General features: G+C 35.5%; 4 protein-coding genes across 7 annotated transcripts; 2 read left to right on the top strand and 2 right to left on the bottom strand.

The window, feature by feature from the left end:
* Window positions 1-5359: 5359 nt before the first annotated feature.
* LOC123535595 (uncharacterized) lies at window positions 5360-9936 on the bottom strand. 2 transcript variants are annotated; one of them, XM_045318306.2, is made up of 7 exons: window positions 9792-9936; window positions 8745-8917; window positions 8436-8505; window positions 7604-7876; window positions 7102-7403; window positions 6701-6850; window positions 5360-6434 (listed from the first exon to the last, which is right to left on the bottom strand). In XM_045318306.2, the coding sequence occupies exons 2-7, from the start codon at window positions 8907-8909 to the stop codon at window positions 6285-6287; spliced, it is 1110 nt and encodes a 369-aa protein (XP_045174241.1). In that variant the 5' UTR covers window positions 8910-8917; window positions 9792-9936; the 3' UTR covers window positions 5360-6284. The 2 variants fall into 2 exon arrangements, with proteins under 2 accessions (XP_045174241.1, XP_045174242.1); XM_045318307.2 differs by lacking the exon at window positions 9792-9936 and adding an exon at window positions 9084-9106.
* A 26588-nt stretch (window positions 9937-36524) lies between these two features.
* LOC128550369 (uncharacterized) lies at window positions 36525-74934 on the top strand. Of its 3 annotated transcripts, XM_053529302.1 has the most exons (7): window positions 36525-36698; window positions 54698-55006; window positions 56638-56781; window positions 57241-57366; window positions 65088-65333; window positions 68640-68792; window positions 71087-74934. In XM_053529302.1, exons 1-7 carry the CDS (start codon window positions 36620-36622, stop codon window positions 71218-71220), a joined length of 1191 nt encoding a protein of 396 aa, XP_053385277.1. In that variant the 5' UTR covers window positions 36525-36619; the 3' UTR covers window positions 71221-74934. The 3 variants fall into 3 exon arrangements, with proteins under 3 accessions (XP_053385277.1, XP_053385278.1, XP_053385279.1); XM_053529303.1 differs by lacking the exon at window positions 68640-68792; XM_053529304.1 differs by lacking the exons at window positions 68640-68792; window positions 71087-74934 and adding an exon at window positions 67395-67658.
* Window positions 74935-106015: 31081 nt separating this feature from the next.
* Window positions 106016-107729, bottom strand: LOC123535898 (E3 ubiquitin/ISG15 ligase TRIM25-like). The gene is made up of 2 exons (XM_053527721.1): window positions 106505-107729; window positions 106016-106407 (listed from the first exon to the last, which is right to left on the bottom strand). Exons 1-2 carry the CDS (start codon window positions 107727-107729, stop codon window positions 106016-106018), a joined length of 1617 nt encoding a protein of 538 aa, XP_053383696.1.
* Window positions 107730-112841: 5112 nt separating this feature from the next.
* Window positions 112842-133085, top strand: LOC123535899 (isocitrate dehydrogenase [NADP] cytoplasmic-like). The gene is made up of 11 exons (XM_053529301.1): window positions 112842-112947; window positions 113036-113075; window positions 117954-118060; window positions 118631-118717; window positions 119448-119608; window positions 120202-120348; window positions 120908-120975; window positions 124344-124564; window positions 125571-125711; window positions 126452-126614; window positions 127451-133085. Exons 1-11 carry the CDS (start codon window positions 112932-112934, stop codon window positions 127533-127535), a joined length of 1236 nt encoding a protein of 411 aa, XP_053385276.1. The 5' UTR covers window positions 112842-112931; the 3' UTR covers window positions 127536-133085.
* The last annotated feature ends 11094 nt before the right edge of the window (window positions 133086-144179 follow it).

The raw sequence follows: 144179 nt of genomic DNA, 5'->3' as shown, positions 1-144179 counted from the left end.
ATTGAAAAATACAGCCTTATCGCATACACAAGCTAAATGTTGACGGACGACAGACGACAGACGACGGACGCCGGACATAGAGCAATCAGAAAAACTCACCTGAGCATTAAAATTGCATTAAAGAAGCGGCGATTATGCAAAAGACCTAAAAAAAGCAAAACTATTTAGACCATCAATGCAAATAAAACTCGAGAACGCGGGTTTTTAGTATATAGCTTGTCAATAATTCGGCTTCAGTACAGTGATGTTACATTTTTTTTACAAATTGAGTAACAAGATGTTGACTTCTTTAAAAGATAAACATAAATCGAAAAAGTGTAAATAAATACAGCAATATTGAAAACAACACAGCTAAAAAAATACACATGTACAGTACAAGTTAGTGTAAACAAGACGCCACAATATAACTATCGGCATAAATTAACCGAATTACGCCTGTGACACCGCCACTCGGTCATTGTGCTATGTAGTACATTGTATATTATCAGATATCAACTAACCTAGATTTTTGCGTAAAACTCCTTTGTGACCGTAGGTTTAAGATAAACAACGGGGTCTTTAATATAAAATTTAGTTGTGTTTAAAAGAGTGATATTTGTCGTATCTATTTAGTATTAGTATTTACTAAATCAAAGCGTTGCATAGTCAACTGCGGATGCTCACTTTGTCAATTTGCAGGCGCGTGCATAGAGCCATAGACATGTCTATTGACTGATTTTCCAAATACAGGACAATATTCGAATATTTTCATTAGTTGTAAAAATAATGCCTCATGTATGTACAATGTCAGTTATAACTATGAAGGAAATGTTTTCTGTATTTTTTTGTTTATATCTTTTTTCTACTAGATACTTTATTTTAACCACCGGTTCGTGGGAATCTTTGGGATTTACGAGTACTGTATCAAGCAATAAAACTATCATACGGTACTAAAAGATATTCAATACCAATCTTTCGCTATTTTATTTCAATGTGTAGAAAAGCCCCATCAAATGTATTTAGTTTTTAATATTTTTGTCAATAGAGCTGCATTCATATTTAAATGTTATGCAGTAATAATCATTTGAGCCGCGCCATGAGAAAACCAACATAGTGCGTTTGCGACCTTCATGGATTCAGACCAGACTGCGCATCCATCCTGTTCGCTAACAGTTTCTCTAATTGCAATAGGCTTTGAAAGCGAACAGCATGGATCCTGACCAGACTGCGCGGATGCGCAGGCTGGTCTAGATCCATGCTGATCGCAAACGCACTGTGTTGGTTTTCTCATGGCGCGGCTCATTTGTTGTTAAACTGTATTTAGCTTTACATATGTATTGTGTACTTTTAAAAATACAACAACAAAAAAACTAATGCCTGGTACTGTCAATATAAATAAACTGATCAATTTTATATTTACATAAACTATATTGCCAAATACATTAAATTTTATGGAATTTGGGTCTAGTCTACCATTAATTGAAACTAAGAAAGAAACGAGAGCACAAGATAACTATTATTTCTTTAATTACGTGTACTCGTTTTCTGCAATACGGTAGCACACGTGTGTGCTATTTTTTTTTTTCGATAAATCTGAAGGTCTGATCGAATATAAACATGTTTGTTATTCTTACAAGTCAGACGTCATCGAGTGACTTTGTTTATGTATATACCGACTTTTGTGTTGTTTTTTCCCCGTGTTGTATTTTCGAGTACTAATTTTTTAATTATGAATTTTGAGTAAATAAGGAAAGGTATGCGGGCTTAAATCGGTAAATGACGTAACAATAGTTTATATTTATTTAAACCACGCCCAATCTCAGTTATTTTAAGTAGGCGAAAAATTACACCGTGTTATTAATAATTTAATTCAGGCATGTTTGTTTATGAAACAATTGGGCAGTTGTATGAGCTCTACTGCCATTGCCCCCACCCCCACCCCTTCACACACACACTCACACACAAATCATTTTACGCTTCTGACACAGATATATGACACGGGTTTACTATTTAAAAGCTCTTATCTTATCTGTACGAGTTCAAAAAGTTGGTAGAATGTTACATGCTTAGTGTAAATGTTATTTGAGTCCATAACAAATAATTGTTACTTGATACAAGATATTTGTAATTGCAAACACAGTAAAAACATATTTGGCTTTGAGGTCATCGTATTTTCATTCAATTTGTGTAGCGAAGGCTAGAAAACTAACGAAAAAGACGGATAAGAATTGGGGAATTATTACATCACCATCGGAGAAGGAAATAACACAGACTACAATGTTGTCTGTGATAACAAGAGGCCCAATTATACCAAAGTCGCTCACCTGAAGAGGACATTAACCGTCTGACCCTTAAAGGGGTCCAACACCCAAGTTGAACAAATTTATGTGAGTATCTTTTAGTGATGCCACAGACCAGGTTTGAATAAGAACCACTGAGTGGTTCACGATAAGTAGTCATTAAAACGTAGTTTTACTTTTATCCCTAACAACCCCTAAAAGGGACCAACTGCACCCATTTAAACAAATTGACAGAGGACCTTATAATGATGCTCCTACCAATCACCAACCAAGTCTGATGAAAATCCAATTAGCCATTCATTAGAAGGAGTTATTTAAACGTATTTCAAATTTTAACTCTAGCAGCCCCTTAAAGGGGTAAAAGGCTTTATAATAATGCTACAAATCAAGTGTGATGGAGATCCATCAAGCAGTTTATGAGAAGAAGTCTTTCGAAGGCATTTACACTTTTGTTCTAGTGGCCCCTAAAACCCCCTCCCCCACCTATTTGTACAAATTTGGGAGAGGACCTTATAACGATGCTACAGACCAAGACTGATGAAGATCCATCAAGCGGTTCACGAGAAGTCTTTTAAAGACATTTCCTTTTTGAGTTCTATAGTTGTCCCTAAAAGGGGCCAAGTGCCCAAGTGCCCCCATTCGAATAAAATTGGAAGAGGACCTTATAATAATGCCACAAACCACCTTTAATGAAGATCCTTTAAGCGGTTCACGAGAAGAAGTCATTTAAAGCTATTTCTAAGTGCCCCCATTTGAATAAAATTGGGAGAGGACTTTAAAATGATGCTACAGATAAAATTTTATGATGACCCATAAGTGGTTCATGAGAAGAAGTCTTTTAAAGGCATTTATATCTTTAATTCTAGTAGCCCCAAAGAAGGGCCAATTGCTCCCATTTGAACAAATTTTAAAGATGATTTATAATGATGCTATAGATCAAATTTGATGAAGATCCTGTAAGGGGTTCATGGGGAGAAGCATTTTAAAGGCATTTCTATTTTTGGCCAAGTTCCCCCACTTGCACAAAATTGGGAGAGAACTTTATAATGATGCTACAGACCAAGTTTTATGATCATCCTTCAATCAGTTCATGAGATTTGGTCGTTTAAAGGTATTTATAATTTTGGCTCTAACGGCACCTACAAAGGGCCAAGTGCCCCCATTTGAACAAAACTTGTGAAAGTACCTTGTACTGATGCCACAGAAGTTCCATCAAATGATTTATGAGAAGTTTTTTTCTCTCTTTTTTTTAGCTCCGGTGGTCCCTAAAAGAAATCAAGGTGAACAGACAGAGGGCACTGTCAGGATTCTACTGGTTTGGTGTAATTCTGACCAATAGTTTCAGAACAGAAGATATTTAAGTGAAAATGTGGACGATGGGCGAAGAACGCCGGGCCATCCACCTATACTTACAGCTCACCTAAACCTGTGAGCTAAAAACCTGTAAGCTCGACCAAAAAAAAAAAAAAAAAGAGTGTTCATGATGGATAATGAAATGTGTAATATCCGCTAGTACCATATTTTATTGAGTCAACGATTTATAAGGGACTAGAACGTGTCTAAGAAAAGACCAACTAAATCATGGTAACCACGTTATTTTTGGCTAGTAAATTATTAATATAGGCCCTACTTTATTTCTGTGACTGACTTGAAATTTGTCCCAAATATCAGAAACATGTATCAATTGAAAATAGTATCAAGGTCATGCGACCGAAATTCTGTTATCTTAAATTGTCTAGGTTAAAACATTGATACCATTTGATGTACCAACGTAACATAGAATATAAGTTTATAATTCAGTCCAGACCATTGAGTGTCCATAATGTGTTAGCCTGAACATATAAATTGTAGACAAAATATGTTTTTTTGACAAAACACAATTGTTATATAGATTTTTTAGATAAATTATTGTCGGTCTCAGTGGTATAGCTACTAGCTAGGATTCCGTTATTTATAGAATACGGTCATAAAATACGGTCATTGACTTGTCGTGTAAACCGACCTTAAAATAGATTACAACTTACGTCAAATAATACGTAAATTAGTCTGCCCAAGTGTTAGTTAACTTATTAGCCGATGTCTCTCTAATGATTAAACACGAAATTATGATATTGTTTTCTATTTTTCTTTGTTTATTTGCATTCATTTTTTTTATGTTTGCCATATCTTTTTTGACGCATCAGATTTCCTATATTTTAAAGCTATAACATCCTTTGCCAGATTGTTCGATATGTTTGTGTAATATTACATTGTTTACAGCCATGAAATCAGGTTCTTTTTTATTTTCATTTTCTTATGCCACTGGTGAGTTAGACTAGCTCCTAGACTATGATATATCTTTTTACGATTGAATGTAGTGAACTGAGCCAGTCTATATCCTATGTCCAATATCATATCAACATCAGTCCTGTGTGAAAACCTCTAAAATATACTGGCTTTTGTCTCTATGAAATTGAATTTGTCTAAAAAGGAAAAATATAGAAATATAGTTATTATCAGTCTAGTGGTTAGTCTACTGGCGATTATACATGTAGATTTGTATATATCATAAAGCCCTCGTCTTAATTTACATTCATGAAAATTAACTTGCCGGCCACAAAATTCATAGCATATTTCAAACTGGCGAACTGACAAAATTATTTATAAGGCTGCAACGTTTTTGTTGCCGTAAACTAGATCAGATACTTGCATGACTCACAGTGAATGCCGATAGCGTGCTGGTGTTTTTCCAGTTTTATGAAACTCGTGATACAAGTTTATGTATACTCTCACTAAATTTTGCCGTGTAATATTTACAGAGGCAAAGCTGTATTGATTAGCACGTGTTGTGCATAAAAACAAAGGCAGATAAACAACAAAACACAACTGCTTTGCGTTCCAGTCAAGTTATTTTTACGACCTCTTTTTTGTTCTGGTTTTTACAGACCAATACACCACTTCTCAACTGATCTGCATTTTTAGTTATATCGACAAAGGTAGTGAAACGGACAGACAAACGGAACTATCGTTATCCGGACTTACACCATACTTGTACCCACAAACCATGTAAACTATAACACATAAAGAAAACTAAAAGACTGTTGATCTTTTCAGAACATTTTAATAATTTTTCTTGAACATATTTTTTAACTTTTATCATATAAATTACAAAGAATCTGAACACTTTTCAATAGTTAACATTAAACTAGTCAATAAAAACATACTTTCAAACTTAGCACTTTGCCGCACAAACATTCAACAACATTTTATGTTAAAATCATGCAATAAAACAAACATCATAATATGAATCACAGTAAAAATGGAATTTATACAAAATAAATTTGTAAATGAACAGACACGACTTCTACACTTACATGTAACTATTTAAGAATGAGATTTTATTCATTTTTTGCACCAAATAGTTTTTAAGCACATTCTATACACAAATTCCACAATGGCCAAGCCATAACTGCAATCACATTTTATCTTTTTTTTTTCAAGAGTCTCGACATAACACCTTCAGAAGCCTAAACCATATAAAATTTGTTTTTGTTCTTACGATACTAAATTTATAAATGTTAGGTAGATGAGAATCAGATGTTGATTTGTCTGTTCTAATGTTTCTATATGATGGAATAAACTGTATATATCTGGTGAACGAAACTGGTCTCGTCATATCTAAAAGTCGTTGGTTAAATATATCAAAGACATATCTTTTAATCTCTTGTATTCTCTACAGAGTCCAAATCTCTGTCCAGTATTAGCACCATGTGCCTGACTATGGAAACCAAAGCCTTGCGTCTGTATCAACCGTAGCTTAGCAACAAATTCTGCAGTAATTGTCGCTTAGCACAGCAGCTCGTCAGATCTAAATCTTTGGAATACTGACCGCAATAAACCCCGTACACCGCCCATACAATCCTGAGATCAGTGCGAGTAAATGCCAGTGGGATTTATGTTTGCGTTGACAAAAAAGTCGTCGCGAAAACTAATTTCACTAACTGTTAATGTATTTATGCGCTTGGACTAGTTGTCCGTGATGTCAGCTGTTCCAGATGTTGTATTGTCGTAGTTGAATCTCAGAACAGCTCTGCCTGTCAGCCTGCACTCGTACAATTCCTCTAGCACCTGACCAGTTTCCTCAACATTATGGACCGAGAAACTTGGTGGTTCAATCTGAATATACAAACAAGATGATATGAATATATCATTCGAAATTCAATAGTTTGAATACCTTCATATCTTACAACAACATGTCTGATATACATCTTAAAAACTTGGCAAAGCTTAAAGTTAACAGTTATTTAACCCTACACCCTGTATATTTATTTCAAAATTTGGAACATGTGCCATGCAATTGCTAATCTGGATTCAATTCAAGTAGTAAAGTAATGGTTAACTTTGAAAACATAAAGCCTAAAATAATTTCTAAGTGTATTCACCTTTTTGTCTGCAACTGTCTCGACAAGAAATCGAAGCTGTTCTACTGTGCCTCTTGGGATTCCAACAATACTCTGTTGTTTGGCGGCCAATGTGTTCAAGTTAATTGACACCTCTGCCATAGCGTTGCCTCCAACCAAGATCAACCCCTCCTGCAACACAGAAAACCAAACATTACAAATAACTGCACATATGCCAAGCCGAGTTTCAAAAGTTTAATCAAAACATTGGCAAATTTAGATTTGAACAATGGCAATTCTAAAAAAATATATATAAAAAATTCCCATCTGACCGTATATTTATAGTCAAACCTATTTTCAATAATATTCTACTATGCTAATACCCGACTGCTTTATTAACTGATTGCTTTTTTCCTTAAAAAAAATAAAAAATAAATACGTACTCTGTTTAGACATTTCAGTGACCTCATCATTGTTCTTGGAGAGCTGACAAAATCCACGACAACATCCACGCCTCCTCTGCATGCGTCCAGGGTTCGTTCAATGATGTATTGCTCGTGGTCTTCCTCGCACCAGTGAATGATGTCGTGACAATCATGCTCCTGTGCAGTGATCAATTTATCAATACTATTGTCTGCCACAAACAGTCTGATGTTGCTGTTTTCTTGTCCGATGAGGTAATTGGCTAATCTCAATGTCCACAGACCTAAACTTCCAGCTCCGACCACAAGGACGTTTACACAGGCTGTAAGTAAATAAAACAGTGGTTGTAAATGAAAAATTGATCATTACTGCATAAAAGTCACTGTGACTCCATTGTATTACGAAATATCCACAGCAGTGTAAATCGATATTTATAGAAGAAACAATTTGTTTACTAGTAGTTTAAGTTTGACCTTTACAAGGACACGATCATTTCTTAATATACAAAAATTGTTTACTTACATTTGACTTTTTGTAGTTTTTCAACATGTGGCTGTGCCTTTAAAACAGCATTGTAGGCAGAGAGTGCACTGCCGGGAAGCATGGAAGCGACCTCTAGCGGAATACTGCTTGGAATCTGCACAATGTTCTCTGTATCCTCAACTGCAATGAATTCCCGGAATCCGTCATTTCTCATGTCTTCGTCTGGGAATATGATAACTTTGTCACCAGGAATTATGTTGGAATTGGGTAATGTATTGCAAACGTCATTTACAACACCAGCTATTTCAATACCTGAAATATGCAATAAAATGCCATATAAGCCATGTTCAATGAACAACAAAATGCCATAATTAAAAAAAACCTGATTTTAAGTTACAACAAACATAAATAATTTCTTTCAAGCAAAGTAACTAACATTATCATCCGAATTAATTTATTCAAATTCAATAATGATTTTTATTAATGTCATATCAAGTATAAATAGTTTGTAAAATAAAGCAACTTGGACAAACAGACAGCAGGCGGAAACAGAAAGACAACGTACAGCGAAGGAGCACATCTTATCATTCAGCTTCCAGGCGGCAGGAGAGATCTATATAAGCTAGCTAGGAGAAAAGCTGAGACTACTAGCACCATGTCACATAACTGAATTTTGTTTCAATGTTAATATCAACGATTAATTATTACAAGATTTGGTGGGATGAGACACTACTATCATACTGTGAAAAAGAAACTCGCGTCAGGGGACTAGGTGCAAGTTTTGGCGGGAAAATATAGGTAAAGCCATCTTTAGCTATTGATGACAAGATGTGCGCACCTTCATGAACTGGTAAAGGTACATGTTGTTTACCTGGAAGAGCCGGTCTGAATTGACTTTTTCTGACGTAACCCTCAGAATAACAAATACCAGCATAGCACACCTAAAACGAAAAATTAATGGAAATATAAATATCAGTCTGAAAAAAAGATCAATTTAGAATAAAAATATCCACAAAATATTGAACAAAAATTACCTTGGTCTTAAACAAACTATTTTTAGCCTGATCGATAATGTCTTCAACATTAAAGGTCAATCCATCCTTTCGAATTTAAATAAATAAGAAAATAGAGTTACTTAAAAAAATATTTTTGCACTTGTCAAAGAATAAAATAGAATTACCTTGACAATTACCCCTCCTTTAGGACACCTTGGCATTTCGGACATGACTGAACTGCTCTCCAAGGGCATAGCGGACAGCGAGGATATTCCCTCGGAAACGTTGCCCAACATCACTCTTCTCGCAACCTGTACCTGCTCATTCTTGTTTACTTCGTTGTCCAACATTTTCGCTTCTGAAAACAATTATTAAAGCATTAAAATATTGACTTAAACAAATTGATTCCAACCACTATCTTCTGCTTTGCCCATATTACAATAAAAAAATAATCCAAGGATTCTAATAAAATATATTTAATAAACTTATTTATCCCGCGGAATAGTCTATGCGTCCTAACAAACCTCTGTAAGAATGTTGTTTAGTCCACAGTTTTTGTCTGAATTAACAAACAACTTGTTTACGACCCGACATCTAAGGTCAGCATGCGTTAATCATGCTTACGCATGCGCAGTGTAAACATTATTTGATCAGCTGTTCAAGTAGTGAGTTTGCAAGGTCACTCACTCGATCGATTGACTGACTGACTTTTAAAGTTTTAATACACACCACACGAACCAAAAAATGGCTCTTTAACCTGTGTTTTTTTAACAAAGTTATACAGTACTGTCTTATCATTGAAAATGAACCAGAAGCAGGACATGCATAAACTACATTTGAATGACTAGATCTTAACCAAATTTAGCCGTGAATCTTCACCACATCAGTTCTTTGGTTTTTAGCACCATTGATACTGATCACAGCAATGGGAAATACCATACTATTCTAACTGTTTTTAACACTCGAAAAAGAAACTTAATCATTACTATATCCCAATTTCGATTTCAACTGATTTTTTGTTTTTAATTTTAATCTTTACCGATATCTTTATTTTGTCTACAGATATAATCCTTTCTCAGAACATAATTCCAGAATAATTCATTAATACCACCATAAAATTATTAATCAAGAAAAATACTGTTGTAAAAAGAAAAAATATGTTAGAGGTAACTTAAACAGTTAAGATCCAGTAATTTAGCAAACTTTATATTAATATATAATAATCTAATTACCTTTGTATTTTAATCCTAGTAACACACAATAGAAAATATCACAATATTTTGCTTTATCCGTACGCACGTCTGATATGAACGACACTTTTTGAGTTTTGAACAAATTCGGCCAGCGGGTGCTGATCTTATATGTAAGATCATCATCTAACCTCGTGCTGGTAGAATGGTAAACATGCAGAAATCGGTCAGGTCATGTATCACATGTTAAACGAGAGGATTAGCGGATTCAGTCAAACCAAATAGTATCATAAAACGTATCGATATAGTCGTGGTGAAGTAATTGAATCTTGTAAAAATCTTGATGAAATACTGATAAAATTTTATGTATTTTAAAATATATCTTTATTCCTAACAGTAGCTGCATTTACTACTTGTGAACGTTTGTCGGAAACGACACATATAATATCACTTTCGGATTCGACCAAGTTGTCCGCATTAGTTTATTTTTGGATTCTTCACGGTGTGTTGGAAACTCCACGCTTATATCAGCTGTCTAAATATAATGTATTAAAATTAGTTGTGCATAAAATATGCGTAAGCGTTATATGTGTAATACATGGTAACAAACATCAAAGAAAAAAACAACCAGTACGTGCGTGTTGTAGCGTGCGGGTTTCATCACCATGAATGTGAACCACCCGTCAGGAGAATGATCAGTGATCGATCTTACATCATCAGTGGGTGAGTAGAGCCCGTGGTTGTATTAATCAAACAAAAAAAAAAAAAAAAAAAAGACGCAGTTAAAATAATTCAAATTATTGAAATATTTCGGTAGTGATTTCATTTATTATGACATTGTATTTCTATTTTGTCAGTGTGACAGTGATATATTTTACTAGGAGGGAAGGCATCTATTTGGCCTGTTCGGTATTCAACTTGAGAAAAAATGGTTATATGGTGGCATTCATGCTGCCCTTTTCACCACCCCACTACCACAAGAGACAGGGCAGACATTGACCCCGGTAAGACTTGAACAGTCAGCACCAGGTCTTTTAAGTTCATTGAAGTTTCTGAATACTCGGTACAATATGTAAGTACTGGTATAAATTTACTGTCTCCTTCACGAACGTAGGAAATTGGAAAATTGAGAATCCCACGTACTAGACATGCAGAGGAAACGTGAAAATATCGATATAGATAGATTACGACAAGTGCATCTTGCTAATAAATTTCCCGGTAAACTGCACGTGGTTTAGAGTGTTCTATCCTTTATATACCACTATATACAAGAAATGTTATTAAAATTTAGTTCATTTTTAACACAAGAAATGTGGTCTGTGTGGATCGTTTTACGCATGTATGTAAACATGACTGTCGGAGTTGTTCCCCTTCGTTATGTTTATTTGTATCTGCATCAACAGCTGTTTTCGCATTCTGCATTGTATGATATTTTTTACTGTGTAAATAACGTTCAACGTTCCTGCATTTTCTTTTACCACCAATATTTACGGGTACACTGTTACTATCAATTCTCCATAATCATCAACTAAGTATTATCTGATGTTTTTCTTGCTATTTCAGAAAAAAGTCGTAAATCTTGTGCCATTTATCAATTACATATGTTTTATGTAGTGACAGCATTACATATCTTTTTTTTCGTAGTAATATCATATATGTGTAAATATATACGCGTTATTTATATTCGTACAATGTATTTCTGCCTAAACTGATAGTAGGCCTACAATTTTGAGATTGTTTGCCTTTATAAATTATATTTAGCTCTATCCTCTCTTGTCTTAACATTAATTTTCAGTGATTTGTAGCGGTTAATATAAATTGTGACCATTATTTACGTTATCTGGATTCAATGTAAATAACCTCAGTAAAGAGTTTGTATTCCTCCTTGGTAATTTGTTTTACGGGGATTGGTATGTATGTGGGCAGGAAGAAAGGAAGAAATACTGACGTCATTTAAAAAGGTGGTCAAAAAAGTCAACTGTCAATGGTTAACTGTACATTTCTTTCATGTTTAATGGTACCTCCCGATGATTGTATTTCAAACGGTTGGCAGAAATGTAGCTCTTATAAATTGAAATTTTGGTAAGTCACTTTTTGACAAGATGTATAGTGAAAAAAAATTAAAATGATTCTCAATTTAATTTATTTAAAGTAATAAAATCTATAAAAAGATCCTGTGGAAGCACAGAATGCAACCAAGCAAAGTAATAATAGCAGACTTAGTTTGATTGAGGTAATGAAATGTGCAACACCTCTTATGCACGCACCCTAGCACCGGCTTAAGCGGAACTCTATTACACATGTATTGAATGGACCCGATGATGCCAAAGGACCAGAAAATATAACAACTGTTACACTGAATCCAAGCATAAAATTACTGATGTTTTCAGCGACAACCGATGACTAGAAAAACGTATTTTAGCCAAAAGGCATTTACATAGAAGGGCGTTACCCATTAAAAAGGAAATTTGCAACATTCTACCACCTCGTGAATATGTTAGGTCGCATGCACAGCGCATGAACATCTTACGAGTAATATTGGATATTCACGTATGAGGTTCATCAAAAGTTCGTCTTTCTTTATGCTAATTACATTTACACTCACGCGCTGATTACTGATCAATAGTCAATAAGTACATACATACATTCATAGTTCGTCCAGTCTATACATAGTTTTGTAAGTCTTTACAATTAACGTAGATATTGAGATGGTATAAACCAGGTATTTGAATAAATTTCACAAAAATTCACACAAAGCTAAAAGTTCGTGTCGTATGTGTCTCAGGAATAGTGAAACTATAAGAATGTTACTTCTTGTTTTAGTTGGGATTTACAACCACCTCTCACTCCTCCCCCACATCGACAATATGTAGATAGGGACACCATTGTTCTATGAACACACAAGTCATACTTTGTGCTTATATTTATATCTGTTTAGAAAAGCTTGTCATGTGATTATGACACGAAAATACTGAAATAAGCTACTAACCCAGACAGTTTGACTTTTTTTTTTACTGTTTTAGTTTTTTCAGGTGGCAAAATTTGGCAAAACCAATGCCTTTGAAGAAAGATAAATTAGATAGTTCTTCTGCCAAAGATCAGCTTCTTTATATGAGCCGCGCCATGAGAAAACCAACATAGTGCGTTTGTGACCAGCATGGATCCAGACCAGCCTGCGCATCAGGATCCATTCTATTCGCTTTCAAAGCCTATTGCAATTAGAGAAACTGTTTGCGAACAGCGGGCGCGCAGGCTGGTCTGGATCCATGCTGGTCGCAAACGCACTATGTTGGTTTTCTCATGGCGCGGCTCATATATAGTCGAAGTGGCTTTTGGCATATCTTTAATAAAATATTTCAAAGATTTTCACGTTGGCTGAACTAAGTTTCCGCCAAGATGCCAAAAAAGTGTTTGGCTGTTATTAAGATTAAATATTGGTGTACTTAATTGACTTTACATCAATATTAATTAATTTCCATGTGATCCCTTTTAATAGATACTGAGACAAACGCCAAATACAGGAATACGGATCACTTACAGACAACAAAGAGAAAGAAATACTTGAATGATGTAGTAACACTCTGACACCCAGTGATCAATCAGTTTACGCGCCTCAAGCCCAGACACCACGCGGGTAATAAATGTTGCTACAGCCATAGAGCACGGCTTCTACACTTGGGTTTGAAGGTCGTATTTATAGACTATTAACGTCTTATTAATTCATGCATGTAACATTCACTTTCTATTTCTATATTTGTGTTTGATATATACAGTGAAAATCATGCAGTCTTTGTGTGTTTTACTGATCGTTTTACAATATTATGGTTTCGAGAAAAGAAAACAGGGAGACTGTGATCAGTGGTGATGTACGATATAACATTTTAGCTTTTAAAATTAAAAATGCTCGGTTTTCTCATCCTGAATATACACACGCTTTAACATTAACTAATTGTCGGAGTTGAAATGTGCGGTTTGCGGGAAAAATCATGCAAACAGACGAGACGAACACCACTACGTAAAAAATCCATAATCTTAAGTGAGGGGTCGCGAGGGTGAAAGGGGGGGAGGGGAGGGGAATGATGATGGTGAAAATTCTAATTGAGGTGGTGGTGCTGGCGCCGGTTGGGCCAGGGTATATACCCTGGAAAGTTTTTTAGGTGTGTGATGGCGTGTTTGGATATGGGGAAGAGTATTTTCTGTTTCGCTTGAGATGTAGGAGCAAGGCACCATGTAATATTCCACGTTTTTTCAAAAAATGCCTTGCGTGTCGAGCATATGTATAAATAAATGTTTTATCATAGTAAACATTTCAGAATGAAGGAAGGGAGGGAATTTCAATGGAAGATCAATGCAAGGTATGAGAAGTTGGCCCGCTTGTTAACTATCTTATCAGCCTAGTCATTACTACTAGTTGACAAAAGAGGCATAACAGGATTTATAACATAACTCCTTGTATAAATCACCAGTCCATAGTTTGTGATATTGACCGGTCTATAGTCGAACACTAGACTGTGCTGGTTTTAAGTCAAATCTTAATTTATTTCTGATGTCACGTAATAAAATACTTCCCGTTCAATAGTCAAAACTATTGTTCTCTGTCGGAATGGCTTAAGATTAAATAGTCAAAACTATTGACCGATAATACATTTGATAAGTATACACGCTTATTAAGATACAAAATAAACCATTGTTGTGTATGAGAAACTATTTTAATAAAAAGCGTAGATTTCGACATCTAATTAAAATACATATATTATTACATCGCTGATTAAAAGGAAAATATATAATTGTAATAGAAAGTATACATCAACGTTTACATTGTAAAAAAAAACAACAACAAAAAACAAGCACAGATTTCATTAAAATGTAGTAACAATGACGTGGCATTTTAAATACAAAAATGTATTGAATATATGATACACAGGTACACATAGGCTTACAAAGTCTGTTGAGATAAAATAATCTGTAGTAATGTTAATTTCTTTCTTCATACTGACACTGATATTTTCTCAGAAAAAAACAACATTTTCTCTCTAGGCTCGTCTCAACCTTAGAGTCAGAGATAAGAGATATTGTAAATTTTTCAAGAAAGCGCTATTAAAGAGGATTTTATAGTAGAGATATTTGTTTTGAAGGACTCTAACGACTGGTGCCAGTCTAAGGTACACATAAAACTTTTTTTGGCGAAATGCATCAGTAGCTCTAAAAATAATCAGTTTTATCAACTTTCTGTATGATGAAATGAATAAATAAATATTTAATTGATATATAGACAATTAATTGAAATATATGTATATTAATCCACTGCACAAGGTATACAATACGCTTCTATCTTTCATGCATACTACTTCAGACATGTGAGAGCTATTTTTGATGATACAGATATATATCAATAATAAATCATACAATTAATGTTGATGTAGATTTTAACTTTGGTAAGAAAAGTAGCATTTAACTGATTGTTCGTATTTACTAACGCCCCTCGGTATTTTGGCAATATATCTTTCAGATTACAAATGGTGCGTATATGAAATTTCTAAAAATGGGTCGTTGCATTGTTCGATTTTGTTGAACATTTGTTATTAAAACGTATGTTTGGAAACATGCAAGAAATTTCATAAATTGACCATCTGTAAATAGTATGAGTGTTATTGCCAAAATATTGTGGGGGTGAGGGAGGGGGAGAGGTGGTGGATGGCACGGAGGAGTACAGGGTAAAAAAATTGACATTATTAAAGATATTTTAAAAATTCAAAAAGATCCTACTACCACCCTCGGCTACATTTAGATAGATGTATAGTTTATATCTGGATCTTGCAAAATAAAGCCGCTATTCACGAAACGTACCCTGTTAACGGATTAGGTGGACCAAACAGTAATTATATGATCCTGAACCATTATATACGGAAAGAACGAAATAATGGAAGAAAAGAAAACGAAGCAGTTCTTGGGCATAGGAAGAATGTTTACTTATTGAATTATACACAAAGACAAAATACAAAGCTAACAAGAACTGTTTGTATAACACACATATGCCCCAATGATGGCATGTCTGAGGCAAGTGGGTATGTAATTTCGAATGTTATGACCTTGACCTTTTACCAAATTTCTTTAAAAAACAATGGGGGTCATATACTGACTACTGGCAACCATCGCATGAAGACTGACAGCCGAAGCGTTCTTTCGCTATTCAGTCTAGATATCAATGTAACTGAGACCTTTGACCTTCTAACACATCAAAAAATAAAACAACAACTGCGGTATCTACTAACCACAGGCAGTAATCCAATGAAGTTTAACGACTGTGTGCCAAAGCGTTCTTAAGTTATTGAGCAGAAACTGTTTTCAGTCTCAGTATCACTGTGACCTTGCTCTTTCATCTACTGACATCCAAAACGAAGTGGGTCATCTGCTCACCACAGACAATCATCCTATGAAGTTTGAACAATTTGAGATTAAGCATTCTCCAGTTATTGATCGGAAACCGAATGGTCCTCCTCCGACGGACGGACCGACCTTCAGCAAAACAATATACCCGCTCTCCTTCGAGGGGATAAATGTGAAGCGCGAAAGAATTTAATAAACAAGAAAAAGGCAAAAAACAAGCAGGACAAAAAAGCAGGTGCGTGATGTTGTAATTTTTTAACGATTTAAATGTTGTCTTATTTTCTTTCCCTTAGAGGAATCTCTGCTACATTCTGCAGGGCAGCCTGGAAAACCTGGGATGGGCTCGTGGGATGGGATGGGATGGGCTGAAGGTCATGGGATCGTGGGCCCAAGGTCAGAGAAATATATAGTGAGAAACATGAATTAAAAGTTCAACTGGGCAATTAAGAGGTCAGCTAAGGATAACAGGGACACAGCCTGTAATTACAATTCCCAGATGTGAGACTCACACTGTATTGGCTGCCAAGAAGGGAAACAAAGAAAAAAAATACCAACACTTAGTCTTCTAACTTGTTAGAATGTACTTCTACGGGTCCAATATAAGTGATGAAAAACTTATGGACTGTATTTTTTATCATAAGTAAAGCGAAAAAGCAATTATTTTGAACAAAATATAATCATTTATTGTCCACTTGGTGTTAATGTAAACATCTTTTTTTTATAAGTAAAGCAAAAAAAATAAAAAAATAAAGCAATTATTTTGAACAAAATATAATCATTTATTGTCCACTTGGTGTTAATGTAAACATCTTTTTTTTTGTGATAAGTAGAACTAAAAAGTAATTATTTGGAACAAAATATGGTCATTTATTGTCCACTTTGTGTTAATGTAAACATCAAAATCTATTACCAATAAATTGAAAATTGCCATATGTTTGAGAATCCCCCTTTTCATATGTTATAATATGTCTAATATATTAAATTCATTTCTGTCATCTTTTTATTCTGAAATTTGTCAATTATTGTTTTCTTTTTATTTTCAGTAACTTTTTTTTCAGAATTGATTTATTATAAGTTCAATTTCATATTTTCTCTCAGAATTAAATTTCATCAAACAAATTAATGTTGTAGGTTCATTCTCTGACTTGGGTTAGAGGTCAACTGCTGAATTCATCATTTTTCTCCCTGTGACATATATACATGTAATTCTACCCTTTATCTTCATAATACCAAATTGTTTTGTTTCGATATTCAAATACATTTCTTCCGCTATATAAGTCTACTTTTATTTCATAAAGGTATCACTTATAAATACACATGCAAGAAGTATATATTTTTTAATTTTCATAATATTACTTTAAAATTATTACTGTTCTACGTGTTTTTTATTTTTCATAATATTACGTTAAAATTAATACTGTTTTATTAAGTGTACTACTGACTGGATCAAGAGAATTAACAATAATAATGATAACAATAATAAGAAAATGTAGTTACTGTTATTAACCTAGAGAATAAGGGCATGTTCTAATCTCTGGCCTGGCCTGGCCCGGCCTGGCCTGGCCTGGCCTGGCCCGATGAGCTCTATTTTGTACTGGGCCGGGCCAGGCCAGGCCAGATTTTATTATACATAGACAAATGAATGGCATAAAATCTAAATATACAATTACAATAGCAGGCAGTATTAACCTGCATTGTTTACTTGCTGCATGTCAACCAGTCCTCTGGAGAATCATTAATTAGTTGTCATTCATCTTATTTGAAATACAGATTTGCACTGAAGAAAATGGTGTAACTAAATGATAACTACCCATTTTTTTCTGTAATTAAATTATTGAAAGTCAACTTTAACACTTGGTTTTAAAACTAATGGCTAATTTCATTGATAAGTTTACCTGCTGCAATATAACTGAATATTTACATGCACTGAGAACACATCTCTATGGGAATTGTAATTACAGGTTGTGTCCCTTCTATCCTTAGCTGACCTTTTAACTGTTCAGTTGAACTTTTAATGTGTTTGGTTTAGTTAAGCTGATGTTCAATCTATGGAAAAGTAATGAAAATAATATTCATTAATTGTGGGACCTCTAACTCATTGTCAGGGTGTTGGCATTTTAGATTATTGATATTTTTCTTGCACAAAAAAATAATGGTGCATTGCGTTTATGTTATTTCTAAGTGATATATTTCATGCTAAAAGATGCTCTTGAGCCTGTTTCACAAGACTTTGTATGATTTTTTTCCACATACTTAGATCAATATAAAAATAATCTTACAAAAATATTCAGTATGTGTATAACCTAAACTACAAAATTTATATATCGCTTCCCCGCACCATACTATCCCAGGTTCTAGAACGGAGGTAGCATTACTACTTTTTTAGAAATTGAAAGTTGTTGTCCGTTAGTATTGACAGGTGCCACTCTTTATTTTACATCATTTTTGTAACCGAAATTGACCAAAATAACATGCAAAGTTTACCAATGGCACAGTGGCGTAGTGATAAGTTCTCCGACTTTCACACATGTTACCGTGGGTTCGATTTCAATTCAGATTGTTTTCATTAAATCAGTATAATGTCATTTTATTGATACTGGTTTTATTCTTACAACATTTTATTGTAATAACTTGTATGTAGAATAATGTCAAATACTTGTGTATTTCTTTCAATAAATGAACAATAAATCACGATAAGTGGTAATTTTCCTGCATTCTAAGTTTACAGAGGAAATTTAAAAAAAATGATAATGAAAATGATCAAACATGTGTTTCGAACTTACAGTCCCGAGATTGGTAGCTGAACGTTTATCAGCACAACTTTATCTGCATGTACGACCTGGCAGTAAAGAAATGTTTATATTTTATTTGATTTTCAATATTTATATTTTTATTTATGTTTGGGCACAGTTTTTTTTACAGAAGCATACAAAATATATTCTTGAGTGCTAGTTCAATAATTTCAGACAGTACTAAATAATCCTCAATAGACAAAATAATAAAATTAGTTAGGTTATTCAATTTGGGGAAAACCAAACCACCAGTCAAGGGTCAATTGAGGTGGAGATCCCCTGATAATAGTCATAACAATTAATCAGGCATCACCCTTAGATTAGACATAATAGTTTTGTTAGCTACAGGCTTATTCCCAGGTGTATAATTTTACAGAGTGGGAGTTTAAAATGTATTTATACAATGTCTGAAATATCCAAACTTATTCCAATAGTCAGATTTTAAAGTTGCTATAGAAATCACTTTCACGAAATTGAAATCTATGGCCTGGCCTGGCCTGGCCTGGCCCGGCTCAGTCGGAAATTGGGCTCATCGGGCCAGGCCAGGCCAGGCCAGAGATTAGAACATGCCGAGAATAAGACGTTACCCCATTTTGTTACTCTCGACCAGATCTTATTGACAGTACGGCATGAATTCCCAGGAGTATCATTTATTTTATAGAGAACTGTTCACCTTAAGAAACCTTCGAGAATCTGAGAAAATTTTAGGGGCAAATAAGTTCAGCCCATGTCCTTGAGCCCATCCCATCCCATCCCACGAGCCCATCCCATGAGCCCATCCTAGGTTTTCCAGGATCCCATTCTGCAGAACGCTGTGATCAGCTAGGGTCAGTTTGTATGTCAACATGTAGCTCGATAAATCTCTATGGTCTTTGCTACCTAGCTAATGCTATAATGATTTATGAGACAGCATACCATATTTACCATATTTCCAGTATTTTGTAATGGTATAAAAGGGGTTGTTTTCATGTTTTCGGGGGGCTTTTTCTAGATTCTTTTTGTGGCTTATACTGAGGTATATGTGAGAGAAAAGAAACTTATCGTTTTGAAACAACTGTTGTATATATTCCTTATAGCATGACTTTAGTGTAGATTAAAATGTAGCTGGTTATGACATTTTTTGATCTGACATTTCTGACTTTCAGGAATTTATAAATGAATAAATTAATAATAAACAGACAAATAAATAAGTAAATTAATGATAAATAAAAAGGCATTTGATATAAGCAAATGAGCAGTAATACGATAAAAAAAAACTATTTTCAATATTATAAAGATTTAAAATTTTTCGTATTTCTCGTTTCAAACGCGTTATCTATTGACACACTTTTCATAGACGTTACACGAGACAGCCTGAAATTGGGTACATGTGAGGAAGCTGGAGCTGTCTCTGGAGTTATTAGTGACTCCAATGTGAATGAAGATATTAGACAAAGATTATGCCTGTGTCAAATGTATAAATTAAGTAATACAGAAATAGAGGAAATGTGTATAAAATATTACATAAGTATAAAAGGGATATAATTCATGGAAGTTTTCTGCAAGAGTAATGCCCCATGTGTCATAATAAGTAAGTTTTAATCAAATCAATCCGGTATTACTGATATAGAGAAAAGTGCACCACAAGATGAACCTGATATATTCTAAGTTAAAACGGGGTATTACTGGGATGATAATGTGGAACAACAATTTTAAGTTTGAATCAAATCCATTTTGTAACAACAGAGATATAGCGAAAAACATCAAAAAGAAACAGAAATTCTAAGTAAAAAGGGTCATAATTCATTATTTTGAACATTTTCATGTACCCAAATGTTTGTTAATGTGAGACTGAAACGAAACATCAAAATGTTCTAAATAATGTCAAACACAATGAAAGATGAAAACTTTATTTTAGTGAGAGTTCCTCCTGGCCTCCAAGAAATTTAATTCATTATGGCATATCAACATGTTACACAATTGTTTCAGTGACTAAATGGAAATGGTGATATTTATTTATAGGAACAAGAGTGCCAGAATGTCACAATATACGCCCGTCACAGCAAATTTATTTACACTAGCACCTGTATTTGCAAATGGAATTTTTATTTTGTGGTTGTTTAGTAATTATTGTAATTCTCTTTTTTTTCTAAATCCACATAAAACTCCTTACCAGGTAGAGATACCTTAAAATACACCTAAGATTTGGAAGTAACTTCTATATTGTACCACAGAAAAGAAGTCTTGGTTTTTCCCTACGGTCAATTATAAAAATGTTACAATATAAGTTATTTATAGTAACAACTAAGGGAAGTTAATCTTAAAAAAAAAAAAAAAAAAAAATGTAAGTCCACACAAAAATCCTTACCAGGTAGAGATAGGTCAAAATACACCTCAGAATTGGATGTAACATGCATGTTGTACTACAGAAAAGTGTCTCGATTTTTCCCTACGACTAGTAATGAAAAAGTTACAATAAAAGCTATTTATAGTAACAACAAAGGGAAGTAAATCTAAAGAAGGGACCTGCGCATGACACTTCGTCTCATGATCGTGTACAATTGTGCCAAGTTACATCAAAATCCTTCCAAGCATGAAGAAGAAATGCTTTGGACAAAGTCATTCTTGTATCTGACCTTTGGCCTCTAAGTGTGACCTTGACCTTAGACCTAGGGACCTGGTTCTTGCGCATGACACTCCGTCTCATGGTGGTGAACATTTGTGCCAAGTTATATCAAAATTCCTCCACGCATGAAGAAGAAATGCTCCGGACAAAGTTTTCATTCTTGTACCCTTTGACCTCTAAGTGTGACCTTGACCTTAGACCTAGGGACCTGGTCCTTGCGCATGACACTCCGTCTCATGATGGTGAACAACTGTGCCAAGTTACAGCAAAATCCCTCCATGCGTGCAGAAGATATGCTCCGGACAAAGTCATTCTTGAATTTGACCTTAAATCTCAAGTGTGACCTTGACCTTAGACTTAGGGACCCGGTTCTTGCGCAAGACACTCCGTCTCATGATGGTGAACAATTATGCCAAGTTATATCAAAATTCCCCCATGCATGAAGAAGATATGCTCCGGACAAAGTCATTCTTGAATTTGACCTTTGACCTCTAAGTGTTCTTGATCTTAGACCTAGGGACCTGGTTCTTGCGCATGACACTCCGTCTCATGATGGTGAACAACTGTGCCAGGTTTCATCAAAATCCCTCCATGCACGAAGAAGATATGCTCCGGACAAAGTCTGTGGATGCCGTCCGCCCATCCGCCCGCCCGCCAGGGGCGTTCCCATAACACGTCCCATTTTTCAAACGGGCGTATAAAAAGTAGATCTATTGCAAATATTTTTTTTGAGATACGACATTGTTCAGTACCTGCTATTTTCGCGTAATTGATATAAAGGAAACACCCCCTATAAACGACTGTACTTGCGACCGATGAAACAATAAGCTGACCGCTAAAAGTCAGAAAAAAACTATTTTAAAGTGATTAATGTGCTTTGTTGGTGTGTATATTTAGATTTGATTGGAAGCTGAACAAGACTTGTTTTTTTTATATAATGTGTTAGTCTGATTACAGGTAAGATTATAGCAAAAAACTCGATTGATCACTGATTTTGTCCAGAAATTGCACATTCTCTGCGTAAAAAGTATATATTTTCTTGCCTGAAGAATGATCTAGATATTAATCCCACTGTTTCGTGGATAAAGAAACAATACTAGTTAGGTAAAATTAAATCTAATCATTGCTAAAACCTCAAATTTGTTTATAACCGTCATTGAAAGAGGATTCGGTGTGATGTCCTGACTATATGCAACTGTACAAATGTTTGCGACTTTCGTAAAAAAAGATTGTATGGGTGTTAGCAACTGACTTATTTATTAAAATCGGCTTTTCCCTTGCTCCTGTAGTATTTCTTCATAATTATAACCCGCAAACGAAGTTTGAAGGAGGGGATATATAGGAGTCACCATGCTGTCTGTCTTTCCGGTTTGTTTGTTTGTATGTGTGTTCTCATAAGTTTGGTCCTGTAATTACTTGAATGCTATTACACCTGCCGCTCTCAAACTTCACACACATAAGCAATATGCAGTAAATGCCCGTTCTCTTCTTTTTCTTTTCTCTTTAAAATCAATGTTATACTTAAGAGGTCAAAGGTAAAAAAGGTTTATGCATTAAGGGAGGCACAAATGTTCACCATCATGAGACGATGTGTCGCGCACAAGACACAGTTCCCTAGCTGCAAAGTCACAGGTCATTGAATGTCAAAAATAGGGTCGGTTAATTGTTCGTGTCCGGGCCATAACGTCTTTATGCATGATGGGATTCTGAAATAACTTGTTACAAATATTCACCATCATGAGTCGAGGTGTAGCGCATAAGACACAGGGACCCGTCGTATCAAACATAGTACGACTAAACTCCATAGATTGTAGGTCAAAACTGTGATATCTGTTTTCTTGGAATATGGACACATTATACAGCAACCATACACGGACATTAACAACATACTACCCTCTATGTGTGTGTGAAGTTTAAGAGAGGTAGGTGCAATAGTTTTCAAGAAATAACGGGAACACATTTTAATCCAAAATGGCTGCCAGTTGGCCATCTTGGCTCGATCCATCATCCAAAAAAAATATTATACGGGCATTAACTACGTACTGCCCTCTTGTGTGTGTGTGTGTGTGTGTGTGTGTGTGTGTGTGTGTGTGTGGTTTCAAGGTACGTGCAATAGTTTTTAACAAATCGGAGGAACAATGTTTGGCGGACGGACAGACAGACAGACACATAGACGGGGATAAACCTATAGTTCCCTCCTGTCTCACCTCATCGACTTTTTAAAGTAGACAGAAAACATTTCTTCGCGTGACTTCCATAGGGAATCGACAGAAGGTAATTTCTTGCGTGACATACAAGGGTTCCTGGGTATACTTTCTTTTTTTAATTCTGTATTTTATGAGAGTATATGTCTGTAAAACCAACACGGAATACTTGCAGGTAAACGATTCTGAAGCATTCAATTGCACTATATAATAAGGTAGGATAGCGAGTCAACCCCATGGGTTACATGATTAGCACAAGGGGTTCGACATTAAATGGCATTATATACATGAGGACTGATCGATAGAGACACTTCGGTCTGTATTTTTATTTCATTTATGACCTTAATGGACATAACTCGACTTAAGTCGCAAAATGGAAAACAGTGTTAGTCGCAAATAAGAGTTCAGATCAAATATCAAAATTGGCAAGTCGGCATACAAAGTAATTTCTTTCAAAAAAATCAAAAACGCAACAGCTATGCAATATCTTATTAACATAGATTTATGGACTGTGCATGCTTATTTCAAAAAACTGAAAATCAATTTCGCCTACACATAATCTTCCGATTGTTATGAGGGAGTGTAGCATTAAGAAGAAGAATTTAACATGTTATTCACCAGTTTCGTGACTTGAAGTTGGAGTGAATTTCCATGAGAGACATGAACATTGTAAATAGAATAAAAAGTGGAAATATGTACCTGGGATCGAGACGACAACGATGAGTTATTGCAGCCGGAAGGCTTCGAAATCAAGATCAAGATCGAGTGTGATCCATGCGCGGATCCAGCCAATTTTCTCAGAGGGGGTCCGACCCCCCCCCCCCCCCCCCCCCACACACACACCCCCCCCACCCCCCGGAAAATTTTGAAATTTAGCCCTTCGTTTTCTGCATTCTAGAGCATTTCAGAACACCTTTTCACTGCAATTTTATATACAATATACCTCTTATTTTCACATTTATGGGGTAGGCCTAACCTGTTAAATGTGGGGAAAATGATAAAATCAAGTTTTCTTGAAGGTAAATTATGTCGGGGTCGTATGTAGCAGCAGCCGCGTATACTTTAAATGCGGTCTTAATGTTGCCTTTTTCGAAAAACATTTTCTTTCCTTCTTGTCTTCTTTCCTTTTTAAGGATTTTCCAGAGTGGGTCCGGACCCACGGTCCCCACTCTGGATCCGCGCATGTGATCAATTCACATTAAAGTTGTAAACATTACTTGTCTGTTTCATCTGTTATATCACCACATACACATATTTATTTTCAACTTATAATAAAACTTAAATACACATACCGTGGAAAGCAAAATGGTTAATTTGAAGACGATTTCTTACCTTCGGCCTGCCAGTTGTGTGTTTTGATCGGTCGCAACAGGAAGAGGGGGAGTACAGTCGTTTATAGGGGGTGGGAAAGTGCATTGGGTTGCGTGAAAATAAAATTCATATGTATATATATGTGTAGACTCTATTCAGCATTTCCGGGAGGATATCTTTCGTTGTACGTCTAAATTTATTAATAGCTCAAAAAGTAATTTTCTTACCAAAGTTCAAACTTGTCAAAAATCAACAAAACTGGCCGATTCAATCCTACATCAAACGTTACTGATCCAGTTTCATTTAGTAACGGCTAGACACTATATATTCATACGCTTCTGCTAATCTTCTGATAAAGGTTCGTGGTTCGTCTGTGATAAATAGACGTCCAAGAATACAAATGGAGAAGCTCAAGCTAAGGAGGACAACTCTTCACTCACTCTCTCACTAAGAAAATCATACTACGCCATTAGACACCAAAAATTGAGTAGGTGATCGAAATGTTAAGTGATGAAATGTTATGATCAACGGTTCTGAAAAAAAATATAGAAGAGCATAAGTGGTAAGTGTGTATCATTTGAAGCAATATTCATTTAATCCTGTCTCGACGGGATGGTATTACGTTAGGACTTTTGTTTATAAACAACAAAAAAGGACCGAAGCCATCGAATCCCAATGAGGCAGATTTTATACCATGCTTTCTGTGCGAGCAGATATAATTTAATTATGACTGCTTTGGCAAGCTGAGAACCAGTGCCGTTTTGAGCTGCCGAACGGAATTTCCTCTTTACGACTTTCGAATCCTTTGTCGTTGACTTGTTTATAATTATGTTTTACAGTCTGTCGACTCGACTATTTTATTTCTGAAGAAAATCCTCTCCAATTTCTAAATTATACAGAACGCAATTTAGATATCTTCTGTATTAAGGTAACATTATGCTAATTTAGTTCCTTCTTCATTTCATAGCAACAATTAAATAGGCTATGTAGAGCTAATTTTTCAGTACTTTAGAGTAGGGCTGGGACGATTTCAAAATTTTGAAACCGGTTAATCATTTGTATGAAATCGAATCGAACCGGTTAATCGGTCGCCATATTTGAAATGCTGTTTTCTTTCCTGACGATCGTATAAAGGTACTTCCAGCAGCTGACTTCATTAGGAACTTAAGGACTTTATCCTTTAGGAAGCAGTGTGATAATTAATAAGCCATATTTTGGTGTATTTCATTTTAGATATATCACGACAGGCAAAACCGAGGCTTTTGATTATGTTCGATGTATTTTAACAGAAATATACTACAGGTCTATATGTGCTTGCCAAAGAAATGTATAAAGATGAAATACGATTCATGATGTTTATTGTTTGAGAGCGATTAGCGGTTTTGCAACATTAAAACCGGTTTCACCTAGTATTCGAATCGGATCCGATTAACCGAGTAATCGTCCCAGTCCTACTTTAGAGCATTTCAGTGATATGAAAATCCTACATAATCCAGTTAGTACAACATGTATTCATATAAAAATAAATAAATGAAATAAAAAATCAGATTTTATTCGCATGAAAATGCTCCCATGAAACCTGCTGTTTAGCAATTATGCGTATGCAGACATTTTCTCAGTGAATGGTGCAAATTCACAGCTATAAGCCAAAAATAAAACTGTCATATCCTTATATGCCCCATAATCCCATATTTCATCATCTACACGAACTACAGTTTGGACTACTTCACTTATGTAACACTGAGACGTCACTTCCTATTTGGTGTTACAAGTCCTTAAAAATTCTGTCTAGATTAAAACTGGAATTACAGATCAAAATCCAGTACATAAAAACCAACAAATTCAAACTAAATAAAAACCTTTGGCCAGAGGAAGCGAAACAAAACGAGATCTACTTCATTTTAAAGGGCAAAAAGTTTATTTCTCAACAATTTGCAAGATTTTAATAAAACAATAAAATCGCCTAATTTGCAACTGCATTGGCAAGCTAAGAACCAGCTATTGTAATATATAAGCTCAAACAAACCCTTTCTAACAATGACTATGGTTTTCAGACGTTTTTAATGAAGATTACTTTGTGGACCCCAAAAAGTTTACTAACATTTTTAAATGTAGAGTTGTAGATGCTTTCAAGCAAGAATGGGCTGGTTCATTAGGTCGAAGTACATTACTTAGTAACTATAATCACCTTAAATCTGTTCTTTGCTATTAGAATTATCTTGATATATTACCACGAAAATATAGAGTTTATTTTTGTCGGTTGAGAGTCTCCCTTAGAATACAAAAGTAATAACATACTGCATGAACAGAGATATTGTCAATGTTGGAACCTTTTAGATTTAGAGGATGAATATCATTTTGTATGTGTATGTCCAAGTTTTCAAGATATACGTAAAATACTTTTGTTAAACCATCTATGTATAAGTTTATCGAATCCAATAGAGTATACATTAATAATTGTTCATCCTCAGTACCAGTTCAATGTGTGTGTTATTTTGTGTTTTGTTATATATATTCATTTGCCCTGTACATATTCACGTGATTATGATTACTATTTATACTGTATGTACACAAGACGATGTATTTATACATATGTATAAATCTGGAATAAAACATTCTCGATATACCCTTCATCATTTTATGAAAAATAAAATGGTTCCAGCGATAGCGAACACGGTTATAGCAAATTATCGGATAAGGAACACATTTCCGTGTCGCCGGACAGAAGGTGGGGAAACTTCAAAATGATTAATAAACAAACAGATCTGCCATCATTTTTCACCGTAGAGGCAAAATCTTACTTACTCTATCCACAAATGAAACTATGATTTTAATTCTAAAATAATTGAATTATGAATTTGGTCTTTAGAAGACGTTCAGTTGAATGCTAATGAGATACAGAACATTTCAAGTGACATTTCATAGTTGCATATAGAATTTTTTTGAAAAATATGAAATACCATTTACGAGTCAAGTAATATATGTGGACATATTTTGCTTTTGGCAATATCTTTGTGACTTGTTTTGCACTATTTTGAGGACAGTGACGAAAACAGCAATAACAGTAATAGAAAATTCAAAAGATTTCTACAGTCTTATTTGAAATATGAATAATACCCAATACACTTACTAATAGTTCCATTACACTTTCATATATAACGCTACTGACGCAAGTAAACTCTGGGCATCTCCAGTATTGGTTTTGATGTGCTAAAAATGCCTCTCATGAACAGACCCAGTCGAACCAATTCTGCTGTTATTTATGAATCTTCTCATAGATTTTCTAACTTTCACAACAGTAGTCTTAAAGTGCTGGGTGGTGGTCGTAAAAAGTCTTATAAAGGTTTTACAAACCATCACAACATGCAGCAATCTTTAAGTGTTTTATAGCGGCCGTTAAATGTCTCCCCGTACGCGGATTCAGTGCTGCTATATTCTCCGGTTCTTTCGAATCATGGAGCACATTCAATATCCCTGTAATATTAGTCCACTGAGGCCGGTGCTAGATCGTGAATGTGAAGGGTGTTGCACTTTCCATTACCTCTCATGAACACAGTCAAACCGAGTCTGCTATTATGTTTGCTTGTTTGCATTCTATTGTTCCATTAGGCTTCCGTGTACATCGTCGTAAAAACACAGCTGCGAGTGTCTCTAATTTTTTTTTATTTCGGTACATGCAACATGGGTGAATGTTGAGTTCTGCTCAAAGCGGAGCTAGAGGGCGTGGACGGTAGCTTGCATTTCCACTACCGTTCATGAACAGGCTCAATCAAACCGAGCCTGCAACATTTTCATTTATATCGTAATGGGCGATATGTGGTTTTCCACTTTTTCTATTTCATGAAAATCCCACAGGGGTTACGCAGTCGATATGCAAAAGATTAAGGTCAGATTCGAATATTTTCCTCTCATCCCTAGGGTTAGGGGGTCGCGGATATGTCCCTGACATCAAATTCTCGAAATTAAAGTGTCAAAACCTGTATTTTTCTCGTAGGGTTTGACATTTTTAGCTAGGTATTGTTAAATACTACACAATTAAAAAAACATTCAGAACCCCCTGGTCTCGTCAGACCGATCTCTAAAGGGGTTCGAGCCCCGGGCCTGAAATTATTATTATTATTTTTTTAAAAAAGGTCATTTTCTATCAAATATTACGACAAAAGTACTTAAGATATAATAAAAGTTGCATGTATTTGTTGAACTTTCCAAGAACTATTTCACAAATGTATAGCACAAGGTTCAAACCTGATCCTAAGGGTCGGCCGGGCTCGAAAATGGGTGCCAGGTCCAAACGTAAAAACGAATTTGCACCTTATTTTTCTAAAAAAAAATGTTTTACAACAACTAAGGCTCTAAAGTAACATGCTGTGGTATATATTAAAATAACTAGTTTTAGGTAAGATTGCCCGTCTGTACGATCTGTAGACTTGCTATTGGGACCGTATAACGGTAATTTTTGTCGTATTTTTTCATCAATTTTATTTTATTATAAAAAGCGTTAGGAGCAAGATATCAAACTGAAATTTCTTTTAATAAGTAGTTGGAACTATCATTCAAACGGATATGAAAATCAATTTTTCCCCGACAGACAGGCCGTCGGGAATATTTTCTGACCTTTGGCATTTTTGGCTTTAAATATTAGCCGTAAGATAAGGAAAAAGTGCTTATAGAATATTTATTTTGCGTTAATAACTGCAAATAATAACTTGGATTGATTGTAGATTGTTCAGTACACAAGATATTTTAATAAATTAACTTTTATAAATTAAATCTAAACATTGTCTAGGCAGATATGTAATTTGTATATACCATCGACGGTTTCGTCGGGGGACGGGGACCGTCTCAAAATGTTCTATTTTTCGTGAAAATATGCATATAGTAGCTACAGGAAGCAGGCCAAATCGGGTTCGGACACGGTCGGCTAGGGATCAAGGTCATGGGTCAAAATCCGGTAATATTCTCTGGTCGGGCCAGCTTAGTTTTTGCCAGCACCTCAACGCATAAAACAAGTTTGGTCACATTCTGAGACCTGTCCTGAGCTCTGATGGTATCAAATGGACTTGAAATAGTTTCAATGTAAAGCCTAGACATCCACCAACATATCCATATATGGTATAGGTAGGTACCCGGGATGTACAGACCCGAACAAAGGTCAAAATCTAACATAGTGTCAATATTAACTGAAATTCACTTTAAATTACAACACCGTTCTGGGCGTGGACGGTAGCTTGCATTTCCACTACCGTCCACGAACAGGCTCTAACAAACCGAGCCTGCAACATTTTCATTTATATCGTACTGGGCGATCTGTGGTTTTCCACTTTTTCTATTTCATGAAAATTTGACAATATTTAAATGATTTTTCAAACTATACACAACCAAAGAGCTATAAAAATTGTATTTTATCCTTCTTTGACAAAACACAGTACTTTAAGACTCTTTGCGTATGATGGCATGATTTATAGAGAAATTAAAACTTAAATGGCTCTTAACTTCTTCAGTCTGCTTTGGAAGCTACAGGAGTGGTTGATGCATGATAAATGTAACATCCTTAGTATTACACAGAAAAAGTATCCCATCCACTTTAATTGTAAACTCATCAAAGTATTTAGGTGTAACAATTCAAAACAACCCGAAGTGTGATAAGAACAGAAACTCAATAACTAACAAAGCAAACCAGTATTTAGGTTTTCTGTGTGGAAATTTAAAAAGTTACAGATCGTGCATATAAAGTTATAGTAAGACCAAAGTTAGAATATTCACGTACTATTTGGGACCCGCATAGACTTACGAAGTCCGTTGAGATCAAATAATCTGTAATAATATTAATTTCTTCATACTGACACTGATATTTTCTCAGAAAAACATTTTCTCTCTAGGCTCATCTCAACACGTTACAGACAGAGGCAAGATATGTTGCAAATTTTTTCAAAACCCGCATAGACTTACGAAGTCCGTTGAGATCAAATAATCTGTAATAATATTAATTTCTTCATACTGACACTGATATTTTCTCAGAAAAACATTTTCTCTCTAGGCTCATCTCAACACGTTACAGACAGAGGCAAGATATGTTGCAAATTTTTTCAAAAAGTGCTATCAGAGAGGGTTGATTTTATGGCCAAGTGCTTTACATTTAATGACTCTAAAGACTGATGCCAGTCTAGGACCCGCATACTGAAAGCCATATAGATCAAATTGAAAAAGTTCAGAGAATGGTCTAATCGCTATCATGATACAAGCTCAGTTTCTGATATGTTAACAAATTTAAATTGGCCATCATTAGAAATAAGAAGAACAAGAGCTCGTTTAATGATGTTCTTTAAGATAGTCCATCATGTAGTATAGGTATGTTATATCCAGAAAAGAATCTGTTAGCCCATATACCACATTAAATCAAAGTTTTCAGAAACCTGATGGAGCGGAGCAATTGTTTTGCTGTGGTTATGCAGGTGAAACGATATTTTTAAATGTTATATTCGTTAATTTTGTGTAAACTGACTTGAACACTGGCTAATTTGCATGTCTTCTATCATTTACAAATATTCCTAATAGTTTTTTTCTAAAGACAAAATTATTGTTGATTTAGGGTTTATTGTCGTTCCTGAAATACAGCTTTCTGAAAGACTGAAATTGTCCTGTGGATACGGAGTATAATGAGTCATATGAGGATGTGGCAGTTATATTTTTGGTTTAGTTTTATTGCTTATTGTATTGAGAAAAGATCTAGACCATTTTCATTGTGAATTTCCAGGTATTAGTTTTTTTTTTGAGAACATGTCTACATACGCGTAATTGGTAAACAGCTATTTTCATGGGAGCATTTTCAGAGGGTGATGTTTTTCAGAACGGATTAATTTTCTAATATGTAAGACAACATGTCAATATTTTTCTATTTTTGATAAGAAGACATGTCATACTAAATGACCATATATGGTATTCATATCAATGAAATGCTCTAAAGTACTGAAAATGATGTCTCAAGATTTCAATGTTTATATGAAATAAAGAAGAAACTAATTGGTAGAGTGTAACCAATATTACGAGATCGTAGATCTATTAATAGTAAGGAAATGTGTCGTCACCGATAAGGTCTGCTATCTAAAAATAGCACATTCATCTGGGTCTTCCTCCACCATCAAATCCAGGAAGTCGCCATATGACCAAAAATTGTGTCGGTGCGACGTTAAACCCAACAAAATAGATAAATAAATAAACATAATTAAATAATAGATTTTGCATTCATTTCGTTTTTTTTTAAGTTTCTAGCCTTCACATCGCAAACAGAATGTTCTTTAATTTCTATTAACTGGGCCGAGAAACGCTTTATCTATAATGAGCTACGCACTTTGCCAAATTCTAGACAGTACAGTTTTGAAATTGTATATCCATGTTAGCAGTAACATACCGATTTTTCTTGAATATATGAATAGATGCGGGTAATGTTTTTTCCATCATTCTGTTCATTTTGTGACACATCCCACTTTCTAAAACGTTTTAGAAAAAAATATACTCACTGAGAAAAATTTATTTATACTGATCGAAAGCGTTAATTAAAACACAAACTTATTCACAGAACAGAAAAAAAAGTAATATTTATATATCATCATTATTTTTGTAATGTGTGTCTTTCGTACGTGTTTATAAATTTAACGCTTATAAATTTTGTAAAATGCAAATGAATTCTTATGATCGCATAATTTGAATTAATTGAAATATTTCTAAATGTCTTGAACAACACGTATACTTTCAAAATACACTGTCATACATAATTATTTGCGGCCACATATTCAGTTCTTCGTTGAAATAATTAGCACCTTTGAGATATAAATGTACGTAGTTCTGTTTATAAAAAATGACCCCTTAGTGTGACATGTAGATATTTGACTTTCGGTAATAATTTTTGGATGTTTTTGCTAATCTTATGCAACACCATATACTTTTCTGATCAAATCATGCACAATTATGTATTTTCAATAAGGAAATGTTTTACGACCACAGCTGACATCCCAACCACCTCATTAGCAATCATCTGTTGTTGTGAGAATCAGTTGTTTAAAATGAAATAGAAGTTATGATGATATATGTGTCCTGCTGTAAACTTTTAAGTTGCTAGGTTCTGTAATATTTGTAGATAATTAAGCTGATTATTTGTTATGCAATGCAAGAGTGCGAAGTGTAGATAATTTCTAACAAGGTCTTTGTTCCATTGTTTGCCACTTCCTTCTATCACTATCATAAATGTGATAAGATCTAAAGAAGACTGTATAAGAATAATTTGCATAATAGCACTCTCTCGTATGTAAGGATCTGTGACGTCACCGATAAGGTCTGCTATCTAAAAATAGCACAGGACTCAATTTGCGGACAAACAATCGATGCATTCACTGTACAATAGCATAAGTAAACCGTAGATTTGGCATTTATTTCGGTATTTTTGTTCAAGTTTCAAGCCTGCACATCGTAAACAAATGTTTTTTCTTCACTTTTAATTTCGATAAACTAGACCGAGAAGCAGAGTCTTTATTTTTTAACATACCGATTTTTCATCAATATATGAATGGATAATGCTATTATATTATTCTGTTCATTATGTGTCACATCCAGTTTTCAGAAATATTTAGGGGAAAAAAGATGCCCACTAGCAAAAATGTATTAACAAAAATGTTAAGACAGAACAGAAAAAAAATCCCAACTGTTCTTCTTAGTTTCCGTCATATATCAACATTATATTTTTGTAATTTGTTTCATCCGTTAGTGTTAATAATTTTATACTTGAGAATGTAAAAAAAAATATTATTATCGCATAATTCAGTTTACTAAAATTTCGAAATGTGATGAACAACACGTATAATTTAAAGTAAACTGTCATACACATTTCATATTTGGCCACATATTCAGTTCTTCATTGAAACAATTAACACCTCTGTGATATACATATCTTGTGTTCTATTACAAATGACCCCTTAGTGTGACATAAAGATATTTGACTTTCGGAGGTAATATTTAGATGCTATCTGATAAAACATGTTGCTAAACTAATGCAGCACCATTTTTTTCTACCAAATCATGCATAAATATGTATTTTCAATAAAGAAATGCTTGACGGACCCCGACCACAGCTGACATCTCAACCGCCTCATTGTCGATCATCAACAAGTTTGCGTCTTGTGTTTTGTGAATCAGTTCTTTAAAATGAAATATGTGTAGGTTCTTTAAAAGTCATGAATTAAAATCATTTTGCATGAAATGTTTTAACCATAAATGCTTTTTTCGGCGTTTCGAAACTCGAAAATATTGTAATTTGTTATTAAGAGTTTAAACTCTTTTTCTGGTGCAAAATTTTAATCATGAGTATTTATTGCAGAATATGTGCAATGCAACATACTTTTTAACAGTGCTCTTTATTTGCTTACCATATTTTGAATTGTCTCGTTAAAAAGAGTACGTCGTTTTGTATATTTCCTACATTCGTTCCAATATGTTTCTTTATATTAGTTATTGTTTCTTTTATTCATTCTGTTAACAGGTGAGACAATTCAGGTGGCATGTTACATTTTAATACCCTTCGAAGTTAACTGAAATTGTCCTTGTCCGCAATTCGCGCATTGCATTATGGTATAACTGCTGTGTGTTCTATTTATAGAACACGAGAGAGTGCTATTCGAATATACTGATTGTCAAGATATTAATCTGTGATTTCATTGGTTGAAGATCTTAAATTGAAAAGATAAGAAATAATGCAGCATCCAGGAGAAAAGACAGTTAGTTAGTGGACATCCACAGAACAAGCGTGTTATACTTTAATGTTTAATTTCTTGTTAGTTCGGTTAACCGACGTTAAAAGTGACACTAAATTTCTTATCTAATTATATTAACTGGATAACCAGTGTTCAAAAGCTGACTACTAATTTTGTTATAAATTTATACCTTTTGTTAATTTGAACTATTGTGGATAAAATAAAAATAGTAAAATTGCACAGAAACGTTCGTTCTACATACACCCGACATCCCAGAATTGACTGCAACACACATGGCGTAGAAGCCGGGTACAAGGAACTTCTATGTTTACTTGACTTTCCCAGTACCTTCACAAAAAGCGAGTGGATTATTCTACAAGATGAGTTATATTCCCCAGCGAAGTGAAACACGTCGAACGTATAACCGACGGAGAAATACTTATAACGTTTATTATGGACTAAACAAGAAGTGTTCGAAATGTGGATTATTTCATTCATTTAGTGAATGCCGTGCAGTAATGGCAATTTGTAACAGATGTCAAAAGAAAGGACACTACGGTCGGGTGTGTAGAAATTCAAAAGTCAGTTGCGTCAAAACAGAGAAAACAAGACAACGCGACATCGCGAGATCTATTGCATTTCAAAAGAGACTGATCCTAGAAATTTCACTGCCTTTTCACGGAGTCGAGGATAGTTACTTAAAAGAAAATTCAACAAACACGGCAATCCGTCAGCATAATGGGACAATAAAACACATGAACAGATTACGGCACGAAAACGAAAGGATGAAAAGTAAGCTAGAAGCAGTAAAGCTAGAAAAATTTTCACGCGTTTCGGGCTTTATCGTATGTTTAACATGGGATTTTGAACCGTCCAAGATGTTGGAAATGTTTGTCTCATTGTTTATTTTTTTTTAATAAAACTGTTACTGCTTTCATTGTTTACCACTTTTTTTCCACCCTTGCCCGAAAAAACAGTAATGAGTTTGTACACTGTTCAAACAACTGTGCTCTGTTGAAATTTAACCAAACACAAGTTTACCTGCATAAACAGAAAGCATGATATGTCACCATGCGCGGATCCAGAGTGGGGGTACCGGGGGTCCGGACACCCTCTGGAAAATCTTTAAAAAAGGAAAGAAGACAAGAAGGAAAGAAAATGTTTTTCGAAAAAGGCAACATTAGGACTGCATGTAAAGTATATGCGGCTGCTGCTACATACGACCCCGACATAATTCATATTATTTATCTGAAAGAAACTAAGAATTTTACCTTCAAGAAAGCTTGATTTTATCATTTTACCAAATTTAACAGGTTAGTCCATAAAACTGTCCCAGAATGCAAAAAATGAACTGCTAAATTTCAAAAAAGTAACAGGGGGGGGGGGGGGGGGGGGGGGGGCAAGGGGATCGGCCCCCTCTGAGAAAATTGGCTGTGTCCGTGCATGGTCACTATACCTGTCCAGTACTGGACATTACGGTAAACGCTTCTTTCCTGCACAAATGACAATTTCGCAACTTCTGTCCGGTTTGTACAAATTTCTGGCCGCGATAAACCATTTGACTTGTAATTCTTTGATCAAACTCAGCTGTAGACTCTTCCACGCGTTAGATTCTATATACCAAAGAGCTATAAAAATACTTCTTTGTATATACGTATTCAATAAGACAGATCAGTGACTGCGTAGTTAATGCCAAAAATAGAACGGTTTTCCAAGATTTCTATTTATAAATTCCATTGCTATAGTATAGCGAAAACGAACTACACACACACACAATTATTTGACGATACAACAACAAATTGAACCAAGTTGATCAACTCGATGCTCGAAAATGATCTTTTTTACATCAGTTTCTATTTTTGCAGTGACGTTATTATGTTTCAACACATGTATACTTCCAGTTTATGCAGGTAAATATATGTTTATTAAAAATTAATTGCTTGTCCGACCCTTATAATTCGTAGATCTAGCTGTAGGCATTTTCCCTCAATTTCAGAAGAACATTCCCAGCTGTCAGACATTATATTATGCGTAATTATGATGATAATCTGCCGAGTAACATTTAATAGCGACAAATCGGCAGTATATTGATTGAGAAACTGTAGATATTTCGGATATGTATATTTGGATATGTCGGTGTACAATCACAGTTAGCCTTACTCATTTGACTTATCGAGATCATTTATTTTATGTTCTGATATTTTAAAGTTGTCATCCCTCTAACTGAAGGAGACAGCGACAGTCAAAAGTTATCACGCTGTCCCGAAACATCCTATTATTTGGACTAATTGATCAGGTGGGCAGATGCCGAACGTTCATGTTTTTTTGTAAATTTTTTATTTAAAAGTGATGTTTTCTAACAGCCTTAAATTTCTAAATTATTAAAACACAAATTATAACAATAATTTTTTGATTAATGGAAAGGTTATGAAACAAGCAATTTATTTTAATTAATAAAAATAAAATATAGATTAATTATGAACATGCACTTATAATAATTAATTTACAGTGAACTCACTATATGCCGCTATTAAAATTATGGCGGTTATTCCTTTAAAAAAGATAGTTGAATACGAAAATATAAAAAGTGTATGTATTTCAAAACTTTTTAAATTTTGAAAATCCATAAATGAGCGAAATTAAAAGTAAATATTAAAAATTATAAATTCCAACCCCATACACAAATAATGTAAAAACATTGTTTTGCCCACCACCAGATAAACATATGTTAATACGTGATGTCACGGCAATCTTTCCTATACAATATTTAACTAAATATCCAGTTATATACACTTATCACTTAGCAAATATTAGACAAAAAAGATTGATCTAATCTAATGAGTTTGAGTTCCATGAGTAGAAAACTCTTGTGGATGCATTGGTCGGCAGGGCTATATTATAAGCACTTTCCCTAGTATGGATGTGAAGGTCCAGGGTTTGATTTCTGGTTACTCCCATTGCAGTGTCTCCTTGGGCTAGGCACTTAATCACAACTGCCTCAGTCGACCTAGCTGTAAATTGGTACCAGCAAATTGCTAGGGGATAAAGGTATAATGGTTTTAATTGTTCTCAAAATAGAGTCGCTCAAAAGCTCTACACTGAACTTATGTTCATTGTTTCACAAAGCGATGGTAAATAAAATTTACCTTCCTTTATCTTTACCTTTGCAACCATGTTTTCTGCCTTGGATTTTAGCACTCTTGAATTCTTCGAAGTAGAATATTTTTTAGCATACCGGTACCTTACTGGTACTGATGATAAACCCGAACAGAAAATGAGGTTTTTTACCTGTAACTTTTTTATTTCTGCAATTTGTAATCAATGGTCGGTACCAAAATAAAGCTTAACATTTGCTGAAAACTTTACTTAATTCAAATTTAAATTTAGTAAGCAAACTCACACGAAGTGAGGCCCTGAAAGGGGTTTGTAAAATGGGGACTGTAAGCAGGTTGACTGATGATAAATTCGAACACTTTGTCATTTACAAAAATTTTTCGTAGTATTATATTGAAACTTTCCCCAAAAAGCTGCAACAGTCATTCCTCATCAAGTAATGAAAAGTGACCCAATGTCAGGCCTTCATGTGGCGACAGTGAGCATACGCAAAAAAACACCCTCTTCCCCAGTAATTTTGGATAAAAAAAATTTATACAGATAAATGTAAGTCATTTATTTATACAGAATATTTACCAATTTTGTTTTTATTTACACCAGTTGGTGTTGTAAGTGGAATTAAACTATTAGATGGTGTGTTCAATTTTATAAATAACCGATTGCAATCGAATATTTCCAAGGTGGTCGACTTTATCATCTGTCCGAGTTTATCATCAGTACCAGTACAGTTTCTTTGATAAAACCACACAAATTTGGTACCTTTTTGAAGAGTGAAACTCACACTTTCATAGGAATAATGTGATATTGAATTTTTGATTGACTTCAATGAAAAAAGTGCCATTAAAAAGTCTCGGGAGCCATTCAACCAATAGAGCACCAGTTTCATGGGTAATCAAAAGGTGCATCAGTATTTTGATTTTAGTTTTAAATATAGTTGGTGCTATATAATTATACATAGAAATATAACTGTGAAAACTATCGCTATATTCCTTTACCTGGTATCTCTAAACATACCATACTGATTCTCATTATATTCTGCCTTGAAATGTTTTTCTAATACCACAGTCATGTTTTGTCAGAAAAAAATCTATTTTTAAATGGATAGAAAATATGATAAACTATATGTAATCCCCTATTGGCAAAAGTGATCCCCAATTGGTGAATCAGACAGCTTTAAATATTTCTTTGTAACTTCAGACATAAAAGATTGATTCAAATAAATCAAACATTTATATGAATGCGAGCAATAGTTTCAAGTGTAAGTAAGTTTAGATATCATGAAAGTCTAAACATTCTTCACTACATGCTAAAATTATAGATAGCGATCCGCTATTGGTGAGTACCTGTATACTTAGAAAATTCTGGAAATAAGAAAAAGAAGTATCTAGTCTTCCGGTAACTGGACACACATGAGCCTGCTTTCTAGCCATCCTGTAACCAAACACCTAGCCTGCATTCTAGCCATCCGGTAGCCAAACGCCTAGTCTATCCGCTGTCCGATAATAATCAATTTATTTGTAATAGTGTAATTATAATGTATTTAATTTATGGATCCATCGAAGTAACTCAGGCTCTGTATAACCAGACTTCTAGACCCGGAGAATCAATATACATATTATAACTATTACTAGTATGTTCTGTAATACTAGTGTATAAGGTATTACCTACATGGTCAATTAAATTGCTGGTAAAAGTTATGATTAGTTGTGTTGTGGAGCTGAAAATCAGTATAATTCTTTCATAAAAATGTATGCTATGAAAATTCAATATAGAAATTTAATAACTTTTGTTAGTCTAAAAAGACCAAATCTACAAAAAAAATGTAAAATATCCAATTATGTTTAAGTTGCAATTCTTTCATGTTGCCAGAATAGATACATGTCAAAAATTATCATTATAAATGTAAACATTGAAGTAATATAGCATATTTTTTTTTCTTTGTTCAATCAGAATGTGTTAAATTGCTTGATTAGGTCAAATTAATCTGTCTTGATGTAGTTAGCTTTAAGCCTTTATGACTGATAAAATGGTAGGTGATGATTGTTGTTAAGTTACATTAACAGAATGTGTTAAATTGCTTGATTAGGTCAAATTAATCTGTCTTGATGTAGTTAGCTTTAAGCCTTTATGACTGATAAAATGGTAGGTGATGATTGTTGTTAAGTTACATTAAATACCATGTTGCTATGTTACCCCGTCTTCTACTTAAAATCTGATTGCTTATTTTGTTGTTTTAGTTATATATATACACAAAGATTTCAGTTTCATTGGTCAATGAAAAATATTTTGTTCTGAGATTTTGTTAAGATAGAAAGTCAGAAGGCAGAATAGATTTGGATTTCCAAGTGCTTACATTAATGTGGTTCTCCACTAGAAAATAATTTGATACTTTTTAGATGTACTTTAATTGTTAATGTCAGGATAACCTTTGATGAACTTGTTATTTATTTTGTTGTGTGGTTCTCCACTGAGAAAGTAAAATTAAAAGTATAAACGGAACATTGTGTCAGTGATTGATTTAAAAAACAGGTAGTGTCAACATCACGGCATTACAGTTTTCAAAAAGTTACTGTTATTATGTTTTTATGCCCCCGAAGGGAGGCATATTAGTTTTCAACTGTCCGTCCGTTCGTTCGTTCGTTAGTTAGTTAGTTCGTTCGTCACTACGTTAACTTTTTGCATGAAGGCACTTTACTCGCGAACCACTGCACCCAGGACCTTCAAACTTCACATGCTGATAGTACTTATTGAGTACACCATCCTTACTGACTTTGGGGTCACCAGGTCAAAGGTCAAGGTCACAGGGGCCAACGTTAACTTTTTGCATGAAGGCACTTTACTCGCGAACCACTGCACCCAGGACCTTCAAACTTCACATGCTGATAGTACTTATTGAGAACACCACCCCTACTGACATTGGGATCACCAGGTCAAAGGTCAAGGTCACAGGGGCCAACGTTAACTTTTTGCATGAAGGCACTTTACTCGCGAACCACTGCACCCAGGACCTTCAAACTTCACATGCTGATAGTACTTATTGAGTACACCACCCCTACTGAATTTGGGGTCACCAGGCCAAAGGTCAAGGTCACAGGGGCCAACGTTAACTTTTTCCATGAAGGCACTTTACTCGCGAACCACTTCACCCAGGACCTTCAAACTTCACATGCTGATAGTACTTATTGAGTACACCACCCCTACTGAATTTGGGGTCACCAGGCCAAAGGTCAAGGTCACAGGGGCCAACGTTAACTTTTTGCATGAAGGCACTTTACTCGCGAACCACTTCACCCAGGACCTTCAAACTTCACATGCTGATAGTACTTATTGAGTACACCACCCCTACTGACTTTGGGATCACCAGGTCAAAGGTCAAGGTCACAGGGGCCAATGTTATCTTTTTGCATGAAGGCACTTTACTTGCGAACCACTGCACCCAGGACCTTCAAACTTCACATTCTGATAGTACTTATTGAGTACACCACTCCTCCTGACTTTGGGGTCACCAGGTCAAAGGTCAAGGTCACAGGGGCCAACATTAACTTTTTGCATGAAGGCACTTTACTCGCAAACCACTTCACACAGGACCTTCAAACTTTACATGCTGATAGTATTGTATGAGTACACCAACCCTACTGACTTTGGGGTCACCAGGTCAAAGGTCAAGGTCACAGGGGCAAACGTTAACTTTTTGCATGAAGGCACTTTACATGCGAACCACTGCACCCAGGACCTTCAAACTTCACATGCTGATAGTACTTATTGAGTACACCACCCCTACTGACTTTGGGGTCACCAGGTCAAAGGTCAAGGTGCTGCGGGGGCATTTGTCACCATTAGTGACAGCTCTTGTTTTAGTAAATAATTTATTTATAAAAAGCTCTCACTCTGGTTTGAGGTGTATTAAATATGAAATTTTAACAGCAATTTCAGGTAGTCACCGTTATTTGTTATGGTCCCCTTCCAAGAAGGAGGGGTATATTGTTTTGCAGATGTCAGCCGGTCTGTTGGTCGGTTGGTATGTCGGTCGGTATGTAGACCAGTTGGTTTCCGGATGATAACTCAAGAACGTTTGGGTCTAGGATCATGAAAATTAATAGGGAGGTTGATCATGACCAGCAGATGACCCTTATAGATTATGAGGTCAGTAGGTCAATGGTCTCGGTCACAGGGACCCGGAACATTTAAACAGTTTCAGGACGATAACTTGAGAACGCTTGGGCCTAGGGTCACAAAACTTGATAGTGAGGTTGATCATGACCAGCAAATGACCCCTATGGATTTTGACATCAGTAGGTCAAAGGTCAAGGTCACAGGGACACGGAACAGTTAAACGGTTTCCAGATGATAACTCAAGAATGCTTACGCCTAGGATCATGAAATATGATAGGGAGGTTGGTCATGACCAGCAGATGACTTCTATTGATTTCGAGGTCAGTAGGTCAAAGGTCAAGGTCACAGTGACCCGGAACATTTAAACAGTTTCAGGACGATAACTTGAGAACGCTTGGGCCTAGGATCACAAAACTTGATAGGGAGGTTGATCATGACCAGCAAATGACCCCTGTGAATTTTGACGTCAGTAGGTCAAAGGTCAAGGTCACAGTGACCTGGAACACTTACAATAACTTGAGAACGCTTGGGCCTAGGGTAAAAAAACTTAACAGGGAGGTTGATCATGACCAGCAAATGACCCATATTGATTTTGAGATCAGTAGGTTAAAGGTCAATGTCACAGTGACCCAGAACAGTTAAACTGTTTCGGACGATAACTTGAGAAGGCTCGGACCTAGGAAAACGAAACTTAATAGAGAGGTTGATCATAACCAGTAGATGACCCCTCTTGGTTTTGAGGTCAGTAGGTCAAAGGCCAAGGTCACAATGACCTTGAACGGTTAAACGGTCTCCAGATGATAACTCAAGAACACTTATGCCTAAGATCATGAAATATGATAGGGAGGTTGATCTGGACCAGCAGATGACTTCTATTGATTTTGAGTTCAGTAGGTCAAAGGTAAAGGTCACAGTGACCCGGGACATTTAAACAGTTTCCGGACGATAACTTGAGAACGCTTTGGCCTAGAATCACAAAACTTAATAGGGAGGTTGATCATTACCAGAAAATGACCCTATTGATTTTGACATCTGTAGGTCAAAGGTCAAGGTTACGGTGGCCTGGAACACTTAAACCGTTTCCGGACAATAACTTGAGAACGCTTGGGCCTAGGATCACAAAACTTAATAGGGAGGTTGATCATGACCAGCAGATGACCCATATTGATTTTGAGATCAGTAGGTCAAAGGTCAAGGTCACAGTGACCCAGAACAGTTAAACTGTTTCGGACGATAACTTGAGAAGGCTTGGACCTAGGAAAATGAAACTTAATAGAGAGGTTGATCATAACCAGCAGATGACCCCTCTTGATTTAGAGGTCAGTAGGTCAAAGGCCAAGGTCACAATGACCTGGATCGGTTAAATGGATTCCATACAATAACTTGAGAATGCTTGGGCCTAGGATCACAAAACTTAATAGGGAGGTTGATCATGACTAGCAGATGACTCCTGTTGATTTTTAGGTCAGTATGTCAAAGGTCAAGGTCACATTTTGCAAATAACTAGAGAATGCTTTGGTCTCAGATTCCATTTGATACGGAGGTCACTTATGACTGGTAAAACACCCATAATTAATGATTTGAGGTCAGTATGTCAAACATCAAGTGCACAGTGACCAAATAATTTCTGTTCCTTGTGCAGTTACTGAATGCATCAAGGGTGGGCGGGGGGCATTTTGTGTTCTATGAGCTCTTGTATAGGCATAATATTTCAGTTCTTTTTGAAAACTGGCATGATCACATTATGGGTTCCAGAGTTTTGACCCCTTAAAGGGCCAAAATTTGCTATTTTGGCTTTTGCAGCCATATAGAGACTTCATTTATGGTTTGATTTGATACAAACTTGCAAAATATCTTTAACAACAATAGATCTTGGATTCGATGATGAATCCATCAGATCCAGTCATAGGTTCCGGAGTTACAGTCCCTGATTGACCTCTGAAAGAGCCAAAACCCTTTGTTGACTTTTACCTTGTGAACATGATAGAAGTGTCACTTTACATTTGATTCTAACCACACTTACACACAACTTAAGTCACAATAAGATCTTGGTTCCTTTCGAAAACCTGTTAGATTCCAGGTCAAATCAAAAGAAAAGCTTGTTAACACCCTAGAGGCCACATTTATGACCCTATCTTCATGAAACTTGATTAGATCTTGATTATTCCTATGCCAAGTTCAAAACTGGGTCATATGGGGTCAAAAATCAGGTCACCTGCTCAAATTAGAGGAAAATGTTGTCAACACTCTTGAGGCCACATTTATGACCCTATCTTCTTGAAACTTGGTCAGAACGTTTACCTTGATGATTCCTAGGCCAAGTTCGAAACTGGGTCATATGGGGTCAAAAACTAGGTCACCACTGAAATCAAAGGAAAAGCTTGTTAACACTGTAGAGGCCACATTTATGACCCTATCTTTATGAATGTTTATCTTGATGATTCCAAGGCCAAGTTAAAACAGGCGAGCGATATAGGGTCATCATGACCCCCTTGTTAATGATGGTCTATGCACTTTGTTTGAAAATTTCAACAGATAGAAGTCAGACATTCACAATTTGAATGAGAATACAAAGAAGCTTACTAAAATATTGTATAACTTTAGTTTTTGAACATATTAACTGGACTCCTCAACCATAATGATCATCTGTATTTTAGGCTTATCTATATTTGCCATCGGTAATCCATATGTATGACTCCTCCAGAAGACTGTTTGTAATTTTAGTGGCTGGGTAATGCATGGTACAGAAGAAGTCCCATTTCCAGAAAATTCTCTTGTGAAGCACCCATACATGTGACTCTTATCCAAATGTTAGTAATTTTAAGTTGGACGAGCCAGGGACCAAACTCACAACCTCTGAATTCTTAGTAAGACAGTGTTACCACAAGACCACTGTGTGCAATGTTTCGAACTTTATTTATGGATAGGGTTGCAGTTGTCTTATAAGCATCCATTTTTAATTATAATACTCAAAATATAGATCAAATTATAATATATTTAAAAGAAATTCTTATGAGACATAAACTATTTATTTTTGGCTCGGAGCTATGGCTCCATGCCTATATATTGTGTTCGGTTATTTAAAATGCTTCCCCAATTATAGTCGTGTCTTAGTAACTATAAGAAGCCGGGAAGCAGAATATATGCAAGCGGCAGGATGTAAGGAGTCCACCGATTGGTCACACCTACATGCTTCTGTCCAACGGGTGTTTGCGTTTTATGACGGTCTATTATTAATTCGAGGGCGTTGCACGAACAATAATATGATAACAAAATGTAAATCAATTACATTATGTTAAGATTTTATTGAAAATGAAGGTAACGACGTTGCATTTCTGACTTTATATATTTCAATTATTAATCCCCCGCCGTGGCGGAGGGATTATAGGAATGGTCTGCGTCTGTCCTTCCGTCCGTCCTTCCGTCCGTAACAAAATCGTGTCCGGTCCATATCTCCTAAACCCCTTGAAGGATTTTCATGAAACTTGGGTCAAATGATCACCTCATCAAGACGATGTGCAAACTCCAACGCAGTGATCTCCCTTGCCGCTTCGCTCATTGATCACTGCCACCACAACATTCACGTGACCATTGTTCATCACGTGATGATCGGTTTTAAAATAAACTTGTATGTTGATAGAATACAGAAATCTACCAAACTTTTGACAATAACATATCTTGGCCAGCAGGAAAATATTGAAAAGCCTCTATCTGTTTTGGCTTGGGGTCAATGGCAGCATAATTATCTTGAACGGCATCAAAGATTAACGTCGACATACTCGTTTGTTTACTTTCGGTTTCGTTTCAGGATACTTAGCGGTCTTGTAAATAATTACCTATTTTCAATCACAATCGTTATTTTTTTATTATGGAACATTCGCCTGTGCTAAAAGAAGTGTAAACTTCGAAAACATTGGGGTAAAATTAACTAAATAAATATATAATTAAAAGAAGTCCACTTAGCTGAATTTTAGCTAAAAACATTGTGTTGGCAGTGATCTATGAGCAAAGCGGCAAGGGAGATCACTGCGTTGGAGTTTGGACGATGTGCAGAACCCATGAGTCAGCCTTGTCAGTTCAAGGTCAAGGTCACAACTCAAGGTCAAAGGTTTGAGCCTGCCATTTTGTGTCCGCTCTATATCTCCTAAACCCCTTGAAGGAATTTTATAAAACTTGGGTCAAATGATCACCTCATCAAGACGATGTGCAGAACCCATGAGTCAGCCATGCCGGCTCAAGGTCAAGGTCACAACTCAAGGTCAAAGGTTTGAGCCTTCCATTTTGTGTCCGCTCTATATCTCTTAAACCCCTTGAAGGAATTTTATAAAACTTGGGTCAAATGATCACCTCATCAAGACGATGTGCAGAACACATGAGTCAGTCATGCCGGCTCAAGGTCAAGGTCACAACTTAGGGTCAAAGGTTTGAGCCTTCCATTTTGTGTCCGCACTATATCTCCTAAACCCCTTGAAGGATTTTCATCAAACTTGGGTCAAACAATCACCTCATCAAGGCGATGTGCAGAACTTATGAGTCAGCCATGTCGGCTCAAGGTCAAGGTCACAACTGAAGGTCAAAGGTTTGAGCCTTCCATTTCGTGTCCGCTCTATATCTCCTAAACCCCTTGAAGGAATTTTATAAAACTTGGGTCAAATGATCACCTCATCAAGAACTCATGAGTCAGCCATGTCAACTCAAGGTCAAGGTCACAACTGAAGGTCAAAGGTTTCAGCTCTGTATCTCCTAAACCCCTTGAAGGATTTTCATGAAACTTTGGTCAAATGATCACCTCATCAAGACGTTGTGCAGAATTCATGAGTCAGCCGTGTCAGTTCAAGGTCAAGATCACAGCTAAAATCAAAGGTTTACCCTTTCACTATCCATAGCAGTGGCGGGGGATTTAGCTGTCTTTCAGACTGCCTTGTTTTAGTAGTATTTTAAAGAATTTATGGAGATTTATACATGTCATAGTAAGCATGCATGTGTATCTCACAGGAAAATTTACCGCCAATTTTTTCGCTTATGTTGTGGCCGAATCCATTAGTATTTAAAGGGGTATTTTTATTTTGGCTTGTGATTTCAGACTGCTTCTGTGCGTGTTATCACTTCAAGTTTCGCTGGATTTAAATAGTTAAAAAGGAAATCCCTCATTTGGACTATAAATAGAACACATGGACGATGTAAGTCGTCTACGGATGCTTTTTTCAGAATGTTTTCGGTTTTATGTGATCTGTTTTTGTTTTGATCATTAAGGTGCTATACTTGCAGTCTTTGATATAGTTCCTAGATTACAAACCAGGCAAGCCTTTCCTTTTAAAAGGAAATTTTATTTGTAATCTGTTCATTGCCATATAATTTTATTTTGTTTTAGTTTTGTGCAGATCGAAAACACAGTGAAAGTATTAACACTGTTTGAAAATAAACCTCGTTGTATTATTTGAATAAAAGGCAAGATGAAGAATCTTTTGATACTTTTTATTCAGAGCATGTAAAATCATACAGTACAGTTGAACCTGCCTCAGCAGCCACCTGTATTAAGTGGCCACTTGCTTTAAGCAGGCAGTTAGCTTACTTCCAAAATTAACATTTTAGTCTAATTTCATCTGAAGCAGCCACTTTCTTTAACCTTTAGCCTGCTGGCGGCAAGTGATTCTGCCTTGCGACCAGTGCAGACCAAGATCAGCCTGCACATCCGTGCTGGCTGATCATGGTCTACACTGTTCGCTATTCAGTCAGTAAATTTTCATTGAAAACCCCTTCAAATAAGAAATGGTATTGCTCAAATTGAATGATGGACCGGTCCATTTTAGAAATTTAGCAGGCTAAAGGTTGTTCCCTTGCCTGGTTGATTAATACAGACTGTATCAAAAATAACATTTACATAATGATTTTGAATTGGGATTTTACATAAGAAAAATATTAATTTATTTTAGTGTATTTTTATATTGGAATACCAAGCGAACACTAGAATAGGAGTGTCAGAAAAAAGCAATTAAAGTCCAAAATGTTACTTACCATGTTGCTGATGAGATGTGGTATGAGTCATATAATGATGTGACAGTTATATTTTTATCATATCATTATTTTATAATCTCTGTTATATTTTTATCGGTGCATTTTCATGCATGGGGTGATGTTTTTCAGGACAGATTTTTTTTAATATGTAACATAACATCTCAGTATTTTTTTCATTTTCATGGTATAAGAAGGTGTGTTATACTATAAAATGGCTATATATAATTATGGTTTTAATATATCATTGAAATGCTCTAAGGTCTCAATATTTAATTGTTTATATTGAAATAAAGAAGGAACTGAATTGGTATAATACAACCTTCAATGTACCTTCATGATTCTAATGATTATCAATATCTGTTTTGAAAACTTTAGTATGACTAACCTGTCCTATATAGTATGTTATCTTACTGCTTTCTAAAGAATAAAATATCATTTGCTCCAAATATGCAGTTAAATGTTTGCTTGTCCGAGAAAATGAGAAAATAGGTAAGCTTTGACATTTGTCTGTCTGGTACTCAGTTACATCTCTCCACATTGATTAGTGAAAGGAAATATTGAAGTACTACAGAGTAAGTTTCCACTAGATAGTGCATGGGAGTGTGAAATGAATGCAGAATGCAGGTTAAAGTAAGGTAGAAGTGAGAGGAAGTTGAACAGTAAAAGTTTTAAGAGCATCCTTCACTGGCCTACTTTTTGGAGACAGTTTGCTTGAAGAGCAGGGCAGCAGTAAAAAAATAGTCCCAATCCAAAATTCCAGTTACCTCCCCTGATGGTTCGTCAACAGACTGAAATGAAAGTGATAATTACAGCAGGAGTTGGAGTGTTGGCAGCAGTGTGATGAAGTAGATCATTCTGAAATACTTAAAAATTAGCATGAATAAAAAACCAGAAAATTTGAAAAAATGTGTATAATACATATTTAATCTTTTATTAGCCATGCCCATAGATATGATTATTGTTAATGTTTACATCCATAACTTTTAAATATAATTTGTATAATTGTTGTTATATATTAACTATTTGTATTAATAATATACTTTTTTGTCTCATCAATATAAATAGTCTGTATTCAGCTCCTGGACTATTAAAATGTTGTTAGTTCTGGCTACCATAACTTAACTGACGCTATTTTTATTTTCTGATGGTCGCGTCCATTAAGATCCATAACAGCATATAAACATCTCTGAGCTGAATATTTTTAGCTAAAATGTTGTAAACTAGTAATTATGACCCTTTTTAAACCCCCGCCATGGCGGAGGGATTATAGGAATGGTCTGCGTCCGTCCTTCCGACCGTCCGTCCTTCCGTCCGTCCGTCCTTAACAAAATCGTGTCCGGTCCATATCTCCTAAACCCCTTGAAGGATTTTCATGAAACTTGGGTCAAATGATCACCTCATCAAGACGATGTGCAGAACCCATGAGTCAGCCTTGTCGGTTCAAGGTCAAGGTCACAACTCAAGGTCAAAGGTTTGAGCCTGCCATTTTGTGCCCGCTCTATATCTCCAAAACCCCTTGAAGGAATTTTATAAAACTTGGGTCAAATGATCACCTCATCAAGAGGATGTGCAGAACGCATGAGTCAGTCATGCCGGCTCAAGGTCAAGGTCACAACTTAGGGTCAAAGGTTTGAGCCTTCCATTTTGTGTCCACTCTATATCTCCTAAACCCCTTGAAGGATTTTCATCAAACTATGGTCAAACGATTACCTCATCAAGGCGATGTGCAGAACTTATGAGTCAGCCATGTCGGCTCAAGGTCAAGGTCACAACTGAAGGTCAAAAGTTTGAGCCTTCCATTTCGAGTCCGCTCTATATCTCCTAAACCCCTTGAAGGAATTTTATAAAACTAGGGTCAAATGATTACCTCATCAGAACAATGTGCAGAAATTATGAGTCAACCATGCCAGCTCAAGGTCAAGGTCACAACTAAGGGTCGAAGGTTTGAGCCTTCCATTTGGTGTCCACTCTGTATCTCCTTAACCCTTTGAAGGATTTTCATCAAACTTGGGTCAAATGATCACCTCATCAAGAACTCATGAGTCAGCCATGTCAACTCAAGGTCAAGGTCACAACTGAAGGTCAAAGGTTTCAGCTCTGTATCTCCTAAACCCCTTGAAGGATTTTCATGAAACGTTGGTCAAATGATCACCTCATCAAGACGTTGTGCAGAATTCATGAGTCAGCCATGTCAGTTCAAGGTCAAGGTCACAGCTAAAATCAAAGGTTTACCCTTTCACTATCCATAGCAGTGGCGGGGGATTTAGCTGTCTTTCAGACTGCACATAGGACTGGTAGAGATATTAAAGACATAATATCAGACAGTTTTCTATATGTATATACCCTTAAGGAAATATTATAGTTTGTCGCGAACACTTGCTGCGATCATGCCGCGAATATCCGGTGAACATGCCGCGAACACTTTTGAAACAATTCGTATAATTGTTCACAGGATGTTCGTTTGGTGTTCACTTTTCATATGCAAATTAGTTTTGCCGCGAACAAGTTGCCGCGAAATTCCCGCGAACAAGTAGCTGTGAACTTCCCGCGAACAAGTTGCTGTGATCATCCCGTGAACTAGTTGTTGCGATCATCCCGCGAACTGGTTCCATGAACTAGCTGAAAACCATCACTACAGAAATTGTGTACAAAAAATCATTGTAGGCCTACAGTAAAAGTGCAAAAACAAATAAATTAATAGGAATCAGGCATAATTATAAAATTATTGAATAAATTTGAACACTGAGGTTGTAACAAATTCAGATTGTCAACGTCTGAACTTTTTCATATCATATCTGGAGCATTTTGAATTTTAATGCTAGAAAAATTTGAATTTTAACTGTTAATTGTCATTTCCATAACATTGTCTGAGTGCATGTATTCATTTCATCCCAATGGTTTCTTTTTTACACTGCTTATAAGTTATATGTATCACTACAAATCTGTCATATAGTTTACATGCTAATTTTCAGACTAATGAAGCTTGGAAATCGTCAAATAAGCTAGTTTTATATTTCTTTTTAGATAATCTGATTCAGCTCTGCAAAAGTTTAAGCATATCTATTTCATTTTCAAAATTCCTTATGTTTATTGAGATATAAGTATAGATATTAAACATAAATTTTCTGACTTACCACAAAAAAGAATATGAGCCGTGCCATGCGAAAACCAACATAGTGGGTATGCGACCAGCATGGATCCAGACCAGCCTGCGCATCCGCGCAGTCTGGTCAGGCTCCATGCTGTTCGCTTTTAAAACCTATTGGAATTGGAGAAACTATTAGCGAACAGAATGGATCCTGACCAGACTGCGCGGATGCGCAGGCTGGTCTGGATCCATGCTGGTCGCATACCCACTATGTTGGTTTTCCCATGGCACAGCTCATATATTCCTATCAACCTCTAAGAATCACTTATGAGATTTCCTTCTACACATGTCCAGAATATCTGGTTGTAATTAACTTATCAGACTCATACTGTGACCTCACAGATAATGTTACAAATTAATTGATCTACAATTACCTGCTCTTATAAAAGCTCTTCATTAACAGTTTTACTGTTTACCAAAAGATTATAATCTTCTAAGTTCTTCTCACGAACATGCAGCGATCATTGGTCTTCCTGCGAATATCCCACAAACTAGTATCAAATCAATCGTGGCATGATCGCGGTAGCAGCGAATATCCAGCGAATACTTCCTGCGAATAGGTATGTTCGCGGCATGTTTGCAGCTTTTTGACCATTTCGTAAGGGTAGGCAAAAATTTTCCTGTGGACAGAATTTCTTTAAACTTCATGTACTGACTGAGAGTCAAGTTTAAAACGGAAATATGTATTAAAAATCATAGGTACCCAGGCTTGACCATGAATTATCTGCCCTTGATAATCAGAAAATGCTAAAAAAATCCAATTTTCAAAGACAGATAATTCAATATCATGCAAGGAAACTGTGCATTTTAATTTATATTTCTGTTTCAGACTTCATTTCAGTCAGAATACAAAGTTTAAAGAAATTCGGTCCATGGGAAAGACCAGGACTTTGCGATATCATTTTGTCATGTTCATAGTTAAGGACATTTACCACAGTGTCTATATCGGTTGACATGGTGCAAAATTTTGTTATGGACAGAATTCCTTTTTAGCTTATCTGATTTAAAAAAAAAAAAAGATGAGTTATTGTCATCACTTGATTGGCGTTGGTGTTGCCTGGTTAAGTTTTATGTTTAGGTCAGCTTTCCTCCTAAACTATCAAAGCTATTGCTTTAGAACTTGCAACACTTTTTCACCATCAATAGCTGACTCTGTACAGCAAGAGACATAACTCCAACCTGCTTTTTGCAAGAATTATGGCCCCTTTTGCACTTAGAAAATATCAGATTTCTTGGTTAGGTTTTGCGTTTAGGTCAACTTTTCTCCTTAACGGTCAAAACTATTGCTTTAAAACTTGGAGCAGTTATTCGCCATTAAAAGCTGACTCTGCACAGCAAGTACCCTAACTCTACATTGCTTTTTGCAAGAATTATAGCCCCTTTTGGACTTTAGAAAATATATTTCAGATTTCTGGTTAACCAGATTTCTTGGTTAAGTTTTGTGTTTAGGTCAGCTTTCCTCCTAAACTATCAAAGCTATATTGCTTCAAACTTGCAACACTTGTTCACCATTATAAGCTGACTCTGTACAGCAAGAAGCATAACTCCATCCTGCTTTTTGCAAGAATTATGGCCCCTATTGGACTTAGAAAATATCAGATTTCTTGGTTAAGTTTTGCGTTTAGGTCAACTTTTCTCCTTAACGTTATTGCTTTAAAACTTGGAGCAGTTATTCGCCATTAAAAGTTGACTCTGCACAGCAAGAACTGTAACTCTGCATTGCTTTTTGCAAGAATTATGGCCCCTTTTAGACTTAGAAAATCTATTATAAGGAGACAAATAAATCAGATGAGCGCCGCTCTTGTTTTAAACTGTGTTTACTGACAGCTATAGCTAGAGAATCAAATCAGAAACACAAATATGAAATAAAATAAATCATAGGTACCCATCCTTGGTCATGAATTATCTGTACTTGAAAGTTGGAAAATACTGAAAAAATCTATTTTCAAGGGCAGATAATTCAAGATCAAGCCTGGGTACCTATGATTTTTAATACAAATTTCCATTTTAAACTTGATTCTCAGACAATACATAAAGTTTAAAGAAATTCTGTCTGTAGGAAAATTTTTGCCTATATACATAATTATAGAAAACTGTCCCATATGTCTTTATAAAAAAAGAAAAAATGTAGATATTTAGAGAAACGTTTTAAAAAACTAAAAAGGATATCTTGATGGTATATAGACTAACTCCGTAGATCTATCTCCATGGTTTTATTCTGTGAGGAAATAGATTTTGACTGACATGGCCTCCCATACATTGTACAGTCTGGCCTTTGTATCAGCTGTGTTTATAGCCACTGTATCCCACTTTTAATTTGCCACTTGACTGTAAACTGATTTCATGTGAATATTTTACCTTTTAATATGTGTTAAGTTATAATTATGTTTTATAATATTTAAAATTATAAATGCAGTTGAACCTTCCTAAGCAGCCACCTGTCTTTAGCTGCCTCTTTCCTTAAGCAGCAAGTCAGCTAACTTCCCAGATTGTCTTTTTTGTTCTAATTTTATTTTTAGCTCATCTGATTTTTTGAAAGAAATATGGCCCCTTTTGCACTTAGAAAATATCAGATTTCTTGGTAAAGTTTTGCATTGCCTGGTTAAGTTTTATGTTTAGGTCAGCTTTTCTCCTAAACTATCAAAGCTACTGCTTTAAAACTTGCAACACTTGTTCACCATCATTAGCTGACTCTGTTGAGCAAGAAACATAACTCCATCCTGCTTTTTGCAAGAATTATGGCCCCTTTTGGACTTAGAAAATATCAGATTTCTTGGTTAAGTTTTATGTTTATGTCAACTTTTCTCCTAAACTATTAAAGCTATTGCTTTGAAACTTGCAACACTTGTTCACCATCAAAAGTTGACTCTGTACAGCAGAAAACATAACTCCATCCTGCTTTTTGCAAGAATTATGGCCCCTTTTGGACTTAGAAAATCAGATTTCTTGTTTAAGTTTTATGTTTAGGTAAACTTTTCTCCTTTACGGTCAAGGCTGTTGCTTTAAAACTTGGAGCTGTTATTCGCTATTAAAAGCTGACACTGCACCTTAACTCTACATTGCTTTTTGCAAGAATTATGGCCCCTTTTGGACTTAGAAAATCATGGGTAGGTCAATATTTCTATTATACAGAGACAAAAAAATCAGATGAGCGTCTGCACCTGCAAGGCGTAGCTCTTGTTATATTAAGCAACCATCTACTTAAGTAGCCGGATTGTGTCTCTTCATTGACTGGCTACTAAATACAGGTTTGACTGTATAAAATCCATGAACTTGACAACAAATTTTCACTGTGATGCTTAAGTTTATTTAAGCTTAATTGTGATTAAAGATTATTTGAATACTATAATGTCAACTTGCAGGAAAATACCATGAGAAGGTGTGGTTGTTAAGGCTCAAACCCATGGCTTCCTGGTTGAGTGGCTGACACATTAACAAGTCGATAGACAACCTTTCCCCTGAATGCTTTGAGCAGCAAATATTTCATAATAAAATCCTGTGATTTTTTCTCTTTTTCAGAATCACGGGGTGCCTTCCTACATCCTGTGTGTCCTGTGAAGAAAATTGGTGATAACATAGAATTTATATGTAGGTCACCCCCTTACTATACTGGTATTTTGTTCCAATCGTTGAAGTTTGAACTAGAACATGATGGCACTATCATTTCGGATAATACAGACTCTCATTCTGTGATAGGCAATTATAGCACTCGAACATTTTCAAAGGCAATTGCTTCAAAGCAAGATGCTGGGAACTATACCTGTATTATTACACCTTCTGACAATGGGAAAGTTGTCAGAGTGATGACGGAACTCTTAGTTTTGGAAGGTAAAACTATTATTTTTAGTTCTTACTAAAAATCTTATGGTTGCAGTTATATTTATCAATTATGCATAGCGCTTTTATTTAAATATGCCGTGCCATGAGAAAAGCAACATAGTGCGTTTGCTCAAACAGTTTCGCGGATGGGCAGCCTGGTCTGGATTCATGCTGGACGCAAACGCACAACATTGGTTTTCTCATGGTGCGGCTCAAATCATGCTTCGCCATGGAAGTAAATCAGTACTGGTGTGATTTAAATATGAGTGATTTTGAGCTTGATGGGGTTTAAACACTCATTACAGAAATTCCAGCCTTGTCTCTTGTTATGATCTGTTTCTTGCAATCAGTATGATACAAATAGAGTCTTAAACCAGTAGGAATTAAGACCTCCCTCCCCCCTCTTACACACACACACCAACAACCATCGCTTTTTAAAATTTAGTCTAAATAAGAGAACAAAATGAAAGGCATGTTTATCTTAAAAGAACAAACCCGAGTTAGTACATTTGTATTGTAATAGTATTACCATTACAAGTCATGTACTTAGAAAATGAAAACTTGTCCTAGAGTTTATCAGGTCCTCAAGTTGAGGTGAATGTTCCCTAGGCACTTTTGTTGTTGATGTTTGGTTTATCATTGCACCAACACAATTATAGGTCATATGGTGACTTTCCATCTTTGATGGTGGAGGAAGACCCTAGGTGCGCCTCAATTATTTCATCACTGGCAGGGACCTTCGGTAGAACCATCGATGTTCCGTAAGCCAGCTGGATGGCTTCCTCACGTTAAGAATTTAATGCCCAGAGTGAGGCTCAATCCCACATTGATGAGGGGCAAGTGACTGGAGAACAGGTTTGTACTGGTACAGAATCCGGGAACACTTTTTAAGTTAATTTCACTTGGTTACGTAATTGAAATACTGTTGAAAAACAGCAACAAGCCCAAAACAAACAAACAAACAAACAAAGATAATTGATAAAGAACGCTTGGGCCTAGCATCATGAAAGTTGATTGGGATGTTGGTCATGACCAGCAGATGACCCCTATTGATTTTGAGGTCAGTAGGTCATAGGTTAAGGTCACATTGGCCTGGAACAGTTAAATGGTTTCAGGAAGATAACTTGAGAATGCTTGGGCCTAGGACCATGAAACTTAATAGGCAGGTTGATCCTGACCAGCAAATGACCCCAATTGATTCCGAGGTCAATAGGTCAAAGGTCAAGGTCACATTGACCCAGAACAGTAGAACTTTTTGTGTACGGTGACCAAGTAATTTCTGTTCCTTGTGCAATTACTGAATGCATCAAGGGGGGCATTTCGTGTTCTGTGAGCTCTTGTTTTTTCTATTATTTGTCAAAGGTTTGAATGTAGGTGAATATACTAATGTGTTTTATTGAATCCACTGTTTTTGATTACCTCCCTTTATGACTCTAACTATAAAAGTGCATGTGCTGTTAAAAACAACACTTTTCTAGCCATTTAGTTATGTAAAACATTATTTGGACCGCTGTTTCATCTGTTTTTGATATAAATTTCAAAGCCTTATGGAACTTTTAAATTATATGAACAATATTCAGTATTTTGTAAGTTGGTGTGCATTACTTTATTTTGACATGATGAAGCTATTCCTATTTTAGGCAATGAGAAGACACAGCTTGGGGAGTTAGGAGAAGAAACACAAATGTCTTGTTTGAGTTCCAGAGATGAGCTGAATGTTCCAATAGTTACAGTGGTGAATGTTGATGGAGAAAATGTAAACGGCTCTGTTATTTCTGAAACAGGTATACTGTATTTTCAACAAAGTGTAAACTTCATGGTATTGGGAAACAGCAATGCAGTCTTGCTAAAGAAATTACCATATACTGTAAAATCATTTAATTTCGTGGGCATGAAATTTCGTGGTTTATGTCAAAACCGCAATTTCATGGGGATATAAATTTGTGGATTTCAACTTTTGAATATGAAATGAATTGGAATTTTAATTTTTAGTTTGGTTAAATTTCGTTGATTGACTCAACCATGAAATCCATGAAAATTATTGAAAAAATTGGCAGCTTCAATTTCCACATTTACCGAGACATGTCGTTATAATAAATTAAAGATAAACAAATTTGGCTTTAGCATAGCGAGTTAGGGTGATACGTAAATATTTCTGCTTGAATTAACAGTTAAGTTCAGTTGTAACATGCATGTCCATTGATATGTCTGCTTATCAGTTACAACTTAATTTCTTGTTTCAGTGAAAGAAGATGCATTTAAAACGTACATCTGCCTCGTAACCACAAAAAAAGCTATGGACAGTTACCGAAGTATAAAAAATGCAGTAGAAAACGGTGCTGTAGCTGAAATTAACATGACTCTTTCAGGTAATTATGCTTTTCAAAACCAGAGTAAAGGGAAGGATTTTAAATGTTTTAGTTTTAGAATTTAAGGTTGGTTTCTGCCTACAAAGAAGAAGTGGTACAGTTCAACCTCTGTAGAGCAACACTTTTTATACGCCCGTTTGAAAAACGGGACGTATTATGGGAACGCCCCTGGCGGGCGGGCGGGCGGGCGGCGTCCACAGACTTTGTCCGGAGCATATCTTCTACATGCATGAAGGGATTTTGATGAAAGTTGGCACAGTTGTTCACCTTCATGAGACGGAGTGTCATGCGCAAAAACCAGGTCCCTAGGTCTAAGGTCAAGGTCACACTTAGAGGTCAAAGGTCAAATTCAAGAATGACTTTGTCCGGAGCATATCTTCTTCATGCATGGAGGGATTTTGATATAACTTGGCACAAATGTTCACTACCACGAGGCGGAGTGTCATGCGCAAGAACCAGGTCCCTAGGTCAAAGGTCAAGGTCACACTTAGAGGTCAAAGGATACAAGAATGAAAACCTTGTCCGGAGCATTTCTTTTTCATGCATAGAGGGATTTTGATATAACTTTGCACAAATGTTCACCACCACCAGGCGGAGTGACATGCGCAAGAACCAGGTCCCTAGGTCAAAGGTCAAGGTCACACTTAGAGGTCAAATGATACAAGAATGAAAACCTTGTCAGGAGCATTTCTTCTTCATGCATAGAGGGATTTTGATATAACTTTGCACAAATGTTCACCACCACGAGGCAGAGTGTCATGTGCAAGAACCAGGTCCCTAGGTCAAAGGTCAAGGTCACACTTAGAGGCCAAAGGTCAGATACAAGAATGACTTTGTCCGAAGCATTTCTTCTTCATGCATGGAGAGATTTTGATGTAACATGGCACAATTATACACCATCATGAGATGAAGTGTCATGTGCAGTTCCTTTCTTTAGAATTACTTCCCTTTGTTGTTACTATAAATAGCTTATATTGTAACTTTTTCATTATTAGTCGTAGGGAAAAATCGAGACCACTTTTCTGTAGTACAACATGCATGCTACATCCAATTATGAGGTGTATTTTGACCAATCTCTACCTGGTAAAGATTTTTGTGTGGACTTACAATTTTTTTATGGATTTTTTTTTTTTTTTTTTTTTTAAGATTATCTTCCCTTAGTTGTTACTATAAATAACTTATATTGTAACTTTTTAATAATTGACCGTAGGGAAAAAACAAGACCACTTTTCTGTGGTACAACATAGATGTTACTTTCAAATTTTAGGTGTATTTTAAGGTATCTCTACCTGGTAAGGAGTTTTTTTGTGGACTTAGAAAAACTAATGACTTACAATGATTACTAAACAACCACAAAATTAAAATTCCATTTGCAAATACAGGTGCTAGAGTAAAGAAATTTGCTGTGACGGGCGTATATTGTGACAATCTGGCACTCTTGTTGGGAGATACAAATATTGCTTGTTATGTAGATGTCTCGAGACGTTATACTGTATACCAGTCTGTCTTGTCATTTCATCGGTAAACCATCTGGTTTCTGATCAATAACTTGAGAATACTTAGAATGTCAACAGTCAGCTGTCATCAGATAGAATAATTTGCCTATGGTTGTGGTGTCTTTGTGCCTGAAAACAGTTTCAATAAATAAAGAACGTTTTTGCTGTTAATTTTTAGTAGATTATAGATTACCATTGTTGTTTTAAGCTCACCAGAACACAAAATGTTTTGGTTGAACTATTGTACTTACTGTACAAAATGTATATCATTTTTACATTGTCCATCTGTCCATCTATCAACACTTTTCCTTAAACAATATCTCCCCTGAAATTCTTTGGTGGAAGGTGATGTAGTCCTCTTACAAAGCTATTTCAGATGGTTCTGCTTGGGTGCACTTAAGGGTCCCCAGATCCAAAAGTAGAAAAATCTTCAAGTGATATCTCCTTAACATTCTGATTTTTAAATTATGATCTTTTCCATAACTGCTGGCCAGATTTTAAAATGCGAAATGTTTTTTGACTGATCGTCTGCCAAGACTTTTTAGATTGTTTTAATTCATAAAAATACAACTGCAAGGTATCATGGTCATTTATCCCTATATGAATGTAGTGGAAAATTTAGATATCTTTTTAAATATTAAACCCTACCAAAGAAATTCATACACAAAAGGATACTTTTAAACTAGTAAATTTCATATTGAAGACAAAATGTTCGTTGAGTAATAAATGTGATTTTGAATATGATAACACGTCAGTAACAGATAAAAGGCTAGCATAATATTTATAAAATTAATTCTGATTTTGTAATCCCATCTTAACTTTTCAAATTGTTTAATAATATTTCAAAATTCCAACACAATAACTGTTAATCATCTGAAAGGAATTCCATGTAATTAAACGTAAAAGATAAGTGGGTAGTCTGAGTACTATAAGTGACTGCGGACATTTAGGCTTATGAATAGCTGTAGTTGATAATTGTTTACTCAACATGCACTTCTTGGTAGAAAACCCACATACCGATAAGTTTAAATATAGAAATTAGGCTTTCCTAATTGATGTTTATGTCATATTGTGACGTATTATATTTTTGTAATGCCATTTGTCATCTGTATAAATTATTTTGGGGTAAGGTAAATATTGCTTGGGAGTCTGAGCGTTACTGAAATAGACCGTTTCAAAATATCTGCTTAAATGATATAATATTTATGTATAAAGTTAAACAAACTTGATTATGTTTACATGTACAAATTAGTATTATGTTAACTCTCAGGCCCAGATCTAGAAATATTTGACTGGGGGGCACCAGTTTAGAATGAAGATGTCACCGCCGAGGTGCATAGTGCCAAGAGTGGTAGCTTTAGGGAGGCGTGCCTCTGCCCATGTCAGGGGGTCTACCCACTGGAAATTTTTGAAGTCTGGTGCATTAAATGATGGGGTACTCCCCTCATTTTAGGGGTGTCAGGAAATACAGGTATGAAATGGTGGCCTCTGGTGCATTTCTTGGTCTAAATGAATAATTAGGTCACTTCTCAGCCAACTGGGCATGTGTGTGTTTGTGTGGTGGGGTCATGAACCCTACTTACAGCCTTCAAATTTGGACCACTTGCATAGTTTTGTGTACCAAAATAAACTTTGACCTTAAGATTGACCTAGTGGCCTACTTTCAAATTTATCAAATTACAGCCTTCAAACTTGATGCACATGCATAGTTTTGTGTACAAAGAACTTTGTCCTTGAAATTGATATAGTGACCTACTTTCACATTTCTCAAGCTACAGGTTTCGAATTTTGACCACATGCACAGTGTTTTGTATGGAAATGAAATTTGACCTTGAGCTAGTCAATAAGTCTTAAAATTTTGGAATTCTCAAAAATGGCACATTGGTGGGCGCCAAGATCACTCTGTGATCTCTTGTTTATTTACTCCTCTTTGAATACTTACTTGTCACCTTCCAAAGCAAGGAAATCGGTTTTTTTTTGGAAGATGAATATGAAATATACTTTATGTCAGACTCAGCTTAATTGAAGATAGTACTACTCATTTTCAATTTGACCATTGAAGGACTTGTGAGAGCTAGTCTGCTTTACCTGGGCTACCCTGACTAGGTGTTGGGTTCAGCAACAGCGTCAGCCTCACACCTTGGTTAAAGTTTTGCATGCAAGTTCATATCTTAGTAAACATTGCTTATTAGGCCATAATAAATTAAGTCATAGATTATCATCCAAATTTTATTTAAGAATGGGGCGGGGGGAGAATTTTATTTTTTATTTTATATTTTTAAAACAACTGTACGCAGGGGCTCCACTTGACCTGTGAGTAGGGATTGAAATTAGCAGAAGGGTACATACAGACTCCTAGGATTTCAGCTGAAGGGTCCATTTTATCAATATGAGATATGTTTCAATTTAAACTCACAAAATTAAGCCTTTTATATTCAAAATGACAGCTATTTATATATAAATCGTATGCCTAGCTGAGTACAAGTCAAGACAAACGGCAAAAACAGAATAAAGTTACAAAGAAACTAAAAAAAATGTAGACTTTCTTTTTTACTCTCGTATTACATGCTGTCGACATTTTATTTAGTAGCTGGATCGACCTGTGTTGTGATGAACCAACTTTAGATTGACCAACAAACACTTGCATACAGCTGGTTTCGCCATGATCATTCGGTGCTTTATGATCTAGACTGCCCAAAATAAAGTCATAGTATAGGTCTAGTAACGAGTTAGCATCGGAATAATTGCACCCAAACTAGTCTTTTAGAGTTATTTCACATTGAAAAACCACTACGATTATGAAATCCATAGTGAAAGTTGTTATTTAACAATGCTCTTCAATCAGAGGAGCGGGAGTTTAATTTGTGACACGCTTTATCGTGTTTATTTTGCAGCAGCATTAAAACAAATATACAGGACCCTTTTACAGTTCGTACATTTTTGGTTCCTTTTTTTTGCGGGAGTGGTGGGGGGGTGGGGGTGAGAAATAAAAAAGGTTGGGGTCGCATAAAAAAGAGGGGGCGGGCGGGGATGATAATCTAGGAATTAATTAATTATGGCCTTAGATTGAAACTTTACTCAAAGCTTCCTAGTCATCAAACCTTCTCATTTTCAACTTAGACAGTCTTTTTGTGCCCCCAGCATCTACTGATGCGGGAGGCATATAGTGATTGTCCTGTCCGTCTGTCAGTTCGTCCGTCCGTCTGTACGAGGTTAACCAAATGGGACCGTTTCGTCTAGCATCAATACCCCTTACTAGAATGACTTGATACTAATGCAGATGTAACCTGTGACCATTCCTCATCTTCAGACATCACCTGACCTCAGTTTGACCTTGACCTTGACCTCATTTTGGACTTAGGTTGCTTTATATGGGCCATCTCTTGGTTAACCAAATGGGACCGTTTCGTCTAGCATCAATACCGCTTACAAGAATGATTTGATACTAATACAGATGTAAACTGTGACCATTCCTCATCTTCAAACATCACCTGACCTCAATTTGACCTTGACCTTGTTTTGGACTTGGGTGCAAAATCTATCGACAAGGATGCCACTGGGGGCATCAAGCGTTTATTGAACGCAGCTCCTTGTTTTTTTTTGTTTTTTTAGCTCACCTGTCACATAGTGACAAGGTGAGCTTTTGTGATCACCCTTCTTCCGTCGTCCGTCGTCCGTCCGTCCGTGCGTCCGTCCGTGCGTCCGTCAACAATTTCTTGTCTGCACGATAGTGGTTTCATTCATGATTTTATTTTAACCAAAATTGCACACAACTTGTATCACCATAAGATCTCGGTTCCTTTCTTGAACTGGCCAGATCCCATTATGGGTTCCAGAGTTATGGCCCCTGAAAGGGTCAAAATTAGCTATTTTGACCTTGTCTTCACAATAGCAGCTTCATTTATGATTTTATTTTAATCAAACTTGCACACAACTTGTATCACTATAAGACCTTGGTTCCTTTCTTGAACTGGCTAGATTCCGTTATAGGTTCCAGAGTTATGGCCCCTGAAAGGGCCAGAATTAGCTATTTTGACCTTGTCTGCACAATAGCAGCTTCATTTATGATTTGAATTTAATCAAACTTGCACAAAACTTGTGTTGCCATAAGATCTCAGTTCCTTTGTTGAACGGGCCAGATCCCATAATGGGTTCCAGAGTTATGGCCCCTGAAAGGGCCAAAATTAGCTATTTTGACCTTGTCTGCACAATAGCAACTTCATTTATGATTTGAATTTAATCAAACTTGCACACAACTTGTATCACCACAAGATCTTGGTTCCTTTCTTGAACTGGCCAGATTCCATCATGGGTTCCAGAGTTATGGTCCCTTAAAGGTCCAAAATTGGCTATTTTGGCTTTTGCAGCCATATAGAGACTTCATTTATGGTTTTATTTGATACAAACTTCCAAAATATCTTCAACAACAATAAATCTTGGATTCCATGACAAATCAGATCCAATTGTAGGTTCTAGAGTTATTTTATATCTGATTACCTCCCCTGATTGTAGTCAAAATGGATTTATATCAGTAAGTACTTATAGGACTTGTTTGAAATTTCATTATTGTCATTAGTTGGACTGAGTCAATCAGGGTAGATAACTATGGACTGATTTTATGTCAAATTACCTCCCTTTATTTCAAATTAAAATGGATATATCTCCGTAACTAATGAAGATACTGATCTGAAATTTCATTTATGTCAACAGATTTATTTGGCAGATCCTTCTTTGGTACATTTTCTTTTTAATTACTTCCCTTTTACGTTACTATAAATAGCTTATTTTTAGTAACTTTTTTATTATTGGCCGTAGGAAAAACCGAGACCACTTTTCTGTGGTACAACATGAATGATACCTCCAATTTTTAGGTGTTTTTTGACATATCTGTACCTTGTAAGAATTTTTTTTTCTTTTTGGTTAAATTTCTTTCCTTTGTTGTTCCTGTCCTTTGGACTTTGATATTTTTTCTGAGGACCTTCTTGTCCTCAAGTGCAATGATAACAGGTGAGCGATATAGGGCCATCATGGCCCTCTTGTTTTATTTAACGTTGCACCGACACATGTCATAGGTCATATGTCAACTTTCCAGCTTTAATGGTGGAGGAAGACCCCAAGTGCCCCTCTGTGCATTATTTCATCACGAGCGGGCACCTGGGTAGTACCACTGACCTTCCGTAAGCCAGCTGGATGGCTTCCTCACATGAAGAATTCAGCGCCCCGAGTAAGGCTCGAACCCACATTGATGAGGGGCAAGTGATTTGAAGTCAGCGACCTTAACCACTCGGCCACAGAGGCCCCCTAAGTATGGCCTCTAGAGAGGTCACAAGGTTTTTCTATTTTTAGATCTACTGACCTTAGAAGCTGTCAAATAGTCAAGCACCCTGTCTTATGGACAGCTCTTGTTTTCACAGCAACTGTAAATGTGACTTTATATGAACAATACAGCTTTTGATATTCTTTAGTACTATTTACTCATTTTCAGGGTAGGTAAGTCAAAAAATAAAACAAAGCAGCAAGAAGAACAATAATGTTTCTACATACCCAACTTTATCATCAAAGAGAATTGGAAAAAAACTCAAATGCAAAACATAATGTTTGCCTTAGATGATTTGTGCTGTGAGCTAGTAATGACTCTGTAATGACCAATAAAAAGTTGAAAACACATATACATATAAAAGTCACAAATTTACCTTAAACTGTATTTTTCTTGAAGAGCATTAAAAATTTAGGAAAATTTTCGATGTCTGCCCCGGTGAAAACAAAAGGCGATACCCCAATTTAAAATGATTGCAGTTTTTCATTATACTGTTAAACCTGTATATAAAGACTAAGATTAACCGCCTCGATAGCCTAGTGGTAGAGCGTCCGCTTCGAGTGCCGGAGGTCGTGGGTTCGATCCCCGACCGCGTCATACCAAAGACGTGAAAAATGGTACCAGTAGCTCCCTTGCTTGGCGCTCAGCATTAAAAGGGAAACTGGCCTCTTCTCTCATACCCTCGTGGCGATGGATTCCATCAGGAATGAGGTGTCGAGAGTGATTAATATAAGTTGTACAACTTCCTTCACAATCGACCTAAAATAAATTATGTATAAACTAAAGACTAAGGTTGGATGATCCTGATGTGACCTTACTTTCAGGTTGACTTACACAGAAGATATTTGAGATTAAAATGAAGTCTCTATTCACAGGTGGTTGTAAGCACTGTGTTACTTATCTTTCAGTGGTAGAGGTAATAGATTGTGAAGACAGGACATCTTGTGTCTTAGAAGCCAGGGTTTATGGCGAGACTCCTGTTAACATATCCTGGCTGGTCGATGGGAAGTGGCATAGCCCAGAACTGGAGGTGGAGAAAAATGTGACAAAATCGAAGACTTCGTTGTTAAATCTAACAACTACAACTCCAATAGAGGTGCGTGTCAGTGCTGGGCATGATAATATATGGAGGAAAAATCTTACTTGGTCTCAAGGTAAACAATAATTCCTATATGATTATATACATATGTATCTTTGTTTTCACAGGCATAAACAATTGAATTGTTGAAAAGTGCATCAGGTAGTTCTGCATGTTTAGAACACCTGAAGTGATTGCATAGAATGAAGCCTAGATCTGGCAAACTGAAACATAAATCAAACCACAAAAGAATGGCAAAATTTGTATTGATTGATAAAACCAAAAAAAACCTCTGTCTTTCCTGTGATTAATTATATGAGCAGAACTTCTGACAAAAATCAAGACTAGGTCATAAAATCAGTTTCAAATTAGTGAGTCCATTTTATCATGGGCATATATATTAAAAGTAAACACACAGACCTATACATTTTATTTGCTAAACTATATGTCAATTTACATTTGAGGTTTCATTAAAATCTACATTGTAGAATTTTTATACGCCCTTCTGAAAGACGGGACGTATTATCACCAGGGAACGCCCTTGGTGGGAGGGCAGGTGGGCGGCAGCATTAATCTTTGTCCTGAGCATAATTTCTTCTTCATGCATGGAGGGATTTTGATGTAACACCATCATGAGATGGAGTGACTTTCGCAAGAACCAGGACCCTAGGTCTAAGGTCAAGGCCACACTTAGAGTTCAAAGGTCAAATTTAAGAATTACTTTGTCCGGAGCATTTCTTACTCATGCATGGAGGGATTTTGATATAACTTGGCACAATTGTTCACCATCATGAGTCAGAGTGTCAAGCGCAAGAACCAGGTCCCCAGGTCTAACGTCAAAGTTACAGAGGTCAAAGGTCAGATACAAGAATGACAACTTTGTCCAGAGCATATTGCTTTGACCTGTGATCTCAGGACTTGTTGTGTGGATACCTGGACTAGAGACCTACTAAGACTAAAATTCTAAGCTATGCATCTACTGACAAATATGCAATTCGGGCAGCATCCATCGTTTTTAATGATAGCCCTTATTATCCTATTTTTGAAGCTACTGTCATGATATTTGATATGTGCAGTTCTGTAACAAAAACTTCTCTTCTAATAAGCTCTCGATGGGTGTATTTTTTGACTATAGCACCCTTGTTTCTGTTTGCAAAAATGTCCTCAAATCGTGATTTTCCCAGTCTAGCAAACATTCAAACACTTGAGCCTATTTTTATTATATTGGGCAACAGTTCTTAGTATATCTTTATGTTTTGAAAACTCATGGTCAAGTTTGATAACCAGACAGTGTCAGAGATCAAATAACTCTTGGCTACTTCTTTCTAACTGACTGCTTAAATTCCATACAGTTTCAGTTTTGAACCAAAGACAGTGAGTGTATAATAACTTAAAAAGAAAAATTCTTATTTGTGACAGTTTGTGTATAACTGCTGATAACAGTTTAAATGAGTTAATCTAGTTAATGTAACTGAAGGATTGAGGTAGTGACCCTATACTAACAATTGGCATTTTTCACTCCGTTATATATTCTTTGTATGCGATTTTTCTCATTTTCTGGTTCATATGAACACAAAAACTTTCTTTTATGGTTGAAGGATGCAAAAATAGCATACAAAGTATAATTGAGCCGCACCATGAGAAAACCAACATAGTGCATTTGTGACCAGCATGGATCTAGACCAGCCTGTACATCCATGCAGTCTGGTCAGGACCCATGCTGGTCGCTTTCAAAGGTTATTGCAATTAGAGAAACCGTTTGCGAACAGCATGGATCCTGACAAGACTGCGGGGATGCAAATGCACTATGTTGGTTTTCTCATGGCGTGGCTCAAATATTTTGTAGATGTTTTTGGTATCAACACATTTAACACCATTATGGACCACCATTCTAAGGACTGTTCCTGACCTATAATATGCTGAAGATTTTAACACAAAAGTTTAACACTATGCTGTGAAAACCTGTTAACGGATCAAATTCTTTTCTTGTGATATGACTTGTGTATATCAAGGGGTTATATCGGATGTGGTCTAAGTGCATATAAATAAAGAAGCCCTTAAAACTGTTCCTGTCTCACCCTTGATAATCCTCAGGTGTGTAGGAATCTAATATTTAAGGTAGGGTGCAATTTTTCAGGTTTGAACACACCTTGGAAGACTGAAATTATGTGTGTTGTACAGATCGAGGCTGCTGCTCTGCAGAGGATAATTGTTCCCACCTTATTCGAAGAAAAAAAGGGGACATAGAAATGGGCTGCATCCTTCCTTCTGTCTGTCTGTCCATCACATTTTGTGTCCATTCCTTTACTGTGACATCTATGAAGGGATTTTGAAGTTACAAATGTACTTGGCACAAATGTTCACTGAAATGAGATGATATGTCATGTGCAAGACCAAGACCCATAGTTCCAAGGCTGTGTTCCTTGTGCTTTTGGGGGTTATATTTGTGAATACATTATGAATAAAATATCATGAAAAATGAGCTGGCAATACGTTTTGTAAAAAATGTCCCTAGGCAAGGGTTATTGGTAACTCTGTTACAAATTCTTGTTCATTAGGAATTTCCTCAGTTGAGAAAGAAGATTTTTGTCTTTACAGGGAGGTATTGGGCTTCAAAAGTTATTGTAACAATAGGTTTAACTGTACATTTATTGTTAGAACTTGCGTCATTCTTTCTTATTCGAACATTAAAAGTAGTATAGTAGTCGCAACTTGACCGCGATGGTTGACCTTAGGCTGATTATTCATATCGATTATTTCATTGTAGAAATAAGGGGTGCTTAGGTAGGCAGTGTATATTTAAATGGGATGAGTTTGTATACAGCGTTTTACGTACACACCTTTTCAATAATAGGTTATGCCTCATAATGTATTATATTACAAAGGTCAACCATCGGGGTCAAGTTGCGTCCGCTATACCCACATAACATTTAGACCCCTAGTATGGTTGCAGGTTTGGTTATGGTCTGAAAAAAATTCTTTGTTTGCAAATATTTTTTTTGAACTTTTTTTATAAAGTGAGGCATTTCGGAAATTGTTTTTGTATAAAAAAAATGAACACATATAAAGGGGGTATGCCTTTAAAGCATCAGTAAGTTGATTTCTAACATCACTGACATTTTTTATAAAGCATAAAAAGTGTAGTTTTTCAACTTTTTGTTGAAAAGTTGAAAAAAATATTCTCCAAAACATTTAGGGTTGCGCCAAAACTTTAGGGTAGGTCGGGATACCGGAAGCCAACAATTTTTTTTACACCTAAGGGAGAAAATAAATACAAAAATTTTGGAAGCATTAACTGAAATACTGTTGAAAAATGGTGCTAGACCCAAAACAAACAAACTTTCAATTATGATTGTTCTTGCACTTTCATGTTTTGATTTAGACTCCACAACTGTCAAGCCTGGTGATACATCATCAAATGATGATGCTTTAATTGGAGGTTTGATTGGAGGTATTATTGCAGTCATTGTTGGTTTCGTTGTATTGGCAGTCTACTGTTTCAAGAAAAGAAGAAATGGACATCCAGAAGGAAATGGTAAAGACACTACGTCTTTTATGTTGTGTATATAAATAGAAAAAAAATGGAAGTAAAAGAATGTATCAAAAATGAAAAAAAGATTTAAGTAAAAGAGTATTTTGAAGTGTTTTTTTTTTCGAGAGTGTTTACAATAAGCTTAAAGCTTTCATCACAATCGAGCTAAAACAAATTAGTATAAACTAAACTAAATTAAACTAAATTACAGCCCGTTAAAGTTTCGAACAACTTGGCCCAGTTAGAAAGTAGAACAACTACATCATTCTTACAAGAAGGGCACGATTTAGTAAAAGGTGTTCGTAGTCCTATGAGCATCTACACACTAAGTATATCCTGATAAACAAAATAAATAAATAAATAAAATAATTAAATAACAACTTACTAACTAACTAAATAAATAGATAAATAAATAAACACCGACACTGGTTCCTGTTTAAATAAGAACAAAAAATGAATATAACTATGATTATTTAGTCACTTTACACCGATTGTTGAAAAGTGATTTCTAATAGAATCTGATAATTTGTATGTGATTTTGTATATTACCAGTAAGCACTAGTCCATACTTAAAATACCAGATTACTTCAAACAACAAAATTTTTTTTATCCAACATGTTTACCTCCGATTTGCTGTCAGCCTTTTTTGTAGTTTCGGAACCTGGATATCTTCTTGAATCAACGTATCTGTCATCGTGTTTCGCCAACATGCAAACTCCTTACAAAAACTAATTGTTCAGCAAGCAGTTCAATTTTGAATATTTTTGAGAAATCCGTATTTAACTGTTTAGCATTTGTGATTGCAAATGACTCAAAGTGTTAATGAACGTCAAATCTTAGTGAATCCGGTATTTGAGTAAAACTGAATTTATACAAATAACCTGCATTCTTTCATATGCCCTACTGACAAAATAAGCGCTAACGGTACAAAGATAATATCACTCTTATAAAAACACGTTAATCCTAATTTCTATAGAACGCGTGGGAGAGTTTTCAATAATTGCAGCTTTTATGTCACATGGTCTAAGTCGGATAGACAACTATATATATAAAAAGTAAAGTACGTAGAAACGGAAAACTGAAAATATTAAACACGTTTATTTATCTGAAAATTATGAATTTTCTCATTGCAAATAGCAGTGTAACATAGTACTACAGTAATCTGAAGTGAAATGAATCTGAGCCATGCCATGAGAAAACCAACATAGTGGGTTTGCGACCAGCATGGATCGAGACCATCCTGCACATCCCCGCAGTCGGGTCAGGATCCATGCTATTCGCTAACAGTTTCTCTAATTGCAATAAGCTTTGACAGTGAACAGCATGGATCCTGACCAGACTGCGCAGATGCGCAGGCTGGTCTGGATCCATGCTGGTTGCAAACCTACTATGTTGGTTTTCTCTTGGGGCTGCTCAGTCTCATTTCTGTCTTTCTCAACCAAGAGCAAGAGTATGGTTCAGATATGCTGAGCTTAGCCACTCGGGATATACAAATGTATAATATTCACCAGTCAGATGTGACAAGGGAACATTTTTTTTTTCAAATTTTTGCATTTTCCATTGCCTGGAGTAAGGTAGTCAAAGTTCTACCTAAAAATTAAAACATGCTGAAGCAGAAAATGTTGAAAACTTTGGTAAAAATCTCTTATTATGTCTCCCACCACACTGATTTACTCCAGTCTGTGTGTCTGTCTGTCACAAAGCTTGTCCGCACTCTAAGTTGAACATTTCTCATCCGATCTTCACCAAACTTGAAAAAAATGTGTTTGACCATAAGAAATCAGCCAAGTTCGATAACTAGCCAAATCGGCCCAGGCACTTTTGAATCATGTCCCTTGAATTACTGATTGGATCCATTCATCTATACCATCTGATTGAATCCATTCATCTAAACCATCTAGAGAAACTAGACGTTTTTCATAGGGGCCGTTGTGGGAGACATGCGCTTTTCTCAAAAGCATCTTCTGTGTTTATTACAAATTGGTTCATATTTACATAAGAATTATATTCTACAATGTAGTGATATATAGTTGTGGACAAATATGAGGAGTAAACTGCAATTGTTAAAGCAAATTTCCCCCCAGTGGGTTGTGTAAAAACTACTGGAAAGGAACTAAAATAGTTCTTTAAATCTGTTACTAATAGACCTCTCAAATAAATTCAAAACTGGATGTTTGCAAACTTTTGGCCTTGTGAAAATTTCTAATTTTTCAGTATAATTCTTAGTATCTGTTGTGTAAGTATACGGCAAAGCTGGTTTAGCATGCATTATTATGAATCTTCTTATATGTTCTTAGGTGGACCAGAAGCACAACATTTGAATACCACAGTGGCAATGGAGATGGGACATCGACATGATCAGAATGACATAGAAGAACCTGCACAAATGGCAGATCAGAATGGCGAGGTGCATGCAGACCCTGATGCCTGAGTCCTTTGTTGATGTTGTGTTACTTTGGTACATTGAAGTATGATTTGTTGCAGTGTAAAACTGCATCTTGCAGTTTCAAGTTAAAGTGTAACACAGTTGTGATTTATTAGATATTCATTTATATTGTACAAGTGCAGGGTTTGTGCCAGGTCCAGACCTATAGATGCCACTATGCAGATACCCAGCTAGATGACTGCATCAATTGGATTACAGCAAGGAGCATTTATTTTATGCTAACTGTTGAAATACTGAAAAATATCGGTATTTCTCTATATCACTCAAAGTGCCGAATTTCCATTTTTTCTAGATAAGATTATCTCCCTTGCAATAGATTTTAATTACGTCCCTTTGTTGCTTTTAGAAGTACTAGTACTCTATGATTATCTCAATGCTCAAGCCATACAAGAGTCATATACAGCTAGACAATACTATATAGAACAAGCTAGCTGTAATACAGTTTGTAAAAGAAATAATAGTAATGTCTAGAAATGTTACCTTGGTTGCTTGACCATGCCATTCATGTAGCTATAGAAAATGTGTGCTTCCTCCACTTTTCATTGTTTCAGTATTGTAGTGTAGATTTAAGTGGTGACAACACATTTTGTTGGTTGTTGTCTTAGTTAATAATCACAAGACATCAACTCAACCTTATGTAATATTCCAGCATTTTCGTTGAAGTACTTTCCATGTAAAATGTGTTTCAACTTCCATCCCTATTTGTTATGCTGTAAAGCTCCTAGATCAATATTTCCTATTTCTGTTGAATCTGTGATCATATTTTATTCTACAGATTGATTTATCAAGGACTTTCTGACATTCCTCAGTTGTTTTATGTTATTCAACAAGCAAACAGCATTGACACAAAATGTGTTAAGATAGGCTTACTTAACTATTGTTATTTGCCACTGTCTGTTATTTATGGAATGTGTATTTTGTTTACTAAGTATTTAAATGCAGATTTCACCAATATTCGATGTCACTGTGCCTAAGTGTCCATGGTAATTTAGCGGATGCATCATGTAACACAGTAGCCTAAATAAATCAAAATTTCGTCATGAAGTATTAGTCTTATTTGAACATGTAAGCATGTAATAAACATAAAATTTGTCAATCTTCACATATAAGCATAAAATAAAAAGAAAATTGTTAGTTTTCAGTGAGATATTGAAATATATCTTCACCAATAAGGGACATAATTCTGATATTTTCACTCAGGCACAGCTTTCGAGAAAATATTCAATTGTCTCCCTTATCAATGAAGATATATTTCAATATCACACTGCAAACAAACAGATATCCTCTATATATTATGCAGTGATGATTTCTTAAAATGCATTATTTATATTTCATATGGAGTTGTTCTTCAAGTCCAATCTATGCATGTATAATCTAAGGACCATGACAACCTACCATTTGGGACCATACATGTGCAAGGAATTAAACTGTTCAATTATATTTGGTCTAAATTTTACAATAAAACACATATTAGAATAGAAATAATTTAAAGCAAAACCGTGTTTGAACACTATTTATACACACCAGCAGTTATAATTATGCTGCGCTCTCGTGAAATTATTATGCTTGATGTCATAATAACTGACCATTTAGTATAAATAGTGTTAAAACATGGTTTTGCTCTAAATTATTTCATAATTTAAGATGGACTAACTTTGTGCATTAGGTATAGAATCTACATACATTTTTGTATTTATTGAAAATATTCATCAACTGGCAGCTTTCAATTTATTTCAAAACATCAGGTTATTTCATTGTTCATAAAGCCATTTTGGCCTACATGCAGATCTGGTAATTATTTGTTGCAAAATCTTGTAGAGAAAAGCAATATATTTTGTATGATATTCATTTGAGAATGAACAAAGTTTTTTTTTCCATTGTTTCTTTGTAAAACGATAAAAAATGTATGTTACTTATATCAGGGTTCGCACAGATCTTGGAAACCTCTTGAAAATGACTAAACCCCTATAAAAACTGAAAAAGTACTTGAATTTTTAAAAACATTTCTTGAATTTTACCCAAAACATCTTGAAAATGTTCAGTCATTAGGTGACTTTGTGGAAAGAATTTAAAGCCCGCCCGCTTAGCTCAGTAGGTAAGAGCGTTGGTCTACGGATCGCGGGGTCGCGAGTTCGATCCTCGGGCGGTGCGTATGTTCTCCGTGACTATTTGATAAACGACATTGTGTCTGAAATCATAAGTCCTCCACCTCTGATTCATGTGGTGAAGTTGGCAGTTACTTGCGGAGAACAGGTTTGTACTGGTACAGAATCCAGGAACACTGGTTAAGTTAACTGCCCGCCGTTATATGACTGAAATACTGTTGAAAAACGGCGTTAAACCTAAAACAAAGAAACAAAGGAAAGAATTTATTTGAAATAAAAGAAATACAAAAGAATGAATACAATTTGAAAGAAAACATGGTATTTGGTCACATTCCAGTGCTATTACAGCATTTTATTGCAGTTTACAGAGAATACAATTTCTACTCTTAACACTTTTTTTCCAAAATAGTTGATGAAAGTTGTTCCGACCAAGATTCCGTTGTGAGAAATATAGCCCACAGACGAATTAAAAATGTACTTACCGGTAAAAATCCTTCAAAAGTACATGAATTTTTATTCTCTGTGTGAACAATTTTCATATAAAAAGTTCATTTTCAAGGAACACATGCAGTCATTGTTTGTTGAAGATATTTAATTTTCAACAGATTTATTCCGACTGCTGTTTTATTACAAAAGAATCTGTTTTGATACTACTCAATTATATGCTTTATGTTTGTTGTGATTAGTTTCCTGGTGTTGTTATGTTTATATATTGACCATTGCATAAGTGAATGTATACTGCATGCTACTGTGATTATTTTTTTAAGTAATTTTAAATGTTTGTATAAAATACATGTACATCTGTTTAATGTTTGACTGCTTGATGCATTTTGTGATTTTTTTTTACAGTTCTACTGTTTCATTATTATACACAGATTTATGCTTTTTGCTGATAAATTATTTGTCAGACTTTTTACTTTGCATTTTAAGAAAATCATATTGCCGACCTTTTGTGGCATTTTAATGAACTGTTTACATATCAAATTATTTCCACATTTTATCATCCATCCGTGCTAGAAAGAATTTCATTACATGTTTTATATAGGATTGGATCTGAGACACTCTTCAATATTTAGAGTGTACAAATTTTTTACTATTCTATTTTTATAGTTAAAACTATGAATTTTTTCTTCCGTTTTTCTTCAACAATATTCTTGTGCCTATAATATATTAAATTTTTCTTTGTAGTTCTTTCCATTATTTCAAACACAGTCACACATTTAATGATAAGAAGTCACATTGTGGGCAGAGTGCCATCATGACAATTTGACATAAAAATCTGATGTTGTTCACAACTTACTCGAAAAAAAAAAAAGATTTCTCTATATTCAGTTAACCTTCAGGATGTTGGAATCAACAATAAAATGGTTTACCTTTTAAGTTCAGTCAGTAGGAGGATTTATCAACCTCGGGCTACATGCTCTGTGGATATCACTTCACAGGTTAATGGCAGCATTCGCTGAGTTATCTTCCCACATGATTTGATAGGTGTCGCTACGGGCGAATAGGTCCTATCATGCGTATACTCTCGGCTTTTATCATAGTTAAACTCTTTTTCTTAACCTTTCATGCATTTGACAGCTGAATAAAAAAGTAATTAAAGTATTAAAAAAAATCTAATCGTGTAATTTATCAATATAATCTATTTGGATAGCTGTTTCTTCTGTTTTTAACATAAAATTTAAAGCCTGGTAAAATTTTCATCATTTCAAAATGCTGGCTTGTAATATATAACTGAAATTATTATTGTAGCTTTAATTTAAGCGAGTCACATTTCCATATAATTTATAAGCAAAGTGGGGCTAGCTATAGTAGCTAGTTGAAAAATATTGCTAAATTTTACCCCTGAATGGAAGCTTTGTTTCAAATAGACAATGGTTTCTCTGGAAACATTTAGTTTGCATAAAATTGCCTATCCATTGGCTGCATACTGATTGTTATCATAAAAATGTACATGCCATGTGTCCTGTTAACTCTAGGGGGTTCAAGAATATGTCCTTGAAGCAGACTTAACACTTCCTGCTCCCACTTAGGTGTTAAATATAGGTCAGATGTTAATGTAATGTGAAAAATAAGTTTTCTTAATACATTGCAATTTGAAATAATGTCTAATATGTCTCATATTTGTTTTATTTTTAAAGCTTCACAGATTTGTGGTATGTGTATTATAAATCCTACGGGTGTTTTTATTAAATGTAGAGATTTATATTTTCACTTTATGTGGGCAAGTTGCTGTGAACTGAATTGACTGAAAATTAAAGAGGCAGCATCATAAAATTAAATTATCACGTGGTATGTCAACTTGTCAATAGAGATCATTTATGCCTCATGGATGATATTTTCATGAAATATATGAGAAAACACCTATAATAAATTAATTGGGCTGATGGAAAATTGAAGGGACATCTTATCACAAGAGTATAATTATATTCTAACATTTTACAGTAATTATTATTATAATTTCTATATTATTCAAGATCTCATTGCATTAAACTGTGTATGCAGATCTTTCCGATTAATTTGTAACTTTAGGAATATATACTGTCTAGTATACTGATCCTTATTCTAAGAATATAGTCTGAATACTTGCACAATGATAAAATGACTTTCCAAGGAGGCATTTCAATATTGAAAAATACTTTAAAGCTAAATAAAAGCATTTATTGTCACAATTAACAAACATAACAATCATACAGTCCATAAATAAACTGACACACAGAAAATGCACTTTAAAACAGTCCTTACAGCTAACCTCACAGAGTATCAATAAATATAAATAAAGCTCTTTCCTCAATTGCTCAAGGGATAAACAGCTGAATTTTGATAACATAATCGGATATTTTCCAAATCTACTAATATAGTCTGAAGTGACAGCGACTATATAATGTAAATTATGTAAACAAAATTTTCTAGGACCTATTCGCATGTAGCGCCACCTATACGCGCACCTGTTTAATCAGGGGAATTAACTGACCGATATCGCCCATTTATCCTCATATCAACCTGTCTAAAAGGCAGATATTGTATTTTATACCAAGTTTACTTATGTAATCATTATACAGTTTTTTTCAGTGATTGAACTGTTAAATATAATGAGAAAAGGAAATGTAAATGGATGATGTTAGCTTTTGGCTCAATTATTTCTCAATTATTTCTGGTGTAAAGATATATTTAGAATACGGTAGAACTAGTAACAAAATATGCTATATTTCATTAAAATATCTACTGTAACTGTCTCAGTATTGAAAAGCTGTCATGTCTAAGTCATATATGCCATTTCTTTGTTAGCTCACCTGAGCACTTGAGCTTTTGTGACCACACCTTGGCCGTCCATCCGCAATTTTCTTCAGATCAGATCTTCTCAGACACTACTAATCAGAATTGTGCAAGACTTGGTCAGTAGCATTCTGCCATGGTACTCTGTCAGGTTTATACAAATGATTCAACTATACCCATTTAAGGGGCCGCCAGAATTAAAATAGAAATTTCTTTAAATGACTTCTTCTCATGAACCACTGGATGGATCTGCATCAAACTTGGTCTATAGCATTAGTATAAGGTCTTCTTCCAATTGTTATCAAATGGGGGCGCTCTGCCCTTTTTAGGGGCTGCCAGAGCTAAGAATAGAAAAAAAACCTTTGAACAACTTTTTCGCATGAACTGCTAGATTGATCTTTATTAAAATTGGTTAATAGCATTATTGTCAGGTCCTCCCCCAATTTTATTCCAGTGGGGGTGATTTGCCCCTTTAAGGGGCTGCTACAGCTGAAAATAGAAAAACCACTAAGAACTGGTTCTCATGATCTGCTTGATGGATCCTTATTTGTTCATTTGGGTGCGCTTGTCCTCTTGTAGCAGCCACTAGAGTTAAAAATAGAAATAGCTTTGAACAACTTCCTCTCATGGACAGTTTGATGGATATTAACCAAACTTGATCTGTATAGCATCATTATACGGTCCTGTCTCAAATTTGTTAAAATGGGGGAGATTAATGGTCCCTTTTGGGGGCCATTAGAGCTAAAGAAAGAAGTTCCTTTAAATGCCTCCTATCATTAACTGCTTGGTGGATATTTATCAAACTGGGTCTGTAGTATCATTATAAGGTCCAACCCCAAGTTGTTTTTCAAGTTTGGGTTCTTAGAAATAGAAATAACTTTAGGCGACTTTTTTCATGAACCACTTGATAGATCTTCATCAAACTTAGCCTGTAGCATTATTGTAAGGCCCTTTCACAAATATTCAAATGTGGGCACCCGACCCCCTTTAGGGGCTGCAAGGGCTAAAATAGAAATAACATTAAACTTCTTTTCATGAACTGCTCGATGTAGATAACCATTATAAGGAAACCTTCAAAAACACCCTCAGCCTGCTTCATTTATCTTTCGATTTTTCCCACCCACTTTTAAAGACCCAAGAAGCATACAATGCTTGAACTGCTTGTCATCTGTCACACCAATTTATGTTGTCAACTTCTGCTGCCTCTGGAACTTTCAACACCTGGAGCATATAATGGTGGTCTTTGGAAGTTGCAAACTCTCTAGCCTGTTTAAGCTCTGAAAATTGGGTCAGCGATCTAGGGCAATCATGAACCTCTTGTTGCTTTTAATAAATATTAACATTATGTGTTTAAGTAAAGCATTTGGCTCAATCATTTCTGATATAGATTTGTTCATAGCATGTATTTTACTTTATGATATGACCTTTATGATATGACCAACCAACTTGACTCTGTCTCAGACGTTTTCTTGCCATCACAATGATTTACATGTATACTGTTTGTGTCTGCCATATTTAAAAACAGATATTTTTAAAGTAAATGTGTTCATATATTATGTAAAAAGCCATGAATAAGGACCATGATAGTTTTTGTTAGAAAAATCAAAAATCTCTCAGGATTTAGTTAACTATTGTTTAATTTTCTGTTCTTTGTGTATGTTTTTGCAAAAGTTGATTAGTGTACTAAAATGGAATCCTTTCTATATTTTAAATGGACGTTTTCCCTATTTCAAAATGTATATTGAATTTAGATACTTTGTGATAGATTATAGGTATTGAAAAATTGGTAAATGATGGTTTCAAAAACCTGATTTTAAGGATTAATTATTGATAAGTTACCTGCTTCTTAAAATTCTCCAATGAAAATTTTCAGTCAGCTCTCAAATTTATCTTTTTATGCATTTTCTTACTAGTGACTATACTATAGATATTTATTACTATAATGTCAAGGTTACATATATCAAGACGTAACTACTGGTATGTCAGATGTTTCTAAATTTTCCTTGGACAGAATTTAATAGTAATAGTTTAAAGAATCATAGATTTAATTTAGTATTTTACTGGTATAGACTTAGTAGAGAATTGGTATTTATTTGAATAATAATTTCATATAGGTAATATTTGTATAGACATATAATTATGCTGGTAAACTGATTGGTGAGAGTTTATTTATTTCGTTCTAAAAGAAAATGTTGAGCATTTGTTTTTCTGTGTACTGTCTAATTTACTTTCTTCTCTTTTAGATCTTATTTATACCTTACTTCTTATAACTACTGCAATGTGATAGACTGCAATACATGGTGTTGTACTTGTTTTTTATGTATGAAAGTAAATATTTAACAAAAAATTTGTATGTTTCCGTGTTTGTGCATGTGTATATGTGTGTGTGAAGCTTACATTATTATTTCTCCCACCACACCACATAGGGTGTGGGAAACATATTGATTTACTCCTGTCTTTGTGTGTATCTGTCACAAATCTCTTTTCCGCGCTCTGAAGTCGAACAGGTCTCATCCGATCTTCACCAAGCTTGAACAAAATGTGTTTGACACTAAGTCCTCGATAAGTAGCCAAATCGACCGTGGCACTTTGGAATTATGGCCCTTGAATTACCAAAAATACTGATGCCAGTGATACATGTCATGGTGCATGGTTGACTCAGATACATAAATTCGTAATGAAAGGCCATTTACTCCAAAACTTTCAAAACTATCAAAGGTATATTTTCTGTGAGTAAATAGTATATAAAGACAGATTTACTATTCAGATGATTAGGCAGTTGTGGGAGACATGTGCTTTTCTCAAAAGCAGGTCTAGTATTTTCTGTATATACATTATTAATATATTGTTTATTGTTGTTATATACGAATCATATTGTTTGTAAGATTCCGAGATTCTCATGTATATATTATTACTGTGAAGTTTCGTTTTTGGAGACTCAATGTGGCCTTATACTTAAAGAAATACATCTTTTGAGAAAACCTTTTCAGTTTTATAAACTCATTTTTTTTCAGAATTTTTCTTTTTCTCACACATAGGTGTTAATCTCTCTTTTACATTGAAGAGCTTAGAGTGTATGAGAGTCACATGAGTCTATGTCAGATAGCTGTATTAATCATTTGTGTATTAGGTGGTTCAGTATGCAGGAATGAATTTGACAACTCTCTCATAGAATTCAGCTGACTAAATTAGTCTTTTTAAGCACTCTTTAGATCACCTAATCTGAAGGTTCAGAGTGAGCTATTAGTATAGGTTGATGGTCCATCTTCCATTGTCGGTTGTCCACAGTCTTACATACATGTCTTCTCCCGTGAACCTCCTGGTCAGAATTACACCAAACTTGGTCAGTAGCTTGCTTGCATGGCCCTCTATCTGTTTATTTAAATGGTTTGCTTGGCCCCTTGTAGGGGCCCCAGAGCTGAAAATAGAAATACCTTAAAACATCTTCTTCTCATGAAATGTGCAATATATCTTTGTAAACTTGTTCGTAGCATTAATATGAGGTCCTCTCCCATTTTTTAAATGAGGGGTGTTTGACACCTTTTAGAGGCTGCTAGAGCTTAAAGTAGAAAAACCTTTTGATGATTTATTCTCATGAAAAGCTTGATGGATCTTCATCAAACTTGATGTGGCGCATCATTATATGTTCCCCTCCCAAATTTAATCAAATTGCCTTGATTGGCCCTTTTTAGGGGCCACTAGATCTCAAAATAGAAATGATTTTAGGCATTGCATGGTAACTTCTTTTCATGACCCACTTGATATATCTTCATCAGACTTGATCTGGGGCATCGTCTTCCAATTTATGTGTTGGCTCTTTGCTCTTTTATTGGGGCTGCTAGAGCTAATAATAGATAACCCTCAAAATGACCTCATAATTATGAGGTACTTGACTGATCTTCATCAAACTAAATCTGTAGCATCATTATAAGGTCCTCTCCAAAATTTTGTTTAAATTAGGGCACTTTGCTCTATTAAGGGCTGCTGCAGCTAAAACTAGTGAAATTATAAACATCTTCTTTTCATGAACTGCTTGATTGATTTTCATCAAACTTGGTATGTAGCATTATTGTAAGGTCCTCTCCTATTTATATTCAAATGGAGGCACTTGTCTCTTTAGGTGCCACTAAAATTAGAGAAACCTTTATATGACTTATTCTCATGAACTGCTTCATGAATCGATAACAAAGTTGGTATGTAGCATCATTATAATGGCTTCGCTTTGCTCCATAACAATTCTTATGCCATCACAGCAAAATATAGAAAAAATGCTTTAAATACCTTTTAATGAACTGATTAAAGATTGTTCACCGAACTTGGTCAGAAGCAAGGTCCGATGGTCAAGATCCCCTCAGGTGAGCGAGGTAGGCCTACTTGTGCTTTTTGTTTTCATTCTTTTCTGAAAGCATTTAATTTAATTCAGTCTTCCTTAAAGGAACTGCCTCGTTATTTAAAGTCAAAATATTGAAATACCCAAAGCAGATAGGAATGTTTTATTAGTAATAAAATCATAAATGGTTACAGCAACTACTTGTTCACACATATTTAGGTGAATTTCATAAATTTGTGATATAGCTTTTGAAAGACATGATTTTCCAAAAAGCTTTATTTTGAAAAAAATACTGAGTAAAATTTACCCCAGCTTTTTCTTGTTAGAATTTTCTTACATTTATTATTTTTTGTGCATTTTTTACCTGTGATCTATTGTGTTTTAGTAACCTTTAATTTAAGAGTAAATGTAAACATATAATTTACACAAAAATAGATTCTTATGAGCTGGGTCAAAGGTTATAAAAAAGAGTTTGGCAACCAGTCTCAGAATGCAGCTTTGTCATTGGTCAGTTTCAAGACTGAACTCAAAATCAGCCAATCAGATGTGTCAGAATTTAGAGACTGGTTTCCACAGTCAAGTTTTATATCCTTGTACCCTGGACTTGATGTCTTTGATGATTTCATCCTAGGCTTTTAAAGATTCTTACAGAATCAGTTTAGTTTTAGGTCTATAAAGTGGGTTATATTTGCATTGATTTTTTTTTTGGCTAATTTTCTGTCAAGAAAGCCATACTCAAAATCAAGATACTCGTGACATTTATTCTGCATCATATTCATTAGAATTACCAGCTTTCGAAATTGAAGAAATCAGATGTGAAAATTAACCCTAACAAGAGTAATAAACAGAAGAGCAATAAAAAAATGAGAACGAAATGATATAGGCTAATAGACATACAGTACAACCTTTCCAGAGCGGCCCTCTCTTAAGCAAAAACCTCTCCATAACAACATCATCAAAATTTCCCTAAGCTGGAATATACTATCAGATTTACCTCTCCAGAACAACAAGCTCTACATAACAGTCAATATTTGTATCTCCCAAAGTGTATTGCTCTACAGAGGTTGCACTGTACATAGTATTATACATGTTGGTTGATGAACACATATTGAAAAAGTTGAGCATTATTGACTTTTCAATGTTGTGACCTATTTTGTTTCTGCTGTTTTAATAAGATCCTATTACACCTTGCTGTTTTAAACTAATATAAATGGATGCAATAAATTGTGTTGTATATGTATTTTTTATCAAATATTAACGAGTTGATTGGAACACATGAGCCACGACGTGTAGATTTACTTCTTTTATTATTTATTTTCTATAAAAAAAAAAATTGTGTATGAAATTAAGTTTTTAAACTAAGATTTAACATATCTTTAAGTTTACATTTCTGTAATGTGCTTTGGTTTTCAAGTTAATTTTCATGTCATCATTTTTGTAAATCCATTTTAACTCTTTTTATCGAAAAAGTTGTGTTTTGTTTTTCAAAGTTACATTAGTATTCCTTAACAGGGTTTTTTACTGTAATTTTCTGCATCTTTTTTTAACCAGGTTTTCAACGAGTTGAAAACCTGAGTTATTAGATTGGGGTAGATGTCGGTTGGGTGGGCGGGCGGCGGCGGCGGTGGCAGCGGCGTCAAACTGGTGTTTCCGGTCAATAACTTTTGTTTCGGTAAAGATATTTGAATAAAACTTGGTATGTATGTAGCTTATATCAAGACAAAGACTGGGATTGATTTTGGGGTTTCTGGGGTCAAGGTCAAGGTCACTGTTACTTAAAATAGAAACAGGGTTTCCGGTTAATAACTTTTGTTTCGGTAAAGTTATTTGAATAAAACTTGGTATGTATGTAGCTTATATCAAGACAAAGGCTGGGATTCATTTTGGGGTTTCTGGGGTCAAGGTCAAGGTCACTGTTACTTAAAATAGAAAAAGGGTTTCCGGTTAATAACTTTCGTTTCGGTAAAGATATTTGAATAAAACTTGGTATGTATGTAGCTTATATCAAGACAAAGGCTGGGATTGATTTTGGGGTTTCTGGGGTCAAGGTCAAGGTCACTGTTACTTAAAATAGAAAAAGGGTTTCCGGTCAATAACTTAACTTAGGAATGAGCTATCATGATGAAACTTGGTGTATAGAAAACTTATATAAAGTTGTAGCTTGGGATTGATTTTGGGGTTTCTGGGATCAAGGTCAAGGTCATTGTTACTAAAAATAGGGTAAGAGTTAGGGTTAGCATATTTTCTACATGCATGGAGGGATTTTGATGAAAGTTGGCAAAATTGTTCACCATCATGAGACGGAGTGTCATGCACAAGAACCAGGTCCCTAGGTCTAAGGTCAAGGTTACACTTAGAGGTCAAAGGATACAAGAATGAAAACTTTGTCCGGAGCATATCTTCTTCATGCATAGAGGGATTTTGATGTAACTTGGCACAATTATACACCATCATGAGACGAAGTGTCTTGCGCACTTCCCTTCTTTAGAATTACTTCCCTTTGTTGTTACTATAAATAGCTTATATTGTAACTTTTTCATTACTAGACGTAGTGAAAAATCGAGACCACTTTTCTGTAGTACAACATGCATGTTACATCCAATTTTGAGGTGTATTTTGACCAATCTCTACCTGGTAAGGATTTCTGTGTGGACTTACAATTTTTTTTTTAATTTTTTTTTTTTTTTTTTTTTAAATTTTTGTTTTAAGATTAACTTCCCTTAGTTGTTACTATAAATAACTTATATTGTTACTTTTTTTTATAATTGACCGTAGGGAAAAACCAAGACCACTTTTCTGTGGTACAACATAGTTGTTACTTTCTAATTTTAGGTGTATTTTAAGGTATCTCTACCTGGTAAGGAGTTTTTTTGTGGACTTAGAAAAACAGAAGAATTACAATGATTACTAAACAACCACAAAATTAAAATTACATCTGCAAATACAGGTGCTAGAGTAAAGAAATTTGCTGTGACGGGCATATATTGTGACATTCTGGCACTCTTGTTTATTCTTATGAAAAGTGTTGAAAACCTGGTTTTGTGTCATTGCCGCGTTTCTTGTTTATAAAAAAACCTTGTAAATTGATTGTATGTCGAACCAGGAATTAAATGTTTTTGTCTGTCTTGTGTTTAATTATATTTATTTTTGGTGGCTGCTGCCACCAGTGTCAAAAAGAATACTCCGTTTGAGAAATCTCAATCAGTTCTTAAGACCATCCTAACAACACAACCAAAAATAGTTCCAAGCTTTCCAGGTAAACAATTATCTACACAACGTGCAGAATATGCAAAGCTACAATATATGCCTTAATACCATTTTTAGCTCACCTGAGCAATGCTCAGGTGAGTTTTTCTGATCGCTCGATGTCCGGCATCTGTCGTCTGTCTGTCTGTCAACATTTAGCTTGTGTATGCGATAGAGGCTGTATTTTTCAACTGATCTTCATGAAAATTGGTCAGAATGATTACCTTGATGAAATCTAGGCCGAGTTTGAAAATAGGTTATCTGGGGTCAAAAACTAGGTCACTAGGTCAAATCAAAGAAAACCCTTGTGTATGCGATAGAGACTGTTTTTTTCAACTGATCTTCATGAAATTTGGTCAGAATGATTACTTTGATGATGTCCGGCATCTGTCGTCTGTCTGTCTGTCAACATTTAGCTTGTGTATGCGATAGAGGCTGTATTTTTCAACTGATTTTCATGAAAATTGGTCAGAATGATTACCTTGATGAAATCTAGGCTGAGTTTGAAAGTGGGTCATCTGGGATCAAAAACTAGGTCACAAGGTCAAATCAAAGAAAAACCTTGTGTATGCGATAGAGGCTGTATTTTTAGCTCATCTGAGCAATGCTCAGGTGAGTTTTTGTGATCGCTCGATGTCCGGCGTCTGTCTGTCGTCTGTCTGTCGTCTGTCTGTCAACATTTAGCTTGTGTATGCGATAGAGGCTGTATTTTTCAACTGATTTTCATAAAATTTGGTCAGAATGATAACCTTGATGAAATCTAGGCCGAGTTCGAAAATGGGTCATCTGGGGTCAAAAACTAGGTCATTAGGTCAAATAAAAAAAAAACCTTGTGTATGCGTTAGAGGCTGTATTTTCAATTAATCTTCATGAATTTTGGTCAGAATGATTACCTTGATGAAATCTAGGCCAAGTTCGAAAATGGGTCATCTGGGGTCAAAAACTAGGTCACTAGGTCAAATAAAAGAAAAACCTTGTGTATGCGATAGAGGCTGTATTTTTCAATTAAGCTTCATGAATTTTGGTCAGAATGATTATCTTGATGAAATCTAGGCCAAGTTTAAATATGGGTCATCTGTGGTCACTAGGTCAAATCAAAGAAAAACCTTGTGTATGCGATAGAGGCTGTATTTTTCAATTAATCTTCATGAATTTTGGTCAGAATGATTACCTTGATGAAATCTAGGCCGAGTTTGAAAGTGGGTCATCTGGGGTCAAAAACTAGGTCACTAGGTCAAATCAAAGAAAAACATTTTGTATGCGATAGAGGCTGTATTTTTCAATTAATCTTCATGAATATTGGTCAGAATGATTGCCTTGATGAAATCTAGGTCAGGTTCGAATATGGGTCATCTGGGATCAAAAACTAGGTCACTAGGTCAAATCAAAGGAAAAGCTTGTATATGCGATAGAGGCTGTATTTTTCAATTGATCTTCCTGAAATTAAGTCCAAAATGATAACCTTAATGAAATCTAGGCCGAATTTGAAAAGGGTCATCTTGTGTCAAAATGTAGGTCACTAGTTCAAATCAAAGAAAAACCTTGTGTATGCGATAGAGGCTGTATTTTTCAATTGATCTTCATGAAATTTGGTCAGAGTGATAGCCTTGATGAAATCTAGGTCAAGTTCGAATATGGGTCATCTGGGGTCAAAAACTAGGTCACTAGGTCAAGTCAAAGAAAATACTTACTTATACTCAAGATTTTTGCTCCAATTTTAATGATAATTGGTCAGAATATTTTTTTTCCATGAAATCACTAGTCAAACATGTTTACTCTGTTTAATATGTTGTGTTATGGTGTGTTTCTCAGGTGAGCGACCTAGGGCCATCTTGGCCCTCTTGTTCAATTAATCTTCATGAAAAATTGGTCAGAATGATTACCTTGATGAAATCTAGGCCGAGTTCGAAAATGGGTCATCTGGGGTCAAAAACTAGGTCACTAGGTCAAATCAAAGAAAAACCTTGTGTATGCGATAGAGACTGTTTTTTTTCAACTGATCTTTATGAAGTTTGGTCAGAATGATTATCTTGATAAAATCTAGGCCAAATTTGAAAGTGGGTTATCTGGGGTCAAAAACTAGGTCACTAGGTCAAATCAAAGAAAAACCTTTTGTATGCAATAGAGGCTGTATTTTTCAATTAATCTTCATGAATTATGGTCAGAATGATAACCTTGATGAAATCTAGGCCGAGTTCGAAAATGGGTCATCTGGGATCAAAAACTAGGTCACTAGGTCAAATCAAAGAAAAACCTTGTGTATGCGATAGAGGCTGTATTTTTCAGTTAATCTTCATGAATTTTGGTCAGAATGATTATATTGATGAAATCTAGGCTGATTTTGAAAATGGGTCATCTGGGGTCAAAAACTAGGTCACTAGGGCAAATAAAAGAAAAACATTGTGTATGCAATAGAGGCTGTATTTTTCATTAATCTTTATGAATTTTGGTCAGAATGATTACCTTGATGACATCTAGGCCGAGTACGAAAACGGGTCATCTTGGGTCAAAAACTAGGTCACTAGGTCAAATCAAAGAAAAACCTTGTGTATACGATAGAGGCTGTATTTTTCAATTAATCTTAATGAATTTTGGTCAGAATGATTATCTTGATGAAATCTAGGTCAAGTTCGAATATGGGTCCTCTGGGATCAAAAAGTAGGTCACTAGGTCAAATCAAAGGAAAAGCTTGTATATGCAATAGAGGCTGTATTTTTCAATTGATCTTCCTGAAATTAAGTCCAAAATGATAACCTTAATCAAATCTAGGCCGAGTTCGAAAATGGGTCATCTTGGGTCAAAAAGTAGATCACTAGGTCAAATCAAAGAAAAACCTTGTGTATGCAATAGAGGCTGTATTTTTCAATTGATCTTCATGAAATTTGGTCAGAATGGTAGTCTTGATGAAATCTAGGTCAAGTTCGAATATGGGTCTCGTACTCTGGGGTCAAAAATTAGGTCACAGTTCGAATCAAAGAAAATACTTATTTAAACTCAAGATTTTTGCTCCAATTTTAATGATAATGGGCCAGAATATTTTTTTCCATGAAATCACTAGGTCAAACATGTTTACACTGTTATGGTGTGTTTCTCAGATGAGCGACCTAGGGACATCTTGGCCCTCTTGTTAATGTAAATTCGGCGACTTAAATCAATACAAACTGAAGTCAACGTTTTAATTAAAACAAAACGGAATTTCAACGGAAAAGTTTCCAAACATTTCCGGTCCATAGATAATACCAGTTTGTACTTCTGATAGCTTTTCCAGCAAGTTGTAACACTTTTCAAATATGTCAGAACAAACTTAAATGTTCGTCATAGCTATCAAAGTTGTAAGATATTATATTAATGCAACCCTTGTAATCTAAGAATGTTACTGAATTTTCGACTGCATTGTCTCGTTTTCGTTTCAAGCATGCAAAAATATGACCACATATTAATTAGGCTATTTATAGAAAACCAATAATCAGCAGTTATATGGATTTCCACAGGCGTTGATACTGCCAATTAACACTAATTAGCGCAAATTTAGTGAGATGATTTATGAACAGGACAGTACTTTATTGATATAACTTGAACATGTACAGTTCATCGTTATATCAAGAACAAAATATACTAAAACATGCTTAGCAATACGAGAGTGAACAAAAATAAAACAACATTCAGTTAAAATTCATTCGATATTGTTTGCAATGTGACCTGCCGTGAGAATCAAAGACATGTATGTTTTCTAAATAATATTCCCTCATGGATAATCTTCCTTCAGCAAATGTACAATATAAGATACTATATGTATGCATAGATACACATGTATTCGGTATAATTTCGTCTGACAAAACACGAATTATCAACGTGGAAACCCACAGGTCGCCCAAGCTGAGAAGTGTTGCAAGCTCGCTTTGGCTAAGAGGTGCTACTGTATCACGATTTCATCAACTTGTAAGCCCGTGAAAGTGGGCGCAGCGATGATATTAATACTCACCTTTTTGAAACGGCAATCTGTCAGACTGTAGCAAGTCGTTGGATAACAGATTTGACCAGCTTAAAAATTGAATTATTTCAAGACAGATTCTGCTCACTTCAGCTAAATTCATTCGAGTCGCACCATGAGAAAAACAACATAGTGCATTTGTGACCAGCATGGACCCAGATCAAACTGCGGATCCGCGTACCACTCTAGTCGGGATCCTTGCTGTTCGCTAACGGTTTCTCTAGTTGCAATAGGCTTTGAAAGCTAACAGCATGGATTCTGACCAGACTGCGTGGATGCACAGGCTGGTCTGGATCCATGCTGGTCGCAAACGCACTATGCTGGTTTCCTCATGGTGCGTCACAATATATCTGGATACAAATATATGTATAAAAATTAAAACGGTTTCGTTTCGCCAGTTACATATTTTCGAATTTTTTCTCGGTCTGACTAAAGTTGTAAGTTTGTCTGACTTAATGTCCAGCATTTTTGTGAAGCCTTCTGTTATGTCTAGCGAACTTTTGAGTATAACAGATGGAGTGATAATTAATGCACCTTTAAAATACCCTGGCTGCAGAACTGACATTCTGAGATGCATTTGTGGTGCATGTTTGTGTTATTTCCTTTCACAAAAGTCTCATGAAAACCACAGCTATCTGATACGGACTAAATCAGTGTGTATAATAATTCATGACAGACACTGCCCAAAAGCTTTAAAAAGAAATTTTAAAAGCCGAATGATTTGGAGAAAAAGCTTATACGTGTATTATTTATTCATAGTAAAACATCTTCGATGTAATTTATGTTGTAGTTTTCGTCACAATTAATCAAAAAGGATCAAAACTATTCGTTAAAGACTGAATCAGTGTGTATGTAAACAATGACTGGCAGTGAAAAAGAATTAATTTTGAAACCAAAGTCGAATACTAAAAAAAAAAATGCAAAAAAGTTCTTATGGTGTATATTAACAATTTCTCAGTTGTCGCTTTCTTTGTAGTATTTTAAACATTGATTAGCAGCCACCATCAGCGCTTTGAGCGCTTTGATTGACATTTAGTGCTATAATCATGATGTTTACATGTATACTTAAAGGGTCGTTCAAAAAATATGTAGACTTTTGCTGTAAGTTCAAAACTTGTCAATGAAAACATTAAATTATTTGTAATGTTATTAAATATAATGCAGCTGCTACAGACATATAAAATCTTAATTGTTATTGCATTATATTTGTTTTAATCAATGGTTATGCATCCTGGACCGACTGGGCTGACAGTGTGTTACTATGGTTATTAAATACTCTCTTATTTTGTACTTTGTCATATCCCACATACTGTGTTAATAAATACAGTTGCTAATTGAAAGGTTACTGGTTATAATAAAAGAAGTTATACTAAATTGCATATCATGCGAACAAAATTGTAGAGCCAGTCTACATGTTTATTGAACATCCCTTATTCTGCTAAAATGTTGCCATATTCATATTGGCCACATTTTGCCTTGTTGTAAATTGCCTTGCTTTCGTTGCCATATTCATTATTGTTTGAATGTTGCCTTGCATACATTTTGCAAAAACAATATTGCTATATGTTCATTATTGAATTATTGTTGTTAATAGTATGCAAAATTTCCTGTTTACTGTATAGATGCTTCCCCTTTGATAACACCCCACACGGTATTTTTGCAACAAAAAATGTCTTTAAAATCAAAACCATTTTGGGCAATACACAAAGTAAGAATTTACAAAAATACAAATGTGTATAAAATTGAAATATAATTTCTAGTATGGTGTTTACAAAAATGTAAATATTTAATGAGAATATATATATTTAAATTAGTACCAACAGGTGCATGTTATTGAAATTTACAAGCCTCAGAGGGCGCCGTTAAGAATTAAGTTGTAAATATTATTACTGTGATGAGATTGTTGCCTTATTCTTAAAGAACTACATCTTTGGAGAAATCTTTTCAGGACAAACATATGTTGTTTTATGCCCCCGAAGGGAGGCATATAGTTTTTGAACCGTCTGTCTGTCGGTCTGTCCGCATTTTTCGTGTCCGGTCCATATCTTTGTCATCGATGGATAGATTTTCAAATAACTTGGCATGAATGTGTACCACAGTAAGACGACGTGTTGCATGCAAGACCCAGGTCCGTAGCTCAAAGGTCAAGGTAACACTTAGACATTAAAGGATAGTGCATTGATGGGAGTGTCCGGTCCATATCTTTGTCATCGATGGATGGATTTTCAAATAACTGGGCATGAATGTGTACCACATTAAGACGACGTGTCTCGCGCAAGACCCAGGTCCGTAGCTCAAAGGTCAAGGTCACACTTAGACATTAAGGGATAGTGCATTGATGGGCTTGTCCGGTCCATATCTTTGTCATCGATGGATGGATTTTCAAATAACTTGGCATGAATGTGTACCACAGTAAGACGACGTGTCGCGCGCAAGACCCAGGTCCGTAGCTCAAAGGTCAAGGTCACACTTAGACATTAAGGGATAGTGCATTGATGGGCTTGTCCGGTCCATATCTTTGTCATCGATGGATGGATTTTCAAATAACTTGGCATGAATGTGTACCACAGTAAGACGACATGTCGCTCGCAAGACCCAGGTCCGTAGCTCAAAAGTCAAGGTCACACTTAGACATTAAGGGATAGTGCATTGATGGGCGTGTCCGGTCCATATCTTTGTCATCGATGGATGGATTTTCAAATAACTTGGCATGAATGTGTACCACAGTAAGACGACGTGTCGCGTGCAAGACCCAGGTCCGTAGCTCAAAGGTCAAGGTCACACTTAGACGTTAAACGTCATTTTTCAATATAGTGCATTGATGGGCGTGTCCGGTCCATATCTTTGTCATTCATGCATGGATTTTAAAATAACTACGCATGAATGTGTGACACAGTAAGACGACGTGTCGCGCGCAAGACCAAGCTCCGTAGGTCAAAGGTCCTAAACTCTAACATCGGCCATAACTATTTAAAGTGCCATCAGGGGCATGTGTCATCCTATGGAGACAGCTCTTGTTTTTACTTAAACTTTTCAATAATTTGACCTGTTTACATTTATAGGTGAAAAGCTGTAAATTCCACGCAGAGTTGTTCACTTTTTGACTTTAAAGGGGTAAACTGGCCTCCAGATTTATGTCTATTTCTATTCCAAATTTAGATATAAGATCTACTTATTCTTCGCATTTATGAATAGAAAATAATAGAAAAGTAAAGATAAAGAGATCTTGTTAGTTGTAGGCAGTATTTACTTCAATATGAAATACTTATGATGTTTGTAGACTATGCTGCCAAGGTCTGTAAAGGTGTTACTGTAGATCAGTTTCAACTTGTGATGGTTTTATTTTAGGTAAGATGAGGGGCCTCACAGTGTGACCAAATAGTTCATGTTGCTGGTTTAGAATCCCTTGCCCCTCATTAATTGTAACCTCACTTGTGGGGGTAGATTAATTCATGTGAGGAAGCAAGCCATCCAGCTGGCTTGCGGACAATGGGTGCTTCTACCGGCATGTCGGCCTATGCCTGAAACAAAGTGCAAAGAGGTATCTGTGGTCTTCTCCACCATCAAAAGCTGTTAAAGCTGTCATAAACATGAATTAAAAGCGACTCGCTAATTCAAAATATATTATACGGCATCCTATGCTAAAGCACAAACATGTGCATTTCGGAATTCTTAAGACTGACTGTTAACAGTGAATTCACTAAATAAGAGAGCATAATCTGTCTCATACTTGTTATACATCACACGGTGCCTATACCACGTGACTTTTATGGCTATGTGTGGGTATAAAAAACATAAACAGTCGTCGATTCAGGTAACATTTTTCATGATAACCTTCTTAATCCTGCACCAATTTTATTCAAATAAAGACGAGGGTCCGGCCATAAGAAAGATACAATCACGGCCCATCAGTTTGAAAAGAATAAATTCGTATTTTTGTCGAAAAGTGCAACCGCGCATTTTTTTGTCAGATTGCGGACGTGCTATGTGTGGGTGCATTCTGTTAAAATCGTTTATAAAACCCTTAAAAATGCGTTCAGCGACAGGGCAAATGGAACCGAGAATGTAATTTTACCTTGTTTGACAGTTGCAAAATGATCGTTAAGAAATATAGCGTATTCCTCTCGTTTTTTAAATAAATAAAAAAATGCTGTGTGTGGGTGCCGCTAAATTTATGCTATGTGTGGGAGTAAACTCACAAAAATGATACCGTTGCTTGAGATACTTGCACTAAGTGAGTTTTAACTTACTCGTGTTACATTCATAGAGAAATGAGTATCCATCTAGCATAACTGATCTTTTTTATTTTTATTTAGAAAGTTGCTGTGTTATAGAGAATAGCGCGTCAGATTCATTGTTTTTATTGATTACCAGCGCGTGTTATCAAACATCTTTGTAGGAATAACGCATGTTTTTTCGTGTTATAACATCTGCAGAATCTCGAGGGATTGGTTGGTACCCGAGCCCGTTACGGTGAGGGTACCAACGATTCCCAAGGGATTCTAAAGACGTTATAACACGAAAAGAATATACGCTAACGCTATTCTAGCATAAAACGCGTTAAAAACGGGAAAATGAATATATTGTTCCGCAATGTCATTGAATTTCCATGAAATGCGCGGTAAAGTCTACGTTGTTTTGTCACGTTGACGTCATTTCATTTTGAATTATCCGTTTTGGTGCTGTAATCAGGTAATGCGTTACGCTCTGCCATGGAACGTGCATATATATAAAGGTGTTATAACAGCACGTGAGCGCGAGAATCTCTCTGTTAACACACGTTTTCTCTCCTGTTAAAACACCCCCGAAAAGTGACAGTAACAGCAGTTTTATGCTAAAATAAACGTTAAAAGTCTGATATATGTTTGAAGCAAAATTTATGAAAAAGTTATTTCCAATCTCCTTCAGTTGTGTTGAAGTGTTTTTTTTTATCTTGATGCATAAACAACGTTTTTCATAAACACGCAATTGAATCAGTGTCCCTAAGGTAGTTTTAAAGGGCAGTATGTGTGACAATATAGTGTAGAGCATAGATCGTAGCCTTGGATGCTGCTCCATTGTAAATTCCACTGCTCACCTAGTTCGTGGTTAGTTGCAGCTAAAATGGTATTTATTGTAGCTTTGCGCTATACGTTTGAAACAACACAAATTACTACTACTTCAGAGTTGTAGTTCAAACCACTTTTCAAGCATAAAGAAAGTGCTTCAATCACTCGAACGAAAGTAAAGTACCTGCGATAGTGCATGTAAAAAACTGCTATTAAATTCATACCACACACATAACACATGGAGTCATTTCATCAGAGCGCTAGCCTATTTAAGAAATAATATACATGTATCTCATCCAGTGATTTGTCGCTGAATAAATCATTGTTTGGAATTCAGATGCAAAGGAATTATATCACGAGGGCGCAGTCTTGTTAGAATGAATGTAGGCGCTTACAAAACCAATCTGTAGCGCGTCTATCGCTAAAAGTACAGCCAAATAATTTTAAAGAAACACTCAATCAATTACATTTCTTGATAATTAAAATTTCAGTTTGTGATTTTAGAAGAGTTCGTCACAGGTCTGTTGTGAGATAATATCTATCATAGCTTTTGCTTTTTTGTGTTGGTTTTGTAAGCGCCTACATTCATTCTAACAAGACCATTGCAGAAAATAAGGCTCCAAAGAAATCAAACATATTAAGAATAAAATTGTTTGTTATGAAGGGGGTGAACTGTCCAAGGAACTTCTCTTAAAATGATCTAACAGATAATTTTACCAATATTTTGATTGTCTTCTACTTTGTTAGTGATAAAGGACACTCCATTATACTTATCTACTGTGACCTACCTCCGTGGTCGAGTGGTTAAGGTCGCTGATTTCAAACCACTGCAACCTCTCACTGATAGAAGACCGTAGGTTCGAGCCCCAGCTACCCACTATGTCTCTTTATGTGAGAAAGTATGCAGTTGCTTACGGAAGATGGGAGTCTAGTATACTGGTACTTCTCAGGAACGATGGTTAGGTGAACTGCCCGCCTCATATGTCATAATTATAATTATATTTGAGTTGTAAATAATTATGTATATGGAATTCATTAAATTGATAGATCTAACTGATCAATCTGGGATATCAAACATAATACGGCCAGTGTTTTATGCATTTCTCTATATGATGTCATAGATTTGTTTTTTGGTATACAACTTTCTGTTTCGTAACGTTTTTATATATTTGTAAAAATTAAGTTTGTCTTACTTTCCCCATATATATTGTATATCACCGCTGTTCGTTTATATTATGTATATGTGTGCCACCGTGGGCTTATAGCTCAGTGGAATATATTTGAATAAACTTCAAACTTCAAAAACTTCATGACTCCGACTGTTGAAACAGGGCGTTGAAATCAAACGAATAAACAAACAAACTTACTGCATCACAACATATATGTCAATCCTAATATTAGTTATAGTCACAGACGATATTTTGAACATTGTTTATATACAAAATATTTTCAATAGTAAAATGGGTAATCAGGCAAGTAAACTCTCCATGCAATATGATTCACCTTGTTGTTTGGCACGGAAGAGTTCACCATATTGTCTTACCTTTTTACTGTTTCTGTATATAAACTTTTATCAAAATATCATTTCTTAACTATGTGTTTATATTTTCGTGTGAACAGTTAAGACGCAATACTGACGTACAGTGATCTATGTATGAATAACGACTCTGATGAAATGACTCCATGCGTTATTTGTGTGGTATGAATTTAATAGCAGTTTTTACATGCACTACCGCAGGTACTTTACTTTCGTTGGAGGGATTGAAGCCCTTTCTTTATGCTTGAAAAGTGGTTTGAACTACAACCCTGTAATAGTAGTAATTTGTGTTGTTTCAAACGTATAGCGAAAAGCTACAATAAATCCAAGGCTACGATCTATGCTCTACACTATATTGTAACACATACTGCCCTTTAAAACTACCTTAGGGACACTGATTCAATTGCGTGTTTATGAAAAACGTTGTTTATGCATCAAGATAAAAAACTACACTTTAATACAACTGAAGGAGATTGGAAATAACTTTTCATAAATTTTACTTCAAACATATTTCCGAGTTTTAACGTTTAAATAATTATGTTTGATAACACGCGCTCGTAATCAATAACAACAATGAATCTGACGCGCTATTCTCTATAACACAGCGACTTTCTAAAAAAAAAAAAAAAAAAAAAAGATCAGTTATGCTAGATGGATACTCATTTCTATGAACGTAACACGAGTAAGTTAAAACTCACTTAGTGCAAGTATCTCAAGCAACGGTATCATTTTTATGAGTTTACTCCCACACATAGCATAAATTTAGCGGCACCCACACATAGCATTTTTTTTATTTATTTAAAAAACGAGAGGAATACGCTATATTTCTTAACGATCATTTTGCAACTGTCAAACAAGGTAAAATAACATTCTCGGTTCCATTTGCCCTGTCGCTGAACGCATTTTTAAGGGTTTTATAAACGATTTTAACAGAATGCACCCACACATAGCACGTCCGCAATCTGACAAAAAAATGCGCGGTTGCACTTTTCGACAAAAATACGAATTTATTCTTTTCAAACTGATGGGTCGTGATTGTATCTTTCTTATGGCCGGACCCTCGTCTTTATTTGAATAAAATTGGTGCAGGATTAAGAAAGTTATCATAAAAAATGTTACCTGAATCGACGACTGTTTATGTTTTTTATACCCACACATAGCCATAAAAGTCACGTGGTATAGGCACCGTGATATCAGCTTGAATGGTATTGATTTTGGATGCTGGATAGATGCAAAATAATTAATTTTCATGGTAGACTAATTGTCACGGATTTCATGATTGAGTCAATCTTGTTATGGCCATCTTCTGTACTTAAGCTGAATTACCTCCCTTTAAGGGATTATTTAGAAAAAGGTTGCAAAATACCTTGTGTTCGGCGGTCGTCTGTGGCTATTACAGGAAGAAAATGAAACAAAGTAATTGAGACAAAGTGTGTAGTGTATACGGATTTTGAACCCGTTGAAATGTCAGCCATGTTAGGTCTCCTATATATGCAGTGTTAAAACATCCTTTTTGAGGATGCGGATGCATCGTATTGTGTAGGTTACCGGCATGGCTGGCTTAGGCGAAGTTGCTGTATTCTCAGGGTTTTGGAATGTGCATACACTGCACTCCATGGCGAACAAATGTTCTTAATCTACAAACTTCAGTGCCAAGGAAGCAATAGGATTTCCATTTATTTTATGTTCAGAGGTCAAAATCTGCCAATTTATGCCTCCATGAAATAGCTGTTTTAGCCCAGACCAGGAAATTTCATGCTCACAAAATTAAATGATTTCTCTTCATCTGTTTTAAGATTTTTGAAATTTTGATGTAAGTCTGGAGTTCAGCCTTTTTACAGCAAAAATTATACATGTGTATTTATTGGCGGTATCTGTCTGTTTTTTGTATTTGTTTGCTTAATGAATGATTTTCTCCATTTCATTGAACAGGGGCTTATTGCTTTATTTGAAACTTCATCGTTTGACTAAATGACCTTGAACTAGTTTGATGTTTCAAGGTCATTCAAAACCAGAAGCAAATTTACATTCCTTTCTTTAAGCATTATTTCTAGTCTTCTAGTCAGTTTTTAAGGGGACTTGTCTCTATGGTAAAGTCAAAATACATGTACCATACTTTTTAAAGCAAACTGAGATTTTTCGAATAATATTTTTAAAATTATAAGTCATTAAAATTTGTGTTGATATGAAATACAGTAGAAATTTATACAGTTTCGATCGAAGTTTAACTTAACAGAACAGAATGGTACAGAATAGAACATTTCCTTTATTCCCCCAGTTACATGTTATTTAAGTTCAACATGTGGTTATAAGAAAAAATAAATAATCATAATGGTGGACTGAAACAAGAGTATGTTATTGAATTTTCATGGATTCTTACATATATTATTATGATAGAAGATAATAACATGAATAAGACATTATTTAAGTTGAAAAGTGAAAAAGGTCAAGGGGTTTGTGTTAATAAATTCCATCGTTTTCTGGTATACATTTTACTTTATAACTTCTTAATCACAATTATTATGTTCAAATAGATTTTGTCTGACACTCTTTGGAACACCATATTCTCATTGCTGTACTGATTCATTTTTTTATTTCAAATCTTGAGACAAGTCCCAGTTGTTATTTTGTGTTTTTAGTCAAACAATGTGGTGCCATTTTTTCTGTCTGAAACATGTAATAGTTTGTCCTCTATAATTTATAAAACATATCCTTTGTAAAAGAGACTTATCACTAGCTTTATGATGTTATCCTTGCTGTGGACACAGCTTAATTGGGTGCTTTTTTGTACTTTTTGATCTTCATAAATTCTTACTTGTAGACCAGTATTGAAAATTATGTCACAAAATTGAATTGTTTTGGGTCATCTAACAACTTGATTGTACATTTTGTTTACTCTTACAATAGAGGACTGAAAGTTTGAATGAGAATATGTGTGTGTTGTAAATGTTTATTTGGTTATTACACATATTTTTTTGTTATCCATTTTTAAATGATTTAGTAGACCTAATAAATTCTTAGTAACAAAAAATGTTTTCTGTTTGTTAAAGACTGAGCCAGTGACATGAGGCCTGTCTATCTGTCCAAATTCACTATAGTTTCATTATGTCTTGTCATAGTTTAGACATTTCTCTTATTCCACAGATATTCAGATGCTGTAACTAGAATTTCGTGCATACATGATTGTCTGAAAAGAAAGCAAGATGACAATATTATGTAGATAGCAACCAAATTTCTCAAACATTTTGTCTGTTACTGAGGCACAGGTCAGATAATTAATATTTCTCTATTACTATGATGGTCAATCAAAATTACCATATATGTCAGAATTACCATATACACTGGAATTACAGTATACATCAGAATTATCACATAATTATGTCAGAATTATCACATAATTATGTCAGAATAGCTATAGACGTCAGAATTCTCATAAATTTCAGAATTACCATATACACCAGATTTACAGTATGTACATCAGAATTATCATATATGCCAGAATTACTATATACGCCAGAATTTCTATATATGTCAGAATTACCATATACATCAGAATTATCATATACATTGTACGTCAGAATTACCATATATGTTGGAATTACCATATATGCCAGAATATACACCAGATTAACAGTATTCATCAGAACTATATACGTCAGAATTACCATATATGTCAAAATTAGTATATACACCAGATTCACAGTATACGTCAGAATTACCATATATGTCAGATTTACAGTACACGTCAGAATTATATATGTCAGAATTATCATACACGTCAGAATTACTATAGACATCAGATTTACAGTATACATCAGAATTATCATATACGTCACTATTACCATATACATCAGAATTACCATATTATGTCAGAATTATCATAATAATAGGTTAGAATTAATTACCATATATATGTCAGAATTATCATATACGTCAGAATTATCATATACATTAGAATTACCATATACGTCAGAATTACTATAGACTTTGGGGGCCTCCGTGGCTGAGTGGTTAAGGTCGCTGACTTCAAATCACTTGCCCCTCATCGATGTAGGTTTGAGCCTCACTCGGGGCGTTGAATTCTTCATGTGAGGAAGCCATCCAGCTGGCTTACGGAAGGTCGGTGGTTCTACCCCCAGGTGCCCGCTCGTGATGAAATAATGCATGGAGGGGCACCTGAGGTCTTCCTCCACCATTAAAGCTGGAAAGTCGCCATATGACCTATCATGTGTCGGTGCGACGTTAAATCGAACAACAACAAACTTACTGATAGAAGAAAACATGCCGTCCCAGAGATTTACAACAAAATATTTCATTGTTTTTGGCTCACCTGTCACAATAGCTCACAGCGTGAGCTTTTGTGATCCCCCTTCGTTCGTCGTCCGTCCATCCACAATTTCCTTGTGAACACTATAGAAACCACATTTTGTACTTGATTTTAATCAAACTTGCACGCAACTTGTATGGGCATAATATCTCGGTTCCTTTCGAAAACTGGCCAGATCCCATCATGGGTTGCAGAGTTATGGCCCCTTAAAGGGCCAAAATTTGCTGTTTTTGGTTTGTGAACACGATTATGTGACGATAGAGACAACATTTTGCAATCAACTTTAACTTGCACACAACTTGTATTGGCATAATGTCTCAGTTCCTTTCGAAAACTGACCAGATCCCATCATGGGTTGCAGAGTTATGGCCCCTTAAAGGCCCAAATTTGCTATTTTAAATCTTGAATTCAATGATGAATCTGTCAGATCCAATCATAGGTTTCGGAGTTATGTCCCCTGATCGACCCTAAAAGAGCCAAAGTTTGGTAATTTTAACCTTGTGAACACGATAGAAGTAACATTTTATATTTGATTTTAATCACACTTACACACAATTTAAGTCACAGAAAGATCTTGGTTCCTTTTGAAAACCGACTAGATTCCAACATGTATTCTAGAGTTACAGCCCATGAAAGGGGTAAAATTTTCTATTTTGGCCCTTTCAGACATATAGAGGTTTCATTTATGCTTTGATTTCATACAAACGTGCACCTAATGATTATCTTGATGATCTGTAGGCCTGGATCGAAACTGGGTTATGTCAGGTCAAAAACTAGCTCATTAGGTCTAATCAAAGGAAAAGCTTGTTAACAACCTAGAGGCCACATTTATGACCCTGTCTTCATAAAATTTGGTCAGAATGTTTAACTTGATGATTTCTAAGCCAAATTAGAAACTGAGTCATATGGAGTCAGAAACTAGGTCATCAGGTTACATCAAAGGAAAAGCGTGCTAACACTCTTCAGGACACATTTATGAACCTATCTTCATAAAACTTGGTCAGAATGTTTTATCTTGATGATTCCTAGGCCAAGTTTGAAACTGTGTCATATGGGGTCAAAAACTAGGTCACCCAGTCAAATCAAGCTTGTTGTCACTCTTGTTTATTAGGTGTGCATGAAACTTGATCAGAATGTTTGTCTGCATGAAATATCGTATGAATTTTTTATCTGGGTCATGTGGGGTCAAAAACTAGGTCACCAGGTCAGATAAAAAAGTAAGCTTGTTTACACCCTAGGGGAATGCCCAGGTGAGTTTTTCTGATCGCTCGATGTACATCGTCTGTCATCTGTCAACATTTAGCTTGTGTATGCCATAGAGGCTGTATTTTTCAACTGATCTTCATGAAATTTAGCCAGAATCATTACCTTAATGAAATCTAGGACGAGTTTGAAACTCGGTTATCTGGGCTTAAAAACTAGGTCACTAGGTCAAATTAAAGAAAATCATTGTGTATGTGATAGAGGCTGTAATTTTCAAGAAATCTTCTTGAATTTTGGTCAGAATGATAAACTTGATGAAATCTAGGCCAATTTTGAAAATGGATCATCTGGGGTCATAAACTAGGTAACTAGGTCAAATCAAAGAAAAACATTGTGTGTGCGATAGAGGCTGTATTTTTCAATTAATCTTCGAGAATTGTGGTCAGAATGACTAAGAAAAACAAGGTCACTAGGTCAAATCAAAGAAAAACTTTTATATGCGATAGAGGCTGTATTTTTCAATTAATCTTCATGAATTTTGGTCGGAATGATTGCCTTGATGAAATCTAGGTCGGGTTCGAAAATGGGTCATCTGGGGTCAAAAACTATGTCACTAGGTCAAATCAGAGAAAAACATTGTGTATGCGCTAGAGTCTGTATTTTTCAATTAATCTTCATGAATTTTGGTCAGAATGATTGCCTTGATAAAATCTAGGTCGGGTTCCAATATGGATCATCTGGTGTCAAAAAAAAAGGTCACTAGGTTAAATCAACGGAAAAGCTTGTATATGCGATAAAGGCTTATTTTTCAATTGATCTTCATGAAATTTGGTCAGAATGATAGCCTTGATGAAGTCTAAGTCAAGTTTGAATATGGGTCATCTGGTGTCAAAAAGTAGGTCACTTGGTCAAATAAAAGAAAAACATTGTGTATGCGATAGAGGCTATATTTTTCAATTGATCTTCCTGAAAAAAATCAGAATGATTGCCTTGATAAAATCTAAGTCGGGTTTGCATATGAGTCATCTTGGATTAAAAAGTAGGTCACTAGGTCAAAAAAAAAAAGAAAAACCATGTGTATGCGATAGAGACTTTATTTTTCAATTGATCTTCATACAATTTGGTCAGAATGATTGCCTTAATAAAATCTACGTTAAATTTGAAAATGGGTCATCTGCGGTCAAAAAGTAGGTCAAATATAAGAGAACCCTTCTTTATGCGATAGAGGCTGTACTTTTCAATTGATCTATATGAAATTTGGTCAGAATGATTGCCTTGATGAAATCTAGGTCAAGTTTTAATATGGTTTATCTGCGGTCAAAAAGTAGGTCACTAGGTTAAATCAAAGAAAAACCTTGTGTATGCGATAGAGGCTATATTTTTCAACTGATCTTCATGAAATTTTGCCAGAATGATAGCCTTGATGAAATCTAGGTCAAGTTTGAATATAGATTATCTGGGTTTAAAACCTAGGTCACTAGGTCAAATCAAGGAAAAACATTGTATATGTAATAGGGGTTGCATTTTACATTGGATTTTCATAAAATTTGGTCAGAATGGTTGCCTTGAGGAAATCTAGGTCAAGTTCGAATATGGGTCATCTGGGGTCAAAAACTAGGTCACTAGGTCAAATCAAAGAAAAACCTTGTGTATGCGATATAGGCTGTATTTTTAAATTGATCTTCATGAAATTTGGTCAGAATGATAGCCTTGATGAAATCTTGGTCAAGTTCGAATATGGGTCATCTGGGGTCAAAAACTAGGTCACTTGGTCAAATCAAAGAAAATACTTATTTATACTCAAGATTGTTGCTCCAATTTTAATGATAACTGGTCAGAATATTTTTTCCATGAAATCACTAGGTCAAACATGTTTACACTGTTATTGTGTGTTATGGTGTGTTTCTCAGGTGAGCGACCTAGGGCCATCTTGGCCCTCTTGTTTATTCTATCTTCATAATTTTTTGTCAGAATCTTTGTTATCATGAAGGCTTGGATGATTTTAAATCTGGGTCTCTCGGGGTCATAAACTGGGTCACTAGGTCAAATCATAGGAAAAGCTTGTATACACACTAGTGCCCACTGTTTTGCTCCAATCTTCACGAAACTTATCAGGATGTTTTTCGTGAAATTTCGGACGAGTTTGAATATGGGTTATGTAGGGTAAAAATCTAGGTCACTATGTCAATAAAAGAAAATGCTTGTTTACACTCGAGAGGCCTCGTTTTTTGGTCCAATCTTGATGGAAATTGGTCAGAATATTTGTCTCCATGAAATCACTAGGTAAACATGTTAACACTGTTATGGTGTGTTACACAGGTGAGCGACCTAGGGCCATCTTGGCCGTCTTGTTTATACAACCTTGAAATATTTTGTACAATCCAAACAGATACATAAACATTCCACTGGTGCGATTAGCTGTTACTCTAACGTTGCCAATGATGTGGGTTAATGATGGTATTTGACACATTGTCTGTATCCTCGAGGAATTCCATCATAGATCCATACATTACGTCCGTCCTCTTCCGCATAATTGAACTTTCTGTACAATACAAACATAGCAAAAGTTTCACAAAAGTGTCCTTTATCAGATGCTTCAAACTTGTTTTTCCTTCTTAGCTTGACTATATGAAATATGTTGAGAGGTATTCTATTTGAGTAGGCATCTATCTTCCGTTCCACGTTCATACCTTGGTTAAAGTTTTGATGAACTTTCTCTTTGTCTCTAATTATTCGATGGTCAAAAACTAGGTCACTAGGTCAAATCAAAGAAATACCTTGTGTATGCGATAGAGGCAGTATTTTTCAATTGATCGTCATGAAATGGTCAAAATGATTGCCTCGATGAAAGAATATGGCTCATCTGGGGTCAAAAAGTAGGTCACTAGGTCAAATCAAAGAAAAACCTTTTTGTATGCGATAGAGGCTGTATTTTTCAATTGCTCTTCATACATACATATTCTTGTCCGGTATGTCTGAACTCTATTTACTCCAGGTAGTTCAGAAAAGCTAGTTAACAGTTACAGAAGTTACAGCAGTTAACTTCTACTTTTGCCAGTAAGTATAATTAGAAAATGTCGCTGGGAAATAACACAGTTGAAAAATATTAAACATTAATTCAAATGCAACAGATACGTACGGGTTGAAGCTGGAAATAAACTCAGGTCTTCGTTGGGAACTGTATAAGATGAGAAATTAACGTATTAACAGTCAGTAGTTTGAAATCGCAAGTTTAATTAAATCATTTTTCACTTGTTCCAAATTCGGATCGTATCTTTGTTACTCCTGAAATTCAAAGCATCCAGGGGGATTTGAGGATGAAATGAACTCCACATCCTTGCAATCTGATCATGACCTGCACTGTTCACCATACAGTCAGTATCTTTTTGGTAAGGATCCTTTTTAACAGTAAATAGTACTGTCCAAATTGAAACATGGACAACTTCATTATAGAAATTTAGCACGGTAAGGATTAACACATCAGAGAGCTATAATATGTCTAAAAGCCGTAGTGACATTTAAAGCAGCATGCCTCCAGATCGTTCGACAACAAAAAAATAATTTTTTTTAGATATCTTGAAATAAATGCTATATTTCTTAAGAAGGCTTTAAAAGTTAATTACTGACAAATTTTATGTTACGGAAACACGTGAGAATTTGCTGTTTTTACTACTTTTTACGATGAAAATCGAAAAGCGTTTGTCACGCTTTTACCCCAGGTAAACTGTCTTGATTATAAATATCTATATTTTGAAGTCATTATTACTACTTCAGCTATAGCGCTATTGGTTACGACGACGGAAAAATGTCTTTATTGCCGCGGCGGTCCGGGCATCGATTCCCGGCGCGGTCATTTTTTTTTCTTGATTTGGAACTTTTAAAATATTTTAGAAACAAAAATTCATATTCTAATCTTCATAATATGACCAAACTTCAATTTGAAAGAAAGATTATTTTAGCGAATTTTTGAGGCATGCTGCTTTAATGAGTCTCAACAGTTTTAATGAGTCTAAGCAGTGATATCGATTTCTGATCAATAACTTGAGGTCGCTTATACCTAGTCAGATTTCGTAGGATATTTACATATTGTCAGTAAATGATAAATCCTATTATCACGTGACAGCTCATGAAATCCTCGATCAATTGCTTGAACTATTAACCGGCCTATAGTTCAACACAGGTTTTCATTGCTGAAGTAAAAACTTAAGAGAAAAAATAATGTTCATTCCTACCATGTAAAAAACACTGAAATGGCTTACCGGTCAGTAATCAATATTATTTGCTCCGAGTCTTTTGAACATCGGGTAATAGTTTTGACTTTTGACCAGCAAGTTATTCATTAAGTATATACTCTTATAAGGTCAAGTATCCGTGAGACTTCGAGTTAATATCTGAAGAAGCCTTGGCATATGACAGTCAATATTTACACTATGATTATCGCCTGTGCTCGTACTTTTTGTGAAAAGACACGGTCACAGACACTTGAGTTAAACAATAACATACTCATTTTCCGTCGAACTACCATTAAAAATTATGAGGGACACATTATTTTACACATAGGTCAGAAATAATCCTTGTTTATTTCCCAGTATCGAGACAGTGTAGTGGACAGATTCCTCTGATAGCTCATGCTATAAGAATAATATCGCTGTTTGGGTATTAAAGGAAGGTGATATCCGAGACATATGCTTTTATTTAATACAAATTAAGTTACCTCAAACTTCTGTCTTGTCGACGTTTTCATATTTTACTTTTTTACCTGCTAGACTAAGTACGATTTGGACAAAGTAAAATATTACAGGAAACTATGTAACTTAACAGAAAAAAAAAACAATTATTGAACTGATGTTAAATATTCCATGGAAGAAAATACCAATAAAACGTGCTTTTACGAAGGAAATATATGCCATAGACCTTCAATAAATATTTCAGGGTACCATGTTAACTGGATAGAAAGAAAATCTTTCAGGGAAGAAAAACTTAAAGGTATCAACAAAACATATTTTAGTATTTCAGGAAAAGAAAACAGCTCAAAGAAAACATCACAATTTATTTACTGTACTACAGATGAATTATATATAATGTCAGTGGATACATGTAATATAAATTACAATTTGCACACATATGGAAAACTGATTGACATCCAAGCGTATGGTTGGGACATAAGTTTTACCAACATTAATGCAAGTTTAGTAACATAATACTTCTTAGTTTTCTTTTGGAAAATTTAATTTATGAAAATGTCAAATCAATCTTTAATGACCGAAAGAATTGGTATAAAAACTGCAGTAGTTGAAGTCACTGAGAAAAGGAATGATAATATAAAATCATAATTTACTACACTAACAACATAGAAAGTATTTCATATTTATAACATTTGTAACATAAGATAAAAGTATTGACCATGTATGTATGTTTTATTTTCTACAACATGCAGAGAAATAGGTCTGTAATACAAAAAAGATCGTTACTTCGTAAACACTTATTAGTATTATAAGAATTTCAAAATGACAAATTATTACATTATTGTAACTGAAATAAATGATATATATCCATAAAAGTCTTGCAAAAAATCAAACAAACATACATAAGTATATGACTAATATATAAAATGTATAGACTAAAATAGCAAAAGTTATTTGTTCTTGGAAAGGAAAATTCAGTCAGTGTTCATGTCATTAAATTTTGTTGCCTGGAACCGTACGTGAAACGAAATGTCATTGCAAACTGAACACCTTCAGCTGATTCTCACAACCAATATAGACTTCTTGTAGATGACGGTTGTAACATATGGACCGTGGGAATGTCAGACCATCAATCATTGTCTGACCTTGCTTCAAGTCTCCCGAGATACGATGTATGATACCAGTGAACATGCAGCAAACCAGCAATGAGCCATCTTCTAACATCAGCATTCCAAGTGGTTTCCTAACATCCTTATACTCGTATACGGCAGATACATCACCTTGTAACGTGATGCTGACTACATTATGTGTCAAATAGTTACTTATATAGATAAGCCTAGAATCCTCATTGAACACAATATAGTGAGGGCTATCAAATACCTTATTATTGAGGGAAATTGTGTTCTGAACATTACCTTGTATGTCTAAAATACGTACACAGTAAGGATGCCCAGCAAATCACATAGAGATGATCTTGGTGATACGTTATACCTCTACATTCTCCTGTAACTGGGATCTTACGGATGATTGACAATTTACTAGCTGTTGACATTAAATAGATCTCTCTTCTATTTGGCATGGTTACAGCAATCTGATCTTGAGGCAGTACGGTAATGTCCCATGGTTTGGAGTCAAGTGACTTCTCTTCTATCACGACTTTACTTTGTCTGTCCACAACTTTCAGTTTAGAGTTATTCTCATCAGCCAGCACAATTTTGTGAGAGGACAAGACTGCACATCCTGTAATATAACAGTCATTCTGATCTGATTTTATGCGTACATTTATATCATCTTTATATGTTAATTTGTCAACTGGTTTCTTCTTTTTTGGAGTAACCAAGTTGGTGGGGTCACTCAGCTTCCCAAATATTTCCTGCCTTGATATTGCATTCTCTAGATCTTTGCTGCGTTCAAAAATATACTGTGTCTTTGTCTGAGCCAAGGATTTTTCTGCTTTTTGAATTTCATCTGACATTAGTTTCGACTGAGCTTGTTTAATGTTGATGTAAAGTTGTCCGTGCTGTTGGGAAGATTTGCTGTCCTGTAGATTGGACTTAAGTTTGCTGATATCTGTAGAAATGTTGGAACATATTTTGATGACTTCCTGGACTTTTTGTTTGTCTGCTGACTTCTTCTTGTCAATATCTGCTTGAATTTTCCTTTGCAGTTGATCTAAGTGATCATTTATTTCCTTCCGAAATTTGATAATTTCTTGTAATGCTTTGTCATGGCATGTATCTATCTCCTTGTCTTCGACATTTGCCCTTTTCGTTACTTCATCAAGCTCTTTCATTTTCTGTTCAAGGTTCCTCATCGTCTCCCTGTATTCTTTAGTGTCCCCAATACCTGCACATTTGTCAGGTATATAATCAATTTTACATGCTCTGTGGTTCAGGGTAATACAAACTGTGCAGCCAAGTGAGTCGTGCTGAGTACAGAAAAATTCAATTGTTTTATTTCCATGGAGAGTACACTTTTCAGTACACATCACTGAATCCTTCCTTTGGCTAGTGTGTTTGCCCGTGCTCCATTTGTCAAGAAGTTGGTGATTTTTCGTGGCTTTGATCCGTTGATGGTAAGCAAAGCAGTTCTTACACAGGTATTCTTGACAGTCCACACAAAATCCATGAGCTTCTATTTGCTGACCAATCGCCAAACATGGTTCACATTCATGGTCAAAGTCCTCAGCGGAACCTTTAGATACTGAACCACTAAAATCTGATGACTTACGTCCTGACACTGCCATTTTGAAATTTACTTGTCTGATCCTGTTTCAGACTTGTTTGCTCAGACAATTAGTTTGTACGTTTTTACTGTCTATATTTTATAATTCCAAATCCGAGCGAATAATCTGATGGTATTGATGCTACTGCCGTGACCGAAATGTAAAAGATTTAAATCTTCTCAAGGACAAATTATAAAAAAAAAATGTCAAATCTTATCCGTCATAATTTTACTTCCTTTTCATAAGATACGTCTATAAATAGCATGTTCTTATTATTAACCTAATTTGTATTGGACTGTGTCCGTGTATGCAAGGGATAATACTCAATTAGTTCCTTATTTTCATACCTGCTGTTTCGAAGACCCGTGTGTCATAAAGTATTTGAACTGACCGTCTATATGTCCGTCCGTCACTCCGTGAACGTCATGGCGGATCCATGATTTTGGGTAAGGGGACGTGACAATTTGGTGTTTTTTATGTTTATTTTAGCATGATATATAAGGAGATGTAAAACTTGTCTTTGCAGTATAAACAACACTGACAGAAGAGAGCTTTTAGCTTTCATTTCCATAGGAATATCTACCTCCTGAATAATGATTATCTTACGTGAGCAGATCTTTTTGGTACGGTGTTCCGTTTGGACAATCGTGACCTTTTATTTAATACTAAACCGCGATGCACGAAGGTACAATGACGAAAACGCGATGGCGCGATGGCACGATGATGAAACAACGATGGTACGATGGTGAAAACGCGATGGCACGGTGATAAAATCGCGATGGTACGATGGTGAAATGTCGATGTAATATCGCGTTTTCATCATCGTACCATCGCGTTTTCACCATCGTGACATCGCGTTTTCATCATCGTACTATCGTGCCATCGCGTTTTCACCATCGTACCATCGCATTTTCACCATCGTGCCATCGCGTTATCATCATCGTACCATCGTGGTTTCACCATCGTACTATCGCGTTTTCACCATCGTACCATCGCGTTTTGACCATCGTGCCATCGCGTTATCATCATCGTACCATCGTGGTTTCACCATCGTACCATCGCGTTTTCACTATCGTGCCATCGCATTATCATCATCGTACCATCGTGGTTTCACCATCGTACCATCGCGTTTTAACCATCGTACCATCGCATTTTCACCATCGTGTCATCGCGTTATCATCATCGTACCATCGTATTTGCCGGTTTTCAATCGTTAAACAAAGAAATCACTGTTCTGACGTCATAATTATTACGTCATGGCGTCAAACGGCATAGCGGCGCGCTGGAAAAGAAACCGATTGAAAACTGGCAAATATTTAATGAATGTCATCAAGGATGTACTTAAAAATCCTTGATGACGTGTTAGAATCGAAATAATATATCTCATTTAGTGAGTTGCTCTTGAATAAATCATTGTTTGTCGTTCAGATGCGTATTATTATATCACTCGGGCTGCGCACTCGTGATATAAGTTCCTTCGCATCTGAACTCTAAACAATGATTTATTCAACGACAAATCACTGGATGAGATATATTATTTCTTAAATAATTCACTGTTTTCTGCCTTCTTTGTTTAATAGGAAAATGAATCGGATCGTGTTACAATATTAAATAAAATGTCACGATTGTCCAAACGGAACACCGTATTTTGGTATGTTGCCGGAATTATTACCTAAGGTAACCTAGTTGTAGCCTAATGTAATTGTGGTTTGATCACTTTACTAGGAATACCGCCATCGTTGTATTAGATATAACGAGCGGCGTCAAATGATAAAAGAAGTATTATGCTTAATGCTTGTAAGGAGCATCTGCTAGTGAAATGAACAGAAAATTTCCAGTATGCATAAATATCGAATATAGAAATATCGCACCCCGCAAAATTAATAATACTTATTGATGATATGAGAGCGAAGCGAGCAGACATTTTTTCATGCCTTTTAGTTGTATCCCCCTCCCCCAGAATACGTGAAGAATCCGGTCTTTCGTAACACTATCTTAAGTACTACAGTTTCATTACATTCAAATAAAACTTCGTACACATCATCAACATGCTATTTATACAAGAGGATGTTCAAACTGTCCACTTAATGCATATAAATTTTTTTAAAAAACTCGCCCATTGTGAAGATGACTAATAAAAGCTTGGTAGGAAGTCATTCCAGAAACAGTCTACAGAAAAAAATGGAGCACAATACATCTTATCTCGAGCGCACGAAATCTTATCTCGAGCGCACGATATCTTAACTCGAGCGCCCGACATCTCATCTTGAGCGCTTAATGTCTTATCTCGAGCCTTTTATCTCGAGCGATCAGATCTTATTTCGAGCGCACGAGATTTTAGATAACTTAATAAAAAAATGATTAGTGTTTTCTTAAACACGCCACCGTATAATTTCGAAATTGTTTAAAAATAATGTTTGTGAAACTTTTCAGTGATCTTCATTACAAAATGAAATGCGAGAGTATTTATTGGCACAAAAAGCTGTGCTTTGTTTTCAGATTTGTATTTGTTATATTGCAGTTTTATTACGAGAGTTATAAGATAGCATTGCCTTCGTGATATATTCTTACGCATAAGAACTCAAAACTCTGGTTATTCTACGATAAACCACCTTTGGGAACTTATTATTTCTTAAATAAGCAAGATTAAGCTAAAGCTATCAATATTATTTTTGTCGTTGTTCCTGTTCACGTGACTCAGCTCAAATATTTTATAGCATATTTACACTCTAGTCTACTGTCGTCTTTTTGGCAATATTTTTGAAATCTGAAAAAAAATCATATTCTATACATGTAACACTTAGTGTAACATCTTTTACCCCTATTAATATAAAGAACTTGTTAAACAATAAAATCATGTGAATAGGTTATTAAAAATATTATTTAATATTTTACTTTCATTGTAAGTTTTTTATTTGTGTATTATTATTTTTTTTTGTTGTTCAATTCACAGCGGTAGTTAAGGCAAAACATTGGTGGCTGAACACCAATGTGTGTTTTTGGAATATTGTTCAGATAAAGGCTTTTACTTGGGTGAATCCACAGACTTTCAGCAAGAATGCCAGATGACATACCAAGATGAAAGATACCCGGATGAATTAATTTCATATTGTCCGCGTAGAAATTGAAATAACAGCTGAGAAATAAAAAACTATTATCCAAAATAGGCAGTTAAAAAGACTTTAAAAAATCTTCACTGTTAATCTTACTACAGAAAACTTGGAAATTTCAAGGTTATTATAAAAAGCAGATATTTCTCGCTATTTCGTCTAGCTTACAACTGAAAACACGGGAATGTCATAGTAATTATGAAAATTCAGGTATTCCATGCACCTTAGTCGATCTCAGTGTGATACATGAGCAAATATGGTTACTAAGAAGAAGCAAATATTCCGTGCACATTATTGATCTAGCCACAGACAGCGCGAAAATAATCATGGTACTTATGAAAAAAAAAACAACAAAAAAAAAAACAAGAGGGCCATGATGGCCCTATATCGCTCACCTGTTATCATTGCACTTGAGGACAAGAAGGTCCTCAGAAAAAATATCTAAATCCAAAGGACAGGAACAACAAAGGGAAGAATTTAAACAAAAAGAAAAAAAATTCTTACAAGGTATAGATGTGTCAAAATACACCTAAAAATTGGAGGTACCATCCATGTTGTACAACTGAAAAGTGGTCTCGGTTTTTCCCTACGGCCAATAATAAAAAAGTTACTAAAAATAAGCTATTTATAGTAACGAAAAAGGGAAGTAATTAAAAAAATATATATATTGTAAGTGAACAAAAGAAAGATCTGCCAAATAAATCTTGACATAAATGAAATTTCAGATCAGTATCTTCATTAGTTACGGAGACACCCAATTTAATTTGAAATAAAGGGAGGTAATTTGACATAAAATCAGTCCATAGTTATCTACTCTGATTGTCTCACTCCAACTAATAACAATAATGAAATTTCAAATACGTCCTATAAGTACTTACTGATATAAATCCATTTTGATTACAATCAGGGGAGGTAATAAGATATAAGATAACTCTGGAACCTACGATTGGATCTGATTTGTCATGGAATCTAAGATTTATTGTTGTTGATGACATTCTGGACGTTTGTATCAAATAAAACCATAAATGAAGTCTCTATATGGCTGCAAAAGCCAAAACAGCCAATTTTGGACCTTTAAGGGGCCATAACTCCGGAACCCATGATGGAATCTGGCCAGTTATGGAAAGTAAGCAAGATCTTGTGGTGATACAAGTTGTGTGCAAGTCTGGTTAAAATCAAATCATAAATGAAGCTGCTATTGTGCAGACAAGGTCAAAATAGCTAATTTTGGCCCTTTCAGGGGCCATAACTCTAGAACCCATTATGGGATCTGGCCAGTTCAAGAAAGGAACCGAGATCTTATGGTGACACAAGTTTTGTGCAAGTTTGATTAAATTCAAATCATAAATGAAGCTGCAATTGTGCAGACAAGGTCAAAATAGCTAATTCTGGCCCTTTCAGGGGCCATAACTCTGGAACCCATGAAGGAATCTTGCCAGTTCAAGAAAGGAATCAAGATCTTATGGTGATACAAGTTGTGTGCAAGTTTGGTTAAAATAAAATCATAAATGAAGCTGCTATTGTGCAGACAACGTCAAAATAGCTAATTTTGGCCCTTTCATGGGCCATAACTCTGGAACCCATAACGTGATCTGGCTGGTTCAAGAAAGGAACCAAGATCTTATGGTGACACAAGTTTTGTTTAAGTTTGATTAAATTCAAATCATAAATGAAGCTGCTATTGTGCAGACAAGGTCAAAATAGCTAATTTTGGCCCTTTCAGGGGCCATAACTCTGGAACCCATAATGGGATCTGGCCAGTTCAAGAAAGGAACCAAGATCTCATGGTGATACAAGTTGTGTGCAAGTTTGGTTAAAATAAAATCATAAATGAAACCACTATCGTGCAGACACGAAATTGTTGACGCACGGACGGACTGACGACGGACGACGGACGCCGGACGAAGGGTGATCACAAAAGCTCACCTTGTCACTATGTATTTACCGGAGTATACGGAAATGCCCGATGTTGCACGATTGGTGTTCTTTCCTGCTGTCTATTTTAATCAATAAGCACAAATCGACCAATCAAAATCGAGAGTCAAAGGTTATCTTGCCTTTCACGTCCATGTTTTTATCGTTGCCGGTTGTGTGAGAAACTTTGTCCGCAAAAATGGGGAAAATCAAGGGTAAGCCTTATGTTGATTGCGTTTGAATTGTGTGGAATTGATTTATTAGGCTTTGGTTGATATGATGGCGATATTTTATCAATTTCAGGTGGACCAGTTGTGGAAATGCAAGGAGATGAAATGACCAGGTAGGTCGATGTGACCCACTAAAGAGACGAGCCGAATTAGTTTTCACACCTTTAAACTTGAGGGTTTAATCCGCACTCTTCACTCGGATTAATTCTCTTTCATCTATTGATTGATTCCATTTATGTTTCTGATCATTTCTGAAAGAGTTAATACACTTAATTTTTGTGATCTAATTTATGACCCCGGCCCAGTTAAAAAACAGCTGATCAAGCACGAATTACCCAATAACGTGAATAAGTCTAATTAGTCGTAATTATTTTATGTTTTTCGGTGGTTTATCGAAATATAACGGTGAATTATATCCTGATAAACTCACTGGCCACTCAGTGAAAATTATCAAATCTGATACCCGGATTAACGTCTAAAAGTTTACCGAGCGTACTGAAAGCCGGAAACAATATGACGATGACGTCGTTAAAATGACGTCATCTTTGCGATGCTTCCTGATAAAATTTCCCGCAAATTTCGACATTTTATTGAAATAAACACAACAAAAGTAGAGTTTTAGACATAAAATAAACAGAAAAATTGTTGGTATCGATGTAATATCACGGTAATTTCACTCGTGAACACCAAAAGTTGTTATTTGCGCCACTCGTGAAAATATCACTTTTGGTGCCCACTCGGTGAAATTATAACGTGATATTACACCGAAACCAACAATTATCCTCTATGTAATATAAAACAAATAACCGCGCACTGTTCGTAAATTTAAGGACGTATACTCAATATCACTATATAATAGAATTTGTGGCGAAATTTTTCCCAATAACAGAATTTCTTTAAACTGGATATTGAAGGACAATCTAAGAAACATAAAATATGCAATATTCTAACACGATCCGATTCATTTTCCTATTAAACAAAGAAGGAAGAAAGCAGTGAATTATCAAACAACAAATCACTGTTCTGACGTCACAATTATTACGTCATGGTGTCAAGCGGCATAGCAGCGCGCTGGAAAAGAAACCGATTGAAAACGGGCAAATATTTAATGCATGTCATCAAGGATGTACTTTAAAATCCTTTATAACGTGTTAGAATCGAAATAATATATCTCATTTAGTGATTTGCTCTTGAATAAATCATTGTCGTTCAGATGCTTATTATTATATCACTCGGGCTACGCCCTCATGATATAATTCCTTCGCATCTGAACTCCAAGCAATGATTTATTCAACGACAAATCACTGGATGAGATAAATTATTTCTTAAAGAATTATAGGTCACCGATTTTTACTGGATATTTTTGTTTCTTAGATGATTGTCCTTCAATATCCAAAGTTTGAAGAAAGTCTATTATTGGGAAAATTTTTGCCCATCTCATATAGTCCACAGGGAATTCTAGCATACGCCTTTAGCACACAACGCTGCTATGTGCTCATTTTAAAAGCGTGCCTGTGTGTACTAGCTATAATAAATACCAGGTACAGTGCAGAAGCTATAAACAGGTATAGGAAAGTGGGGGTATATTTATGCCCCCCTTTGAAGAAGGAGGAGTATATTGTTTTGCAGATGTCGGTATGTCTGTCGGTCGGTATGTAGACCAATCCGTTTCCGGATGATAACTCGAGAACATTTGGGCCTAGGATCATGAAAGTTGATAGGGAGATTGGTCATAACCAGCAGATGACCTGTATTGATTTTGAGATCAGTAGGTGAAAGGTCAAGGTCACAATGACCAAGAACAGTAAAATGGTTTCCGGATGATAACTCAAGAACGCTAATTGGGCCTACGACCATAAAAACTGATGGGGAGGTTGATCATGACCAGCAGATGACCCCTATTGATTTTGAGGTCAGTAGGTCAAGGTCACGGTGACCCAGAACAGTTATATGGTTTCTGGACGATAACTTGAGAATGCTTGGGCCTTTGGTAATGAAACTTAATAGGGAGGTTGATCATGATCAGCAGATGACCCTTACTGATGTTGAGGTCAGTATGTCAAAGGTGAAGGTCACGGTGACCCAGAACAGTTTACGGTTTTTGGATGATATTAAACTCGAGCGCTTGGGCCTAGGATCATGAAACTTAATAGGGAGGTTGATCATGACTACCAGATGACCTCTATTTATTTTAAGGTCAATAGGTCAAAGGTCAAGGTCACATTTACCCAGAACAGTAGAACTTTTGTATACAATGACCAAATAATTTCTGTTCCTTGTGCAATTACTGAATGCATCAAGGGGGGTATTCGTGTTCTACGAGCTCTTGTTACAGATTATCAGTAAATAATTAATTTACAGATTTTCCGATCTATAAATTTACAGATCAAGTGTTTGAAAACTGCTATAATTATATTCAGACTCGAAATCAAAGCTTGCAAGTAATTGATTTACTTATGGTATGCATAGATAATGGTCAGTTGTAACTTTCAGTCATTTCTGTTGACTTTGATTTTTCTGAAAATGTCAAATAATCAGTCAACAAAAATGGCTGAATCTCACAAAATTTATGACCTTAATTTATGGATACTGTAAATAAACCAATTAATTTCAAGCTGCGGTTTTGAGAATAAATGTAATTTCATCAGTTTTCATACACACAATCTGTAAATTTATAGATTATCTGTAAATTTACAGATAATCTGTAATTATACCACTTTCCTAGACCTGCTAAACATGAACACAGTAGCTGTTGCTACCATGCTGTTAAAAAAGCTCTTTAAAGACACTGATTCTGGTATGCCTGGTATGTGGTCTATGGAGATGATAAGGTCTGCGTATTGGCGATAAGGGCCAATACACAAGTCAGGACCATTGGTAGACTTGCTTCTGTTTATTATAATAAGCTACTGTATAGCTACTGTGCAATAAATAAATTGCAGGTGATATTTCTCACCTTTATAGCAAATCAGTTCTCACCTTTATAACGAGTTTAGAAAGTTTGATTGAATTAGGGCTAAATAAACAAAGTGATAAGATACAACAGTGTTTTTATCATATTTTTAATAAAGTAAGTTTTTTAACAATTACATCTCATTATTGCTGTTTTTTAGTATCAAAAATATAAAAAAAATGCGTTAAGGCACATAGCTTTTAGAAGTAATAAATTATTGTGTTATTGTGTATTTTGAACAATGATATATCTTTATTGCTGGATTTTATTATACATAAAAGAAAGTTAACATTATTTAGACAACACAAGAGGAATTAAGCATTTTTAATATATAACATCCTTCTGTTTATATACCTTCTTTATGTATTAAAAATGCAACTGAACGTTTCTTTAATTTCTAATAAAATCCAGCAATTATCTTATTTTTCGTTTTTATTTTGTTACTTTTGATAAAAAGATCATAATCATTGAATAAACAAACTTGTAATTTCTCTTATTAAGTTTTGAATAATTATTTTATAGTGAGAATTGCTTTGCTATAAGAGTTATAATTTAATTGGCCAGGACATTACTCAACATGACTGAGCAGTCAAAATTAGTATCTTATCAATTAAAATAATTTTGTGTACATTCTGAAAAAAAAGACTTAAAAAACAAAACAAAACAGCATTTCAATTAATAAAATGCAAAACACAGGAAATGACCAATTTACCTGTAGGCAATAAAATTTATGATTCTCTGACAATAATTAGGCTACATGTCAAGTCTACGGGGGTTTTATGGACCCTTATCAGACTGGACCAGACAGGATCTTGTATATTGGGGATTAAAAAGTCTGGTATTTCGGGGGGGGGGGGGGGGGCACGTCGCGGAGAGGGCACATATGGCGCTAACTGGGTCAGCGCCCTAACTAGGTCAACGCTTGATCTAGTTAGCGTCACATGACTAAAACCAGGGAGTGTGGCCATAAAAGGGGGATCGTCTAGTCTGCTTGCCATCGTGTTGGACCTCTTTTCTACAACCGGGGTGCCGGGTCTGGTTGATCCCGGCCAACTCGATGCCGGATTACCATCTCTGAGGGATCTTCCGGTTTTGATACATTGCCGGAAAACTTCAGCTGGTTCATCGACGAGGCTGATGTTGGTTCGGAACCCCCGACTCGATGCCGGATTACCATCTCTGGGGGTTGCCTAATTCCGTGCTTACTCCAGCTGGTTCATCGACAAGGTGGGACCTCGGGGCCAGGCTTCCAGATGCGACACTTCGGGCAAGACAGTTAGTGGAGGCGACGTACAACGTGGTGGCGAGAAACTTTAGACTGGAGATCAGACAGCTTAAAATGTAGACGAAATACAACGATGTCAACAACACTTAAGAAGAATCATACAATAGATGTCACAGAAACACGACGACACATAACTATGAAGACATATAACTACGATGCAATATAATTGATGTTCTATAACGGGAGTGAAGAAAAGACGATGTGACGAAGGAGGAGGGAATAATTGCAGAAACAGTCGCCCATATGGTATTAACCGGTGGCGACTATAAATAAACTCAACAACAAACAAACCTTTAAAAGTTATGTAAAACCAATTCATTTTACATTGATTGATCAGAAAATCCTCCCAAGTTATCTTTCCTACATGCAAATACTGATTACAGAATTACGGCGCTAAGATTACTGAACAGTACAGTGACTGTACAACCAACCCCTTTTATTAGGCAATAACTATGTAAAGCGCCCTTGAACGTGAAATTGATCATGAAAAGGGCGCTATATAAATCTGGTATAATAATAATAATAATAATAATAATTATTGGTGAGAGTTTATGGGAACCACGTCCTAGCTCTACTGTTTTTGGGATTTGAACTACATCCAGGCCTCAGGAACCATGAAAAATGAATTGAAATTTGATTGTAAATTTCAACAATAAAGTATCCATCTTTCCACACTGTATAACGTTTCTTGTAATATTCTGTTGTAGCTGTTTCAAAATTACATTAAATTATATGTTTTGATACTTTTTACAGAATCATTTGGGACCTGATCAAACAGAAGTTGATATTTCCGTTTGTTGACCTTGAACTTCACACATATGATCTTGGCATTGAAAATAGAGATGCTACAGATGATCAAGGTACTGTTTGAGAATTATCAATGGTTTACCCTTTATTTAAATGGCAAATAATCATTTTATGTGCCTTTAGTGGTTATAAGCAAAAAATTAGCTAAAACATATATTCGCGCAGTCTGGTCAGGATCCATGCTGTTCGCTTTCAAAGCCTATTGCAATTAGAGAAACAGAGAGGACTTGGCCCAAGTGCAAATATTGACTTGGGAATACTAGTAACCTCATAAGGAACATCATTTCTGTTTGATGAGTTGTTTATTACATATTTAAACACAGTTACAACTATTTGATCATTTAAATTATTTAATGGATAAAATACCGGTGTTAAAAAAACTTCTGAATACGAGGATTCGGAGTTAAATGGCTGTCCAATAACTGGTTATTGTGCTGGCTTCCAGTTATCAGATTGAGTTACGTTGTCACTATTTATAGTACTGGGGTGTGATAACATTATACTTCCAAGTTGGGGTACAAGCTGTGTGCAAAGATTATGTTTAATCAGTGATTCATGTTTATTTAGGTGGAAATATATAAAGCATTGTTCTGTTCCATGTATTTATATTTTGGTTATTTCAGTGACTGTTGACGCAGCAAATGCAGTTAGAAAGTACAATGTTGGAATCAAATGTGCAACCATTACACCTGATGAGAAAAGAGTGGAAGGTAGGTGGAACAGGCTTAGAATTTTTCAGGACTGGTTTTGATTTCAGGCTTTTGACTGCCAGAATTTCCCTGTGTTAAGTGTATTGAAATAGGAGATTTCAGGCTTTTGATTTTTGATTGAGTCTCAGGCCTGTGCAAGTTGGCATGCTTTCTATTACTCTACCCCATATTATTTGGTTCAGCTTTTGTTGTGGTGATAACTTCATCAACATATTGCTTACCTGTTTTTTTTAAAGTATGATTCTCCATTTACGGCCATCATTGCCTAAGGACGATTATTACAAAGTAAGATAATAATATCACAGTTTTGCATTTTGCCCATAGTACGGTACTTACGGGCAATATTATGTGAAAATCCGAGAATACTATGTGAAGGTCAGAAAAAATGCTGCAAAGGCATTGCGATCTGAAAACAAGCTGCAAAGACGTGATATTAATATTTCTCTTTGGCATTGTGTTCATGCATCTGCAAAGTATGTTCTGTTGCCATAACTCTTGGTCTAAGGGAGACTTGTGAAAGTAAGATATTAATATTCTGCCTAAACAAGTAGAATAGTCTCCCCCTTTGACATCACTTTCTTAAGGTGTAAAATGTAAAGTCCTGATCTTTTGTCTTGAATATTTAGTTGTAACATCTAGTTGTTTTAGATACATAAGTTGATGTTACATACTTCTTTTACGTTCCGTATTTGTAGTAATGAAATCATGGCGGTGACTTTTATTATTTCAGAGTTCAAATTGAAGAAGATGTGGAAGTCACCAAATGGCACGATTAGAAACATCTTGCGAGGAACCGTTTTCAGAGAAGCAATCATCTGTAAGAACATTCCTCGCTTGGTTCCCGGCTGGAACAAAAGTATCGTCATTGGTCGTCATGCTTATGGGGACCAGGTATACTGCTATAATATATTAACATGAAAATGCTAGTTAAGAGAGAAATGGCAGTCAACTCAAACTGCCCTAGGTCCTGTTTATCGACATGTTAATGTCTAGATTGATTTAAGACTTTGATTCCAGGATTTGAAGTTGAATGTCTGAATAAGTTATTCAGTAGAATTCAGTTTACATTCTAGCATAGAAATTTTCTTTATATTTGTTTGGTCGTTTGGTTTAACTTAAATTTTCACTACAGTTCATATGGCAATTTTCCAGCTTTTGGTGGTTCAAGGAAGACCCCAGGTGCCACTCAGTGCAGTATTTCAGGCACAGGAGGCCTTCTAGGTAGAGAAACACTGACCTTCATTAAGCCCTTTATATGACTTCCTCATGTGAAAAAACTTGACAAAAAAAGCTTTCACATCCACAGCCGCGAGGGGCACATGAATTGAAGTCAGCAACCATAACCACTCACCCATGGTGATCTCCAGATTTAATTAATTTCCATGTCTGAAGTTATTCACTTTTTGATTTGTATTGGTATTTTCCTTTATAACCCGGACAATTATTATTACTATGTCAAAAATACAATATGTGTTATTTTTCAGTATAAAGCAACAGATTTTGTAGTTCCTAGTCCAGGTAAACTGGAGATCAAGTTCACACCGGAAGATGGTGGATCTCCGCTGGAGTACACTGTGTTCCAGTTTGAGGGGACAGGTGGAGTTGCCCTGGCTATGTACAACACAGATGAGGTAAATAATGCGACCAAAGCTAAGTGCATATACAATGCCATGTTTAAACAAAATGATTGAAGTGATGGAGGTGATGATTTTTCTCTAAAAAGGAAGTTATATATCAGAATTTAAAGTTAATTATTGATTTTATAGGTTGCTTTAAATGGTTTTAAGAGGCCACAAAGTTGTGAATTAGTTTTTAGTGTGTACTTATTTATTTAAGATTGTGAGGAAAGCTTCAAGCTAATTTGAACCACTTTCAAGTTCGCTTCCTGAAAAACAAATGGTCCTTGTGCCATATGAGAAGTTATGGTGGTGGCCCAAATTAGGCTGGAACCTGTGACGTTACGGTTGCGTGGCCAAGGCCTTAACCACTGCTCCCGTTTTAAAAGTACGAATAAAAACTTTCTAATTATGCAGAATGAATTACATTGTTTGGAAGTTATAAATTCTAACAATGGATCAGTCACCTATGATTCTTTATCTGAACTTCTGTGGTTTTCCTTCCTCAACTGTTGAAATTTCTGACTCTGGAACAACTTAATAATTATGATCTTTTTTCCCCTTCTCATTTCAGAGTATTAAAGAATTTGCCCACAGCTCATTTCAGTATGCTTTGCAAAAGGAATGGCCCCTTTACCTAAGGTAAAATTTAATATTATTTCATGTTTTTCAGTTGTTTATTGAAATATAACAGTGGATTATATTTATAACTTTTGCATTTCCAAACAGTGAGATTTTCATTTTGTGATTTTCACTGTTGTGGAACTACACCTGAATGCAAAAGAATATGAACTATGAATAATTGGCATTTATTCTTCGAAATTGTTTGTTAGTAATAGTTATAGTATGTGTGAGAGTGTGTTACCAGGATATATCAGAGCTAGGGGTACATCGAGGGTATTTTTCTCTGCACATATCGTTGAGGCTGGTAAGCCGAGACAGATATGTGAAGAGAAAAATAACGAGATGTACCCCTAGCTCTGATATATCCTGGTAACACACGAGCACTACATATTATAACTGTTTTATCGCATAGTTTATCATTAAAATTTATATATTATTTTCATTTAAATTTGTTTATTATTATTTTTAGCTCGACTATTCGAAGAATAGTCTAGCTATTCTACTCACCCTGGCGTCGGCGTCGGCGTCGGCGTCACACCTTGGTTAAGTTTTTGCATGCAAGTACATACAGCTATCATTTAAAGGCATATAGCTTTGAAACTTATTTATTCTTTTTCTAGGTCAATTACCAACCTCACTGGGTCAAGTTCCATAACTCTAACATGTATTTTGAGCAAATTATGCCCCCTTTTGGACTTAGAAAATTGTGGTTAAAGTTTTACATGCAAGTTACTATCTCCAAAACTAATGTAGATATTGAATTGAAACTTCACATGTGTCTTCGGGGTTATAAAACTAGTTGATAGCAGCAAGTCCAATAACTCTGACCTTCATTTTGGCCAAATTATGCCCCCTTTTGGACTTAGAAAATTCTGGTTAAAGTTTTGCGTGCAAGTACATACAGCTATTACCAAAAGGCATATAGATTTGAAACTTATTTTTTCTTTTTCTAGATCAATTACCTACATCACTAGGTCAAGTCCAATAACTCTGACATGTATTTTGGCCAAATTATGCCCCCTTTTGGACTTAAAAATTCTGGTTAAAGTTTTGCGTGCAAGTACATACAGCTATTACTAAAAGGCATATGGATTTAAAACTTATTTTTTCTTTTTCTAGATCAATTACCTACCTCACTGGTCAAGTCCCATAACTCTGACATGTATTTTGGGCAAATTATGCCCCCTTTTGGACTTAGAAAATTCTGGTTAAAGTTTTACATGCAAGTTACTATCTCCAAAACTAATGCAGATATTGAATTGAAACTTCACATGTGTCTTCGGGTTATAAAACTAGTTGACAGAATCAAGTCCCATAACTCTGACATGTATTTTGGGCAAATTATGCCCCCTTTTGGACTTAGAAAATTCTGGTTAAAGTTTTACATGCAAGTTACTATCTCCAAAACTAATGCAGATATTGAATTGAAACATCACATGGGTCTTCGGGGTTATAAAACTAGTTGACAGAATCAAGTCCCATAACTCTGACATGCATTTTGGGCAAATTATGCCCCCTTTTGGACTTAGAAAATTCTGGTTAAAGTTTACATGTAAGTTATTATCTCCAAAACTAATGCAGATATGGAATTGAAACTTAACATGTTTCTTCGGGGTTATAAAACTAGTTGATAGCATCAAGTCCCATAACTCTGATATGCATTTTGGTCAAATTATGTCCCCTTTCGAACTTAAAACTCTTTTGATATTTAACATTTTGGGTAATAATTTCCTGCTTCTGTGACAATATTTCGAATAGTCGAGCTTGGCTGTCTTACGGACAGCTCTTGTTACTATTTTGATTCCCTTTCTGCGCCTCGCTGACTGAAACACTAAAACTTCTGTTTTAGAAAATGTGTTCCCCAGATAAAAGTACCCAACAAATTTCTGCATTGGTTTTAAATATTTGTATTTCATTGGCCAGACATATTGTAAAACTTGTTGTTTTGTTTGTAAAAAAAATCAAAGAAAAAGAAACATTTGAGAAATCTCAGAATTTCATATATTTCATGTATTTCTGAATTTGGCAATAACTATCAAGTTTTTGAAATATTCTAGTTTATTTATTCTTTTACTTTATAAATGTAGGTGTTTGTGACAATTCTTTCTCTGTGAACTGTAAATTGGAGCTAAAATCATCTTTTCTTTGAAAGGAAAAAATTATACTCCCTTGATAGGACCTCACTAGAGAAAAAGTGTTCCGATATATATCGGAACAGTTTTGCTGTGCTGATATATATCGGAACACTTTTTTTCTTATGAAACTCCATAGAGATTTCCGTGTTGATATATATCGCAACAGTTTTGTAAGATATCAGCACAGTTTTGTAGTAATAATGTGTGTTACTATGTATAGCATGCTGCAAAGATCAAAGGAAAATTGCCGCACTATGCGATAATTAAAGATAGAGTACAAAACGGTTAAACCAGAAATATATGCACTCCACTATATTAAAATGTAAAGACATAAATAATTATTTTACGTTCTTACCAACATCGGCATTTTGACTTCATGATTTTGTGTATGATTTACCCAGTACTCCTGACATTTTGTGGATAAAACAGTTAACTAGTATGATATGATAAAAAAAAAACTTTTGAAAGATATGAAATAAAAAGAAAATTTGTTTTACATGTAAGTTGGAACAATCTTTCTCTCAAGAACACCAGATTTTATTTTTGCAATGCAAAAATATTGCGTCATTCTTTTGTTCACTCAGTGAAAGATATTTCGATCTTACACTGAAACAAACTCCCTATAATTATCTTGGTTAGCAAGGCCTTCACACAATTAACTCTAAGTACAAGTAATATATTTCATACCCAAATGGGAATTCCTGAAACTGCTTCATATATTATAAATGTAATTTATTGTTTTGTTTTCTGTCATTTACTTTGTGTTTTACCCAGTTTTGCATACTAGTATATGTCTAAAATTTTAAATATCCGACAGAATTATCAATTAACATGGACATTAGAATAGCAAATGATCTGTCCAGTTATATGGCACACTAGCAATGTTGATCTTGAATATTCCACCTTTTGGGTTTATAAATTTCATGGAAAAGGTGTCAGTTTTTGACGTCATGGCAACTGTATTCTTCAACCTTCATATACAGACCAGGATTGAGACTGGTTTTTAATGCAATTTCTAAAAAAATGACCAGGATTTAGACTGGTTCTCATTGTTATTTCTCAAAGTGGACTGGTTCCCATTGATCACGACTGGTTATCATTGTTATTTCTCAAAGTGACCAGGATTGAGACTGGTTCTAACTTTTATTTCACAAAGTGACCAGGATTGAGACTGGCTCTCTGTGTTATTTCTCAAAGTGCCTAGTCTGGAAAGATCAAAGTTAAAAGTAATTATTTTGTTCCTTGCTTCAGTACCAAAAACACTATCTTGAAAAAGTATGATGGCAGATTTAAAGATCTTTTCCAAGAAATCTATGAGAAAGAGTACAAGGATAAGTATGAGGCCAAAAAAATTTGGTATGAGCACAGACTTATTGATGACATGGTAGCATATGCAATGAAGTCTGATGGCGGCTTTGTTTGGGCGTGTAAAAATTATGATGGTGATGTACAGTCAGACTCGGTTGCTCAAGGTCAGTACAATGATTTCAGGAGAATACGGATAAATTTAGTCTTATTTCCTTTGTTTCAAGATCTGCAGCCTGTTTCACAAAAGTTCGTAAGTGTCATCCTATTTCATCCTTTGTTTTACAGATCTCTATACAGCTTTTTGGAACACATTTTTTGATAGGATAAAACTTTTATTAAAGTTGCCTCAGTACCCACTTTTGGAGAGAGCGGTCACAATTTGTTCAGCTTAGGTCATAGTTGTTAAAAATGAATTTCATTAACTGTAGTTAAAAATGAATAATTGTACTTAAAATGACTTTTGTTAAACACCTTGCAGTTTATATCTACATTCTAACTTTGTTCTGTGTAGACATCCAGGGTTAGACACTAACTTATTTGAACAGGGTGCACAAAGGAATCTGTACCTTTTAAATCTTGGGGTCCTCTTCAGGTTTTGGGATCCCTCTTAATATGATATATGAAAAAATCACAACAAATGTCAAAACAAGTCGAGAATTCTTATTTCAAGTTTATACCACATAGATGCTTTACATGCATGCAATCTCTAAGCATCTGTTAACTGTTGATTTTTTATTATTCAGGACCAGCACTAACTTTCCACCTTAGGTACATACATATTTTAACTGTTTATTAGCAACATATCTTACAATATTTTTCAAACAGAAATTAATCTTTATTTTTATTTATCATTGACCAAAAAAAAAAACAGGTATCCTGACAGCACACCATCTTTTACAAGTTGGTGTTCCTCCTCAAAATTTGGGATCCTCGGGCCCCCGGGACACTGTTAGTGTCTAACCCTGGACATCAGGTTGATTACTTGGAAAAAATAATGGACTAAAATAATAATTTCTATGTAGGCTTCATGAAAGAGGCCCATTATCTGCTTTTATTTGATGCCAGTATTAGTATATTACTGTTACACTTTGCAAAATTTGACCAGTTTTTGAAGTAAACTTAGCCAATATGAATTGTAATTTGCATATTATTATGCCAATTATTGTGCAGGTTTCGGTTCTCTCGGCATGATGACCAGTGTTCTGATATGTCCTGATGGTAAAACCATAGAGTCCGAGGCAGCTCACGGGACTGTCACACGTCATTACAGATTCCACCAACAGGGCAAGGAAACTTCCACCAACCCAATAGGTAACAATATAAACTCTTTACCTGTGAAAGGAACTAATTAATTATACAATGTGATTTTCCTATTGCTTGTAGAAATTGCCAAAGAAATTTTGGGCCTTTGCCAGTGTACTGTTTAAAATTACATAGCTCACTAGTTGAAGCACAGTAGTGTGATTTGCAAAGGTTTGAGTATGACACCCAGCATATATTCTCTGTGACAATTTGACACTAAGAGGGCATATATTTTGTTCATTATTCCTCCTTGTCTGATTTATGTATGGTCTTCTTGGCTCAGTAGGAAAAGTACAGATCTACTTATTATTAGATTGTGAGTTTGATAAATTTGATAAATGACTGCATCTGAAATCATTTTTTTCCACCACTTATTCATGTTGGATAGTTGACTACAGTTACTTGCTGAAAACTGGTTAGTTCTGGCACAGAATCCAGGGACACTGGTTAGGCTAAGTGCTTGCTAAAACTGAAATATTGTTGAATACTTAAGCAGATCTTTTTCAACAGACAATTCAGTATTAAAACTTTAGTCAATTTTCTGATTTGATTTGACTTTTTTAGGCATGACATCTTTACTGATTTCAAAATATTGTTTCTTTGAATTAAATGTTGTGTGTTGGCATTACCTCAAAATCCATGAAAATAATAGCAGTAGAACTTTACTAGTGCATAAGTGATTAATTCTTTAATAAAGTCAATTGTAATCTCACTGGTTCCTAGTTTCAACATAAAGTCAATACTTGCAGCTTCCATCTTTGCCTGGACCCGAGGACTACAACACAGAGCCAAACTGGACAATAATGATGCCCTAGCAACATTTGCTTCAAACCTAGAGGCTGTTTGTATAGAAACCATTGAAGGCGGCTTCATGACCAAGGATTTGGCCATCTGCATCAAAGGAATGTCAAAGTAAGGTCGTCATGTCTAACATACTGAAAAATATTGGCAAAGGATTTATTTTTGCTTTTCCTGTTTGCTCATGAATATTAATCTTTATGACTTATAAGTTCAACCTTTTTGACAGATTTTGACATGTAATTATGAAGACTTAACAGTTATTGAGTGTCACTTACCACTTACCGACTTTGGGATCGAGGCTCACTCTGGGCGTTGAATTCTTCATCTGAGGAAGCCATCCAGCTGGCTTACAGAAGATCGATGGTTATACCCAGGTGCCCGCCCTTGATGATGAAATAATGTATGATATGGTGACTTTCAAGCTTTTGATGGTGGAGGAAGACCACAGGTTCCTCCACCATCAAAAGCTTGAAAGTCACCATATGATCTTTTAATGGTGCTGATGTGACGTTAAACGCAACAAAAACAAAAATATAACTGATTGTGTATTGCTTTGGTTGAAACAATTGGGCTCTGTTTGCTGTTTCTGTGCCTGCTTGTAATAGTAAATCAACGTTGTTGATGTTTAAATGTAAATGTTGAAGCAGACGTGAACTGACATCTTACGCTGTTTCTCTTTCTCATTTTGTATTTGTAATCTATATTACATTGTATTTAGCTTATATGGATTTATTTTAGCTTGAGTCAATAACTGTGATGAAAGCTTAAAGTTTATTTGAATCACTAAATTCCACTGTCTGGTAAAACCAGTCTTCACGATAGGTGAGAAGGCATGGTCATGACTAGGTCACCTAGTGGGGCTCAGACTTACTGCCTGCTGGTTAAGCTGCCAACATTTTAATCGTTAACCACTTTTCCCCTATATCTATGTTATTTGTTCATTTCAGTGTGGCTCGTGCTGACTACTTGAACACGTTCGAGTTTCTGGACAAACTAGCGGAAAACCTTGTCAAGAAGATGGGCTCTAGTTGACTAGATAGCAACGCTAGGTTATAAAATCTCTGGGACCAAGTCCATTTAGACCAGACTGAAAATATTTTAACTTTTGGAGCATTAAAAGTCAATAAATTTTATTGCATACATATCGTTTAAATATGTAGATTAACTTTGTTAAGATTTTTTCATAAGCAGAACTACTTATAATTCAGTTTATTACAGATAGAATAGAAAGTTAAAACATTTAATTTCACTTTTTGAATGTTTAGAAAACTTGTTCAAGATTTTATTTTTGAAGTATTAAAACAGAGGTGGTGTAGAAAATTATAATTTTCACACTTGGGCATTTTATCTGTGCACATTTTAAGAATTGTTTCTTCATATGGAAGACAATCAATGCCATAAACTGTAAAATCTTTGTTATATCACACCATTGATAAATGTACTAAACAAAAAAAAATAACTCATTTATTTCAATCATGTCTCCAGGGTCCCCAGTGGTACATACAAAATATTTGACATTTTACATCCTAAAAAACATTTACCTGTTGTTTAAGCCATAACATACTTGTACATAATGGAGTTTGTTTTGATTTGTTAAGAATTACCTACCCCCAATTTTTTTTCTCATAAAGTCAGTAGCACTTGTGATATGTCCCTGATTTCATTTTCTTTTTATATGAATTTATACATCTTAAAGACACTTGCTGCAGTTTCTTGTATGAGAGATGGGGCAAAACTTTCCCAATAATAAAATTTATTCAGACTTTGTATATGAACAGTTTCATGTTAGAAACAGAAAAATGCGAAAACACAAAAAAAGTCACTGTGCTTATTTAAGAGTGATCTGCCCTTAAAACTGTATTTTTCTTCAAATTTGCATTTTCAAGGGCAGATAACTCCTGAACAAGCGTTGTGACCTTCGATTTTTTTAGTTCTGTTTCTAACATGACACTGTGTTCATATTATACAAAGTTTGAACAAATTCTATTATTTGGTTTTTTTTTACCCAAAACTGCCGCATGCATCATTAAATACATTTTACAAGTCATAAGTTAATTGTGTATATATATATATATATATATGGATGATCCAAATTCTGATCTCACCATGATTTTTGGAGTGATTATTTCTATTACATGTACATGAGAAATTGAAAAAAAGCGATGTGTTGAAATGGTAAGTGAAATTTAACTTGATTTTTTCAAGTTTTTAATTTGATTTTTTAGCTCATCTGATTTTTTGAAAAAAAATGATGAGTTATTGTCATCACTTGAGCGGTTGTCGGCGTCGGCGTCTGCATCGGCGTTGCCTGGTTAAGTTTTATGTTTAGGTCAGCTTTTCTCCTAAACTATCAAAGCTATTGCTTTGAAACTTGGAATACTTGTTCACCATCATAAGCTGACCCTGTATAGCAAGAAACATAACTCCATCTTGCTTTTTGCAAGATTTATGGCCCCTTTTGTACTTAGAAAATATCAGATTTCTTGGTTAAGTTTTATGTTTAGGTCAACTTTTCTCCTAAACTATCAAAGCTATTGCTTTGAAACTTGGAATACTTGTTCACCATCATAAGCAGACCCTGTACATCAAGAAACATAACTCCATCTTGCTTTTTGCAAGAATTATTGCCCCTTTTGCACTTAGAAAATCAGTTTTCTTGGTTAAGTTTTATGTTTAGGTCAGCTTTTATCCTAAACTATAAAGCTGTTGCTTTAAAACTTGCAACACTTGTTCACCATCATAAGCTGACCCTGTACAGCAAGAAACAAAACTCCATCCTGCTTTTTGCAAGTTTTATGGCCCCTTTTGGACTTAGAAAATATCAGATTTCTTGGTTAAGTTTTATGTTTAGGTCAACTTTTTCTCTTAAACTATCAAAGCTATTGCTTTGAAACTTGCAACACTTGTTCACCATCATAAGCTGACCCTGTATAGCAAGCAACATAACTCCATCCTGCTTTTTGCAACAATTATTGCCCCTTTTGGACTTAGAAAATCATTTTCTTGGTTGAGTATTATGTTTAAGTTGACTTTTCTCATAAACTATCAAAGCTATTGCTTTAAAACTTGCAACAGTTTTTCACCATCATAAGTGGACACTGTACATCAAGAAACATAACTCTATCCTGCTTTTTGCAAGAATGATGGCCCATTTTATACTTAGAAAATTGGGGTAGGACAATATTTCTATTACACAAAAAAAATCAGATGAGCGTCAGCACCCGCAAGGCGGTGCTCTTGTTTAAGTTACGTTATCAGATTATCACATCTGTAAAGACAGATATTGTGAAGTTGTTGATATTCATATATTGAGGGATTTGTTTTTGTGGATTTTGTGAATTGTCCACGAAATTCATTCACAACAAACAAATTAAATTCTAATTCAGTTTATGTCAGAAAAAGTCTGTGAAAATAATGATTCCACAGTTCAGTATAATCTGTCATAAAGGCACCTCAAGAAAGCAAACATGCGGTCACTCTTAAAACAGGTTACACTGTTTATGTTTGTGCTCTGTACATTGTTGAAGCCAGAAAGGATTTTTCAGGTGTAAAATATTTTCATGTTTTTTACATGTGATTAATTTATTGATTTTTTTTTATACGCAAATTGTTAAAATTCTTTTTTAATCCATTTTTAAAGCATTTTTCTCTTTAATAGCTATTATATATATAAATTCTGGTCAATCCTTGTCTACTTGTTATTGTTCTGTGGCAAGTAAAACCTGACCAGCTCTTAATCAGTCAGCTGTTGCTGTTAGTTTATTTCTTTGTACATAAAAAGGGCCTAATTATTCTTATTTGTACAGAGAATTACTTAAGAGGCAAAATTTAGTTCGAAGAAGAAGAAAAAGAAGCACCAGCCATTCTTCATAATTGCACTATGTTTATCGAACTGATTAAAGTAGTGTACCTGCAGTAAGAATTTGCAAATTACATATTTTCTGTACGTGATCTCGGAATTTATTGCCTAAAACATTGTATGTATTATGCTATGTTTATAAATGAAGTAAGAACGCTGTGTTGGTTAACGTAAAGACACAATCACACGGAAATTGTTGAGTATCATTACAGGTTCACTGCCTTAATACACTTTATCCTGCTAAATTTCTAAAATTGACTGGTCCGTCATTCAGTTTGGGTAGTATCATTTATTATTTGAAGGGGTGTTCACATAAAATTTACTGACTGAATAGGGAACAGTACAGACCAAGATCAGACTGCATGGATGTGAAGGCTGATCTTGGTCTGCATTAGTTGCAAAGGCAGAATCACTTGCCACCAGCAGACTAAAGTTTAATGATGTCCCACGGTAAAAAATACTGCTTACACATGAAATGCATCATAGACTGTTTGTTCAGGGTATGAATTTTACGGAACAACTTTTAATTTAATTGAATAGTCCCATTATGTAGCAGAAGCCTTTCACTGTCCACTGATGATTCCAGTTTTATTTTTGAGAATGTTTACTGTTTGTAAAACCATTTAGCATTTTTTCAATGTATATTGTGTATAACCATATAACAGTTTCTCTGTGTTAACTTTTTTATAATCAAAAGGCATTTTCTCCTTGTGTTTAAGGGAGAGCTAGAAAGTTGTTTAAGGTTACCTCATTATGCAGCATTTAATGTAAAAAAAAATCTAATTTGAATTAACTTTAGTGACTGGGGTTGTGTAGAAACTTGCCTTGCAGTGCACCATTGGAATGTATTCTTATACTTGCATGAGTGTAAAATTAATCATTTTTGCACTGTAACCATGACACGAAAAAACGAAAAAAAAACCCAAAAAACGTACATGCACTGCAAGATCTAGCATTATTAATTCTAGTATTCTTATCCACCATTTCCACTTTATTTAACTTCACCTAAATCCATACAAATCCGAAGTATTACCAGAATAATGTCTTTCTATGTTTTTGAAAGCTGTAGACACTTTACATGTGTGACTGTTGGGCACAGCATTTTGTGATAAATTTGTTTTAATAAAAATCAGTATACATATTTACATTTTACACTGGCAATGTAATGTATAAATTGTTACCTTTTATATATGAAATGTTTGTGTGTATGTGTGAGTACAGTATATAGAGATTTTATTCTTGTCAGTTGGCTCAATATTTGTTTTAAATTTGTGAGCCTCGCTGTGTGGAAACCAGCATTAGGGCTTTGCAACGAGTATAAATCCTGATCAGTGCATATCCATACTGGTTGTTTTTCAGTGTCAGAACTTATATGCAAGTAATGCACAAACTTGTACGGATTCTGATCAGACTGCATGGATATATAGGCTGATTTGGATCCATGCTTGCAAAGCCCAAATGGCAAAACTCATTTATACATATAAAGAATAAATGTTGCCAATTATAAATATATTGAGGGAATGATATTTGAAATCATAACAGAATTGTCTGCTTAATATTGAAGCATTTAAATCGTAAATGCATTTTGCCATTTAAGATTGTTTTTATACATGAGGGAATTATATAAATTACATTGTATATGAAATAACACGATATTTGTAAATTTTCTCCCAATTTTGTCTACTACATATTGGCCAATCACAATAACACTAGTGGGTGGGGCATTTAAGTTTGTTGGCTAATTCTGCATTCCTGTCTCTTTTCTCACATTTGTTTCAACAGATGGATTATCCAATTATTTTTCATTAACTATTTTTACCTCCAAATGGAAGAGATGCACCCTTTTCTTCTTCATGTTGAAGAGTTAGCTCAGTCTTCTTCCATATTGAAGAAATAAACTTTCTTTACTGATTAAAGTTACATCATTTTCTGCACCTTTTTCAATATTGAAATGTTACTTAACTGATCTACAAATTTAAGAGCTTTAAATATAAAACCAACAGCAGGCTGTCTAGCGTCCCTAAAATTCCTACTTTTTCCTACTTTTTTTCAATTTGGCTAAAATTCCTATTTTTTAAAAAAAATCAAAGGAAATTCCTAAAAAGGCCCTATTTTTTCACAAAAATTCCTAATTTTTTAACTTTTTTGCAATGATCAAAAAGAGAAAATGTTTTAAATGTTGTTTAAAAGTTCTTCTAATTCAGAAAAAAACAGTTTAGCACAGTTCAAAGCAGTTTACCAGTGGTAGACGTCTTTTCTGTAAATAAAGCACTATTTGTGAGTTACTTTTATGTCAATCATATAAAGGTAAGCACATTACATGGTCTTTAAAGTCCATATTTTAATTTGAAAATTCCTAAATTTAGCCCTAAAATTTCCTTAAAATTGTCCCAAATTCCTAATTTTAGCCCTATTTTTTTGTACAAATTGCCCTAAAATTAGCCCTAATTTTTTGTCAGGGTATGCTAGACAGCCTGCAACAGGCCAGTTATCTTTTTAGTCCAAGTTACTCTTTAGTATTTAAGCTTAATTAAGAACATTTTTGTCATTCTGTTTTTTACAGACTTTACAAGAAAACAAGTCTTTAAAGTAGGAATATTTTAGACTTGAAGTGATGTTACCAGTTTCATCAGTGATTTATAATTTAAGCATGGACACAAAACCGGCATATATCAGAATGTATCAAATTTGCATGGTTTGCAAATAAAATATGGGAAATTTTATTTGTTGTTTTAGATTGTTTTACCCCTCTGAGTACCAACATTTTTTAGCTCACCTGTCACATAGTGACAAGGTGAGCTTTTGTGATCACGCAGCATCCGTCGTCCGTGCGTTCGTCTGTGCGTCCGTCCGTCCGTAAACTTTTGCTTGTGACCACTCTAGAGGTCACATTTTTTGTGGGATCTTTATGAAAACTGGTCAGAATGTTCATCTTGATGATATCTAGGTCAAGTTCGAAAGTGGGTCACGTGCCCTCAAAAACTAGGTCAGTAGGTCAAATAATAGAAAAACCTTGTGACCTCTCTAGAGGCCATATTTTTCATGGGATCTGTATGAAAGTTGGTCTGAATGTTCATCTTGATGATATCTAGGTCAAGTTCGAAAGTGGGTCACGTGCCCTCAAAAACTAGGTCAGTAGGTCAAATAATAGAAAAACCTTGTGACCTCTCTAGAGGCCATATTTTTCATGGGATCTGTATGAAAGTTGGTCTGAATGTTCATCTTGATGATATCTAGGTCAAGTTCGAAAGTGGGTCACATGCCGTCAAAAACTAGGTCAGTAGGTCAAATAATAGAAAAACCTTGTGACCTCTCTAAAGGCCATATTTTTCATGGGATCTGTATGAAAGTTGGTCTGAATGTTCATCTTGATGATATCTAGGTCAAGTTCGAAACAGGGTCATGTGCGGTCAAAAACTAGGTCAGTAGGTCTAAAAATAGAAAAACCTTGTGACATCTCTAGAGGCCATATTTATGAATGGATCTTCATGAAAATTGGTCAGAATGTTCATCTTGATGATATCTAGGTCAAGTTCGAAAGTGGGTCACGTGCCTTCAAAAAATAGGTCAGAGGTCAAATAATGAAAAAACGTTGTGACCTCTCTGGAGGCCATATTTTTCATGGGATCTGTATGAAAGTTGGTCTGAATGTTTATCAACTGGGTCATGTGGGAAGAAGTGAGCGATTCAGGACCATCATGGTCCTCTTGTTTTGAAATATCACTAAAGATGCACAGGTTGGTATATGCCAAATTAAAGTTCACAAAACAATCCTCCCATAGACTTACATGTATATTATAAGTTTTTAGCTCACCTGAGCAATGCTCAGGTGAGTTTTTCTGATCGCTCGATGTCCGGCGTCCGGCGTCTGTCAACATTCAGCTTGTGTATGCGATAGAGGCTGTATTTTTCAATTAATCTTCATGAATATTGGTCAGAATGATAACCTTGATGAAATCTAGGCCGAGTTCGAAAATGGGTCATCTCGGGTCAAAAACTAGGTCACTAGGTCAAATCAAAGAAAAACCTTGTGTATGCGATAGAGGCTGTATTTTTCAATTAATCTTCATGAATATTGGTCAGAATGATAACTTTGATGAAATCTAGGCCGAGTTCGAAAATGGGTCATCTCGAGTCAAAAACTAGGTCACTAGGTCAAATCAAAGAAAAACCTTGTGTATGCGATAGAGGTGGTATTTTTCAATTAATCTTCATGAATATTGGTCAGAATGATAACCTTGATGAAATCTAAGCCGAGTTCGAAAATGGGTCATCTCGGGTCAAAAAGTAGGTCACTAGGTCAAATCAAAGAAAAACCTTGTGTATGCGATAGAGGCTGTATTTTTCAATTCTTCTTCATGAATATTGGTCAGAATGATAACCTTGATGAAATCTAGGCCGAGTTCGAAAATGGGTCATCTCGGGTCAAAAACTAGGTCACTAAGTCAATCAAAGAAAAACCTTGTGTATGCGACAGAGGCTGTATTTTTCAATTGATCTTCATGAATTTTGGTCAGAATGATTGCCTTGATGAAATCTAGGTCGAGTTCGAAAATGGGTCATCTCGGGTCAAAAACTAGGTCACTAGGTCAAATCAAAGAAAAACCTTGTGTATGCAATAGAGGCGATATTTTTCAATTGATCTTCATGAATTTTGGTCAGAATGATTACCTTGATGAAATCTAGGCCGAGTTCGAAAATGGGTCATCTGGGGTCAAAAACTAGGTCACTAGGTCATATCACGTAAAAACCTTGTGTATGCGATAGAGGCTGTATTTTTCAATTGATCTTCATGAATTTTGGTCAGAATGATTGCCTTGATGAAATTTAGACCAAGTTTGAAAATGGGTCATCTGGGGTGAAAAACTAGGTCACTAGGTCAAATCAAAGAAAAACCTTGTGTATGCAATAGAGGCTGTATTTTTCAACTGATCTTCATGAAATTTAGCCAGAATGATTACCTTGATAAAATCTAGGCTGATTTCGAAAATGGGTCATCTGGGGTCAAAAACTAGGTCACTAGGTCAAATCGAAGAAAAACATTGTGTATGCAATAGAGGATGTATTTTTCAGTTGATCTTCATGAAGTTTGGTCAGAGTGATTGCCTTGATTAAAACTAGGTTGGTTTTGAATATGGGTTATCTGAGGTCAAAAACTAGGTCACTAGGTCAAATTAAAGAAAAATCTTGTGTATGTGATAGAGACTGTTTTTTCAGTTGATATTTATGAAATTTGGTCAGGTTGATTGCCTTAATGAAATCTAGGTCGAATTTGAATATGGGTCATCTGAGGTCAAAAACTAGGTCACTTGGTCAAATCAAAGAAAAAAACTTCTGTATGTGATAGAGGCTGTATTTTTCAGTTGATCTTCATGATTTTTGGTCAGAATGATTGCTTGATAAAATCTAGGTCGAGTTTGAACATGGGTCATCTAGGGTCAAAAACTAGGTCATATCTAAGAAAATGCTTGTTTAATCGCAAGAGACCAATTTTTTGGTCCAATCTTAATGAAAATTGGTCAGAATATTTGTTTCCATGAAATCACTAGGTCAAACATGTTTTACACTGTTATGGAGTGTTTCTTAGGTGAGCGACCTAGGGCCATCTTTGCCCTCTTGTTTAGCTTGACTATTCGAAGAATAGGGGAGCTATCCTACTCGCCCCGGCTTCGGCATGAGCATCAAATATAGTGCTGGCTTTCCCAAGGAAGGATGGCTTTGCATGTATCGGTGCTATACACTGGGACAGTTTCCAGACTGTCTTATTTCGTAAAGAGCTAAGCTAAGTTAGCCAGACAGGTCTGTACTAGTTTCTAAAGGGTTTCTCTCTCTATGCTGGGAGGCTTTCTCTCGCTCTGTTCCTCTGGTAAGACCCGTCTGTGTCTGTACTAGTAGAGGATTATTTTGCACTCTTAATGACTGCCTTTGTGATAAGTAAGCCCCTTTGAACGTGTTTATCATGAAAAGGGCACTATATATATATATATATACATATCTGGTATAATAAAAATGTCTGCTACCTGCTTCATTTCTTAGCAGACTGCTCCACAATGATCAGCTTTCAGACAATGCAGGGCTAAATAATGCTTCTCACAAGTTTCATTGTGAGATTGATCAAAGTCTCATTTCATTTTCAGCTCACCTGTCACATAGCGACAAGGTGAGCTTTTGTGATCACACTTCGTCCATCGTCTGTGTGTGCATCAACAATTTCTTGTCTGCATGATAGAGGTTTCATTTATGATTTTATTTTAACCAAACTTGCATACAGCTTGTTTCACCATAAGATCTCGGTTCCTTTCTTGAACTGGCCAGATCCCATTATGGGTTCCAGAGTTATGGCCCCTGAAAGGGCCAAAATTAGCTATTTTGACCTTGTCTGCACAATAGCAGCTTTAATTATGATTTGATTTTTACCAAACTTGCACACAACTTGTATCACCATAAGATCTTGGTTCCTTTTTTGAACTGGCCAGATTCCATTATGGGTTCCAGAATTATGGCCCCTGAAAGGGCCAAATTTGCTATTTTGACCTGGTCTGCACAATAGCAGCTTCATTTATGATTTTATTTTAACCAAACTTGCACACAACTTGTATCACCGTAAGATCTTGGTTCCTTTCTTGAACTGGCCAGGTTCCATTATTGATTCCAGAGTGATGGCCCCTGAAAAGGCCAGAATTAGCTATTTATGTCTCCCCCAGGAGACATATTGTTTTTGCCCTGTCCGTCCGTCTGTCTGTCCGTCCGTCCGTCCTTCCGTACGTCACACTTGATTTCCGAGCAATAACTGGAGAACCATTTGACCTAGAACCTTCAAACTTCATAGGGTTGTAGGGCTGCTGGAGTAGACGACCCCTATTGATTTTGGGGTCACTCCGTCAAAGGTCAAGGTCACAGGGGCCTGAACATTGAAAACCATTTCCGATCAATAACTAGAGAACCACTTGACCCAGAATGTTGAAAATTCATAGGATGATTGGTCATGAAGAGTAGATGACCCCTAACGATTTTGGGGTCACTCCGTCAAAGGTCAAGGTCACAGGGGCCTGAACATTGAAAACCATTTCCGATCAATAACTAGAGAACCACTTGACCCAGAATGTTGAAACTTCATAGGATAATTGGTCATGAAGAGTAGATGACCCCTATTGATTTTGGGGTCACTCCGTCAAAGGTCAAGGTCACAGGGGCCTGAACATTGAAAACCATTTCCGATCAATAACTAGAGAACCACTTGACCCAGAATGTTGAAACTTCATAGGATGATTGGTCATGAAGAGTAGATGACCCCTATTGATCTTGGGGTCACACCATCAAAGGTCAAGGTCACAGGGGCCTGAACATTGAAAACCATTTCCGATTAATAACTGGAGAACCACTAGACCCAGAATGTTGAAACTTCGTAGGATGATTGTACATGCAAAGTAGATGACCCCTATCGATTTTGGGGTCACTCCATTAAAGGTCAAGGTCACAGGGGCCTGAACATTAAAAACCATTTCCGTTCAGTAACTTGAGAACCACTTGACCCAGAATGTTGAAACTTAATAGGGTGATTGGTCATGCAGAGTAGATGACCCCTATTGATTTTGGGATCACTCTGTGAAAGGTCAAGCTCACAGGGGCCTGAACATTGAAAACCATTTCCGGTCAGTAACTTGAGAACCACTTGACCCAGAATGATGAAACTTCATAGGATGATTGGTCATGCAGAGTAGAGGACCCCTAACGATTTTAGGGTCACTATGTTAAAGGTCAAGGCCACAGGGGCCTGAACATGGAAAACCATTTCCAATCAATAACTTGAGAACCTCTCGACCCAGAATGTTGAAACTTCATAGGATGATTGTTCATGCAGAGTAAATGACCCCTATTGTTTTTGGGGTCACTCTGTTAAAGGTCAAGGTCACAGGGGCCTGAACATTGATAACCAGTTCCGATCAATAACTTGAGAACCACTTGACCCAGAATGTTGAAACTTCATAGGATGATTGAACATGCAGAGTAGATGACCCCTATTGATTTTGGGGTCAGTCTATTTAAGGTCAAGGTCACAGTGGCCTGTTCATTTAAAATAATTTTTTGGAAATAACTTGAGAACCACTTGACCTACAATGTTGAAACTTAATAGGATGATTGGACATGCAGAGTAGATGACCCCTATTTATTTTGAGGTCACTTGATCAAAGGTCAAAGTCACAGGAGCCTGAACAGTGACTTGAAAACCACTAGGCCAAGAGTGTTGAAATTTAGCGGGATGACTGGACATGCCAAGTAGATGATCCCTATTGCTGCCAACCATCAGTGTCTCTTTGACTTTCACTCCTGACCCCTATTGACTTATTGCCTATAGGACTTTGCATTGGGGGAAACATGCGCTTTTTTACAAAAGCATTTTCTAGTTTGACCTTGTCTGCACAAGAGCTGCTTTATTTATGATTTGATTTTAACCAAACTTGCACACAACTTGTATCATAAGATTTTGGTTTCTTTCTTGAACTCGCTAGATTATATTATGGGTTCCAGAGTTATGGCCCCTTAAAGGTCCAAAATTTGCTATTTTTGCTTTTGCAGCCAGATAGAGATTTCATTTTACAAAATTCCAACTTCCAAAATATCTTCAACAACAATAAATCTTGGATTTATGACGAATCTGTCATATCCAGTCATAGGTTCCAGAGTTATTTTACATCTGATTACCTCCCCTGATTGTAATCAAAATGTATTTATATCAGTAAGTACTTAGGTAGATAACTATGGACTGATTTTATGTCAAATTACCTCCCTTTATTTCAAATTAAAAATGGGTATATCTCCTTAAGGTATTAAATCACTAATAGAGAACCTCCTTTTTGAAGAGTATTTAATTCCTACCATAAACCTACTTTAACTGCAATTCTTAGGGGTGCGTAGGTTCAAGCCCTACTGGGACCAAATTTGTTTTTCTTTATTTTCCTTTTTTACTAGTAAGCTTTTACTTCTTTCACGATTTATTATTGATGTTTTGTACAAAAATGGAAAAAGATGAATCTTATAAGCGACTTTTTGGTGTTCGAAGAGAATTTACTACTTAAACAGAAGGGGTAGAGTTACACATCTTTAAAAATATTGAGTTACGTACGGTGAAAGTTCTCTATTTTGTTTTCACTCTTAGATTATATATTGTGGAAGAAATTTAGGTAGGTTTTATGTCTTCTGTAAAGTTATTTTTAAATGGAGTAAGCAAAATTCAAAACAGAAACACATCATTTGACCTTATTAGTCCCCTACTGGTTGAAAACCAGTTTCGGGGACTATAGGAATGCACTTTTCCGTCATTCCGTCTGTCCGTCCGTCCGTCCGCAATTTCGTGTCCGGTCCATAACTCTGCCATCCATGAAGGGATTTTAATATTACTTGGCACAAATGTTCCCCATGATGAGACGACGTGTCATGCGCAAAATCCTGACCCCTAGCTCAAAGGTCAAGGTCACAATTGGAGGTCAAAGGTCAACATGGCTTTTTTCCTGTCCGGTCCACAACTCTCCCATCCTTGAAGGGATTTTAGTATTACTTGGCACAAATGTTCCCCATGATGAGATGAGGTGTCATGCGCAAAACCCGGACCCCTAGCTCAAAGGTCAAGGTCACAATTGGAGGTCAAAGGTCAACAGGGCTTTTTTTCCTGTCCGGTCCATAACTCTCCCATCCATGAAGAGATTTTAATATTACTTGACACAAATGTTCCCCATGAGGAGACGACGTGTCATGTGCAAAACCTGGACCCCTAACTTAAAGGTCAAGGTCACAATTGGAGGTCAAAGGTCAACAAGGCTTTTTTCCTGTCCGGTCCATAACTTTCCCATCTATGAAGGGATTTTAATATTACTTGGCACAAATGTACCTCATAATAAGACGATGTGTCATGCACAACTTTCAGACCCCTAGCTCAAAGGTCAAGGTCACACTTAGCAGTCAAATGTTAACATAGCATGAACAGGGTCTGTTTCGTGTCCGGTCCATAACTCTGACATTCATTAAGGAATTTTAATATCACTTAGCATAAGTGTTCCCCATGACGAGACGACGTGTCATGCGCAAATCCCAGACCCCTAGCTCAAAGGTCAAGGTCACAATTGGGGGTCAAAGGTCAACAGAGTTTTTTTCCTGTCCCGTCCATAACTCTGCCATCCGTGAAGGGATTTTAATATTACTTGGCACAAATGTTCCCCATGATGAGACAACATGTCATGCGCAAAGCCCAGACCCTTAGCTCAAAGGTCAAGGTCACAATTGGAGGTCAAAGGTCAATAAGGTTTTTTCCCTGTCCGATCCAGAACTCTGTCATCCATCAAGGGATTACAATATTACTTGGCATAAATGTTTCCCATGATGAGACGACGTGTCATGCGCAACACCCAATACCCTAGCTTAAATGTCAAGGTCACACTTTGAGATCAAAGGTCAAGAGGATTTTTTTGCTGTCCGGTCTATAACTTTGTCATGCAAAGCAGGATTTAGATATCAGTTGGCACAAATATTCCCCTGGATGAGACAACATGTCATGCGCAAGAACCAGGTCCCTAGGTCTAAGGTCAAGGTCATATTTAGAGGTCAAAGGTCAAATTCAAGAATGACTTTGTACAGAACATTTCTTCTTCATGCATGGAGGGATTTTGATGTAACTTGGACCAAATGTTCACCACCATGAGGCACCCTTGTTTTTAGAATTACGTCCCTTTGTTGTTACTATAAATAGATTTTATTGTAACCTTTTTATTAATGGCGGTAGAGAAAAATTGAGACCACTTTTCTGTGGTACAGCATGCATGTTACATCCAATTTTTAGGTGTATTTTGACCTATCTCTACCTGGTATAGAGTTTCTTGTGGACTTATATTATATAGATTTTTTTTTTTTTTTTTAAAGATTAATTTCCCTTTGTTGTTACTATAAATAACTTACATGATAACATTTTTATAATCAGCCAAAAAAATTCAATATGAAAACAACTGTAGGTTTTTATGCCCCCGAAGGGAGGCATATAGTTTTTGAACCGTCTGTCCGTCTGTCGGTCCGTCGGTCTGTCGGTCTGTCAGTCTGTCAGTCTGTCTGCAATTTTCGTGTCCGGTCCATATCTTTGTCATCGATGGATGGATTTTCAAATAACTTGGCATGAATGTGTACCACAGTAAGACGATGTGTCGCGCGCAAGACCCAGGTCCGTAGCTCAAAGGTCAAGGTCACACTTAGACATTAAAGGATAGTGCATTGAGGGGCGTGTCCGGTCCATATCTTTGTCATCGATGGATGGATTTTCAAATAACTTGGCATGAATGTGTACCACAGTAAGACGACGTGTCGCGCGCAAGACCCAGGTCCGTAGCTCAAAGGTCAAGGTCACACTTAGACATTAAAGGATAGTGCATTGATGGGCGTGTCCGGTCCATATCTTTGTCATCGATGGATGGATTTTCAAATAACTTGGCATGAATGTGTACCACAGTAAGCTGACGTGTCGTGCACAAGACCCAGGTCCGTAGCTCAAAGGTCAAGGTCACACTTAGACGTTAAAGGTCATTTAAAACTATTCATTCAAAGTGCCATCGGGGGCATGTGTCATCCTATGGAGACAGCTCTTGTTATATATATAAATTTTAATCCAAGTGTTTTGTTATAACATATTGTATATATAGTACAATATTGTTTATACATCATTGACAGATATCAGTTCATTATGTTATACTGCAGTAGAGAAAATTAGGTGCCTTCCGGTAGGGGACTTTGTATTGCATGGCAATACTTCATTCACTTGTTTTTTCAATTTTGAAGTAAGAATTCTGTCTCATTAAATCTGTTTACTTGAGACACCATAGAAAAAATGATATTAACATTTTTATTTTGTGTTTTATAATTGGTTACCAATAGTTTAATGTTTCTTCTATTGAAATTAATGGTAAAATGAGTTCTCTGCAAACGTTTTAAATAGTGGCTATCACTTTGAAATTTGTCTCTACTTGAGCTTGAGGAGATACCGTAAGTTATTCAAAATTTATAAAAAAACGGCACGGTAAAAGTTGTTTAAAATTTGCAAAATAGTGCAAAACACGGTTACCTTTCAGAATATACCAAGCAAAGGCCATTTTGTAAACATTACTATTAGTGACCTAATACCTTAACTAATGAAGATACTGATCTGAAATTTCATTTATGTCAACAGATGGACTTGGACAATCAGTGAAGATACATATTGATTGAATTTATGACAAATTACCTCCCTTTATTTTTTATCTAAATGAAAACACCTTAGCAGCTTCTAATGAGATTGGTTTGAAACGCTATTAACGTCTTCCATGGTAAGAAATAGTCATATTAGATAACTCTTGAGTGAACATTTATCAATATGAATACTTTACCAAATTATTGTTGTATAGGCTTGTACTCAGTGTATCTTCTACATGCATATACCAATGCATGATTACCTCCCCGGATTTTAATAAAAATGGATTTATCTCGGTAAATATTTATAGAACTCATTTGAAATTTATTACATGTATTGTCTTTAGTTGGACTGAGACAATCAGGGTAGATGACTTTTGACTGAATTTATGACAAATTACCTCCCTTTATTTTATGTAAACGAATATGTATCAGCAGCATCTAATGAGACTCAGGTTTTAAATGTTATTTAAGTCTTCCAGGGTAAGGAATAGTCATGTTAGTACAAAAATGCAGCATTTGAGCCTAGGACCCTCAAACTTTGTATGGAAACTGGCCCGGACTAGGTCAAAATGGACTGTTACAAGAAAATGTTTATCCCAATGATATTTAATGTGAATGCTTATGTGCTTTATGTCAAAATTTGATCAGATTATTTTGAGCAGTGGTACTCTGGTGAGCAATACAGGGCCATCATGGCCCTCTTATTTTTGTTTTTGTTTGGTGTAAAGTCACACCTACACAATTTAGGCCATCTTGTGATTTTCCAGCTTTTGCTGGTGAAGGAAGACCAAGTTGCCCCTCCAGGCATTGTTTCAGTTCAGGCATGGTCTGCTCTGTTCTCTATTTAGTCAGTAATTCCTTCCAAAAGTCAGTTTGATGGCTTGCTCACATAAATAATTGTACACCCAAAGTGAAGTTTTGAACACGCATCGGTTAGAAAATGTAGGTCCGTAAGCCGTGCCACCCTACGAAGTTTGAAGGTTCTAGGTCAAACGGTTCTCCAGTTATTGATCGGAAATAAAGTGTGACGGACAGACAGGGTAAAAACAATATCTCCACCAGTGAGTGGGGAGGGAGACATAACCTGCGGTTTTGGACAAGAAGATTTTTTAAGTTTTGTGTGGAATTAAATTCTTTGAACAATTTTGAAAGGGGGCCACCAAGGGATCATTCATGTGAAGTTTGGTGTAAATCTGCCCAGTGATTTTGAAGATTTTTTTTTAGAAATTGTTGAAGGACGGTGGACGGACGATGGTCATTGAGCTGTCACAAAACCCAACATAAGCCTTTGGCTCAGGTGAGCTAAAAAGGAGGGGCCCATTTTCACCTGGTACAACAATTTTGCCTCGTCTGTACTCGTTACAATCGGGCTTGTTCCATGCGCATCAATTTGGTACACATGCAAGACATGCCGTATAGCCTACTCGAAACATGACAGCATATTTCTGTGTACAGAACACAGAAGCCCTGAGATAGCCCTGTGTTGTATGAATTGCGCCTAGCTGATGTTGTAAAGATAGCCTGACATTATTTCAATTTTGTGATAATCCTGAAAATAAACCACCTTATGTTGTTATCATAACTGAAGGGAATATGATATAAATATAAGAAAT

The sequence above is a fragment of the Mercenaria mercenaria genome, chromosome 17 (assembly GCF_021730395.1).
Source record: "Mercenaria mercenaria strain notata chromosome 17, MADL_Memer_1, whole genome shotgun sequence".
Classification (NCBI taxonomy): domain Eukaryota; kingdom Metazoa; phylum Mollusca; class Bivalvia; order Venerida; family Veneridae; genus Mercenaria; species Mercenaria mercenaria.
Note: the sequence above shows the minus strand (reverse complement) of the source record. Positions and strands in the feature narration are given on the sequence as shown.

Excerpts from the sequence above, each read along its gene's own strand:
- LOC123535898 (XM_053527721.1), bottom strand. The coding sequence starts at position 107,729 with ATGGCAGTGTCAGGACGTAAGTCATCAGATTTTAGTGGTTCAGTATCT. Across the intron at positions 106,408-106,504 it reads TAGTAAATTGTCAATCATCC|ACATACAAGGTAATGTTCAG; the intron begins GTAAGATCCCAG and ends TACGTATTTTAG.
- LOC123535595 (XM_045318306.2), bottom strand. The coding sequence starts at position 8,909 with ATGTTGGACAACGAAGTAAACAAGAATGAGCAGGTACAGGTTGCGAGA. Across the intron at positions 8,506-8,744 it reads AAGGAGGGGTAATTGTCAAG|GTGTGCTATGCTGGTATTTG; the intron begins GTAATTCTATTT and ends TTTTCGTTTTAG. Across the intron at positions 7,404-7,603 it reads AAAACTACAAAAAGTCAAAT|CCTGTGTAAACGTCCTTGTG; the intron begins GTAAGTAAACAA and ends ATTTACTTACAG.
- LOC123535899 (XM_053529301.1), top strand. Across the intron at positions 125,712-126,451 it reads AACTTCCACCAACCCAATAG|CTTCCATCTTTGCCTGGACC; the intron begins GTAACAATATAA and ends CAATACTTGCAG. Across the intron at positions 126,615-127,450 it reads TGCATCAAAGGAATGTCAAA|TGTGGCTCGTGCTGACTACT; the intron begins GTAAGGTCGTCA and ends TGTTCATTTCAG.
- LOC128550369 (XM_053529302.1), top strand. The coding sequence starts at position 36,620 with ATGATCTTTTTTACATCAGTTTCTATTTTTGCAGTGACGTTATTATGT. Across the intron at positions 56,782-57,240 it reads CTCTGTTATTTCTGAAACAG|TGAAAGAAGATGCATTTAAA; the intron begins GTATACTGTATT and ends TTCTTGTTTCAG. Across the intron at positions 65,334-68,639 it reads AAATCTTACTTGGTCTCAAG|ACTCCACAACTGTCAAGCCT; the intron begins GTAAACAATAAT and ends GTTTTGATTTAG.